This window comes from Littorina saxatilis, linkage group LG8, assembly GCF_037325665.1.
Source record: "Littorina saxatilis isolate snail1 linkage group LG8, US_GU_Lsax_2.0, whole genome shotgun sequence".
In the NCBI taxonomy this organism is placed as follows: domain Eukaryota; kingdom Metazoa; phylum Mollusca; class Gastropoda; order Littorinimorpha; family Littorinidae; genus Littorina; species Littorina saxatilis.
Genome location: NC_090252.1, coordinates 27,129,597 through 27,273,775, shown reverse-complemented (window position 1 = coordinate 27,273,775; position 144,179 = coordinate 27,129,597). Strand labels below are relative to the sequence as shown.

The window sequence follows — 144,179 nt, the reverse complement described above, 5'->3', positions numbered from 1 at the left end:
TGTGAAAACTTCAGCTTGTTCAATGACGTGACATTTTCTGCTGTTTTTCGAACACCGTGGGGATCTGATAAATTTGTTCCAGATTCGAACACCATGTTAAGGTATGAGGCAGCTATATCATAGATATCTGGGATGTTATTAGGATTTTTTGTGTGTGGCAATTTTTAAAAAATGGCCATGATGAAGGTTGGCCGTCGCGATATAACCTTGAACGGTTGAAAACGACGTTAAACACCAAATAAAGAAAGATGAAGGTTGGAGAGATTTTGGGGATTTTAAGCCGGTCCTAAACGTCACCTTTTTCTTACTGTGAAAAATAGTTCGGCAGATACACGGAAATGACAGCAAAGTTTTCGGTGATTTGAAAGAATTCGGCATCTTGCCTACGCCAAAAAATACATCCCTTGACGTCATTGATCAAGTTGAAAATAGGCAAAAATACTTGACAATGCGACCATTCTTTCTTTCTTTCTTTCTTTATTTGGTGTTTAACGTCGTTTTCAACCACGAAAGTTATATCGCGACGGAATGCGACCATGGCCAGGTTCGTTGGATGCAGTTACCAAGTCTGTGATTTGCGGACAATGCGACCATGGCCAGGTTCGTTGGATGCAGTTACCAAGTCTGTGATTTGCGGACAAGTCGACCCACATTGAGGATGTTGTTCTACGTCCGTGTGGCGTTCACTTTTATCTCGGTGACGTCAAGGGACACGGGTAACAGGAGAGTCTCCTAGCCTAATGAGGTAACACAGTGTAGGTTCATTTCGGAACCCCCGTAAGCAAAATTGATGGGAACCGGGGGAGGGGGGGTATATTAATTGCAGGATGTTGAGATGATGGCTCGTTAGGACTAGCGTGACTTTGAGTACTTAAAGTATGTGAAACTAAAAATGCCTTCAGTCAGTGGTAACTCCGAGTCGCATTGGACTGAAGTAGAGGGGATGGCTTGACAAAAAAGGAAACGGAAGAGAAAAAAGTTGATACTTTATGATTTAATTTAAAAAAAAGAATTGTTATTTTTGTTGTTGTAGATCTTATGTTTTAGCAAAATCAAAGTCAGGAACGTTGCAAGGGGCTATAAACGGCTGGCTGGCATCAGTCGATGTTTGATCAGAACTGAAGTTGACCTTTTAGTGTAAGACTACGCAGTAGCACTCTCTGCAGACCGCTGTGTTTAAAAAAAAAGAAAAAAAAAGCACTTACTCCTCTTTTTCTCTGGGCGGAATGGAGGTCAATGTCGGTGTGCAGTGCGTGTTGTCATTGCGGAGGAGTGATTGAATTATCGGAGCGGGGTACGGAGCCAGTCCATAGCGCTAGTTGCCTTACCCGGACCCCCCAGCTCAGCCTTTGACATTCTAGCGCTTTGCAGGCGGCCGCTGAAAATCGATGTCTCCCGGCCCGAAATAACCGGCAGTGTGCGCGCTGTGAGCTGTCTGTGCACAGCCGACCGCAGCCCTCTCCGCTTCTCGAGCATTACAGATGCTTGGAGAGGGGAAAAACATCAACTGGATGAATTCAATCTTTGTCAGTCTTAGGGGATAAGGTGTTGTTTGCAGCAAGATGTGGAGACACAAAAAAAAAGTCGTACGACAGCGGATGAATTGCCTGGCTTTGGGGATAGAATGTAGAAATGGTGGTCAGAAGAATGCATGAGTCAGAAGAGGGGTAGAATGCAGACATGAGGTGTGTTCGTGCATTTGCGTTTTTTCGTAAATGTCTGAGCGCCATGCGGATGAGGGGTTTTGTGTTTTTTGTTGTTGGTCAAAATCAGCACCAACATGTAGGTGTAAGCGACAGCTTTGCTCACCATTAGTAATTTCAATGAAAATGGACATTTGTCAAAGAGAATCTCGTGTCTGTAACAGCTAACACAGCGAGATGCAAAAGGAAGTGCGAGGACAACGGAAGAAATGTCCTGCTTTGGGAACAGGAATCGAGATCAGATGCGTCGCATGCATGAGACAGAATATGAGTCATGGCGAGAATGAGAAGGAATATGAAGTATAAATGTAGTCTAGAAGAAATTGTGTTCAGAACATCCAATTGTGTTCAGAGCATCCAATTGTGTGTTCAGAGCATCCAATTGTGTTCAGAGCATCCAATTGTGTTCAGAGCATCCATTTTGAGGTGCAGAAATTGACGAGGAATGTGTCCAGTTTTTCAAATTTCCTTTTACATCCATGTCCCCTCACTCGCTCTTTCCTTCCTCCTATTAATTTGACTGTAAGGTACACTGAGCCCAAAAAGTTAATGATATTTTTTCAGTGGTATAGCCCAGATGTTAAACAGCAGTTTTTTTGTCAGAAATATGCATGTATTTGAAGATCAGTCTTTCTTCTGCTCAAAAATGCCTTTCAGGAATCTGAGCAATATTTGGGCATGACGTCACATGTTCGTGACCATGCCTACCCTCAAAAATGGCGTTTTATGACAGCATGATTCACCATCAACAGTCAAAACGGCGACTTAAACTGAACGATATTTTGCATTTTTTACACCAAAAGGTTTAGTTGGTGTCTTACCTAACAAGTCATACAAATTTCGTTCAAATCCGTCGCGCAGTCAGGCTAATCTAGCGTGTAAAGGAAAGCGACCACTATCCTGAAAAACAGCAAAAAATCCAGGGTTTTTGTGGTGCTTTTGCTGGGTAGCTGCAGTTGATATGCAATACATATAAAACTACAAATAGCAGCCTCTCCAAATTACACAGAACGATGACAAAGACCCTCATCTGGATTCGCGCGAGTACTTGGAGCAAACAGAACCCGAGAATGGACGTTGTAACGGTTTTCCGTTAAAAATTTGCAAACGTTCATAACGTCCTAGAAACAAATGTGACATGCACGCAATTCTGTGTACTTTGCAAAGAATGGTGCCATTACATGTGTGCCAGTAAGGCGTCCGCCCCGTGATCGGGAGGTCGTGGGTTCGAACCCCGGCCGGGTCATACCTAAGAGACTTTAAAATTGGCAATCTAGTGGCTGCTCCGCCTGGCGCCTGGCATTATGGGGTTAGGGTCTAGGACTGGTTGGTCCGGTGTCAGAATAATGTGACTGGGTGAGACATGAAGCCTGTGCTGCGACTTCTGTCTTGTGTGTGGCGCACGTTATATGTCAAAGCAGCACCGCCCTGATATGGCCCTTCGTGGTCGGCTGGGCGTTAAGCAAACAAACAAACAAACATGTGTGCCAAGTTTCAGAACCATTCTTTCGTGGGCTCAAAAGATATAGCCTCATGACTTTGAAGAAATAAAAAGTAAAATCTCACTCCGCTCTGCTGTTCTAGTTTTAGACGATGACGTCTGCAAAACTCATATCAAGGTGGCTGAGTGATCAGGACACACACTTTCCATAATCGAGACAGACTCTTAAAAACCTGGCGATGTCCATCTCCACAGCTCCATTTCATAGCAGTCAAACCGTCTGATTCGTCACAGCAAATGCCAGATTATGTCTCGCCGCTATCAAGACGACGATGAGAAAAACCCAGTGTTGCCACCATCTGACGTCATATTTTTGGAATTATATGACGTCATGTCTGCATTCTTCTGTTATTTGATTCTTTGTATTCTTTACTTCTTTTTTATACAGCACAGCTGTGTTCAAAACACGCGAAAAGTTCTTTTCTGCAACTTCTACCGAGCAAGTGATTCGCATCATCCGTGAAAGGCTATACGCATCCTATCGGAGAACGAGAATCAAAATTATAGAAAAAGTCCTAAAAAAAAGTTGCGCGAAAGACACCAGGGGCAGTATTTTTCACCTCTTTTCAAACGATCATACCTTTTGAGTCCGTGAAAGAATGTTTTTGAAACTTGGCACACATGTAATGGCACCATTCTTTGCAAAGTATACAAAGTTGCGTGCATGTTACATTTGTTTCTTAGACGTTACAAACGTTTCCAAATTGTTAACGGAAAACCGTTACAACGTCCATTCTTGGGTTCTGTTTGACCTAAAATACCGGAACAAATCCAGATGAGGGTTTTTGTCATCGCTCTGTGAAATTTGGAGAGGCTGCTATTTGTAGTTTTAGATTTATTGCATAAACCCAGCAAAAACACCATAAAAACCCTGGATTTTTTGCTGTTTTTCAGGATTGTTGTCGCTTTCCTTTACACGTTGGATCAGCCTAACTGCGCGGCGGATTTGAACGAAATTTGTATGACTTGTTAGGTAAGACACCAAATAAACCTTTTGGTGTAAAAAAATGTAAAATATTATTCAGTTTAAAGGTCCTTGTCTACATTTTTATACCGAAATCGCCATTTGACCATTAAAATGCAGAGTCTATTATCTACAATTATCAACAATACACTCCCTTTCGATCAGGAAAGACGAAGCCAGTGTAGCCGTTTGAAAATTCATTGTAGTATTCCAGCGTAGTACTCATAGTAGGATATCCTTATTTGGAAAATGCCAAGCGCAAAACTCCTCTCAAATCCCGTGCATTTCGTGTGTTTAAAAAAAAGCGTGGACAGCGCTCCAGTGTCAAACTGTTGCTGCACTTGTTTGGGCGTGGCTATAAGCATAGTGACATGAATTTGATTGGTCAGTATTTTTAGGCAAAGCACATGTTCTCAGCAAACAGAAAACAAAATATTGGAAGCGTGAGTCACGCTACCCCAAAATAAAATCTTTTTTTACATATATTTTTTTTGCTATAACTTTTTTCCCCATGGTTCATTTATCATCTGACATAACTTTTTAGCGAAATCTAACCATAAGATTATTCGACGGTTGAAGGTGAATCATGCCGTCAAAAAACGCCATTTTTGACTCACATGCGAAGCAAAAGTGAGTCTATGTACTCACCCGAGTCGTCCGTCCGTCCGTCCGTCCGGACGTCCGTCCGTCCGGAAAACTTTAACGTTGGATATTTCTTGGACACTATTCAGTCTATCAGTACTAAATTTGGCAAGATGGTGTATGATGACAAGGCCCCAAAAAACATACATAGCATCTTGACCTTGCTTCAAGGTCAAGGTCGCAGGGGCCATAAATGTTGTCTAAAAAACAGCTATTTTTCACATTTTTCCCATTTTCTCTGAAGTTTTTGAGATTCAATACCTCACCTATATATGATATATAGGGCAAAGTAAGCCCCATCTTTTGATACCAGTTTGGTTTACCTTGCTTCAAGGTCAAGGTCACAGGAGCTCTTCAAAGTTGGATTGTATACATATTTTGAAGTGACCTTGACCCTGAACTATGGAAGATAACTGTTTCAAACTTAAAAATTATGTGGGGCACATGTTATGCTTTCATCATGAGACACATTTGGTCACATATGATCAAGGTCAAGGTCACTTTGACCCTTATGAAATGTGACCAAAATAAGGTAGTGAACCACTAAAAGTGACCATATCTCATGGTAGAAAGAGCCAATAAGCACCATTGTACTTCCTATGTCTTGAATTAACAGCTTTGTGTTGCATGACCTTGGATGACCTTGACCTTGGGTCAAGGTCACATGTATTTTGGTAGGAAAAATGTGTAAAGCAGTTCTTAGTGTATGATGTCATTGCTAGGTTTAGTTAAGGTCAAGGTCAAGCATGTGAGTCGTATGGGCTTTGCCCTTCTTGTTTAGGGTAGGCGTGGTCACGGACATGTGACGTCATACCCAAATATTGCTCAGATTCAAGAAACACATTTTTAAGCAGAAGAAAGACTGATCTTTAAATACACGTATATTTCTGACCATCTGGGCTATACCACTGAACAAATATCCTTAACTTTTTGGGCTCAGTGTAGCTTGACCCTGCTTCTCGTGTAACCCACCTGTCCATTTATTTCACATGTGATAAGAGCATCCTTCAACCCGAACTCTACCAACATTTAATCGCAGGGAAGTTTAACAAGTCGCGTAAGGCGAAAATACAATATTTAGTCAAGTAGCTGTCGAACTCACAGAATGAAACTGAACGCAATGCAACGCAGCAAGACCGTATATACTCGTGGTCCACCGCTCACGGCATTGGCAGTGAAATTGACAAGAAGAGCGGGGTAGTGGTTACGCTATGCTGCATAGCACGCTTTTCTGTACCTCTCTTCGTTTTAACTTTCTGAGCGTGTTTTTAATCCAAACATATCATATCTATATATTTTTGGAATCAGGAACCGACAAGGAATAAGATGAAAGTGTTTTTAAATTGATTTCGAAAAAAAAAAATTGATAATAATTTGTATATATTTAATTTTCAGAGCTTGTTTTTAATCCGAATATAACATATTTATATGTTTTTGGAATCAGCAAATGATGGAGAATAAGATAAACGTAAATTTGGATCGTTTTATAATTTATTTTTTTATTTTTACAATTTTCAGATTTTTAATGACCAAAGTCATTAATTAATTTTTAAGCCACCAAGCTGAAATGCAATACCGAACCCCGGGCTTCGTGGAAGATTACTTGACCAAAATTTCAACCAATTTGGTTGAAAAATGAGGGCGTGACAGTGCCGCCTCAACTTTCACGAAAAGCCGGATATGACGTCATCAAAGACATTTATCAAAAAAATGAAAAAAACGTTCGGGGATTTCATACCCAGGAACTCTCATGTCAAATTTCATAAAGATCGGTCCAGTAGTTTAGTCTGAATCGCTCTACACACACACACACGCGCACACGCACACACACACACACACACGCACATACACCACGACCCTCGTTTCGATTCCCCCTCGATGTTAAAATATTTAGTCAAAACTTGACTAAATATAAAAATGATCACGAACATGGACCTGTTTCGACACTTAGGTCTTCGTCAGCAAATAAAAGAAGAGATGACAGTCTTCTTCTGTCTCTTGCTTGTTCCCATTCAGAATGCATGTCGATAAATGATGACAGCAAGAAGTCAAAGCGTCAGTAAAACCGGTATTGGGGTTTCGTGGTGGTGGTGTGCTCACAGGTCATGCCGTGTCATGTTGAGTCATAACGAGAACACTAAGCAACAAGAGCCGACTCTGTCCGGACCGCATGATCATAACGCGCACGTGTCGCACGGAGACGACAACCGTGACCAGGAATAGACACTGTGCGGCCCTCGCCCTGCATGTAGAACGGGACTCGTCTCGGATGGCTTGCTGCCGCCGGGTACTTCACAGACATAGCCGCCGGCGGGGTAGCGGACTGAGGTCATGTTTGAGTTATTCATGATTGGCAGTCCCCGAGTTGCATCACTCGACACGCAGTCTCGGGTCAATACTGCACACGGCAGTGACAGGTCACTCGATATTCGCTCAGTGTACACAAAGAATGTGTTCTTTACGGTCTCGGTGGCAGGTTTCAACATTTATGATTCGATTTCGGTCCTTGGACGATGCGTAATAGTGACTAAGCGCACCGCAATTTCTTGACACGTGTGTGTGTGTGGATGTGTTCTTTGATTTGTGTTTTGATTTTGTGACAGAAATGCGTCGTGTGTGTGTTTGTGTGTTTGATAAGGCGCTCACTCGCGGTCAATACTGCAGACAATGCTGACAGATCGACGAACTTGCTCTTAGACGCTGAAGCAAACTCATGTCTATCGTAGCCGGCTGCACTATACACGGTTGGCTCCATGTGGTGGGACCAGTTTCTGCAGTGTGCAGCCACCGAGAAAAAGAAAAGAAAAGAAAAGCTGCCAGTATTCCGCTCAGCCGTAAGCCGTCCCTATTCGCGCATCGATTGTTGAGTCAGCGAGTGAGTGATAGACATCGTAAATTCCGCTTTACCTTCTATTACGTTGCAGTGCCGCTGCGCGATCGGGTAGACAAAATGCCGTTACCCGCTACATTCCGTTATGTGGCTGCCTGTTAGGGTCCTGCATAGCTAATCCATTTGCTCATCGTTATGGTTATTCGTGTTCTGATTGTTGTGGTAATTCTCTCTCTCTCTCTCTCTCTCTCTCTCTCTCTCTCTCTCTCTCTCTCTCTCTCTCTCTCAATAAATAAATAAATAAATAAATAAATAAGTTCAAAAAGTTCTCTCTCTCTCTCTCTCTCGCTTGTATGTCTGTTTGTTTGTCTCTGTCTCTCTCAGACAACACACACACACACACACACACATACACACACGCACCCATTTACCTTCTATTACGTTCCGTTATGTGGCTGCCTGTAAGGGTCCTGCATAGCTAATCCATTTGCTCATCGTTAAGATTATTCGTGTTCTGATTGTTGTGGTAATTTCTCTCTCTCTCTCTCTCTCTCTCTCTCTCTCTCTCTCTCTCGTGGTAATTTCTCTCTCTCTCTCTCTCTCTCTCTCTCTCACACACACACACACACACACACACACACACACACACACACACACACACACACACACTTTCACTGCCTTTTGCACGCGGCGGACTACGGTCATTGTGAAAAAATGCAGTGCGTTCAGTTTCATTCTGTGAGTTCCACAGCTTGACTAAATGTAGTAATTTCGCCTTACGCGACTTGTTGACATTTAAACAAGTCGCGAAAGGCGAAATAACAACACTCTCTCTCTGAGTTTGTGCTTATCTCTCTGACCGTCTTTCTGTCTCTGACTCAGTCAGACGTTGTTTTTTTTTTTAGCACAAACACACACGCACGCACGCATGCAGGGGGAACATGGGCAGTGCAGCTCACTTTTTTCGGGGAGCAACCCGAACTTACATTAGAGAACCTTACAGGTCTATGTAATATTACCTTAACTTCCCTTGCGTGCAAACACGCACACAACCCCACACACGTCAAAGTGCACGCACAGAGTAGCAATGGAGCTTTCGAAGGAATTCATAGCATTTTACACTTGTTTGCTGATTGCTATATATATGGTGACATGGCGTTTTAATGGAAGGACCTGAACGAGTCATGTAATCAGCTAGTCCTTCAACTACATAACGGTGTTGAGCACAGGAACATGGACTGGCGGCGCTTTTTGCAACGACGAAGAGGAGGGGGGGGGGGAAGGTTAGGGGGAGCTGGAGGGGAACAGCAGAATTAATCAATCAACAAATCCCTTAGCTAGCAGGGCTTCAGTATTGGCCCCACGCTCAGCTCTGCTTCATCGGCCAAATGGAGCACAGTCACACACACCCGCACCACACTCCTGACCCGCACCATAAACTTCACTGTGTGTGTGCACAACAAGGAGAATTAATCAACAAAAATACCTTCCATCGGCCAGCACAGCAAAACAGTAATTGTGAGGACAGCTGCCGCGCTATCGGGTGATTGCACGTGACGTTCGGCGGCTATGGCTGGAACATTCTGCTTGCTAGATAAATGCCATTTTCGCTTTAATCATTTGATAGAAACACGCATATTTACAGCACAGAACTGATTGAAATTGATAATTAGTATACAATAACCCTAAGGAAAAAATTGTCACAGATAGAATCATGATGAAAATATGATAATCTGTAGATGGATCCTTTTTTAACCAAAATCCGCATAGTTATGGTAACAAATAATCAGTAGATGACTTTTTTTTAACGAATATAATTATGCACGATCATAAGAATGAGACTACAATATTCAGTAGATTTTATTTGTTCAAATGGATATCTGCGTGGTTAGAATGTTGAAATGTACAATAATTTATTAATGATTTTTTTCTCTTTACATATATCTTTCTGATTCTGATAAATATTTAGTAACCAGCTGCAGATAACATATTTGTACCAGCCTATCTGCAGGATGAATGATAACAAATAGGCAAGAAATTAATGGGTTTTTAATTTTTTTTTAAATTTGTAAGCTAAAATCAAATTTTTTTTTACAGCTAGCTTCATGGATATTATGACGATCAAAAAATACTCTGTAAATCAAATTATCATGGCTATCTTCATGATGATGAATACAACATTATTCATTACCGAACTCTGTATGATGATTGATCATGATGATTAAAAGTCAAATAAAAGTAATGTGATAATTTGTAGCTTTAACTCTTCTGACACCCCCCGCGGGTTAGGGGAAAGAATTTACCCGATGCTCCCCAGCATGTCGTAAGAGGCGACTAACGGATTCTGTTTCTCCTTTTACCCTTGTTAAGTGTGTGATCGGGTGGAGTGGAAGAGGGAAAATAGGCCAGGAAGCATAAATGAGACGCCAAGACAGAGGTTGCGATTACGTACACTAGAAAGCAGTGTAGTTCCTTCCTCAATATACAGCCGCACACAACTCGTCGGAACTCGAATTACGATCCCGGTCGAAAGTCACCTCGCTGATATAAACCCAGCTCTAAAACGTTTGTTCAACTGAACACACACACAAAGTCTCTCTAAACAGTCCTCGAATCACTCCTTCGCCAAAATACAGTTATAATGGCCCAAACTACACTACTTGCATTGATTATTACAGAAACACAAACACCGTTCAACTACAACTAAAACATCACAATCCAAGATACGCACACTGACACGTCTTCACTCTTCAAAATCACCGGTCAGACTGACCGAACTCGCACTGTCGGGGGTGGATGTGTACGCATCCGTTAAAGGATTAACCAATTAAAACGCAGCATCTATACGCACAAAGACATACACGCATCACGGAACAATGACCTACACGACACAACAAACACATACACGCATGGTCAAGGGGAATAATTGGGGTAGGTAACGAGAGAAAGGAACAACAGTACGTCAAATCGCCACACGGCTACAAGTGTTTCTTGTTTTGAATATAGTCAATGTTTGTAAAAAAATTTAGTCAAGCAGTATGTAAGAAATGTTAAGTCCTTTGTACTGGAAACTTGCATTCTCCCAGTAATGTAATATATTGTACTACGTTGCAATCCGCTGGAGCAATTTTTTGATTAGTGCTTTTGTGAACAAGAAACAATTAACAAGTGGCTCTATCCCATCTCTCCCCCCCTTTCCCTGTCGCGATATAACCTTCGTGGTTGAAAACGACGTTAAATACCAAATAAAGAAAGAAATAACTCTTCTAACACGAGGGACTAGGGTATAATTATCGAAAAAACAGCTTTGGTTTCATTGCAATTTCCGAGTCGTGTGCCAGAATAAATTATATGCATGCATGAAGCACAGGGGTGCGATAAAATACAAGAACGCTCGATGTGAATTACATTGCCGTCATGGTAGACCGGAGTGTTCCCGTTTTAGTACACGCCGGTAGTGGAATGATGTACTGTATTAACATACATGTACCATTTTAGTATACGCTGATTATTCATACATATATATATATATGTAGGTTTCTAGCCATGCGTTTCATGACTGTGTCCTCGGCCTTAGATGTACTGTACTCAATTACTGTGTTGTACATTGTATTGATCTAGCGACACTTTGCTTTGTTTTGATGTCGGTCTGCCTTTTTTGTGTCCTGCCCGCCGGTTGATTTGTCTCCAGCCAGGGCTCCGGGCTGCAGGCAAGTGTATGTGGCACAATGTCGTTTTGGAGTAATGGGGAAGGGAAAAATCGATAAGCACACACAGCCAGGAATGGAATAATGTCCACTTATGCATGGCAGCCTTTTGTGTCTTGGAACTGTTGCCGAGTTTGGACGTTTTTTGTCTCTGGTTCAAGTCAACCAGTACACCCACCCCCTCCTCCTCCTCAAGCGCGAACATGTTTTCTTGCTGGTGACCCGGATGTTCTCTGAGTTCTTTTTCTGTCCGTGAAGAAGGAGGGCTCGGATTGTGGAGAACATCAGCGTCTCCAGCACGACCAAAAATGGTTGCTGGCACCGGTGGCAAAAAGTCGGACGATGCGCATTTGGTTTCAGCAAGACTGAAGAGTAAATAATCCGACATCTTGTTGTTCGTTGTTCGTGTTGTGGCTGGATTTTGTGTTATTGATTCTGAATGAGGCCGAGGATGTCGTGTGTATGGTTGATACGTTGTTTGTTTGTGAACAGAGTGAAATGATAAACTCATGTGAGATGATTTAAGAATGAAGAGAAGTAAGCCCTGTAAAGATAGACAGGAGTAATTGATAGCTCTGCGGAACCAACCAGACTTCTGGTACCTGAGGGAATAAGAAGAAATGATGACATAAACGAGCGAATCTTGTCTTCAAAAGATGTATGCGTTTGACAGCTGGTGAGGACAGAATCGTTTAATCCACGCGTGAGTCTTTGTCCTTTAGTGAGGTCTCTTGAGGTGTAGGAATCAGTGTTTCCTATAAATCATACCTTCCTCAGGTAGTGACGGGCACAAGGACAACTGGACGTTTCAATGTCAATAATTGGTCGCTGAAAGGAGCTTTTTGTCCTACTTCTTGGCCCGGTGTGTGTGTGTGCATGTACATCTTTTTCTTTCGTATATTGGATAACGAGCAACCCAGTGAAGCCGACAGAGTATGTGAAACCACATCAAGGCTCGGCCCCTGGAAATAAGGAAGAAGGGGATTACGTTGGAAGGCTCAGACGCGCTGAAACCGTATTCTCGTAGAGTCGGTAAAACTATCGAGGTGATAGTGGCTAAACTGGCTGATTTGCACGTTGTTCGTCGCGCTTTAACAAGCCTCATTTCTTTTCACCGAATCTTTCTTCGCTGCTGGAATGGTTGACGATGGTTTTGGCGCGGGGGGACGGTCGTGTAACTGTTGACAAACTACAGCGTTGTCCATATTGATCACCTCACGCGGTGTTTGTGCTGACCACTTGTTGCATGTTTGCTGCTCGAGCCGGCCACTGTTGGACCCCACTACACACCGCTCGCTTCTTGTTGCGTCCCTTCCCGTATTTCGTCTTCTAGCCCGTGCCTTCCACTTTTCCCTTCTCTCACTTCTGTTAGTTTTTGCCTCCCCCTGCCTGCTCCCCCCTCCCCCACAGAGTGTGTGTGAAGTTGTCTTTGCGTGCATTTACTGTTTGTTGCTGATGTGAGCACCGAGTGGTTTTTTTCCCCTTGTCTTTACAGCATCCACAGATTTTCTTCCCCGCTATATTCGAGAGCAAAACTAGTTTGGTGAGGAGGGGGGGGGGTGTATCAGAGAACGAGGGAGAGAAGGGTTCAAAGCTTGTGGCAAGTGTAAGGTTACGTCCACATTGATGTCAGCTTTTGTATCACTTTTTGTCCCACAAAGCAGCCCCTCTCCACGCACACACCCCACACGATCAGTGAAATGGCGTGTGTTTGTGTGGGGATGGCCTGTTTTCTTCGTCGCTTCTACCAGTGTTCATCCTCACAGTGGATGTAGTGATTTAGTTTTGACGGGGAGGGCGGCGACTGGGTGCTGTCCTTTCTGTCTCTCCGTCTCCGTCTGACTTCATCCTCTCCCATATCCCCGAAGACGGAGTACGGATGCCTCTCTGGCGGAGTGGTTGAAAACGGAGGTTCTTGAAATCTTCCTGTTCTCTATTAATAATTATACCAAGTACCGCGAGTGTTAAGCGCGGGCACGCTCAACATCATCTTCTTTAATCAGCCAAGAAAAGAAAAAAAGAAAAAATTACGGCCACAGAAAAGGAAACTTTCCCTCTTTGTTGTCTCTTGATATCATTGCAGATAGGGAACGAGCCCCGTCGCGATATAACCTTGAACGGTTGAAAACGACGTTAAACACCAAATAAAGAAAGAAAGGGAACGAGCTAGGCGAAGAAGATAAAGAAGAATAGAGAATAGGCAACTGGTTTTGTAGTTTATTGCGTCGCGATTCTTCCAAACAGGAGTTGACCGTTCTCTCATGTAGGCGGTTTTGTTTTGACATTAACACAGCATTGATAGTAGATTTTCTCTTGTGGCAGACGTATTGACGAAGGCAATTGTACACCGAGCCAACGTGCAGCAGCGCACATCTTGGATTACAAACCTTGGGCGAAATCAGATCAATTCCTGTGTAGGCGCAAGGAAACAGAACCGAGCTGCTTTCTTTTTTTGTCCATCGTTCCCTTGTTTATTTCAGTTGCGACGAACGAAGCAGTTTGAACCCGCGTGTGTGTTGTTGTTTTTGAATTGTGAACTCATCTCGGTTCTGAGGACTTTCGCGGCTCTTGTTAACTTAAAAGGTGTATTAGTTGAGTAGCCATTGTGTGGAGAATTTAACCTTCAGAAGTTGAAGGGACATTCGCTGTGGTGGAATTTAACCACGCTAGCAGTGCTAGACTTTAAACTGCTGCGGAACTACTATGCTAATATAGTAAATTAAAAAAAAAAATTATCAGGACTAACTCTTCTGCGTTGGAGTCCCGATTGTGTTTTTTTGCGTTCAAGTCCCGATTATGTCATGGTTTGTCAGTGCTGACAGTCAGCCATAACACTTAGCAAACTAAACCCGTACCAATTTAGGTACTCAAATCGGTTATAGCATATACGTGTACGATTCCCCGCTTGCAGGGGGGAAAGGTAGGACGGAAGCGAAAACAAAGACAGTGCATGGGGAAATGACAAAGGTCTCCAAAGGTTACCCACACACCGCATGGTGACATCATTACAAAACCCAAACTGACCTGTGTAGGCAATATGAAATCTTCTTTTTGTGGGTTTTTGCCACGAATATACTTTAAACTAAGTATTATTGAGAGGTAGCATCTGTCAACGGAAATGGGTGATTAATCGGGATTTGTAGTACTATTACTATTACTTAAACCGCTCTTTTGAAGACACAGATCTTTCTGCACGATTAAACCATCACCTGAAACCCCACAGGACCATCATGGCTCCCACTAGGAGCAAGCTATTATTCTGTGATTTCTCGGCGTGTCTGTATGCAAACGACGGCCATGTGTGTTTCTTCAACTAAATGCTATTTCCCATAATAATTGGTTATGACCACCGTGAGTACACCGGTGCCTGTCACTCATGGACTGACACTGTCCTATTGCTGAACTGCGGTCGTCTTCCAGTATCACGCCAAACTCGTGATATAATAATGCAATAGATATAGCGCTTGTTTTCACCACAGACACCTTGAACCCTCGTGTCCTCAGACATGGGCGGAGAAAAAATATGTTTTGTCAGAATGGTGTGTATCCTCACATGTGTCCCTGTGGAGACGCAGAGCAGGATGCAGCCCACATCCTGCAGGACTGCAGAAATCTCCAGCCCCTGAGGAGAGAGATCTGGACCAGGCCGGTGCCCCTTCATGAGAAGCTGCATGGACCTGTGGAGGCTCTTCATAAGACCACCAGCTTCATTACCAGAGCTGGACTCCAAGTTTAACATTGGCGAACGACAAGAAGAAGAAGAAGAATGGTGTGTGTGTGTGTGTGTGTGTGTGTGTCTTTATATTGCACGGAAGAGGTCGGTTACTCACAGAAAACCTTGGTAGTCTAACACAATTCAATGACCAGTTTTATGTTTGTCGTGAGGATGCGAGGAGTGTCGTTGTGTCGACCCAGTTCTCACTCAAACGGAAATGCGGAAACCAGGTGGCATTTGACCTTTGGGTTTAACAATAGCGTTTGCCCTCATTCCTTCTCCCGGATAACATTTGATGTCGTCTTCTTTCTGACGTTTTTGTCAAGCGGGAAACAAAATTAGAACCAGATTCTTTTTCAGCTGAAGAGCAGTCTTGTCAGATTCCTGGGATCTTGGGGAGTGTGAAAGGGGAGTGTATCCTGCAATTTATGACAGTCCGATTTCAGCTCAATAACGGACTACACTGTATTACTTTGCTGTGTAAACGTGTAAAACATCAGTGATATTTTAGAATCTTCTTATTGGTCGAACCATGAAATCACAAATATGTCCTTGTGCATCTTGTGATAGATATTGGACAACACTTTTTGGTGGTCGTTTCGGTGGTAGTTATTATACCAGAGAAGTCTCCCGCCGCGGGTTAGGGGGAAGAATTTACCTGATGCTCCCCAGCATGTCGTAAGAGGCGACTAACGGATTCTGTTTCTCTTTTTACCCTTGTTAAGTGTTTCTTGTATAGAATCTGAATAATAGTCAATTTTTTTTTTAAAGATTTCAGTCAAGCAGTATGTAAGAAATGTTAAGTCCTTTGTACTGGAAACTTGCATTCTCCCAGTAAGGTAATTGTACATTGTACTACGTTGCCAGCCCCTGGAGCAAATTTTTGGTTAGTGCTTTTGTGAACAAGAAACAATTGACAAGTGGCTCTATCCCATCTCCCCCCTTTCCCCGTCGCGATATAACCTTCGTGGTTGAAAACGACGTTGAACACCAAATAAAGAAAGAAAGACCGGAGAAGTCGCATGCCATTAGTTGCATGTAACACGACTAGTAATACCACTGTCCATGTTGGATGATGGCTATGGCTATCGTGGCTTCGGATCACTATGCGGGTTTGGGTTTCACGTGCCCGCTTGATTTCACTTCCCGTCATTGACTTGACGCAGTGAACTCTGACCTTTCACCCGCGTCTCGTGACATTAATACTGGATGTGTCACCATGGAGATGACACCTCGTGACTCGTATGCAAATTGGTGGAGGGACTTGGAGACTCAGCGAAATGAGGTCTGAGCGATATTTCCTCCACGCCGCCTGTGCTGATTAGGATTTTAACGTCGTGTGTGGACGTCGGCAGTGTGATTACATTACCTTCAGATTAATCCTCTTTGTCTTCCTGGATGCTTCCCACGTCAAACAAAATTTGCTTGAGGTCTAGAGAATTGTTGACTTGAATTTGAGGCAGTTTTAACTTTTACGATTTGATTCGCTAAGCTAACTTGCGTTTTCTTATTGAACCGTACTTTTACAATCTAAAGTTGAGTTAATGTTGCACCCACGCCGACACTCAGAGGCAGCCCTCCCCTCCTTTCTCTCTCTCTTTCTCTCGCCCCTGAGACTTCCACAGTGAACCTGGTTGTATTTGAAAACAGAAAGGGATTCTGTAAAAGGTTTTAGCTATCGACCAGCTGGAACTTGAATGTCATATTTAGTGTTGCTTCGTTCACGAAAACTGTTCTTGCAATCCGATAATTCAGAGTACTGCTGTTTTCGCAGTGTTACGAGCCATTACCTACATTAAATCAGTTGATTCAGTCTCGTAGATGTTCCAAGACTGTTGTTTTCGCTATGATAACCCGTCGTTGAGATGGCGCTGCACGTGGGGAACACTCACGTGCGAAGAAAGCGTTAACACCGTCTGCAAGATGGAGTGCGACAGTTACGCTGTTACTGGTTCGTAACAGGTAAAAATAATTAGGCCTAAAGCTTCCAGGGGGGGGGGGGGGGTGTAGCGACTGTTGTTATTGGAAAGAGAGAGAGAGGGTTGGGGGGGCAGCGTATCGCATTTTTCATAACTTAGGCCGTTCAGATAGTACAACCTTTGGTACCACTTACAGTGCTTGGGGGGGGGGGGGGGGGGGGGGGTGTAGCGACTGTTGTTATTGGAAAGAGAGAGAGAGGGGTGGGGGGGCAGCGTATCACATTTTTCATAACTTAGGCCGTTCAGATAGTACAACCTTTGGTACCACTTACAGTACTTGGGGGGGGGGGGGGGGTGACTGAGGTAAACAAATTACCTTGTTAGGCAAGAGTTGACGGCTGAACAAGCAGCATTCAAACAAAGAAGACAACAACAGTACTGTTGGGGGTTTGGTTGTTGATGTCAGTCTGCTAGTAAACAGAACGGCAGGGACACAAAGATTCCTGAAAGCACGTGAAGCAGGCTGGATTCCAAGAGCGGCTGGTAATGGGCCTTGCTGTGTCTCTATGCGGCGCAAGTCATCATCCCCGCCTCGCTATGTGGTCTCCGTTGCCGAGCCAGAAAGCGATCTAGACTAGCCCTTGGCGCGAGAAAAAAAAAACCATCACCCCTCTCTGTACGCTCGTGGAAGTATCTTTTTGCGGTTTATGTCTTTCCCGTAATGATTTCCGTCGAGAAGTTACTTATTTTCCTGTTATCTTGGTGGTTTGTGGTTACGATTGTTACATACACTTGCTCTGGTTTTTGTTGTGTTAGCTAGCGTCTGATTGGTACATTTTTCTGGCAGTTCAAGGCCTTTTTCAGTCTTCGAGCTTTGTTTTGTTCAAACTTTGTAACGACGATATATATAAAGCACCACGTTGGCGTTTACACAGGAATCGCGAAACTTTTGAGGGTCGGTGCGTTCGCGCGCGTGAAAACACAGCTATGTTTATATTTCATTGTCAAAATAGATTTGTTTGAGGCTTTTTTGACTCGTGTATTATTTACCCCCTTTAAAGTTAAGCTCTGCTTAGTTTACATTTCAATGAACAGTAAGAAGCTTGATCATAAGCTTGTGTTTGGAGGTTAACGACCGTTGATCAGTATTTTAGCATCCAAGTTTTAATTGATCGTTAGAATACTATAGATGCTGTGTAAAATAACTGACTGGCAGACGTACCTCCAATTTTCCAGAAGATAAATGAGAATTCGGTGTCATAAGTTTTTGGAATCATCCGCTTTTCCCTTCTTTTTTCTGTGATCCTCTACCAACGCCCAGGGACCTGGGTGAGATGTCTTTGGCAGTTCACAGGGTGCTAATACTGCTAACATTCAGGTATCTGTTCGGCTGGCATTTGTTATGCCGTTCGGCGTTGCATTTTACAGCGTGTAGGCTGGATTAAGGACGTTGCTATCAGCGATGTTTAACCCGAGTTCCTGTATGACGGAGGGAGAAGCTGGCTATTACTGCTCTTGCCAGCGTGACATTATGTCAGCGGACTATAAATCTCCAGCCTCCATTATTGGCCGTGAAACGCTGCCCACTGCGACAATTGCAGTCCCCTTTCGGGCTGCTCTTTGTAGGCACCGTTAAAGATGGCGCGAAAGGGGCAGGGGACCATTAACAACAGAACGCAACGCCACTCGCAAGGAAAGGTTTTGGTGACGCCAAATTGCTTGTTATGCGCATGGCGGAAATTACGTTTGTCCGAAATCATCGATTTTTTTTTTTGCTAGCCGTTTCTGACAGGAGATTGGAAGAGGGGACAGCGGCGGAGAGTTGACTGTTGGGTTTTCTTACTTCAAGTTCGACAGTATGCCGAGTCTCCTCGTATACTTCGTAGAATGATTTCCCGTTCAAGCAGAATCCAAATTTAAAGTTTGTCACGTTTGTAATACGGTTTTGGCCCCAGGGGGCTAAGAAACCACACAGCAACAAAATTAATTCAATATTAAACACGCATGCAGATATACTCTTGGCTTTACAATCGTGTATGAATGCCTTATATGTAAAGGCACATTCCTTCCCGTGAAAAGAGTTCGGCTCAACATTTCAATCATATCTTAGAATCTGGTCAGGTTTCTGCATGGTGACAAGAGCAAGACCACTTGGTCACATACCAAAAATCAACTTTAATGATTTAATGTCTTTAACTATCAACCACGAGTGGCTTTTAGTTTTATAGAAATAGTGCATTAAAAAAATCCAAAAATCCCACTTGTGCACAGAGGGAGCCCAAGCTGTTCATTTTTGGTATGTGATCAAGTAGAGGGATGGTCTAATATCTCGTATACAAGTCTGGCCACATCTGAGATGGTGAGTCGAACTGTTTTCACGGGAAGGAGTGTGCTTTTAGCTCTGCTACACACGAGTCACTACTACCCACAGAAACTCGCACAACCCCACGTCGTTTTGTAGCACAGCCACAAGCACCAGAGCTTGCACAGCAGCACCGTGGGGAAGAAGTGAGAAGACGGTGTGTTTTAAAGCACAGGTGCCCCTTGGTGATTTGCTTTCAGGGTAAATGATTGGGGTCTGTTGCGCCGAGTGGGGTACAGAGGCTTTGCTCCTTGCATAAACAGTTTGGGTTTGTTGCGCCCAATGGGGCAAAAAGCTTCCTACAGCAAAGAGACAACGACCTCGCCTGTAAACAAGCAGGCTACAAAAGCCATCTTATACCTGTGAATGGCATTCTTTTGTGGGGAACAGTTGGGCCTGGTTGCACAACATGGCTTTTATTCTTGTCCTGAATTAGACTTTATTAATCAGAAATGCTTCGTCTGAGACATGTTTGAATAATGCTACACGTGTAGTTGTAAATTTGTTAATACTGTGTTGAGTCAAGTTCTGCACAAAATGCTTTTTTGAGTCACTTGAGAAAAAGTGACTCTATGTAATCGGTCAGTGTTAGTCTGTCCGGCCGGCCGTCCGTAGACACCACCTTAACGTTGGACTTTTCTCGGAAACTATCAAAGCGATCGGGCTCATATTTTGTTTAGTCGTGACCTCCAATGACCTCTACACTTTAACGATGGTTTCGTTGACCTTTGACCTTTTTCAAGGTCACAGGTCAGCGTCAAAGGAAAAATTAGACACACCACCTTAACGTTGGACTTTTCTCGGAAACTATCAAAGCGATCGGGCTCATATTTTGTTTAGTCGTGACCTCCAATGACCTCTACACTTTAACGATGGTTTCGTTGACCTTTGACCTTTTTCAAGGTCACAGGTCAGCGTCAAAGGAAAAATTAGACATTTTATATCTTTGACAAAGTTCATCGGATGTGATTGAAACTTTGTAGGATTATTCTTTACATCAAAGTATTTACATCTGTAGCCTTTTACGAACGTTATCAGAAAAACAAGGGAGATAACTAGCCTTTTCTGTTCGGCAACACACAACTTAACGTTGGGCTTTTCTCGGAAACTATAAAAGTGACCGGGCTCAAATTTTATGTGAACGTGACTCATTGTGTTGTGAATAGCAATTTCTTCCTGTCCATCTGATGCCTCATATAATATTCAGAACTGCGAAAGTGACTCGATCGAGCGTTTGCTCTTCTTGTTTCCGTTTATTTTTCGGATCCTTAGACTTCCTCCCTCTTTCCCTGTTGCCGGTTCCATGTCCATCTTTGTTTTGCCCCTCCATCGCCATCCAAGAAAGTAAATGTCCAACACATGATGTATGAAACCAGCCTCGCTTTAAAAAACCAACGGGTTCGTTTAAGTCCCATGCCTTTAACTGTACGGCATAGTAAAGAATTTACTGTTATTTGTTTTGATATTGATCATTTGCAGTTCGCCTGCTTTAGATTAAATGCCAATGATGTCAATCGTGAGAGAGAGAGAGAGAGAGAGAGAGAGAGAGAGAGAGAGAGAGAGAGAGAGAGAGAGAGAGAGAGAGAGAGAGAGAGAGAGAGAGAGAGAGAGAGAGAGAGAGAGAGGGGGGGGGAAAAAGAGAAACCACGAAGTGAGCGAGACACAAAGTGACATGTAGTATATTGACTTTTTACTGCTGTCAGAGTGGGGCTTGGAGTGTCAAAAAGAGCTGTCACCAAGCAATGAGAGCAGTCTAGAGTCCTTTACTTTACAGCCTGCCAGAAAAGTGTAGTATAGCGTGATATCAACATGCTCTTCCAGTGAGTGTGCTGGATAATCCACACATTTTTTGTTTATTGCCCCCAGACCATTATAACTCATTCACCATAAATAAATGACAGACTTCTCGAGTGTCAGTTCTATATCGAACCTTCTGACATGAGATGTATCACGAAAATTTACGATGTTCTGTAAATATCAAAACCGCAGCGGCAGGGTTATTGTGTTGGTTAAAAGTAGCAGTAAAAAGTAGATGTAAACCATGGAGAATTCAGAATCCAATGAGTAAAATACACAGCGTTATTGTGAGCCATCTGCCAGGCGTTTGCCGTCTTGCTGGGTTGGAAACAGTCAATTCACAGTCCTCCATTCGTGCAGTACAGTGAACGCCGTGAACCAGTGGAAAGTGTTTTATGTATTGTCAGTCTCTGAAAGACCTGACGGTGTACCCCTACATTATAATCCCTGGGAATACAAACTACAACTACAAGTTAGATGGCGTGAACGCACTGGGTCTGTCTCTAAGCTCGTTGTGTGGGCGTCATGTTTTCTGAATGGAATGAATGCAGTGCATGTAGCGTCCTTCGTGTCTGGCTTCAGCCCAAGCAACCGCAACCAAACTCCCCCCCCCCCATATCTCCTTTGTTTAGGCGTTTGCTAGTGGTCAAAGATGGTGTTGGTCAATACAGCTAAAGTCCCTTTTTAAGACACCCCCTTCCCCCGATTTCAGACGCCCCTCCCTTTTCAGGCCCTCTTTCCTTTTTCAAATGTTCTGGTAATAACGTGTAAACTTAACCCCTATTTTAAAACTAAGACCCAGTTTTCTCAGATTGTTCATTTAAACTAACCCCCATGTTAATACTCCAATGTTAATCACATGTTAATGGCCTTAAAGGGAGGGGAGTCTACTGTAGTACCGTCCCTCTTGCTTGCTTACCAAACTTTTCTCCCAATTTCTCCCTCTTGCCTTTGTTCGGGCGGTTGGTGGTGGTCAAAGACTGTGGTGGTCAGTAGCCTAAATAAATGACTTTACAAATTAGTGTGCCGGGTGAGTCACCGTCATACACACTGGAATATCTGATGCCTCTTGGCGTGACCGCCCCCCCCCCCCCTTAAGACTCCAACAAACTGGAAAATCAGGATTTAAAAAAGATAAGAGACTTAAAAAGGAGGTAATTTTGCAGACGTTGTGAACAGAACGTCCGAAAAAGTAAGGTTCTAAGGAGGTTGGGGTGGATAGTCTTAAAACTGGATTTTGTAAAGGGGGGTTCCACTGTACTTCTCAAGAGGGCAGTCTCCAAAGCTGGGTATCAGTTATAGATTCCATACCGCACGAGCTGTAGTACAAAGGATAATGAGAGTATTTGTACTGCGCTAATCCTACATAAGTATCTGGGTGCATATTGCTGTCTTTAACACAGATTGAATACCAACAATTTAGTTGGAAAAAAGCAGGAATAATTATGCGACATGCTCAGTTTTTTTATTTTTATTATTATTAAGATGACTATTAACGAAAGAAGCCAATAATACATCATGTGGTCCCTACAACCACTATATATCGCAGTTATGAGATTTTCCGCAAATTGGCGGAGTTCCGCCATTTTGTGTTCCAGGAATCATTAATGACATCCTCACACTGCACGGTTTTGCATAATTTTTTCCAACAACATTAGAATTCTTGGAGCATGCTTTTTATTTAAGTGTTTATTTATTGATTTAACAATTTCATGATAGGCTCTCAGCTCTATGCCCCACAGACAGCCTAGACGGACACAGCATGTGAAGAGCTTTAGTGCAGTCTAGCAATCCGGTCTGACTTTTGCCGGGCCTGATTAATTGATGGGCGGGCAGATGCTGGTTCCAGCTCCCATTGTCTGTCTTGGTCTGTGTGTCTCTATGCGTCCCTGTTCACTGCAGGGGTTGCGGCTGTTGGAAATCTCGCTGTCACTGCCATCTGTCGGCCTGGCCTGTTGGACCCCGTCACAATGTGTTGTAGCATTCTGTTCGCGGGATCGGTCTATTAACCCCTCGCAATACTGTTGTATGATGACCTTGTCTGCGGTTTGTCGTGTGAACGAGCTGGGTTTACGTGTGAACGAGGGCAGTCGTATTCTGACCATGTACAATCAAAATAGCCATCTGTCGCCCATTGCAACTGCTTCACAGCGGAGAATAATGGGCAGAGATATATACTGCAGCGGCACGTTGCTTTATCAATCCATGGTGCGCTCGTAGTCTGTTGTGCATTATGTGCAAGTGTGCCTTTCAGCTGCATTGATCGACACACACTCCCGTCCATCAATAAATAATGCTGTCAAACAAGTGCTTTCATTTTGTTTTTATTCAGCATACATACCAGGGGACACTACCCAGCACGGCAACACGATGGTTGAATAATGAATACATGGAGTCAGTCCTTATACTCTTGGTCCCTGCCATCAGTTTTCTGGTTCCGTAGCACAGTCTCGGCAGTTTTCGTGTTTCCGACCGAAGTCGAAAAGCCCGATCCGTTTTTCTTTTTAATTGATACAGAGGATTTGGTCGTAGGGCCGTGCATTAATGATTGATGTCACTGCTAACAACATCAATTCACTTTCAAAGACGTTGTGGAAATCTTATTTGGACTTATCTGTTACGATGTCTTCAGTTAGCTTTGATTTCTGTTTTCCGACTGTATAGGAATTTTCTGAAAAACAGAGGTATCTTTCGGTGTATGCTATTTTATCCCATGACCTGCCTCTTTGTCTCTGTTAGCTGAGGAGGTGATTATTCTGAATATTCCATCACAACCATATGGATATCCCATCACAATCGAGTTTCGATCTCAACTGTCATTGGTCATTGTCTTTGATTTCAGAGTACAATTGAATAATTTATAGAGGTCATCTGCATATTCAGACTTTACAGATGGACTACTTTTTTCAACATACGACTGAAATATTTTGTGGTGTCTAAGTCAATATCACGTATAGGTATGAACAGGCCTACATGTGTCAATATTGAGAAAATAAAGAATACTTCATACGATACGCACATTCTGCATGGATTTAAAGAGCGGAGTCGAGATATTTCGCTGGCTGAAGCGACTGCATGGTCAAAGGCATGTTCAACGAGTATCGCGAGTGGGATCAAGGGACGATACTCCCTAATTTTTACACAGACAGCCATCTACACAGAACCGAGAGAGAGACAGAGACAGAGACAGAGACAGAGATCAAAACACAACCCAGTCACCTGGTAGTTCGAAAACTCAATCTGAAACTGACATTGATTGTCGAAGGCATGTCTGCGGTGCATAACTCTGGAAAAGTTGTCGTAGCTGGGAACCCGGCCGTTGAGATCCATTCCAACGCCAAAAAAATTATCAGAAAACTCACCATGAAGTCAAATCAAACGTTAGGTTTTTTCATTTGGTTATTTGCTTTGGCTTTAAGTGTATTGCTTCGATTGATAGCTGAATCTGCTTGCAACCGTACTGTTCGAACTGTCGTCTGCTAGACGGGCTTGTGTGAATCCGAGTCGAGTCAACTGCGGGGTTCAGCGACAAATGAGGGAATGGCACCAAAATGAAAAGAAGAAGACGAAAAGAAGTTGGAGATACAGTTAAGATATATGGGGAAGAGAAGAGGATGTGAGGTGTTAGATGTATCCAACCTTAGGTGTTCAAACTCAAGACCGGGACAAAGTAGAAAGCGATGTACCGCGACCCACTCTCAGTGCCGACATACAACTTCCAAGCTTTATTGCTTAACGTCTACAACAGGCGAAGTATTGAAGCTTTGGCTCACCTAAACCCGACGACTGAATAATGTAAGTGATCCACGTGTGAAAACCAAAACAGAACAGCACGATGACAGCCAACATTTCTATCCCCGACTGACAAACAGTAACACTGCATGCGAACTGACTTGGGTCAACGATCAAACCAGCACGGCCCGAACTGAATTTGTTGCTCTGCCATTATCGTGCGCAATTCTGGTAAAAATATAAACCCGGTATGCCGAATTGAGTATAACGAAAGCCGATGTCAAATATACACAGGGATATTTTAAAATTACTTTCAAAATGTAAAAGCAGATAGCAGACCTTTTTATAAGCAATATGAATGACTGAATATCCACATACAAGTCGAATGACGCCGTCCATTATGCTAACAAATGGGAACTAGCTTTACGCATGAATTCATTGACATGAATTTCGACTGCGGAGGCTTTTGGCAAGCTGAAAACAGGAACGGGCAAGGTTTTAGTGGAAAAAGTAAGTGTTTTTAATGAAAACGTCGGAGTAATGGGATGAATAGCTTACACACCTCGTCCTGAATATCTTGCATATTTTCCCTCGGGTCGATTTTCATGTATAACCTCGCCAAAGGCTCGGTAATACATGAAAATAGACCCTCGGGAAAATATGCAAGATAACCTATATTGATTTCTATTTCAAGTGCTGGGATCTGCACCATCCTGGTGTTTGTTCTTCCACGAGCTATGGGTGGGGTTTTCATGTCCGTTTCCTAGTTGTGTAGGAGGAATTTCGTATAACGAAGACCAATACTTGTAGTGATATTCGCTGTTTGGTTGCTATTTCAAGCACTTGGTGTTATATCAGGAGTGTGTTTGTTTTCCATGGTACTTAGTGGGATATCAGGAGAATGTTTGTCTTCCAGTCCTCATGAAGTGCATCGTCACGATGCGTACCACCCATCAGTGTTATGATCCTAGCGTCTTGTGTTTTGGGACCCGGATTGCTTCATCCTTCTCAGTCGGCCTGAGCGGTCTCATGCCAGGAACGGCATCACGTATGCTGGCGCTGTTTATTCACAGGGGCCACTAATCCTGAAGTAGATGTGTGCGGGCAAGGGGCGAGAGGAGAGGAAAGGCGGGACTAGGGGCAGAGAAGACCTCCATGATCGATGGCAGCGTGACTCCCTCGAGTGGTTGTTTTGGTGAAGTCTCCCTCCCTGCCCTAGCTTGAAATATATAATTGCGCAGCCCTGCTTCGAACACATACATCCACACTCTGTCCGCAGACTGGTCTTGCCAAGACTCTTTCTGCCAGGAATATATATATCCCCACTTATTTCCAGCCTCCCCTCCCCCGGTCCTCGTCATACGTTGTCTATGTTTTCATCTGTGTGTGTGTGTGTGTGTGTGTGTGTGTGTGTGTGTTTGGAGGGGGGGGGTTAGTGTGTGCTTGTTCAGTGTACCGTTACTATAATCACTGAATACACGCAAGGACAGGCTGGAAGAATATAAAACAAAACATTTTTAGCATTTAACTCTCTCTCTCTCTGCCAACCATGAAAACTAGGTCCCACGGTTGGACGCAGTCTAAGCAGTTATTATTGTCAATTTCCTCGTACATTTGTTTCTCTCCCAACTGCTTTCTGTTTGAATTCCTGACAGCTTGTGACTATTACCTTGTATCTGTTCTTGGAGCTTGGCCAAGACGCCACTCATCCTCAATCAGATTAACGTGTCTTCCGCGACTCCATCGACGTGGGGCAAGACGAACCCGGCTTTTCCTTCTCTTGTTCTGTAGAAGAGGCCCAGAAACGGCGATGGCTGTCATGCTGTTTCCTGGAGAGTGCAACAACATCACGTGAAAGGCGAATTTGAATGCGGAAGTTTTCTTCTCTCCCTTTTCTTCTCCGGCTTTTCTTGCATTTGCGACAAAATTCGTGTAACCCATGACTTTTTAACGCTCAGCTTCAAAGACGACGGAATTATCAAGGAATGATCTGGTTGTGACCGTCTCCCTTTCCTTTCTCTTTTTCTTTTTACCCTCCCAAACTGGCGGTACGTGCGACGACTTGCTGGTTTTTACCGACACCGGATCGGAGCAGGAAAAAGCCAGTCTTGAACATATGAAGCCGGTAGTATATATCAGCGCCTGTCTATCGCACATGATGTCTGTCTTGCACACATGATTCTGCTGTCTTGGTCAGATAATCGCGCCTCTCTGGTGGAGAGGACGACAGGCTGAGCTAGTGGCTAAGCCTGGGATTGCCTTGGAAACTGGGTCAGCCTAGACACATCGATCGATACCGCGCTACTTGCTGGATGGGGATTGGAGGGGGTGGGGGTGAGAAGGGATGGTGTGGGATGAGGGATGGGTTGAAAGGGGGGGGGGGGGGGGGTATACAGCCCTCGGCCAACTCTCCACGCACATTTCCCTTCTGCCATTTCTTATCTCCCTTTCAATTTACACTTGTGGGGAAAGGGGTCTGTGTTTCTGGCCATTGAGGTATATATTTGTATTGATCTCCTCCAACTATTTAACCGGAGCTGACACACAGTTGATGTTTCCCCTCTCTTGTATTGATCCAACGTGGCGTGGAGAAGAAACGGTTCGCCGGACTCTTTTTATTTTCATTTTCTGCGTTAGTATTTGGCAAGAACCTGGCAGTGACTAAACGACAGCTTCTGGCGGCAGAGAGCAAAAGGTTGCGATCAGTAACTCCATCAGCATGTACGCATGAGCAGGATGGTGGAGGCAAGTGCCGTTGATATTCATGTCGAGTAGCGCATTAGCTGCAAACGCTGCGACACTCAAAGTGCTCAGACTTCTCCGCAATTGGTATGGTCAGGGGTTGGGCGAATTGCTGAGGACAGACCGAAGTAAACACTGTAAAGTTCTACTTCTTTTTCGCAGTTAGCATAATCAGTGGCTGGACGAGTTACTTAGTGGAAACAGTCAAACAAAAACTAGGCAACTGTGCCTATAGCTACATCTCAGCAATTAGAATGTCCTTCGTCTGTTGCTGCCTGTAGCAGGAACACGTGAACAGGAGGTCTCGTTGGCGGAATGGACAGGGCATAGCGTGGTGTGAGAGAGAGAGAGAGAGAGAGAGAGAGAGAGAGAAGGGGGGGGGGGAGGGAAGGCGGGGGGAGAGGGGGGCTGAAATACACAACGTTTCAAACGGACCTCAATAACTGACCGAATCATATAAAATGAAATGGAAATTCTTCCTATGACCTGTCCGATAATGAGAAGAGAGAGAGAGTTTCAAGTTGAGGTCGGAGCCTGGTCTTACCATTAACAACTACACAGCATGTAAACACGTATGGCTCTCTAATACGTTAAAGATACAACATTTACATTAAAGATTGAAATGTGAGAACAGAGAGAGAGGAGACAGGGCGTTGTAGGGGGGGGGGGGGGGGCGACACTTGTTTGTCAAGGACCCTTTGCAGCAGGTAGGCGGTAGAGGTCAAGAGAGTACCATCATACAAGAGATCTAAGTGAAGAAGACCACATATCAAGTAGATGGCGCGTGTTTGGAGAGACCAAGGCCTGTTTGAAGAAGCCGCAGCTGAGTGAAACTTCTTAATGGGTCGCCCGTGTGTTGACGAACAGTGACACACGCACTGAAATCCGCCCAGCGGGCGGCCATGTTGACAAACACTGTGACACGGGCACAGCAGTCAGACAGCCGTGCCAATTGCTAGACAAACACTTTTCTTGCTCTCATTTTCCCTTTCCTCCCTTTTCCTCCCTTTTCCTCCTCCTCCTTCTTCTGTTATGTCAGATAACTGTTTCAGAATTTGTTGGTGTGTTATTGTTTTAAAATTGGGAAGAAGCTTATCAGTGGTAGGATTAATGTTCGTTTGACACAAGAGATGTGGAAATTGTATGCACTAGTGACATACACACTCAAACAGAGAGAGAGACAGAGAGAGAGACAGAGAGAGAGACAGAGAGAGAGACAGAGCTGTATAAATGACATCATAATAATAATAAATGAGCATTTATATAGCGCAACATCATAACTTTACAATTATGCTCTTTGCGCTTGACACATTTAAAATTTAAAACACAGTTATACAAGAATTAAATTACATATCTTACCCAACTCACATATAGCAATTAACTCTAGTTCAGTGCTGGTAACGCTGTACGCATCCCCTTGGTAACCAAGGGAAGCCCCTCTAAAAAAAGAGTGACCAATCCCATAAGTGCACAAGGCTTAATTTAAAGCATACACCATCAAACATACATTACAAAAGATTCTTCCACTAACTAAGTAATAAAAACATGAATAAAATAGGTAGTGAAAACAAGGACATGGCAGTACATCAAGATGTTGTCCCTCAAAGTCAAACCCTTACCATGCACCATGAACAACAAAGAATCAAAACTTGACTAAATGTAAAAAGAGTAATAAAACGTCTTTCACATGCGTCTTCTTGCTCTTTCAGGGCAATTTTCAGCCTGCACATTTTTCCCATACAACATAAATTGCAATCTGTTTTACATGCCAGACAATCTGTTTTAAAGACAGACAGAGGATTTCCTGTTGCTTCTCTTCCTCCACCCTCTTCCTCCTCTCATGTTGGGGCTAAGTCTGCTGTTGCACAGGGGCAGCACTTCTGAGGTGTTCCTGATAGCTCATTGGTGTCAGGGAAATGGCTGTTTTGGAGGTTAAAGATAAAAAGCCGCTGGGGGAAGATACTGTTGTTCACACTAGCTCATTGTTTGTGACAGTTTAGGAAAACAGAACCAGGGAGAAAACAACACTCACTCATTGTTTGTGCACTCCCAACACTCTCATTGTTTGTGCACAGTGGTTTTGCTGTGGAAACAGAATTTGGTGGAAGAAGGGTAACACTGATAAGGGAAGGTAATCATGAGTAATACCAGGAAGATAATGTTGACACTGGCCCTTTGTTCAAGCAGAAAATATATTTCTTTGAAATGTTAAAACAATGGGTCAAGCTGAACAGCTGCATAGAAGCTGTGTGTTTGTGTGTGTGTGTGTGTGAGAGAGAGAGAGAGTGAGTGAGTGAGTGAGTGAGAGTGAGTGAGTGAGTGAGTGAGAGTGAGTGAGTGAGTGAGTGAGTGAGTGAGTGTGAGTGAGTGAGTGTGTGTGTGTCTGTGTGTGTGTGTGTGAGTGAGTGAGTGTGTGTGTGTGTGTGTGTGTGTGTGTGTGTGTGTGAGAGTGAGGGAGAGAGAATGCATGAATGGGTATTTAAAAGCTGTTGTGATAACTATCTTTGAATAGCTTTTTTTGTTGTAAGCGTTTCGGTCTGTTTGATTTTACATATTTCAGTGTGTCTTTGTGTCATGTCAGTTTTGATGTAACCTCTCTCATTCTTCCCTCTCCCTCCCTCCGCAGTCTAACTCAGTAACTGTTAACTCATTCAAGGCGCGTCTAAATTTCCCCTGTGTTCCCTGCCAGTGCGCGATTTAGAGCCATTTTGAAAAAAATATTAAAAATCAACGACACAAGATATTTACATACTTTATGTTTTTGCAAAGTTTGGAACTTACTCTTTTAGAAAATATATGAAACATTTGAAAGTACATACCTTTTGTTGTCTTCATATCCAGGCAAAATATCCAATTTGAAGCCAAAAAACCCAAACTTTTTTGTTCTTGAATGAAACACCAGTAACTCACTGTTGCAGTACTTTTTCTCACAAAATCAAGCTGATATGCACTGTTTCAAATGTCAAGAGTGTTGCTGGTGAATCAGAGTGTTGCTGGTGAATCAGAAACAAAAATTACTGTTAAATAGACTTGAACTGGTGAGTGTCAAGCATAATCGAGGCGCGTCTAAATTGTTAAATTTCCCTGTGTTCCCTCAAATCGGACGATTTTGACCCATTTTAAAAAAAATTATAAAAATCAACAACACAAAATAACCTTACCTACCTTACATTTTTGCAACGTTTGAAACTTGCTCTTTTACAAAATATATGAAACATTTGAAAGAACATACCTTTTGTTGTCTTCACATCCAGTCAAACTACCTCTTTGAAGCAAAAGACAAACAACTTTCTACGTCATGGGTTCATCATACACAATGCCATGATCGACACTTTCATTGCCCGAATCATCACCCAAATGATCGTCCATTGGCACAAACTTGTCACCAGAATCTAAAATATCATCTCCACTATCATCATCACTTAGGTCAAGATCAGAACCGTACTGAATAACAAGTTCTAGCACTCTTTTCAAGTTACTACGTCTTGTCAGCAGAATTTTCCGCCATCTTGGAAAAGTCAAAACACGTGGGTCGCACACCGTCAACAAAATCGAATTAATCCCAACAATTGAAGGGAAGGAACTGTTTACAGTGAATGGTTCCACTGAAGATAGATAGAAGTTCATTGCAGGGGTTGTTTCCCTTGGTCAGCAGGACCGTTTACACCGTTAAAAATTCGTGATATCCGTCGGAACTCAAGTGCCGACACGCGGCCAACGCTAAACACAGGTGTCGGACTTCCAGTTCCGACACGCAGCGAATACGTGATGTGAACTTTGTGTATGTTACAGCAACGCAAGTGACAGCAGAACTGAGAATCTTGCCTGTAGTAAACCCTCATGTGCATGAAATGACGGCTGGATGGAGTGAGCCCGTCACCTTCAGTTGCGCTGCCCCCGACTTGACAACAACGGAGGCTGATCTCAAATGGTTCAACGATCAAGACGAAGAGATCACTGCTACTGTGACTTCAGGAGGGTAAGAAACTGTGCATTTTATTCAGTTTCCATGGCTGTGGTCAGTTTTATGCTGACAGCTAGGAGGACCAGGTCAAATTAAATGTCAATGTTAAAGACATAGATATCACTACTATCTTCATTTGTCTTGGAAGTCTGATTATCATTTGTTTGTCCGTCCATTTTAAAAACCATTTGATAATCGTACTACATGTGTTTGTGAATTATATTTTGCTTGGTTGATTAAGAAATGCTCCATGCCAAACTTTCTTGTTTTTTGAGTCACTTGAGAAAAAGTGACTCTATGTAATCGGTCAGTGTTAGTCTGTCCGGCCGGCCAGCTGGCCGGCCGGCTTTCCGGCCGGCCGGCCAGCCGGCCGGCCGGCCGTAGACACCACCTTAACGTTGGACTTTTCTCGGAAACTATCAAAGCGATCCGGCTCATATTTTGTTTAGTCGTGACCTCCAATGACCTCTACACTTTAACGATGGTTTCGTTGACCTTTGACCTTTTTCAAGGTCACAGGTCAGCGTCAAAGGAAAAATTAGACATTTTATATCTTTGACAAAGTTCATCGGATGTGATTGAAACTTTGTAGGATTATTCTTTACATCAAAGTATTTACATCTGTAGCCTTTTACGAACGTTATCAGAAAAACAAGGGAGATAACTAGCCTTTTCTGTTCGGCAACACACAACTTAACGTTGGGCTTTTCTCGGAAACTATAAAAGTGACCGGGCTCAAATTTTATGTGAACGTGACTCCCAGTGACCTCTACACTTTGACGTCTGCTTTGGTGACCTTTGACCTTTTTCAAGGTCACAGGTATGTCTTGAAGGAAAAAAATTGAAATATCATATCTCTGAAACTATTCATCGGATTTGATTCAAACTTTATAGGATTATTCTTTACATCAAATTATTTACATCTGTATTGTGTTGTGAATAGCAATTTCTTCCTGTCCATCTGATGCCTCATATAATATTCAGAACTGCGAAAGTGACTCGATCGAGCGTTTGCTCTTCTTGTTGATGATGGCATTCAAAATTCAAAGGGTTTATTTGCTGAAAAACCACAGGGCGTTGAAGCAGCGATACTTTGTTTCTGTTGCAGCAAATTCATATCAGATTCTGGGAGAAGGTTAGTCCTGCGTATTCCCAACCCAACTGATGACGATGCTGGAACCTACACCTGCAGAGGTGTAGTTAATAGGGTTGCTAAAGAGGGCAGCATCACGCTGGAACTCTACCGTACGTTGCTGTGTGTGTGTGTGTGTGTGTGTGTGTGTGTGTGTGTGTGTGTGTGTGTGTGTGTGTGTTGTGTTTGTGAGTGTGTTGTGTTTGTTAGTGGTGTGTGTGTGTGTGTGTGTGTGTGTGTGTGTGTGTGTGTGTGTGTGTGTGTGTGCAGAAGATGGGACTCCTGAATAGGGCTGCATCCCACTCAAATACTACTGAAAGTTGCACTCGTTATGTGTGTGACACAACAAGGTACATGTAGCACCATAACCATTTTGGTCGTAGTGGAGTGAGATGTTAGAGATCTCAACAACTCTCCGGCCAGCTTTATGAGGGCGGTGTCTACTCCTCCCCCTTGCTGCCTGTGTGAGACAAGGACAACACACAAGGGATGTTAAGGTCACCTTCTCTATACCCCCCCCCCCCCCCCCCCCTTCATCCCTTCTAATACTTCATTACTTTTCGTGCTACTTTGTTATAACACAGATGAGGATACAATTGAAAGTCACTTTTCCATTGTAATGCTTGTTACTTTCTCATGTACCAGGAGATGTGTGCATAACGCTCACTCTTGTTTCACATGTTGTATGCATTTAGAGCGTGGAAGTTCCTGTGCTTTTTAGTTATTTTATATGTGCTCCTCTTTTGCCAGGTGGAATCAACATGACATCACCCTTGACACAATATGCTACCCAGGGTTCTGTTGCCAAGATTTGGTGCCGCATGACCAAGACCAACTTAGAGAAAGACATCTCTTGGTACCATGAAAATTGGGCGCTTATCCGATCAGGTCAGTTTTTATCAGGGATTTTTTCTGCCAAAATTTCATTCACTTCAACTTGGAGTTGTCTGAACAATGCAGAGTTTAGATCTTGCAGATACAATTGTTCTGTAATGTATGTGTGACCGTCGCCCTTCACAGCAGGCTGCAGAGTTGTTGGCCTTTGAGTGCAAGCTATTTATAGCTCGCCGGCTAGACACCTGTGGATTGTAGAGTTCTGTTCGTGATGGGGTCTGGCAGCTTCTGTCTCTCTGTATGTTCTTGATTTCCTTTGCGTAACCAAAACAGTTTTTATATGGCTAAGAAATTAGCCCTAAGATTCTCAATCCTGTTTGATTGGACTTCGCCTCCAAAGGTGATTGTTGTGTTTCAGCACTGGGTTACATATGGGATAAAGAGTAATTCAAAAAGTCATTTCCCTTTTACGTATACACACACACAGTAGAGCAGTATTCTCGGTTCCCCAATTTCTCGAGGAAAGCTTCTTTTCTTCCTGATGGACAGAGAACTTTTTTTCCTAAAAGAAATGATCCAGGAAGAATTCTTTCCGAGTCTGCTTCGACATCCATTTCTGTATCATTGTTTATTCTAGCTGCCATAAATTGCCTTTAGAGTTGCTTAATTTTGATTTTGATTCCCAGGAAATTGTCACAGAAATCCACAGGCACGTATAGGGCCTCTGGACCCCAGCAACTTTTAAGAGTTTTCCCCCTCAGCTTCGAGGCAACAACATGGACAGATCTGTTGAGATTTCAACTGACGTGAGGGTCTATGGACATACACTGGGGGTGCATATTTCAATGTTGTTCTTTAAAGGCGTCTTGTTCTCATAAAAAAACACTTTATTTGACATTGACCAGGCTTTTAACTTCCCGCCACTTGGACACATACCCAAAATCAACACCCTGACTGCTTGCTGTGACGACTTCTTGTTTGTTTGTTTTTAATTAATTATTAACCAAAATATCCGCTAGTGGCCTTGACGCAATCAATTCCAACAAACACTTCCCACTGAGCACAGAGAGTACCAGGCTGTTGACTGTGTGTATGTGATCAAGTGGAGGAGGGCGAGTCTTACCACACGTGACCGCCTGGCGAGATGTGAGATGGTGAGCCCAACTGTTGTCACCAGAAGGAATGTACCTTTAACGTTAAGCCGAGGAAGATGAGAAGTAGAAAGAGTGTGATTGTGTGCCAGATGACAAGTACCGTGTGGGTTACGAGAATGGAGCCGGCCAGGAGGGAGACTATCTGGAGATCAAGGACATCCAGCTGGACGACGGGGGCAAGTACATCTGCAACATCGACATGATGAGCGTCGGAAAGACCTTGGCCAACTTCATTCAGGTCGTTGTCACAGGTGAGTGCTTCACTCTGCATGTGTAGACATGGAGGATCACTTCTCTCACCCCCACCCCCTCGTCCCTGCTGTGTATACGAGCCAATGGCCACAGGGGTACAGTAATCCATCCAAAAATATAGATAGAGGTGTTGAAATCCGAAAGCGGTAATGAAACAATCAACAACAAAAAAGAAGTTAATGAATGTGGCATTTCAAGGAGACAAAACCAGGTAAATGTTCTGATTCTGTGCTTAGTTGGATTGTGAGTACCGTACTTTCAAGACTATAAGACGCAACTTTTTTCCCTCAACGTTTACCCCTGCGCCCTATTGACCGGTTTCGCCTTGTGTATGGCTACAGAAGAGTACAGATGTACCTACATTGCTACACAAAGAAAGGGAACGGTGATAAGCATGTTTCTGATTCTATGAACGGATAAAGTTTCCTCTTGTCTATCAAAGGTCATAGTTAAAACTCAGTCAGAAGGTCAGTCTCTGCAAACTAGGGCAGGCAGCCGGGCTCAGCTGAAAATATGGTCATTGACATGAGGTCACCAGGCCAAACAGCTCTGAGAATGCAGACTCTTTGATCTCACCGCACATCGGATAGAAAACGTATTTCCACTCTGTACACTTCCTTTGACTTGTGGCCAATACACGGAAAGCGCCTATTGTTTGGACTTTTCTCATTTAAAACTTAAAGTGGGGGTTGCGCCTTTTACAACGAAGCGCCTTATAGTCCCAAAATTACGGCACTGTGATACCTGCTCTGTGATGCCTCTCCAATAAGATGACTTTTCTTGTCCCTTTGTCTAGTATCTTGACCTGAACATACCTGTAGTGAAAGGCCACCTGCAATGTAGAGACACTTTGAGCGGGTCCCCAGGCTGTCCTTTCATCACAGGTACCGCTGTAAGACTGGTTGGTGAGAAGTTCATGTTGGATCTTACAACGGAGGAGAAGGCAGGAGGATGTTTGACAACTGTGTTGTTCCCAGCCGCAGAGGACAAAAGGTCAATTAGACCTGAGTTGAAATTATGTCCAAATGTCCCGGCTTTGTCTGTTGAAAATGTGATGTTCAGAAGACGTCCTACATGTCAACACTATCGGACTGTCAACTGGTCAGGGGTGAGACAAAAACATCAAATACAAAATGTATAATGTGAAATGTATGCATCATTGAATGAAGCATGAGGTCTGGGAACAACAATGTGACACTGGTGTGCTTGTCAGTCCTCTGAGTTGTGTATGTACAGTTTGAATGATGGTGGTTGGCTTGGATTTAGTGCCGCCCAAGAGTATCGAACCTATCATTGACCAAGCTACTCGGTCTTTTGAGTTGAGTATGTACAGTGTTGATGTGTTATGTGTCTTGTTTGTTTTCAGTGCCGCCCAAGATGATCAAACCTATCACCTTCAACCCTGTGGTGCCGAAGGAAGGAGACAGGCTGGTCATGTCCTGCGAGGCTAGCGGCACCCCACGTCCTACCTACATGTTCAGAAAGGTACACTCAAACATTCGTGCCAGTCGGATGTAGCAGTCGGGTGTAGCAGTCGGGTGTAGCAGTCGGGTGTAGCAGTCGGGTGTAGCAGTCGGGTGTAGCAGTCGGGTGTAGCAGTCGGGTGTAGCAGTCGGGTGTAGCAGTCGGGTGCAGCAGTCGGGTGCAGCAGTCGGGTGCAGCAGTCGGGTGCAGCAGTCGGGTGCAGCAGTCGGGTGCAGCAGTCGGGTGTAGCAGTCGGGTGTAGCAGTCGGGTGCAGCAGTCGGGTGCAGCAGTCGGGTGCAGCAGTCGGGTGCAGCAGTCGGGTGCAGCAGTCGGGTGTAGCAGTCGGGTGTAGCAGTCGGGTGTAGCAGTCGGGTGTAGCAGTCGGGTCAAGTACCAGTCGGGTCAAGTACCAGTCGGGTCAAGTACCAGTCGGGTCAAGTACCAGTCGGGTCAAGTAGCAGTCGGGTGTAGCAGTCGGGTGTAGCAGTCGGGTGTAGCAGTCGGGTGTAGCAGTCGGGTGTAGCAGTCGGGTGTAGCTCATTCACCTGCTACTTTTAGGTTCCCTTTTACCTCACAAGTTTTTGATTTATTTTTGTATTTGTTCTCTGGAAATCATTGTGGGGGGATCAGACCATTATGAATATTTTAATATGCTGATTTTTCAGGCATTGTTGTTAATGATAGCTTCATTAACACTACTTAATTACACATTGAGGAATGTTGCTCCTTGACCAGGCTTGTTAGTTTGCTAGGTTGATCATATTGTTTTGCAGCACATATTTCACATGTGCAGATGACAGGATGCTGAATCATGAAAGTAGAATAAGAATCGGCAGGATCCTGTGTATTATAGTGGCAGGATTGTGGTTATTTTGATAAGATAATTTAGAGTGAAGAGAATCATTGTCCCATGTGAAAGTGTGTGGTGGCTTACCAGCTTATTTGCATTGTGATGACAGAATAACCAGGATCTGCTGGAGCAGCCCAACACAGACGGCAACTACATCATCGAGAAGGTGAACCGAACAGACGAGGGCCTCTACCAGTGTGAGGCCACCAACAAGGGCGGCTCGGACACGAGCGACGTCACTCTGGACGTCAAAAGTACGAGCCTTGTCTGCTTTTTTACATTTAGTCAAGTTTTGACTAAATGTTTTAACATAGAGGGGGAATCGAGACGAGGGTCGTGGTGTATGTGTGTGTGTGTGTGTGTAAAACGATTCAGAGTAAACTACTGAACCGATCTTTATGAAATTTTACATGAGAGTTCCTGGGTATGATATCCCCAGATGCTTTTTTCATTTTTTGGATAAATGTCTTTGATATCCGGCTTTTTGTAAAAGTTGAGGCGGCACTGGCCACTGTCTCACCCTCATTTTTTAATCAAATTGATTGAAATTTTTGTAAAGCAATCTTCGACGAAGGCCGGACTTTGGTATTGCATTTCAGCTTGGTGACTTAAAAATTAATTAATGACTTTGGTCATTAAATATCTGAAAATTGTAATTAATTTTTTTTTTATAAAACGATCCAACTTTATGTTCATCTTATTCTTCATCACTTTCTGATTCCAAATACATATAAATATGTTATATTCAGATTAAAAACAAGCTCTGAAAATTAAAAATATAAAAATTATGATAAAAATAAAATTTCTGAAATCGATTTAAAAACAATTTCATCTTATTCCTTGTCGGTTCCTGATTCCAGAAACATATAGATATGATATGTTTGGACTAAAAACACGCTCAGAAAGTTAAAATGAAGAGAGGTACAGAAAAGCATGCTATGCAGCATAGTGAAACCACTACCGCGCTAAACAGGCTCATCAGTTTCCCTGCGTTTTGCACGAGCGGCGGACTACGGTCATTGTGAAAAAATGCAGTGCGTTCAGTTTCATTCTGTGAGTTCCACAGCTTGACTAAATATACTAATTTCGCCTTACGCGACTTGTTTCACTCTCTATTATTCACTCTGTCTTCAGCCGTTAGGTGTGCCCGTGTGCATGTGCATGCATTCATGTACTTAGGATTGCTGTGTTTGTCATTTGGAAGATGTATGTGTGTACATTATGCATGGAAAGTTGTGGAGGTATGGAAATAATCTGAACCTGGAAGACTGCAACATTTACATGTTAACTCAAACAGCTCTTTACTGATACCTTCTGTCCCATGTAAGTGATTTGTAAACCAGCACAGATGTGGCCAGGTGTTGACATAGGGTGAGAACACACTTTCACTTGGACTCGTACCAACACCAACAGCCAGGCTGCTTTCTGTGCACAGTGGGAAGGTTTGGCTGAATGAGGTTCACAGTGGGAAGGTTTGGCTGAATGAGGTTCACAGTGGGAAGGTTTGGCTGAATGAGGTTCACAGTGGGAAGGTTTGGCTGAATGAGGTTCACAGTGGGAAGGGTTGGCTGAATGAGGTGCACAGTGGGAAGGTTTGGCTTAATGAGGTTCACAGTGGGAAGGTTTGGCTGAATGAGGTTCACAGTGGGAAGGTTTGGCTGAATGAGGTTCACAGTGGGAAGGTTTGGCTGAATGAGGTTCACAGTGGGAAGGTTTGGCTGAATGAGGTTCACAGTGGGAAGGTTTGGCTGAATGAGGTTCACAGTGGGAAGGTTTGGCTGAATGAGGTTCACAGTGGGAAGGGTTGGCTGAATGAGGTGCACAGTGGGAAGGTTTGGCTTAATGAGGTTCACAGTGGGAAGGTTTGGCTGAATGAGGTTCACAGTGGGAAGGTTTGGCTAAATGAGGTTCACAGTGGGAAGGTTTGGCTGAATGAGGTTCACAGTGGGAAGGTTTGGCTGAATGAGGTGCACAGTGGGAAGGTTTGGCTGAATGAGGTTCACAGTGGGAAGGTTTGGCTGAATGAGCTTCACAGTTGGAAGGTTTGGCTGAATGAGCTTCACAGTGGGAAGGTTTGGTTGAATGAGGTTGACAGTGGGAAGGTTTGGCTGAATGAGCTTCACAGTGGGAAGGTTTGGTTGAATGAGGTTCACAGTGGGAAGGTTTGGCTGAATGAGATTCACAGTGGGAAGGTTTGGCTGAATGAGGTTCACCGAGGGAAGGTTTGGCTGAATGAGGTTCACAGTGGGAAGGTTTGGCTGAATGAGCTTCACAGTGGGAAGGTTTGGCTGAATGAGGTTCACAGTGGGAAGGTTTGGCTGAATGAGGTTCACAGTGGGAAGGTTTGGCTGAATGAGGTTCACATTTGGAAGGTTTGGCTGAATGAGGTGCACAGTGGGAAGGTTTGGCTGAATGAGGTTCACAGTGGGAAGGTTTGGCTGAATGAGGTTCACAGTGGGAAGGTTTGGCTGAATGAGGTTCACAGTGGGAAGGTTTGGCTGAATGAGGTTCACAGTGGGAAGGTTTGGCTGAATGAGGTTCACAGTGGGAAGGTTTGGCTGAATGAGGTTCACAGTGGGAAGGTTTGGTTGAATGAGGTTCACAGTGGGAAGGTTTGGCTGAATGAGGTTCACAGTGGGAAGGTTTGGCTGAATGAGGTTCACAGTGGGAAGGTTTGGCTGAATGAGGTTCACAGTGGGAAGGTTTGGCTGAATGAGGTACACAGTGGGAAGGTTTGGCTGAATGAGCTTCACAGTGGGAAGGTTTGACTGAATGAGCTTCACAGTGGGAAGGTTTGGCTGAATGAGCTTCACAGTGGGAAGGTTTGGCTGAATGAGCTTCACAGTGGGAAGGTTTGGCTGAATGAGCTTCACAGTGGGAAGGTTTGGCTGAATGAGCTTCACAGTGGGAAGGTTTGGCTGAATGAGCTTCACAGTTGGAAGTTTTGGCTGAATGAGCTTTACAGTTGGAAGTTTTGGCTGAATGAGCTTCACAGTGGGAAGGTTTGGTTGAATGAGGTTCACAGTGGGAAGGTTTGGCTGAATGAGGTTCACAGTGGGAAGGTTTGGCTGAATGAGGTTCACAGTGGGAAGGTTTGGCTGAATGAGGTTCACAGTGGGAAGGTTTGGCTGAATGAGGTTCACAGTGGGAAGGTTTGGCTGAATGAGGTTCACAGTGGGAAGGTTTGGCTGAATGAGCTTCACAGTGGGAAGGTTTGGCTGAATGAGCTTCACAGTGGGAAGGTTTGGCTGAATGAGCTTCACAGTGGGAAGGTTTGGCTGAATAAGCTTCACAGTGGGAAGGTTTGGCTGAATGAGCTTCACAGATTGAAATAGGTGTTACGTGTGAAATAAATTCAGCAAAATAGTCACACACACACATACACGGCCTTTGCTTCCCAGGGCTGCAAAAGGGTCTCCATGAGGACTCTAGGGCACACACTGATGATACATTTGTGTTGCAGTTCCTCCTGTGATTGAGACGCCTGACGATCAAACCAAGAAGACGGAACAGGAGGGCAAGGAGGTGCGCCTCCAGTGCCGCGCCACCGGCGACCCTGCCCCTGCACTCACTTGGCAGAAGAAAGGCTCCGAGATCATCTACTCTGTAGGCACCAATGACGATGTAAGCAGTCACTTCTATCTCACATAAGTACAAGGCTATGGCACTTGACCTAAAATGATATTTCAAAAACTCAGGTCTTAAGAGAAAGCGAGTGTCAAAACAAAGGTATATTTGCATACACGCGACAAGTACAGGGAATGCTGGACATGTTAAGAAATGAAATGTTAAAAGAAAGTAACTGAAGGACAAAGAGAGAGAAAGGGGGGGGGGGGGGGAGGAGGGGAGGGGGGGGGGGGGGGGGAGATGACTGGTGGAGTTAATTGTGCCTGCTTTGTACAGGAACACACTTCCTTGTTTCCCCTATACTATTATCAAGCAGCTGTGCTCCAGGCTACTTGTGAATATCAGAATTCAAAGGGCGTTTTATCATAGATTATGTAATCAGTATGCACTGGCATGGCAACTGTGAAGTTTGTGGGAAAGTTATGTGAGGTATAAGAACATCATATACCAGGATGTTCTGTTGGCAGTCAAAGTCAAATTATGATGTTGATAAATTAGAGGGATATTTTGTATCTTTGGCACTGGCAAAAGTTGAAAAGTGTGTGGGTGAATGCGGCGTGTGCGTGCGTGTGTGTGTGTAGAGATATCTAGATGAATACTAGTTCAAACTAGATTAATTCGGGGCATGGTTTCACAGTGGCTCCAAGTGGGGGATGCTTGACAGCATTCTCTTCTTCCCTGACAAATAGTTTGAAAACACAGCCCAGGGTTCTAACCACTTTGCCATGTTTCAGGTGTACGTAGAGGAGCAGGATGGCAGCCCGAAACAGGACTCGCAGACCCGAGTGTACACCAACACCTGTCCTATGATAGATTGTTACTCATATACCAGGATGTACGCGTCATGTTTCAGGTGTATGTGGAGGAGCAAGAAGGCAACTCTGAACAGGACGCACAGACCCGAGTGTACACCAACACCTGTCATGTGATTGATTGTTACTCGGTCATCAGTTGTACGCGTCATGTTTCAGGTGTACGTAGAGGAGCAAGAAGGCAACTCTGAACAGGACGCACAGACCCGAGTGTACAGCAAGACTCTCTACCTCGTCATCCCCACACTCAAACCTAAACACGCTGGAGAATATGTGTGCACTGCGTCCACCACCGCTGTTACCGTAGACAAGACCTTCAAGATTGACGTTATGTGTAGGTTGCTGTTGACTGTCTTCTGGGTGTGTGTGTGGGGGGGGGGGGGATGTGCGAGCGAGGGAAATAGTGTGATGTGTACATTCCTGGGGGGGGGGGGGGGGGGGGGGTGAGAGTAAAGAGAATATAGCACCAGCACAGGAGAGAATTAAGTTGACTTTGTCATGTCTACCAGTTTCAAAAGTATAATGACGATTTTGGTACATGTACACCCAACCTATGTTTTTGACTTTGAAAGTTTAAAGTGTAACAGCTTGAAGTATTATTTTCGAGGGAAACGAGGACTCTACAGTTCTAATTTCATCATGCTTCTTATCATGCAAGAATTCAGATGGTTTTGTGTTTAAGGCAATGTGCAGCACTATAATTAAACTTCGAGAATACATGGAATAACCTAGTTTTCTTGGTAGTTATTGAAGTGACTTATAAAAATGAATAAAACAATTGTAAATATTAATGGACACAGATTGCCGTTGCTATGGAACAGCCGCCATATTGGATTTCTAGGAAACGGTTTTACAGCAACATCATACATCAGAAATACATATCTGTGTGATTGTGACTGTGTGTGTGTGGGTGTGTGTGCATGTGCGTGCAAGTTGGAAGGATGCTCTTGGTCTTGATACACGCTCATGCGTTATTTATTCATGAACTTTTATATCATGCTGGTGTGTAAAAATACACACTTAATCTGAGGATATTTTATTGGTTATAAGTTAAACTAAGATAGAGAGAGAGAGTGTGTGTATGGGTATGTGTGTGTGTGCCGTGAGAGACTGCTTAGGATTTTAGATGTGTTTTAGTTCAACTCTAAATTCTTAGTAAATGTGATACGGCTTAGTGTTATTAGTTTTAAGTGCAATCTTTAATTTTTAATAAATGTGATGTATTTTATGTCTGTGATCGCCTGACACTGCATGGCAATTTTCCTTGTTTTTATAAGGACAGTCAACTCTTGAGTCTGAGTCCGAGTCAAAGATACACATGACTTTTATCTACAATCATACAGAACGATTTTTTTTTACTAAAGACTACAGTTGAATTTATATTAATTTTGTAATGAGGATTAATGAATTTCTAACGGCATATTCATAATCTTTATTTCAAAAATAAATACAAATTCAACTATAGTCTTTTGTCAAAAAACCGTTCTATATGATTGTAGATGAAAGTCATGTGTATCTTTGTGCCGAATATTAAGCATTTCTGATGTATGATGTTGCTGTAAAACCGTTTCCTAGAAATCCAATATGGCGCTGTTTATGCCAGTTTCCAGAGCAGTCTATGTCCTTTAGTTTTCTCAAATTTTTCATTTCTTTTTAATTGTCACTTCAATAACTACCCAGAAAACTAAGTTACTCCATGTATTTTCCAAGTTAAATTTTGGTATATTTAGTGCCTCACATTGCCTTAAATACTGTATCATAATTTTTAGGTAATAAATAATATTGCAAAGTGAATAGACCACGAAGAAGTTTTGAATACAATATAAGCATATAATCGCTGTAATTCACAAACCTATATATGTGCTTATGAGTGTGTGCTATGTGTGTGTTTGCAAGGGCGTGTGTCCGTCTGTCTATGTGCGTATGAGTGTGTTTTGTGTAGTAGAGATTTGTTTGTGTGTGTGTGTGTGACTTGGGGTGTGAGAGAGAGAGAGAGAGAGAGAGAGAGGGGATTTGTCCTTTGCTGGGGGTATGCAGTGCCTTGGCATTGCACTTCCACTTAATTATTATTGTTATTATGATGATGATTAAATGGTATTGTAACACTTGTGTGTGCAGTCAAGCCTAACTTTGACAACCAGGCAACCACCCAGTTCTGGGGCTGGGTGGGCAGCAAAACCAACCTGACTTGTATCGCCAACGGAAACCCTGAGCCCGTCATTGAATGGCACAAAGAGGGGCAGAACCTGGCTGCTATCAATGACTACATCATCACCAATGGCAACAGCGGTCTTCCCACCAGGGCCATCAGTTACCTCATTGTAAGTGGCTGGCTGATTTCCTGGCACAAATTGCAGGGGTGGGATTTCTTCCGTCCCTGACGGATTTCCGTTCCAGGAAGATTTTTTTTTTATTTTTTAATTTTTTTTTAACCCCCCCCCCCCCCAAAAAAAAAAGGTGTTTTTTTTGTATTTTTTTTTTTAACCTTAGACTCAGAGGAGCACGGGTACAGACCTGTTTACCAGTACGATTTGGGCGTATTTTGTACGCCAAATTATTATCGGTACAGACCTGTTTACCCTTACGATTTTGGCGTAATTTATTACGATTTTCTGCAAAAAATACGCCATTCCGCTATCCGTGTCAAGACTACGATTTTCATAAATAAAAAAAATGTAAAAAAAATAAAAATTTTTTTTTTTTTTTTTAATCAATTCACATGTTTGGCATTGTTTTTTCAATGGCAAAATGGGGTGAAAAAGCACAGGACTGACCAGAGATCATGTCTGTCTGATAAGACGCTGGAGAGCCTTATTCTAGTGGTGAAGTCTCGCCCTCACTCATTCGGCAAGCAGTAGAGAAGCGGTTGACACACTGAAAAAGGCCTACTACGAGCAAAAGAAAAAGAATCAGTGATGCATGTGCTTTTGATGTGATCTTCGTTGAAATTAGGATGACTACAAAAACTGACTGATGTGTTTTGTTTGTGAATGATGGATATATGTGCATGATTGCATTTCGCAGACACAGGTAATTGTCATGTGCGTTGTAATTGGCGACGAATGCTGGATGATTACTATTTTTGTGCCAGGATTACTATTTTTGGGGCTGAGCATTAGTCCAAAACACTTATGGGGGTAAACAGGTCTGTAGGTAAGCAAATACGCGACACGCGCACAAAAATACGCCTAAGAAAAAGTCTAGAATACGTTTTTCGTTGTTGGTGTGCTGATTACGGAATGGTACAACTGATACCGGTTTCTGTCGAAGGGAGATAACCATGACAGCGAGTCTTCAGCTGTGGAAACCTTGTTCAGTTGTTGGCACGTGCGACCGTCTGGACAATCGTGGCAAAATGAAGCGGAAAAATGTGCCAGTTTTGGATGACTGTACCAAGTTTAAACAGCGGAAGCAGTAGATTTTCTTGGAGAAATATAAGAAAGAGCCAGGAGTCTACTATGGGAAAAAGTCATGCACACTGCAAGTATTGTAAATCAGATTTCTCCGTTGCCCATGCTGGGAAATATGACATCGAACGACACTGCAGTTCCAAAACTTCCCTGCACAAGGTTGCTGCCAAGGAATTATGAAGTTCATTCCCGCAAAGCAAATCCTGCCAGAAGAAAAGGCTGTAGTCCGCGCTGAAGCAATGTTTTCTGAGATAATTGTAAAAATGAACTTGCCACTGTCAACCGCAGATGTTATTTCACGAACTTCATCTTTTCATTATCAATCTGTTTGGGAAGACACTGGTTAGTATGATAATGCTATAAACTGACAGGTAAATAAAATTGTTTTATTCCTGTTGTATTGGAAGGAGTTAAATTCTGAAGGTGTTCACAAGACATGCTATTCTTACACAAACACGTTTGCACCCACGCGTACATTTTCCCTAGCCCATATATGGCTTTGCTTGCAAAGTACACCAACTTTATGAAAAATACACTCAACTTTTTGGGAAAGTACTCTTGCCTCGGGTTTAGGGTAAACAGGTCTGCGGGTAGCTCAGGTGGTAGAGCACTGGACTTGTGATCGAAAGGTCGCTGGTTCGAATCCGGGCCGGGATGGACACAGGTCAACCTTATGTGCAGACCCAGAGACGGTATCCATCTCCCACCCCCGTGTTAACACAGTGAAAAGTAGGATATGCGCCAAAATGGCTGCGATCTGCTGGCCGATGTGAATGCGTGATGTATTGTGTAAAAAATTCCATCTCACACGGCATAAATAAATCCCTGCGCCTTGAATTTGTGCGCGATTTTTTTTTAAAATCCCTGCGCTTAGAACTGTACCCACGGAATACGCGCGATATAAGCCTCATATTGATTGATTGATGACTGATAACACCTAAACGCACATACACCTGTGTATCTCATCTAAAGTCGGGTTAAAACCCGGGAAAATGCCCCTAATGGCTTTGCCGTGAGGGCGTAAAACTTGAATTTCTCTTTTTACCTTTTTTTTTGTTAATCCCTGGCAGCTGTTGTTTACACTCCGTTCAGTGTACAGAAGGTCAACTACCTTTCACCATTACCAAATTGACCAAATTGAGTGACATGTAGGGAGCAGCTATGTCATGTCATCCTGGCAAATGTTATGAGGGCTTACTAGCGCCAAAACAAAAAATTAGTAATTAACCTGTGAAAGTTACTAATTTTCACAAGAAGATTACAATTATGACGTGAAAATTACTAATTTTCCAATGTTAATGTCTAATTTTCCAGTGTTAATGTCTAATTTTCAGTTTTGGCTTGCTTCCTGACGGCTTACTTGTGCCAAAACTAAAAATTTGTAATTTACCGGCCCCCGTAGCCCAGTGGTTAGCGCATCGGGCTGCGGGCCGGGAGGTCGTGGGTTCGAATCCCGTCAGGGTCATGTGGGTTTTTCGGGCTACGGTCGGCTCCTACCCAGAGTGGAAGTGTTATGGTTCCTGTGGGAAGGCTGGGATCACACAGCCGAGTGTCATTCACTTAACGAATGCGACTTTGAGGGTGCTCAGGTTGTGTATACCTGACCAACACCGCAGGTGCGGCAGTTCTCGGGCCTGGTTGACACCAGGATATATTATGACAGTAAGCGTAGAGTGCTGCCCTGTCACGTAGTCTCAAAAACCAAATTGGAAATCCAAAGCATCATCATTATAATCATCCTCATCTCATTAATCATCGAAAATATAAATTGTCCTTGCTCTTGTGGCCTTTCATGCCCGGAGCTATCATGGTGACCTTGGTCTCGGTGTTCCTGTTCGATCCTTCCCTGAATAGTAGTTCTGCTGTCAGTCTTCAACGTGGGATGTTCTGGGGGGTCAACGGAGGGACGTTGTGGCGGTCTGCTCTTTGGAGGGGACGCTCACTCAGTCTGGCTCCGCGACTTAAAAGTCAATGTCGTTTGTAGGGGGCATAGTAGGTAGTGGGCTGCGTCCGTTAGCTCGGGACAGACCCACTACTGAACACCGTCGGAGTGACTCAGCAGAAGTGCAGTGTCATCTTCCGAGGGTAGCGTACCGCAGCGACCAGACATCCCCCCCTGGAGCGTCTGTAAAACCAACAAGTCTGGCAGCGGAACGAAATTCAGAGGTGGTTGGAGCAGTGAGTGCAGGGACGGGGCGGTGTGAGAGCACAACGGAACAAGAAACAGGTGTAAAAACAACACACACACACACACACAAAATTAGTCTTCTTCTTCATCGTTCATGGGCTGAAACTCCCACGTTCACTCATGTTTTAGCAGTGGGTTTTTACGTGTATGACCGTTTTTACCCCGCCATTCAGGCAGCCATACGCCGCTTTCCGGGGAGACAAAATTAGTAATTTTCACACATTAATTACTCATTTTCATGTGCCTCTTGACTGTGGGGGCTCAATGCGCATGCGCGACTGTTATGCCGGCCAGAGCGAAACATCCTTCGATTCGAAACTTTTCTGGTCCATAGTTCTTTAATCCGATGCAAATTAACAATGAGAGCTGAGCGCATGTGTAGATAACCGTGACATACAACTGTCTGTCCCACAACTTGTTGAATAACGAATTCTATCGAAAGATATTTGTGAAAGTGTGTGAGTCTCGACCGAAGAGATCCGTCTGCTAGTGGTCGGACCTTCAGCACATGTCCGGCCGGCCGCCATTTTTCCTCTCAGTTCGAACATTTTCGGATCGATTGTCCTTCACTAATACACTACAAAGCAAAGTTATGAGTGTGGTAGTGGTAACAAATATGAGGTACGGCTGTCTGCCCGACAACTTGTCGAATAAGGAATTTTATTGAAAGATATCTGTGAAAGTGTGAGACCACAGCCGATCAAAAGTTGTCTGCTACGAACAGCTTCAATTCGAAAGTTTTCGGTGTCGATTATTCTTTTCTAAGATACCCAAAACAACGTTTAAGGAAAGCGCTATTGCAGAAAACTGTGATATGCATCTTCCCGTCAGATAACTTGCTCGATAAGGCCTTCTATTAAAAGATATTTCAGAAATTGTGTGAGAGTAATGTTTGCTGCACATTGAAGCCTCTCAGTGCAGACTCTTAAAATCCGACTACTGTGATCAAAAACAAGGCAAAAATGAAAATTAGTAATTAACACTGTTAATTACTAATTACTAATTAACACTGTTAATTACTCATTTTCATGTGAAAATGGTAACCCTAGGTTTTGGCACTAGTAAGCCGTCATAGAATGTTGCATCAAGTTTTACGCCATCACGGCAAAGCCATTAGGGGCATGTTCCCGGGTTTTAACCCGACTTTAGATGAGATACACAAGTGTATGCGTGTTTGGGTGGTATCAGCCATCTGCACTTATTGCAGAATGACCGAGGTCTTTTACGTGCCACTGTGGTGATACAGGGGTGGGAGATGGATACCGTCTCTGGGTCTGCACATAAGGTTGACCTGTGTCCGGCCCGGCCCGGATTCGAACCAGCGACCTTTCGATCACAAGTCCAGTGCTCTACCACCTGAGCTACCCGGCCCCCCGGGGGTGTTCTGCTCACCCACAACTTTATATACCCCACTTGCAGGGATTCAGAGACCTTAAGTGATGTGGTAGAAAAAAATTGTATTCCTAATCTGTGAACCAGTGGTATTTACATTCTGATACATTGAGTCCTTTAGAAAGTTTGCAAGTGAAACACACTTAATTTAAACATACAGTCGAACCCACCTAAAACGAACACGCTAGTTACGAATTTTGACTTATAACGTATTAGTTTTAAGTTCCCAACTGAATACCTCTTTCTTCATGCTTAAAAAAAATGCTTGAAACGAATTCTTTGTAACGAATTTATGCTTATAACGAGCACTTTTTGGATTCCCAAGCATGCATAATGTCTGTAATTTACTCACGCTTATGACGAAATCTTTAAACTCGTCCCGAGATCGACATATCATGGGAATTTGAGAAGTTTGAATACATGTGTCGGTCTTCCCTTGCGTCGACTGCTTGAACCATCGCTCAACCGATCACTGAATAAAGTTAAACTGATTACACTGTACTCACAAAACAATTTTAAATTTAGAATCAAAGTGATTGATAGCTCAGACACTGAACATGAATGACTGACTGACGTTTATTTCCTTCGCGAATACCAAAAACGAAACATCAATGTTTTGAACGGAAGCCATTACCAAAAAATATAGATGCCAGAGTGGTTTCCCTTGGACAAGGGAAACCACACTCTCAACGTTTGCGTTGGCCGGTTCGCGATGGTTTATCAGTCAGTCAGTGCTTTCGATTTGGATTTGAACATCATGTCGCAACCAAAAAAGAAAAAAAAACTAAATTGGCCAAGGTTTGCTACCCGTCGCCAAGGTAAGTGATTCCGGACAAATGATAGGAACACCGCCAATGTGGACAGTGTCAGTGTGTGTGTGTGACCAAAAACGTAACAACTGGATGAAACATCTGTGTGCTCACTCTCATTCAAACTCAACAATCATCACTCAACATGAGACACACATGAACATGTAACTGAATATGTCACTTTATTGTCCAAACGTGAAGCAGCATGAAAGTTGCGAAAGAAACAAATTGAAACACCATAAAATGTAGATTACAAGACTTTAAAAAAAAAAAAAATCAAAAAAAAAAATCAATCAATTTTCTTAATACGAATTTTGGTTAAGACGAACTTTTTTTCCGATCCCCAGTGATTCGTCTTAACACTATTGTGACTAGCACTGCCACGGCGTTTACGTCCTGCCTGCCCAAGCTTGCCACCAAGAAACTTCCCAAAAATCAGTAACTGTAAAGAAATCTGTCTAGCAAGCTTGAATTAAGTCCAATCACCACCAAATTTTGTGTACTAATTCAAAAATGGATGCCCAGTTCAGTCGTGCTATTTATAAGTTTGTCACGCGATTTGTTTTAGCAAAGGGGGGTGAAAGGGGGATAATTTGTGTTTTTTAACATATTTTGTGTGTGTTTTATTTTCCACTGCTTTTTGACTCACATGCGAAGCAAAAGTGAGTCTATGTACTCACCCGAGTCGTCCGTCCGTCCGTCCGTCCGTCCGTCCGTCCGTCCGTCCGGAAAACTTTAACGTTGGATATTTCTTGGACACTATTCAGTCTATCAGTACCAAATTTGGCAAGATGGTGTATGATGACAAGGCCCCAAAAAACATACATAGCATCTTGACCTTGCTTCAAGGTCAAGGTCGCAGGGGCCATAAATGTTGCCTAAAAAACAGCTATTTTTCATATTTTTCCCATTTTCTCTGAAGTTTTTGAGATTCAATACCTCACCTATATATGATATATAGGGCAAAGTAAGCCCCATCTTTTGATACCAGTTTGGTTTACCTTGCTTCAAGGTCAAGGTCACAGGAGCTCTTCAAAGTTGGATTGTATACATATTTTGAAGTGACCTTGACCCTGAACTATGGAAGATAACTGTTTCAAACTTAAAAATTATGTGGGGCACATGTTATGCTTTCATCATGAGACACATTCGGTCACATATGATCAAGGTCAAGGTCACTTTGACCCTTATGAAATGTGACCAAAATAAGGTAGTGAACCACTAAAAGTGACCATATCTCATGGTAGAAAGAGCCAATAAGCACCATTGTACTTCCTATGTCTTGAATTAACAGCTTTGTGTTGCATGACCTTGGATGACCTGGTCAAGGTCACATGTATTTTGGTAGGAAAAATGTGTAAAGCATGTGAGTCGTATGGGCTTTGCCCTTCTTGTTTTAAAAGTTATTTTTTAACAGAAAGTATTATAAATAATGTTATAACCAAACAAGGTGTAAAACCTATGAATTAGCTGAAATATTGTTAACATTGTACACAGAAATAAGGAGACAGTACAAAGAAAAAAACAAGCAAATCACGCATTCACTCACAGCATCCTGACTCAAATGAAACAAAACTGTAACACTCACCAAATGATGTCTAGGTAATCCATATTGAATATAAGTCACATTTTCACAACAAAGTACCAACTGTACACCTATGAACAATTCCAAAAGGATTTGAAGGCTCCAGCCATCCATTGTTATCAGTGCTGCCACGCCCCCATAGCTCTTGCACGATTCCGAGATACATGTTCGTCTAGCAGTATCACCGCCTACCACGTGTAGTTTGCCGACTCGTACTAGCAACAACGGGACTGTTTCTTCCTCACTTTCACTGCTTGTATCGCTTTCGTGAGGCGAAAACGATACGTCCGAATCATGCTCTACGGGATCCTCTAGGTCCAACATCCGGAGAATCTCCTCCCGAGACAAGGCTCGCCTTTGATTCATTTTTTTTTCTCAAAAACGCACACAAATCAGGCGAATTTGCAAATGGCAGAAGGGGACGCCAAGTGTATCAAGGGAAACAACTCAATTTATTTGCAAGCTTCAAAAACCGGGAAGCAATCACGAGTCGTGTACCCTCTATGGCTGGTACTGAAAAATGCGCGTCCCGTCCATGGGCGTGTCAGCGCTGGTACTGATTTATCAGTGTCCCGTCGCGAAAGTGTTAAGCGAGTTCGACTGTATTTCTCTTTTAATTCAAGCTATGATTCAACAATAATTTTAGAATAATAACTCCTGAAATGATGAATTCTTCTTCTTGTTCTTGTCGATCACTCAGATGGAAACGCCGGTTCCCCGCGCAAATGTTGCCGTGCGCTGTAGGTCGTCCAGACTGCCATAGAGCTTCCCTTGCACCGTGGTCGCTTCCGCCCAGATCTGGCTCCTGAGGCAATTTTTTGATTAGTGCTTTTGTGAACAAGAAACACTTAACAAGTGGCTCTATCCCATCTCCTCCCCCCCCCCCCCCCCCCCCCCCTTTCCCCTATCCCATCTCTCCCCTTTCCCTCGTCGCGATATAACCTTCGTTGTTGAAAACGACGTTAAACACCAAATAAAGAAAGAAAGAAATGTTGCAGTGAGAGGGGACCCATTGCAGCACGACTGTGTGGGCTCTGCACAGGGAGGTGAAGGCGGATGACAGGTCATTCAGTTCTTTGTCTCTGGCAGTGTCTAAGGCCTGCAGGACTGACTTTGCGTCGCTGAAGAACACAACGTTGTTGGAGGAGAGTGGACTGTGCTCAACGTGGGCTGCACCTGTCTGGAGCGCTACTGCTTCAGCCTTGAAGTTGGTGGAGTAGAGGCCGGTAGCGAGGGAGATGTGTTCTTCTTCTCGACCTCCTGGGTACTTTATGTAGATTCCGGCACCACCACTTCTGACAGCCTGGTCGGCAGATCCGTCAGTGTATACATGAGTCCATTGGCGTTGGGGGTAGGAGTTGTGGATGTGTTCAATGGTGAGAGACTTCAGTTCAGCACAGCTGTGGGAGTCTTTCTTGCCAACGCCAGGAATACTGCAGCGTATCTGGGGTCTTCCTTCATCACTCCAGCTTGGGTTTTCAAGGTATTGGGGGATATCTTTGGGTTGTTGGTCCAGGATATCTTGGTGTCTCCTTTCCAACACCCTCGTCTGGTGGATGAAGCTTCCTCTCTTCAGTCTTCCTTTTGTTGGTTGGCACAGTCTGTCTTTCATGGGGTGAGTTGGCAGTCGTTTGAATTTAGCTGCCTGGGTGAGGAGTTTGGTGTCCCTTCTGTCTTCCATGGGCTCAAGGCCCATGATGTTTTCCAGCTCTTGGATAGGGGTTGACCGCATGGCGCCAGTGATGATTCTGGCCGCCTGGTTCTGCACCTTGCTGACTCTGTCAAAATTTGACTTGGCTGCTGTGCCCCATGCCGTCACTCCGTACTCAAGTACTGGTCTGACGCTGCCCACGTACATCTTCTTGAGGATTGCTGCATCTGCGCCCCACGTTGTGCCAGTTAGCTTTTTCATTAGTGCTAACCTTAGCTTGGCTCTGGCTTCGACTTTCTCTGTCTGCTGTTTCCAGGTGAGTCGCCTGTCAAAGGTCACGCCAAGGTACGTGGGGGTGTTGTCAGCCTGCAGCGTCTGTCCGCAGAGCTTGAGGTTGGCCTTCAGTTCTTTCGGGGACAGACTAAAGATCGTGGAAGTGGTCTTCCTGGTGTTGATGTTGACGAGCCACTTCTTTGTCCAGTCCTCAAGCACTTTCAGCGCCTCTTGCATCCTGTAGTTTGCTGTTGTGATGTGCTCTTCCGAGCACCAGAGTGCAAGATCGTCCGCGTAGATGGCTCCATGGACATTTCGAGGGAGGTCCTTGACGATGTCGTTGATGAAGACTAGGAACAAGGTGGGGCTGAGGACTCCACCCTGTGGGACTCCGTCTTTCAGCGTCTTCATCCGACTGTACTGCCCGCTTACATGGACTTTTGCTTTCCTGTTGTTCAAGTACTGGCAAATCCACTGGAACATACATCCGGCCACGCCACTCTTCTGGAGCTTCAGCTTCAGCCCTTCCTTCCAGACCTTGTCAAAGGCCTTCTCCATGTCAATCCAGATCGTCAGGGTGTGTTTCTTGTCCTGGTAGCCATCTTCGATCTTCTGGGCGATGTATGCCACCTGGTCCTCGGTCGAGCGATGTTGCCTGAAGCCGGCCTGTTCTGGAGAAAAGGTGTTGTTCTTCTCCAGATGCCAAGTGAGCCTGGTGTTGATCAGCCGTTCCATGAGTTTGCCCACTCAGCTAGTGAGGCTGATGGGTCTGTATGAGTCCACCTTCGCTCGGTCTTTGCCTTTCGTGTGGATCGGGACCATATCAGCTTCTCGCCAGACTTGCGGGACATGGCCAGTCTTCCAGCTGTTGTTGTAGAGCTTCAGTAGCTGTGTTTTTGCCCTTGTGCCTAAATGTAGAAGCATCTCGTTGGTGATCTTGTCTGGCCCTGGCGACTTTCTTTCATGCAAGGCTTTCATGGCATCTGCCAGCTCCTGATGGTTGAACGGCTTGTTCATGTGTTCCCCTGGCTGATGCTCATTGGAGGTTCTTCTCTCCTCCTGTATCTCTGCTCTTCTTTCTTCTGGTACAGTGATGTTGCTGACTTTCTCGTAGTTGTCAATGAAAAGGTTGGCAGCCTTTCTTCCTGTCAGCAACTCTTGGCCCTGCGAGATGGTGATTGTCGCTGCTCTTGTGTCTTCGTCGTTCATGGCTTTCGTCAGCTTCCACAGCTTGTTGCCGTCCCTTTCTAGGTTCAGCTTCTCCGTCTTCTCCCTCCAGCTTGATCTTGCTGCTTGGAGGTAGGCTCTCCTGTACTTGGCAGTGGCTGCTTTCAGGGTGATGTTGTTGTCAACAGAGGGGTTCTCCTCCACTTCTTCTCTGATACTGCTGACTTCATCCTCAAGCTCCTGAAGCTCTTCCGTCCAGTAGGGCCTGTAGTTCTTGCGTGCGCCCCGTGGGATTGTTTCTGAAGCTGCTTTCACGATGGCCTGGTTGAAGTTCCTGGTGACCCGGTTGATGTTCAGGTCGTCTGTCTTCAGGCCCCTGGTGTAGAGGTCTGTGAGGCTCGCAAATATGTTCCAGTCTGCCTTCTTGTAGTTCCATCTTGGAAACGTTGTACTGTTCTGTGGCCTGTACTGCAAGTTGATGGCCAGCTTCACTGGCCGGTGGTCGCTGCCTCCTAACTGGCTCAGTATCCCTCTTGTGGTTTTCTTGGAGAGGTCATCAGTTGCAAAGGCAAGGTCTGGGGTGGAAGTCGACAGCCGCCTGCGTGAGAAGAAGGTGGGTGGGTCTTCTGGATCGTTCAGCAGTATCGTTTGAGCATCGATCTGCCAGTCCTCCACTTCCTCTCCTCTTCTGTCCGTCTCCTCGTAGCCCCAACAAGTTGAGTGGCTGTTGAAATCGCCAACAACCAAACAGCTCTCGGCTTGTAGAATTTCCAGATACTGCAAGGAAAGTTCTTTGTCTGGGGGGCAGTACAGGTTGTAGATGGTAATGACAGAGCTGTCCACTGTGATTTTGACTCCTTGGACTTCAGCTTGCTGATTTGTGTCCACTTTGATTTCTTGTGCTGGTATACTGTTCTTGATGAGCATCAGCACTCCTCCTTTGTGTCTTCCTTCTCTGTCCTGTCTGCAGGTTTGGTATCCTCTGATGGTGAACCGGTGGTTCGGATTCAGGTGCGTTTCTTGGATACAGGCTACATCAATATTGTCGGCATACAGTCTTTCAGTGAGAGGAAGCTTTTTGTTGTACACTCCTTCCGCATTCCATTGAAGAATGTTCAGCGGTCGAGGAGTCTCCTGCGCGCTTGTTGTTCTTTGGCCAGTAGCATTTACTCTCCGCCTCCGTAGCCTGGCTCCTCGCGGCGGGACGGGGTGACCTCCGGTAGCTTTTGTTGGGCCCCTTTGAGGCATAGGGCCCGGCACTCTACCAGCCCGGGGGGACTCCACAGGCAGAGCACCATCACGTGTTGAATCGTCGTTGTCCATCATGGGAGTGAAATGCGTTGCACTGTCGTTACGCGCACTTTGGCCCAGCGCATCCGTCTTCAGCAGTGGTTTCTTCTCCGACTTTTCCTTGTCGTAGGAGACTTGCCGTCCATGGCTGCAGAACGTCCCCCGTCCTTGGTTTTTTGTCTGAGTGATCCTTCTCATACCCCATTAGCCTCGGGGAGAGGTGGCTGAATTAGTCTGACCTCTACCCTTTGACCTGTCCAGCTTGGGTGGCCCTACCAGGAGTTTACACTCCCGCTGGCATAGCTCTCCGGGTCATCGAGGCACTCAAACCACCACACCGCGCTAAGGAATCAGCCTTGTGGTGGAAATGATGAATTGAAAAGCAGCATCAGAAGACTGTGTATAGCATTAGCAAGGGATATAACTGGTGATTTCTGTTTTTGTCTAAACCTTCTTCTTTTATAACCTGAGCAGTTAGCCCTTTTGAAGGTGTTTAACCCCTTGACTGCCTTATGACGGGTATACCCGTCATGCGCTTGTGCAGCCGCAGCGCCTTAGGACGGGTTTACCCGTCTTCTCCGTTCAGGAATTTTCCAGAAATGCTACGTCACTGCTGACGCACAAATAGCAGCCAATGGCTTGGAAGGATACCTCATTCTCATGAATAAACATAAATGGTGACGCGGTTTTGCGTCTGAAGGCTATTTTCCGACAGGGTAGGGGAGAGAAATCTCGACTTGTCAAAATGGCTAACGGTGACAGTCGACCGGGCCCTAGTAGGGAAAACAGACCTGGGAACCCATACGATTTCACCGTATTCTGTACGCATGATTGTCGAGAATACAATCAGTACAGTCAGTGGGGAAAAAATACGACGAGAAAAATTCCTACACTACTTTTATTCACAAGCCCATCTTGAAGCCGATCCAGTATTTTGACACATGATTACAGTTTTTGTCAGTAAAAATTGAAAAAAGGATTTGTTTTAAATGTACACAAGAATTGAACGGTTCGTCGGAAAGTGCAGTGAGCCTGTCAAACAGTTGAAGTTGACGGATTTCTTTCGTCCTGTATGAATTCATAAACACTGCAATGGATTTTAAACACTGCAATGAATTTTATTCTTTTTTGTGAGGAATTAAAGTGTACAACAAAATAATGAACTGTAGCAGACGACAAAACTGCTGACTCTGACTGAACCGTGTACTTCGTGCGCCGCGCACTACGGAGGCTTTTTTTTAAGGTATGGCACTGTTTTATCTTCTTTAACTTGCTTTTTAAAAAAAAGTGATCAGTTTGATCATTTTCGTTATCGCGAAAAAACGTTAACTCGAAAAAAAATATTGGTCCCTTTCATTTTGTGTAAAGCGATCTCGACTGTATAGCCTAAACTTAATTAACGATGTGGCGGACGCGTGTGAAGCATGTTTGAATCATGGATGTTGAAATGCTGTGTGGAGTACGTTCATTTTTGACTCACATGCGAAGCAAAAGTGAGTCTATGTACTCACCCGAGTCGTCCGTCCGTCCGTCCGTCCGTCCGGACGTCCGTCCGTCCGTCCGTCCGGACGTCCGTCCGGAAAACTTTAACGTTGGATATTTCTTGGACGCTATTCAGTCTATCAGTACCAAATTTGGCAAGATGGTGTATGATGACAAGGCCCCCAAAAACATACATAGCATCTTGACCTTGCTTCAAGGTCAAGGTCGCAGGGGCCATAAATGTTGCCTAAAAAACAGCTATTTTTCACATTTTTCCCATTTTCTCTGAAGTTTTTGAGATTCAATACCTCACCTATATATGATATATAGGGCAAAGTAAGCCCCATCTTTTGATACCAGTTTGGTTTACCTTGCTTCAAGGTCAAGGTCACAGGAGCTCTTCAAAGTTGGATTGTATACATATTTTGAAGTGACCTTGACCCTGAACTATGGAAGATAACTGTTTCAAACTTAAAAATTATGTGGGGCACATGTTATGCTTTCATCATGAGACACATTTGGTCACATATGATCAAGGTCAAGGTCACTTTGACCCTTATGAAATGTGACCAAAATAAGGTAGTGAACCACTAAAAGTGACCATATCTCATGGTAGAAAGAGCCAATAAGCACCATTGTACTTCCTATGTCTTGAATTAACAGCTTTGTGTTGCATGACCTTGGATGACCTTGACCTTGGGTCAAGGTCACATGTATTTTGGTAGGAAAAATGTGTAAAGCAGTTCTTAGTGTATGATGTCATTGCTATGTAAGCATGTGAGTCGTATGGGCTTTGCCCTTCTTGTTCTGAAAATACACCAAGTTTGTTTGAGAATACTCTAAGTGCAAAACAGGGGTTCCGAGGTCTGGGAAAAACAAAGCCGGACTGACGCTACAGGCGGTGCAAATGATTATGGATACTGACAGGGGAAGGGGGAGATCTTCTTTCGGACGATTCGTTGGAAACAGGTAGATGACAGTGATTATAATCCTTTCTCGGAGTAAGCAAAACAGCCACCTGTGTTTGATCCACAGGCACCAGAAGATGCGCCGGACAGATTTTTCAAAAGTTCATATTTAAACATCATTATAAGCCAAACTAATTATTATTTCCATGATTAGACACTAAAAACAGATTCTTGGTTCAATTTCCTTTAAAAATAACATAGGTTTTACTTACCTACCTACTGCCAGTTTGGAGCTAGAATTTTTTGTGAATTATTACACCCCGAACTCCAATATTCCCTGGCAGTCAGGAATGCACATACGCAAGTTTTGATTGGCAGCGAAAGGGTTAATTGAAACAAACTGACTTGAAACTTGTTTCTCCTTTGGTTCAAGCTATGGTTCAACAATTATTTGAGAATATACCACCTGCAATGATAAAATCATAAGCTACAAGTAAAGATGTGTAGTACAAGAGAGGTGACTGTTATTTTCTGTGTTTGCTTTGTTTGCATGGCGATTTTCCTTTAATGCAGTAAACATTTGTTTTAAACAAAGACAAAAGTAGGTGATGAAATCAAATACCTTCAAGTTTACAAGATTTTTTAATTATGTGCATCTCCAATTTTAAGTTTTTGTTTAAGCCGCTTCTAAAGCCCTTCTTGAAATGTGTTTACCACTTGTTTGTGTAGACCCCCTAGCAAGAGTGATGCAACCAAACACCTTTATGTATAGAGGTTTTTGATTTTGTGCATTCATCCCCCCCCCCCCCCCAAAAAAAAAAGTGTGTGCTGTTATCAGTTTTAAAGCCAGGAGAGGCTTAAGTAGCAACTCTTGAATTGCTAAAAATTCACTTTCAGCTGGTTAGTTACAAAAACCTTCAAGTTTACAAGATTTTTTACTTTTGTGTATCTCCAATTTTAAGATTTTGTTTAAGCTTATAGGAGCTTCTAAAAGACCTTCTTGAAATGTGTTGACCACTTGTTTTTGTAGACCTCCTAGCAAGAGTGATACAACCAAACATCTTCAAGTATATTTGTTGTTTGTTTGCTGTTATCAGTTTTAAAGCCAGCAGAGGCTCAAATAGCCCCCTCATGAAATGCTAAAATTAATTTTCAGCTGGTCAGTTACAAAAACCTTCAAGTTTACAAGATGTATATATTATGCATCTCCAAAAAGCTTGTTTGTTCTAAAATTGACAAGTTGGGAGAGGCCACCTAAACCCTCCCTAAAATGCTAAAATGCCCCTGCACCCCGCCGGAGCCTTTGTGGCCCCTGGACCCCGGCCTTCCAAAATGTTCAGTCCTGGCAACATTTTGGGCTCCCACTCATGAAATTGTTCAGAGTTATTTATTTTCTGTCTATTTCAAAGTGTCATATCATTTTGAGATCCCCAGATTGCACAATTTTGCCTTTTTTCCTCCTAAAAAATGTTGGGGGGGGGGGGGGGGTGTCATTTATGTGTTTCTGTTTCCATCCCACTGTTGATGTTGCTTCATGGTGTCGCTGTGTGTGCAGCCCACGGTGGCCAACGGCAATGTAGGAAGCGTGTTCGGAAGCTACAGCTGCAAGGCCTCCAATAGATTTGGCGAGAATACAGAGCAGCTTACCTTTGAACAAGCAAGTGAGTGTCAAAAAAGCAAAGCGCAGATTGTGCTATCCATTTTGCATACTTGACTCCCTTGAAGATGGTGTTTGGTTGCCTTTGCAAATGGTTGTGCTTATAATCTTTCCATTTGGATGACAAAGAAATGTTCTTTTTATCAAGTGCTGTACCATGAAGTAATAAAGAGGAACACTTATTAACGCCCCTTCTCAGAAGGTGTGTGGCAGAGGTGCCTGGGGAGGTGGTAAATGATGTTTGCATGATGAGATGTCATGCTGTGTGATGTGGTGCAGGGGTGCCCGGGGAGGTGGTAAATGATGTTTGCGTGAAGAGATGTCATGGTGTGTGGTGCCCGGGGAGATGGTAAATGATGTTTGCATGATGAGATGTCATGCTGTGTGATGTGGTGCAGGGGTGCCGGGGGAGGTGGTAAATGATGTTTGCGTGAAGAGATGTCATGGTGTGTGGTGCCCGGGGAGATGGTAAATGATGTTTGCGTGGTGAGATGTCATGATGTGGTGCAGGGGTGCCCGGGGAGGTGGTAAATGATGTTAGCGTGGTGAGATGTCATGCTGTGTGGTGCAGGGGTGCCCGGGGAGGTGGTAAATGATGTTAGCGTGATGAGATGTCATGGTGTGTGATGCCCGGGGAGGTGGTAAATGATGTTTGCGTGGTGAGATGTCATGATGTGGTGCAGGGGTGCCCGGGGAGGTTGTAAATGATGTTTGCGCGGTGAGATGTCATGGTGTGTGGTGCAGCAGTGCCCGAGGAGGTGGTAAATGATGTTAGCGTGGTGAGATGTCATGGTGTGTGGTGCAGGGGTGCCCGAGGAGGTGGTAAAAGATGTTTGTGCTGTGAGATGTCACGGTGTTTTGTGTGTGGTGCAGGGGTGCCCGGGGAGGTGGTAAATGATGTTAGCGTTGTGAGATGTCGTGGTGCAGGGGTGCCCGGGAAGGTGGTAAATGATGTTAGCATTGTGAGATGTCATGGTGTGTGGTGCCCTGGGAGGTGGTAAATGATGTTTGCGTGGTGAGATGTCATGCTGTGTTATGTGGTGCAGCGGTGCCCGGGGAGGTGGTAAGTGATTTTTGCGCGGTGAGATGTCATGGTGTGTGGTGCAGGGGTGCCCGAGGAGGTGGTAAATGATGTTAGCGTGGTGAGATGTCATGGTGTGTGGTGCAGGGGTGCCCGAGGAGGTGGTAAAAGATGTTTGTGCTGTGAGATGTCACGGTGTTTTGTGTGTGGTGCAGGGGTGCCCGGGGAGGTGGTACATGATGTTAGCGTGGTGAGATGTCATGGTGTGTGGTGCAGGGGTGCCCGGGGAGGTGGTAAATGATGTTTGCGCGGTGATATGTCATGGTGTGTGGTGTGTGGTGCAGGAGTGCCCGGGGAGGTGGTAAATGATGTTAGCGTGGTGAGATGTCATGGTGTGTGGTGTGTGGTGCAGGGGTGCCTGGGGAGGTGGTAAATGATGTTAGCGTGGTGAGATGTCATGGTGTGTGGCAGGGGTGCCCGAGGAGGTGGTAAATGATGTTTGCGCGTTGATATGTCATGGTGTGTGGTGTGTGGTGCAGGAGTGCCCGGGGAGGTGGGCATCACGGTGCAGGACACAAGGGCCACCAAGCTGGGACTGGCCATCACCCCCCCTGCGGAGGATGGCGGTCAGGCGGTCACACAGTACCTCCTCAAGTACAACAAGTTGAACAACGGAGGGGAGGAGAAATCCAGGACTATCGACCGTGGTGAGCTGCTGTAGATTTGGATCAGTCTGAATGATTGTTGATGTAGAATCATCTTGGTTTACTCGTTGGTGTGTGTGTGCGCGTTTGTGAGTATGCATGACTGCACGCTATGCGTTGTGATGTGTTGTACTAGTGTGTGTGTGTGGGGCACTAGACAGAGAGTTATTAAATTCAAAGGTTAGATTCTTGTAGTCAGTTGTTCGAAACATTTCATGCTTTGTGTGTATGTGTGCTGAAACTTGTTTGAAGTGGCCATTTGTGCATTTATTTACAGGACAAAAGTTGATAAAGGTTCTGTGTTGCAGTGGCCAGAAGAAAGGGAAGAAGATGATGAATGTTCTGTGTTGCAGTGGCGGGCGAGGTGATGACGAAGGTGGAACTTGAGGAGCTAGACCCCAACACGCAGTACTCCATCAAGGTCTACGCCATCAACAACGTCGGATCCGGGGCGGAGAAAAACTTTATGGAGAGAACCGCTGACTACAGTGAGTTTCAACACTCTCCAGTCTAACAACCCCTCTGCTTTCTTCCCCCCCCTCCCCCCCACCCCGTAAAGTCCTGAACTCTTTCCTGACAGGTTGCTACACACACCCTTAAACCTTTTACTGCCTGTCAGCTGATGTCCTGGGTAACTTGCTTTAATGGGCAACAAACTGTTAAATAAAGAACAAAGCAGAAGAACAACACCAAACAAAAAATGTGGGCATCTGTGATTTATTCATTAACACACCAAGGGCACATTGTAAATTGTAATTTCAGGCAAATACAGGTAATGCTTTGTATAGACAAATGTACTGGCAGCAAACAGGTTAGGAATGCAGCAGCAGAGGTTTGTCGTCCTCTCCTGCCCGTGGCAGTGGACTGGGTTCTTCTTTTCTGCTGGACACTGGGGGGGGGGGGGGGGGGGGGGGGACATGCATTTATTTTGTTCTTACACAAATCCACTCAGTCAGATAGGGGAAAGGACTACTGCTATAAGTAGCACATCACTTTAGATATTGTTTGGACCTCCATGAAATTTGGCTTGATTACCCCCAGTGATCATTATTCGATGTTTGTCTGGGAAATAATCAGTTGTTAGTGCTAAAGTACAGTCGAACCTGTCCAAAGAGACCACCCGAGGGACTGAGCCAAAGTGGTCTCTTTAGACAGGTGGTCTCTTTAGACAGGGGGTCTCTAGACAGGGGGTCTCTTTAGACAGGGGGTCTCTTGAGACAGGGGGTCTCTTGAGACAGGGGGTCTCTTTAGACAGGGGGTCTCTTGAGACAGGGGGTCTCTTGAGACAGGGGGTCTCTTTAGACAGGGGTCTTTAGACAGGTTCGCCATTTGGCAAAAAAACGACTTCCCAGAAACACTTGAACGTATGTCACACATCACACACACACGCAAACTTCCCACTGCATAGAAACACTCTTTTCACATGTGTCAGTCACTTACACAGCCACACACACACACACACACACAGAGCTGCCAACTGCTACGATTTCAGCGTAGCATGCTACGATTTTGCAGCAATTGCTACGCTGCTACGCTAAGCCCAAAACTGCTACGCTCAAACTTAGAAGCATGCAAAATGTCCGCTTATCACTTGACAATCAGCAGCAGTCATTATAAACTGCGCTTGTGATGTAAAGGTCTGATCCAATCTGGGGACGGTTTTTTCGTACATCCAATCAAGAACGTCGTTTCATGCCGTGTACACCAGAATCCATAATGACTGTGTGTTGTGTGCAGGTGAGCCAGACCGCGTGATGGTCAAGTCCCCCCGCAGTGGAGCCAATGCCTACGAATACACGCTGAGCTGGGACGTGCCAATGACAGGCGGTGCAGATATTGCAAACTACGTTGTGGAGTACGCAGAGGTAACATACACTTATATTTCTCAAGTTACAACTTCCTTTTGGAATCTCTTTCTCCTTATTCAGTATACCATGGTGCCCATGGAAAGTGAACTTGGCAGCTTTTATTGCAGGGTTCGCACGGTCTTTACAAGTCTTTACAGGTTTGTAAGAAATGAACTACCATTCTCATGTCTTTATAAGTCTTTAAAAATCCACTTGGGTTTGTACAGGTTTGTGAATTTCAAAAATCTTGTGCAAGGAAAATAAGACATCTGTATCAATGTTGGTCTTTAGTTTGTTCTGTCCAATTATCACCAAAAAAAATCAAACAAAAAATAAACGATGCGTGAAAATTGGAAAACAACAACGAAGTGATCGCGTTCGCCTGCAGCAGACGACAGAGAACAAAGTGGCAAATCAGCTCGAGTGATGTCCCTTTGGCTTTTCAAATTGCTTACATCCGGGACATGCGCAATTGGAAGTCTCAAGAGCAAAAATGCCGGGTTTGTGCTCATTCGTAGATGCGTGGCTTGAAAATCCAGAGTTTTCGAAATGGATACGAAAGGACCCTGGAGGAAATAAGCGAAATGCTTTTTGCTGCGTCTGCAAGAAGACTATCAGCGTCGCTTCGATGGGTGTTGGAGCGCTTACGTCTCATGAGAAAGCTGCATCCTTGGTGAAACCACAGGCGGAAGGTATCGTTCACTGGACCACTACTTACATAGAAAGACTAGTCTTTCTATGTAAGTAGTGGTCCAGTGAACGATACCTTCCGCCTGTGGTGAAACTGGACAGAGACATTGATGCCCTCAAGTCATCGCATGCCACTAATGTTCCTTCAACCTCCCATCCCTCCATCTAAATTACATGTGTGTCTGTTTGTGTGTGTGTGTGTGTATTTTTATTTTCCGGAAACTGAAAAGTCGGACAGATCCAGATGAAAACGCGTAAGTATTACTATGATAATATTGTTGTTCAACACTAGTCCACGCACATTTTGGTCTTTCATTTTTATTTTGAGGGCTTTTAAAAGTCTTTAAAAAGTCTTTAATTTCTGAGACACAAATTCTGTACGAACCCTGTATTGGATGGCTACTTGAAAGTTTTAAAATGTACCGTATTTACGGGACTATAAGGCGCTTATTTGTAAAAGGCCCAACCCCCACTTTTAGGTTTCAATTGAGAAGAATTCACACAGTAGACGCTTCTGGTGTATTGACTGCAAGTCAAAAGAAGTATACAGAATGAAAATACGTCTGCAGACCTGGGCACCCATACGATTTCGCCGTATTTTGTACGCATGATTGTCGAGAATACGCTCAGTACGGTCAGTGGGAAAAAAATACGACGAGAAAAATTCTTAGACTACTTTTCTTCACAAGCCCATCCTGAAGCCGATCCAGTATTTTGGCACATGATTACGTCACTATATTAGCCGCTGTCGAAAAAAATATAATCGGATCGTGTCAATCAATCAAAAGAACCAGGCAAACGAAAGTACGGTATTTGACAAAATCGGCTCCGAGAATAAACAAGTGAAACAAAGAAGAAAAGTGAAAAAGTTTCAAGAAAAATATCACTCACACATACAATTTGTAACCAACACACACATGTAGTCCCGCCCGGAATAAGCTTTTTTGGGATGATTTACGACTTTTGCGCACATTTTGAGCAGACGAAAACACAACATGGCGGCTCTCGCTCCTCCAACTATTGCGACACAACAAAAATAAATCTCACGCGCGTGAGATCCCGATACATCCGGTGTTTCTCTGTACGCTTGTCACGACGACTTGTTGACAAACGAAGATTCGCGAATGAAAGAGAAAAGCGCCGAGTCTTGAGTAGAGAGCTAATAAAGTACCGGTAATCGCTAATCGAGCGAAATGAAAATCCGCGGCGACTTCCATTAGGTGAATGCTATTCAAGTTTAGGTAACGTTTTAGCCGCATCTTTTTATAAGCCGCAATGCGATTTTTTTTTTAAAGTCGCGGCTTGTAGTCCGTCAAATACGGTACAGTTTTTGTCAGTAAAAATTGAAAAAAGCATGAGGCATGTTTTAATCATGGATGTGCAAACGCTGTGTGGAGTACGCTCATTTTTTGTTAAAATACACCAAGTTTGTTTGAGAATACTCAAAGTGCAAAACAGGGGTTCCCAGGTCTGAGTCTGCATTCACAGAGCTGTTTGGCCATATTTTCAGCTAAGACCAGCTCCCTGCCCTAGTTTACAGACACTGATCTTCTGACCCCGGGTCAATGACCTCGTAACTATGGCACCAACACCTTTGATGTTTGAGAGGAAACTTTGTCCTGGTCATAGAAACAGAAACATGCATATCATTAGAGAGGGACTGTTCACTTTCTTTGTATAGGGATGTGGGTACATGTGTACTCTTCTTTAGCCATACACAAGGCGATATAGGTCAATATGACGCAGGGGGAAAAGTTGAGGAAAACAGTTGGCGCTTCATGGTCCCAAAAGTACGGTATTCAAAAGCCTTGACAGCTTGTAAAGTACATATGCAATATGGAAAACGCCATAGTTGCGTTTTGTTCCAGGTCACAAATTATTCAGATACAAATATTTTGCTGGTAAAACTATGCAAATACTGGAAAAGGAATGGTCAGCAGGTGAAAGCAGCTGCTAAAGGTTTTGCATTACAGATGTTTGGCCCCGAACATTGAATGAATGCTGCGTTGATAATTATGCACAGCTTGACTGGTTGTCACCACAGAATGTGGACTTATTGATTCTAGCTTTTCAGTTGCAAAATGATGTGTGCAATTACCGTTTGAAGTCACACTAGAGGTGAACACAGAATCAGATGGCTTAGTGAAATCACCGATTAAATCTTTGGTTTCTATGCAGATGCTAGAGGTAAAGACAGGCTCAGAGCTAAATGGCTTTGTGCGAACACTGATTAACTCTTTGATGTCTATGCAGGCGCTAGAGGTGAACACAAACACAGAGCCATGGGCTGCCGTGCGAGTGCTGCCACAAGCCCAGACGGAGAACATCCCGGGCCAGGCGAGCACCAGTGTGGTCCTGGACAACCTGAAGAAGAACACCTTCTACCAGGCCAAGATCAAGGCCGTCAACAGGATCGGCACGTCCGACGAGACCACCTTCATCTTCAGGACAGGCTCAGGAGGTGGGTGTGGCCCTTCATTGCTTTCTCTCCTTTGTGTGCACTCTGTGTCCACCTGGATGTTTGTGGGGGGTCAACTTGGCTACACAAGAGATTGGGAGAAGGGGTAAATGCTCTGAAGGTTGTATCTTTGGTAACAGATTGGCTGCTATGGGATCAGATTGGCTGCTATAGGAACAGATGGGGTGCTATGGTAACAGAGTAGGTGCTAGGTTAAAGTTACTGTTTTTACGGGTCAAGGCTAGAGTAGAGGTCAAATGTATCAAGTTTGGGTGATGGAGAGCCCTTCATAAAAAAAGTTAACAATGCATGGGTAAGAGGGTCGAACAGCGAGTCATTTGATAAATATTCAGGTCAGCATTTAGTGCAAAGTAAGGTGCAGTGTATTGTAGAACACATACTGTCTATGATTCACATATTATGTATAATTGTAGGGAAGTGTGTTAGACTGTGGTTAAATTTCATATTCTTACTCCGAATCACATTAGCATTGAGTCACATGAGATGCTTAGCACTGAAAAACGCTTACCTATCTAAGGGAAGCAACCCCATCACCAAAACGAAAGCGAAAGTAGCTTAGGTAATGAGCAGTCACACTGAGAGTTACCTCCCATATTGGTGTGCACACGTCACTTCCCACACCTCCACGTGTCTACCTACCCTCATACGATCTTTTCACCTCTGAGGGAAAGGTCACTGAAATTTTTTCGCTCCTATGGTCTGCTCTTGTGTTGTTGTGACACCTGCCGGCCATGTTACCTGTCTGTCTGCTCGTCACTACTGCTGTTTGGTGAGCTCGTTCCTGTTTTTGTGTTCTCTTTCTCGCTTTTGTTGCTGAACTTTCGTCCGTGTTCGGACTTGTTTGTCAGTGACTTGTTGCCTTGTCGCCATTGTTAGTGTGTTCAGTTAGCTTGCTAACTTCCATTATAATGGTAATTAGCCGTGCGGGCCTCCTTTGGGTTCGGCAAGCATGGTTATTTTGGGTGTTTCTCTAGAGAATTATTTTGTTTACTGACTTGGCAGGCCGTTGCGGCTTGCGTGTTTCAGTAATTTTAGCCGTATGTTTTTTCGCCATTTGCATCTTGTTAGCTTTGCTGACTTTAATGTTTTTGGTAGGTCGCCTTTGCTTGTTTACTCGGGTAGTTTACAAGCTTGGTTAGTCGTTGTTCGTTGAACTTTTTTAATTACTGAAGTTTTCTGTCCTTTGGACTTACGTGCTTACAGTAATTTGTGCAAAGTTTTTCGTATTTTCTTAGCTTCTGATAGTTCGTCCGTCGTTTCGGTTATCAGTAGCTATGTTTGGTTTTAGCTTTTTGGCTAGGCTGACGTTTAAGGCTAGTTTAGCTTTCGTCCGCCGTCGCCTTTTTTAGCTTGGGGTTGTGGTTTAGGCTGCAATCCCCTCTCTGTCCGTGCATGTTTCTGCTTCTAGCACTTGTGCTTTGCGCAGTCGTTCACGTCCGTTGTTTCTGTGCTCCCTTCTTGTTGGAGGGGGGTTGTTGGTGTCCTCTCTCGTGTTATCTTTGTCCCAGAGTTCGGCATTGGGGAGAGAGGAGATGCAGCGTTCCACGGCGGTCGGCAGTGTCTTGCTCCCTTCCGTGGTGGTTGTCCGGTTCCTGGCTTCCTTGTTGGTTGCTTCCGTTTCCGGGAAGCAGGTTCCTGCCTTGTCGGTGGCCGCTTCTGTGGTGGCATTGCCGGTAAGTTGAACTGGTCCTACAGTCCTCGTGAGACGTCTGGACACTCCCTTAGGGGAGACAGTTCTTTGGGGCAGGGTCACTCCTTGCATTCTCCTGTTGTTGCCAATACCGACATTTCCCCAGAGGGCACGGACTGCGGCATAACAGTAGCGGCAGCCGTTTACGGCTACTGCGTTTCCGGTTTTCAACCGGAAGCATAACTCCCGTTCTGATACTTCCGCCACCCACGATGGTCACGGACTATACAGAACGGTAGCGGCAGTCGTTTACGGCTACTGCGTTTCCGGTTTTCAACCGGAAACATAACCCCCGCTCTGATACTTACGTCACCCACGATGGTCACGTACTATACAGAACGGTAGCGGCAGCCGTTTACGGCTACTGCGTTTCCGGTTTTCAACCGGAAGCATAACCCCCGTTCTGATACGTCTGTCACCCACTGTGGTCACGGACTAAACAGAACGGTAGCGGCAGCCGTTTACGGCGACTGCGTTTCCGGTTTCAACCGGAAGCATAACCGCTGTTCTGATACTTCCGTCACCCTCCGTGGTAACGGACTATACAGAACGGTAGCGGCAGCCGTTTACGGCTACTGCGTTTCCGGTTTTCAACCGGAAGCATAACCGCTGTTCTGATACTTCTGTCTTACCCACCGTGGTTACGGACTATACAGAACAGTAGCGGCAGCCGTTTATGGCTCCTGCGTTTCCGGTTCTCAACCGGAAGCATAACCCCTGTTCTGATACTTTCGTCTTACCCACCGCGGTCACGGTCTATACAGAACAGTAGCGGCAGCCGTTTACGGCCACTGCGTTTCCGGTTTTATCGGAAGCATAGGTCCTCTCTCATGCGTTCGCTCGGACAACGGTGACGGGATGGACTGGATATGGCTGCCGTTTACGGCCGCTGCATTTCCGGTTTTGGTCGGAAGTATAGGTCCTCCCTCATGCGTTCTCTCTGCACCGGTGATGGGATGGACTGCAGACTGGCCTCCGGGCTTGATGGCTTCTGGCCTCAGTCTATGCAGCCTTCATTTCCGCTTTTGCGGTTGCGATGGCTGCGTTTTTTCCGGTCCTCACCGGATTAGGGGGTCCTATGGCACGCGTACGCTAAGGCGACGGGGAAGTGCTGTACGGACCGCCGACTGGCCTCCGGTCTTTTATGGCTTCGGCCTCAGCCTATTCAGCCCTCGTTTCCGCATTCTGTGCTTTCAGGGGCTGCTTTTCTGGCTTTGGCTGGATACGCTGTCTCTTTTTCTGGCTTCTTACAGCCAGAGAGAGAGCAACAGCGGTCGGCATTGTTGCACTCTGTGCTTCAGCCGGGGCAGTTTTTGCTTCACCCCGAGGGTGTTGTGACTTCCGCTTTTCCAGACATGGTGGTTGGATGGCCTCTCCTCTTACCCTTTTCCTCTGAGTCAAGGGATGAGCAGGTGTTTTCCAGAGACACGGGCTCCGGTCTCCGGTTATTGCGTGTTTCCTTCCGCCTCTGGGCCCTCCGTGGTATAGGCCTTCGGGCTTTCTTCACTTGGCTTTCTTTACTCTCACTCCAGTCAGAGTATAAGTCAAAGTGATACTCCGGTACGCGAGTTTCCGGTTTCCGGGTTACTCATGCATCGTTTTTTATGCCACTGGTCTGTGACCTTGGTCTTTGTCGCCTGCTTGTCCACCCCGACTGTGGGTCTGAGGCTAGCGAACAGACTTGTTTTCCGGAAGGACGTCAGCTGTTTTGGCACACTCTTTGGGTGCCTGTACGGCGAGGACAACTTCCGTTTGGTTGGGAAGAGGGAGTTTTTCCTACTTTGGTTTGGAGATTCCTCTTCTGTGGCATACCATTTTTTACAGGTTCTTGGGCTATTTCATCCCATACCTGAAGTGGTACTCCTTTCGGGTATTTTCCTGTCCCTCAAGACAAGTTACGGAACAGTTTTAGCCTTAGCTTGTTTTGGCTACTTGGGCTTCGTCTGACACTCGTCCTCTGCTTCTCCGCGGTCACCTTTTCTGGGGACTCGGATTTTGCTTCCTCTACTGGTTTTCAGTTACGAGAGACTCGGTTGTGTCTGTTTCAAGACGCATCCTTCTCTCTTAGGAGGAGATGGGACGTCCGGTTAGATCTGGCATCTTTAGGAGACTTTCATCATATTTTCGGTCTAGGACGGATTATATTGATTTGTTTACACTTGGTGTAGATCAATACGATGATGTCGTCTTCATTCTTTGTTCAACCTTTCCTAGGGTGAACGAAGATCAGGTGTTTTTTATCCTCTCTTCACCTCGCTCACGCGTTTGGGTGTCGACGGGATTTGATTTTGCTCTTTAGCGATGTTCACACAGCGTTTCGGGCTGACCTTCGGGTATGCTGGCTTCTGGCGGTCAGGGTGACAGTCGTTTCAGCCACATTTTGCTGTTCCGGTCACATTTCCGGTTAGCCGGAGAGTTGTTCTCTTACTGACGTCATGGGTACGTCGGCGCTTTAGGAACAATGACTGACTTATGCGGCCGGTGTTGGTCTTTCGCTGGGTCAGGCTCTGCCTTTCTCGAGCAAGGACTGGTTCTGATGTTTCGTCCAAACTTAAGTTTCACTTAAGTCGTCCTCGGAGGTGACATACAGATTTTCTGAGGGGGCATTGTCTTCGGCAATATCAGTTCGAAGGATCATCCTTTGTGGCTGACCTTCTCTCTCAGTTTTTTTATTAGTCCTCTCCTCTCGGCAGAGGGCTAACTAATGTTCCGAAACCTTTGAGTCATTCCTTTGCCGGTGTTCAGCGGGTATTTTGGAATGGCGTCTGGGTTACGGGCTCTGTGGCTCTTAGCCTTAGTCTGTGCGTTGTTCGGCAGCGTTTAGCTGCTTGACTTCGCTTTTTCGGGTGCCTATGTCTGTGGACCCGACGCTTTCTTCATCCTCATTCTAAAATGAGGAGAGTTAGAGCGACTGCCGTTGGGTTGGGTTTCCTTTTACGGTCACCTTTCTACCACAGGCAACAATGGCTAAAGGGTTTTGCATTTTGTCTGGCCTTCCGTCTCCCAAAGACGGACAGACATTTTCTGGTTGGTTCGTCCAAGTTTCAGCTTTTACTCTCGATTTGGCTACGAACGTATCTTCCAGCTTTTCCGGAGAATTTTTTCTCGGGAATTTCCTCGACTGCTTGGCGCCACGGTTTTTTGATGCTTATCAGTCTCGCTTTCAGTCTGGGGTTTGGATTCTCTTTCAATTTTCCTACAAGCAGACTGAATTGCGTACTCTGTTGTTCTTGGAACTTAGGTACGCTGACGCTCTTTGTGAGTTTTCGTCATCGAGTTAGACTCGGGTACCTGGTACTCGGACGTCTCGCTCTTTCCTTTACGTGGTGATTGGTCGCCCTTCTTTTGAGCTGCCTCTCTTTGTCCACGTTTCTTGTTGGGTTGAACTTTCCTTCCTAGAAGAAGAAAGGGGGGGGGGGTGGCGGCAGATTGTCTTTCCCCCTCTACTTGGCTCGGGTTCATTTAATCCAGAGCTTTGGTCTCTCTGTGTGCCTTTTCCCTTTTTTGTCCGTGGGATTGATCGAAGGTTTGGGCACAGCTTACTAGCCCGCTGAGGTTTTCCTTTGGCTAGTTTTGATTAGAGACTACTTGGCTGTCAATCAGGTTTGTTTCTCCGATCCCTTCCTGATTTGTTGGCAGCGTGCCAGTTCCTGGCTAAGGATTAGTGTGAGTTAGAATTTTCTTTCCACCGAGCCCTCCCTGCCTTGTTGGCATGGGGCTACTTCCTGACAAGGTTTTTAGAGTGAGTTAGATTTTTCTTTCCCACCGCCTTCTTGATGATTATCTGCTAATGTGATTCGGAGTAAGAATATGAAATTTAATGAAAAATTTCTAAAGTAAATTTTGATTTAATTAATATACTTACCCGAATCACATATTGGATTCCCTCCCGCCTGCCCCGCGTATGGTTTTGATGTTTGTGTAAAAGCCGTATGAGGGTAGGTAGACACGTGGAGGTGTGGGAAGTGACGTGTGCACACCAATATGGGAGGTAACTCTCAGTGTGACTGCTCATTACCTAAGCTACTTTCGCTTTCGTTTTGGTGATGGGGTTGCTTCCCTTAGATAGGTAAGCGTTTTTCAGTGCTAAGCATCTCATGTGACTCAATGCTAATGTGATTCGGGTAAGTATATTAATTAAATCAAAATTTACTTTAGAAATTTTTCATTTTATTAGGGAAGAGAGTTTAGGGTAGGAGTCATGTAGCTCTTGTTCACATTATGGTAAAGTACATTTGTTATGATTGGCTGGGACTAGTGGAGTGAGGGGTAGAATTAGAGAAGCTAAAGAAGGTATTTGTACTTTTTATTTAATCAAATTGCAATATAAAGTGAATGACACAGTTGTAAGTTTAGAAAACGGGGGGGGGGGGGGGGGGGGCAAGTTTCGAAAATAGGGGGGGGGGGGGGGATAGACTTGGTATGACTTGAAGAGGGGTTGCGAGTTGAAAAACAGGGGAAAGGTTGAAGAATGACAACAGCAGAGATGGAAAAAATGGGGATAAAGGATTGAAGAATGAAAGCAAACTTGGTGGCCCTCATTTCAGACGGGGAAACCAAAGGACAGGGTGAGGTTTAACTCCATTGGCTAAAGGCAGCTGCTATTGGCTTTGTCGTCTTTATTAACCCTCTGACCAAATGTACAGTGCACTTGTGTCTGTCTGGACTGTAACACCGTCATCACAGTGCTGTCACTTCCCCCAGTTAGTCCACCCCCTGCCTGTTCTAGCTCCACCCTCTTGTTTGGATTAGTACGCAGGTCAACATCACTGTCAAGCACCAGTAGGATGATGGGGGAGAGGGTGATTGGGGTGGATATATTGCAGTGCTACCTGCCATGGAAGGACACCTTTGAGACCAGCACACAAATATTGCTACATTACTGCTGCTGGTTGAAATGGTAGATAAAGGGACAACAGATATCTTCTGTTGGCAGGTGTCCCTCTCACATTGCAGGTACCACTGTAAGGATTTTCCCCAGAATCACAATTATTCCTGGTTTTTATATTTAGTCAAGTTTTGACTAAATATTTTAACGTAGAGGGGGGAATCGAGACGAGGGTCGTGGTGTGTGTGTGTGTGTGTGTCTGTCTGTCTGTCTGTGTGTGTGTGTAGAGCGATTCAGACTAAACTACTGGACCGATCTTTATGAAATTTGACATGAGAGTTCCTGGGTATGAAATCCCCATACGTTTTTTTCATTTTTTTGATAAATGTCTTTGATGACGTCATATCCGGCTTTTCGTGAAAGTTGAGGCGGCACTGTCACGCTCTCATTTTTCAACCAAATTGGTTGAAATTTTGGTCAAGTAATATTCGACGAAGGCCGGGGTTTGGTATTGCATTTCAACTTGGTGGCTTAAAAACTAATGAGTGAGTTTGGTCATTAAAAATCTGAAAATTGTAAAAAAAATATTTTTTTTATAAAACGATCCAAATTTACGTACATCTTATTCTTTATCATTTTCTGATTCCAAAAACATATAAATATGTTATATTTTGATTAAAAACAAGCTCTGAAAATTAAAAATATAAAAATTATTATCAAAATTAAATTGTCCAAATCAATTTAAAAACACCTTCATCTTATTCCTTGTTGGTTCCTGATTCCAAAAACATATAGATATGATATGTTTGGATTAAAAACACGCTCAGAAAGTTAAAACGAAGAGAGGTACAGAAAAGCGTGCTATCCTTCTCAGCGCAAGTACTACCCCGCTCTTCTTGTCAATTTCACTGCCTTTGCCGTGCGCGGTGGACTGACGATGCTACGAGTATACGGTCTTGCTGCGTTGCATTGCGTTCAGTTTCATTCTGTGAGTTCGACACCTACTTGACTAAATGTTGTATTTTCGCCTTACGTGACTTGTTTTCTTTTGTTTGCGTCCTTGCGTTTAAAAAAAAAAGGAAGACAAAAATCTACTCTAAGGGAGATCAGTTTATCAGCACTTTCTTGGCTGAATCGAAACCTGTTTTCAATTTGTCATAAAATTAATATGGGGTATTTGCTCCATTTTTTTGTTAATGCTAGTTTAACGCCGTTCTCTCATGAGGGCAACATTTTTGAATGTATATATGAACAACCTGTTTATTTTCTCAAAGTCTGTGTGCTATAGTTACAGTGGTGTTGACCTGTTATCTCACCGTCCTGTCTGACAAGTACTAACCACTGATCAGCCATTGTCATTGTCATCATCACTCACAGCTATGCGATCATGGTATCAGTATGATCGTGCGATCATGACTATGTCACAGATTTGTGTAAAGTCACGCAGAGATGAAGAATGACACACGCACGTCATCAAGGCTGTCTCCCGAATTAGCCCCGAGGAAGTGACGTCACCCACTGAAAAAAGAGTGAACATGTTGAGTGAGATCCATTCAGTGTGATGTCAAGCCTCGCAGGGGGCTATTTCTGGAGATTGCCGTCATCAAAATAGTCTGCAGTGTACATTCTGGCATGACCATCTGAAAAGGATTTGAACATTACGCAAAATGTTTCCTACACTCAGGAAGGTGGTAGCTTTCAAGCAGGTATGATGAAGATCATGCTACCGATATTTTGTGAGTAGGAAAAGAGTACATTTTGCTTAGTTCTCCCGTGCCTTTGACCTTTTTTTATTTTCTCCCTGTATTAAGTTGGTCATTTGATTCCTGCCCCAAGACCTTAACCCTTGTTTCCCTCCTGGCCATGCTAGTTGATTCAGGCAGCGTCGCCGAGCCCGAGGTGACTCGCACGGACCAAGGTTCAGGTTTGCAGTCAAAGCCCATTCTTGGCCCAGGCCCATCCGACGATGACGCCAAAATGAAGTTCAAAGGTGATTCAGGTGACGGATGAGATTGCTTGAAGGGTTGTCTGCTGCATCTACCTCCTCTGTCCTGTTTTTATGTTGCGCGCGCTCCTGGTTTTTGTTAGGATCTGCATCCTGTCATTGTCGCTCGCTGGCTGGCTCACGCACTCAAAGGGCATCGAGGGTCCATCATCAGCCTCAGTCGTGTATTGGAATGGACGTAATGCATGTCTTTGTTGCTGCGGAAAACATCTAGACCTGTAGGCCCGCCTGAGCTGAGCTGCCTGAAGCATGCGCTTGTTGCCGGCAGTGGTGCTTGTACCATGCACTGCATAGAGACTACTGCAAGGGGCTGTCAGTGTGGAGCTAATGTCATTGGGAAGCATGTGGTAGTGCGCTAGGTAGTCACGGTTCTTTGTCTGCCTCAATCATGTCTCCGACACTGTGTTGCAACTTCCTGTGGTGACTGACACTGAAGTAGTGGACAAACCAACGCCTTGTAGTTGATGAAGGCAAGCCGTAGTTGTTACGGTGAAACAGGAATGAACATCCATTTGGGAACTGAGTGATGCATGCCCATAGCGTTTGGTAGGTTGTTTGGGTGATGAGCAAGTCTTAGGTTGCGTATGAAAGCATGCTTTGTTGATTTATGTGACTGGGGTTCGCCTTTGTCCCCACGCTGACTGAATGAGGCATGTGCTAACTGCTCGGTGGAACATGTTTATATCTGCAAACTTGAGCATGCCCTTGTCGCTGTAGTAACTCAGGTATGAGCTGATTTTTGTGCTGATGGCATGCATAGTCGGACATTTAACACCTGAACATGCAGGAAGGCAAACCGGGAGCTTTGATTGTTGCATGTTGCAGTAGTATAGAGTTTAGGACAAGGAGATTGCAAGACTCCTCGTGTGTTAAGGTTTGGGTAGGTAAGGCTGTGCTGTAGTCAGGCTAGAGAGCTTTTGATGTTTTTTTGTTTTTTTTAAGCATGCACCAACAACGAAAAAACAACAACAAAAGCCGTTAAAGTATGTGCTGTATTGGTTTGATGAAAAGATATTGGAAGCTTGACTGTCATTGAGCATGAGGCTGACGGCATTGAAAAGTCAGTGTGTTGACGGAAGCGAGGTGAGTTATGGGTAGTCTGTTAGTGTGGAAACTCCAGTGGCTGACCCTTGTTTCCTCCCCCAAGATTGGCGCATTATGTATCATTTGATAAATCCCTAGGAATGGCCAGGGAATTTACTTTGATGCTACAGATTTAGAGTGAAAACGGGGGTTTCTTAGCCGCTTAGTTGACTTTACCACAAAAGTTAGTCGGACAGCTGCAATCAAACATAAATTGTGAACAAAATAACACATTCTCACAGTGTGTGACAAGCAGATTATATGAAATGTGTGGAAAAAGGAAGCAATTCTTTCCCCAAACAAGCATGAGTTTTCACTATGCTGGGAATGTGCCCCTCTCCTCAACCCCTTCTTTCTCTCTGTCTCTTGCTTGCTCTTGCAAACACACAACACAACACAACACTACACGTCTGCACATTTGCACAAAAACATATGCATTCATATCAGCTCCTTTTTACTGTCCCTGTTTCCATGCGACTATTGAACCAAATCATCGACTAGAGGTATTTGCACCATTGACTCGGTGTCAAACGTTCGTGTATGATGGCAATTAAGCACACAGGAGAACAACAGGAAAACTGTTGTTTTGTTCTTGTTTTTTTAAATGACCGTGTTGCCTTGAAGAAGGGTTTTACTTTGTACAAGTATATACCACAAGTGTTGCCTTGAAAAGAAATGTCAGGAACAAAGACGTTTGACATGTCAGAAACAAAGACATCTGACATGCTTAGAAAGAAGAGGGTGTATGGAAGGGGTCTTCCTGTGTACATGTTTGTAGCACAGGTGTTGCCTTTGAAAGAAGTGCCAGAAATGGTCAGAAACAGAGCAGTCTGATTCTGACATCAAAGCCAAATTGTGTTTCTGTTTGGTTCCGAGTTTGTTGAACGCTGATTTTTATGCATGGTTTAAAGTTGGATAATCATTTATTTGGGTGTTGTTTGCAGTATTTTATGGTATTTCTGTTTGTAGAACTTCACAGGAGAGATCGACAACCGTTGTAATTTAAAATGTGTTTTGAGAAAATATTTCAAACTACGTTCAAGTTTCAAGTGGCTGCCTTGAAAATGATCATATTCTGAGATACAAGCAAAGATGCATGCACAGTATGTTCTTTGTTTCATTGAACTGAAGTGTTGTGTTGCCTAAAGCGATTTGTGTTGTTTGTTCACGTGATTATATGATGGTTAATTGTCTTTAAAGCTTTGGTTTTTTGACGGTTTGCTGTTTTGTTTCTCTTCTCTTCCTCTTCTCTGATTCGTGTGTGTGTGTGTGTGTGTGTGTGTGTGTGTGTGTGTGTGTGTGTGTGTGTGTGTGTGTGTGTGTGTGTGTGTGTGTGTGTGTGTGTGTGATACCTTTCCCCCTATTTGTTCTCTTTGGTTTAGTTGCCCACTTCCTTTCTCTGTTTGGGTGGCTATGGCTCAAAGTTCTGTCATGTTCTTCACATGATTGTGTTTGCATGTAGGGGAAGGCATATGGGTGTATGCCTTCTGTTCACTTGATCGTTTTCAAAACGTTAAGGCAACAAAATGCGAACCATTGTCAAGGAACTAGATCCTTTCTTCAGATTTCAGTTTTCAAGCTGATGTGCCTGTTCAACAGAGGATTCAGTTCAAGATCTCCACACTCTGCTTCAGAAACTTTGATCTATCGCCCCCTAGCTATCTTTCTGACCTTCTTGATGTCTACTCCCCCTCTCGCTCCCTAAGATCCTCCGCAGACACCCGCCTTTTTAGGATACCATCAGCACGCACCAAAACATATGGCCAGCGCACCTTCTCCTACCAGGCCCCATCCATCTGGAACCAACTCCCGCATTCACTCAGGCACTCCACATCTATGCAATCATTCAAAACCTCACTCAAAACACACCTCTTCCCTCACTAGTCCGTTAATGACCACACATCACCCTCTCCTGCTGGTCCTTGATCTGTCTCTTTCTTTCTCCTTCTTCTTCCCTTTCCAGCTCTATTCTTCTTCTCTCAACAAACTTTATGTATCCAATACTTTATTTATTTATTTACGACTGTTTTTCCGTCTAGAATGCATGTGCCTGTAGTTGGTATGAGTGAGTGCGTCGCGCTCTCGCTGTGCGCCTGTCTGTGAGTGTATGAGTCCTTGTCGATTTGTGTTTCGTATAATGTTCACTATGTATTTTATATTTTGTAAGCGCCTAGGGCTATATTTAGATTAGGCGCACAAATGTTCATAATAATAATAATAATAATAATGTGGTGGCATACTGGGCTGCGATATTAGTCAAAATTTGCGTTGCCTATATAATTAGACTTTGCATTGCCATACCGTCGGTTATATCGCAGATTTTTGTGCAACCTCTGCTTGAAAAAAACAGAACTCACTGCAGGTTTTGTATGCTAATAGAAGGGGTAAACGGAAGGTATTATGCATTGCCGGTAAATAATTGCTTGTCATTTTCTGAAACGGGATACATTGTACAGACCTGGGAACCCATACGATTTTGCCGCATTTTTTACGCATGATTGTCTAGAATACGATCAGTACGGTCAGTGGAAAAAAATACGACGAGAAAAAATTCCTACACTACTTTTCTTCACAAGCGCATCCCGAAGCTGATCCAGTATTTTGACACATAATTACAGTTTTTGTCAGTAAACATTAAAAGAAGCATGTGCTTTAAATGTATTGGTAAACTTAATTAATGGTGTGACGTACGCGTGTGAAGCATGGTTGAATCATGGATGTTCAAATGCTGTGTGGAGTACGCTCATTTTTCTGAAAATACACCAAGTAAGTTTGTTTGAGAATACTTTAAGTGCAAAACAGGGGTTCCCAGGTCTGATTGTTCTCTGGCTTTTCTAGTTATCGCACACCTTCAGGGTATCGAAAAGAACATTTCTCAACTGTTTGCGAGCCCTGTAAGTAGGATGGCCTAAGTACATTTTATTGGCTGGTACACACCTTCCTAAACCCCTCTCATTTCTGTCAATCCTTGTTTTGATTTATCAATGTCAGAAAGTTCCCCTCTCATGCCTCCATCATCGGTGACTTGACCCAGCATGTTTCTGTCTGTGGGGTAGCTAAGAGAAGTCGGGATAGTATTGTCTGGTGAATGTTATTCACGTTTTTGGTTTGTCAAAAGTAGCAGCTCTAAGTGTTATGGTCTTTAGGCAACATTGCTGAGATCTGTCAGAATTCTGTTTGATTGTTTGGAAGACTTGGCACAGTTGTTGTTTGTTGATGTTGGAATGCAGCTAGTGGCAGTCTAGTTCACTCAGTTCGTGTTTGGAGAATTTTGGTTTGGTTTCCTTTTGTTCATTTGCAAGTTGTGGTGTGACTGGAATGGAGTTTGTGTTTTCCGTTGCTGTGGTTGGATGTTGTTCATTGTGGAGATCACTGTTTCTGTAGTAAGATTTTCAGTGGCATGGCGGTTAGGCCTTGGTATAGAGCGTAGAGGGTTTGATTTTCTGCTGAATCAGTGTTCATTTTCCTGCAGGGAAAAAGGTGAGTATGTCGGTCAAGAGGTGATACCTTGTTTTGTCTTACTTGTTGGCTCTGGTTCTGATTTTGTCAGAGGTGAATGCAACAACAAATCTTAGTATGGAGAGAAAAAATATTATTTTGAAATGAGACTGCATTTACTAAATCATATTAACATCATCACCTATTCTCTCTTATGGCTTGTACAGCTGTGATAGCTTTTTTTTCTCTGTCCAGTAATTGATATAAGTGAATAAGAGTTAAAGGGGGGGGGGGTGTTGCCAAATTTAAGAACATAGATATATATTGTTACCAAGAGAAATGTATACTAGTGTAGCTTTGTAGCTTAATTTCTCTTCATCTGTCTTCTGCTTTTCTTTTTACGTCAGAAAAAATAATAGGTGGATGGGAGGGGTGTAGTCTTTCCCAAAGGGGGGGGGGGGGTGAGTGTAACCCTTCTTTTTTTTCTTTTTTTTTTAGAAATCAATGGGAACAGTCAGTAGTACCTCTCATGAAAGGATATCCTTGGATCCTCATAACTGGTACCACTGTAAATCATTGTTTAAAGAAAAGATTGATGGGTGGGGAAGAGGAATTTACAGTGATGGAGGAAAGGGTGAGGGGTTAGTGTTCAGTCAAAACAGGCTGGTACGTCAGTGGAGTATGTCTGGAAATGAGCTGTTAAAGACATGATTTATGAAGAATATAATTGATCAATAGATTAGGCATTCCCTTTGGACTAATTAGATTAGGCATTCACCTTTGATGAGAGAGGATCTTGCCAATGTTTGTTTGTTTGCGTGCGTGTCTGCTTTGTGGATAACGTGTGTGTCCCGCACTGCTGGCTTTGTTGATCCACTGACTGACGGCTTTCTTTCTGTGTTTGTTTTGCTTGTTGCAGTGGGGCCCTCAGGGGAAGCAGGTAGTGTGCGAGCGGGTGTAGCAGGGATGGTTCTGGTTGTCATGGTGACGGCATGTTTGCAACTTCTCTGCTGAGTCTCCTCCTCCTCTCACAGTCACACACAGGCCTGCCCTGGCCTTCGGCTCTCAAGTGACCTGACCTTCACCCTCAGTGCTGGGTTCACCTTTAACATGACCTTGGCCTGACCTTGAACTTGTGATCTGAAGCTGGCCTCGCAATTTGTTCATGTGGGAGCTTGGATGGGCTGTGTTTAGGATTCTGTTAGATCAGCATATAGTGGCTGCTCTGTTATTTGGTTTAACATCAGGAAGTAGCCATGGTTTCTCACAAACTGCAAGGCCTGTGCTTGAACTTGTTTGAAGAAAATTGTCAACAGCTTTACCTATGGTCTTTTCCTCTGGACATTTTATTCACCCTGTCAATGGGATAAAAAGAGACTTGAGTTTTCCTACCAAAGTGCACGGATGCTGTCATACACATTCATACTTGTATGCACACAAACAACGCACCCATGCACAGCTGTTATGTGAAAAGTCGTTTGTTGTTAGAAAACTAAGGGACCAAATAATACGATTTGAAACAGCTAGTATTGTAGAGATGTTGAAATATGTTTCAACTGCACCAGCAAACGTTCACAGGGAACTGAATGAATGCGTCACCTTGCAGTTTTAGTTTGTTTTAAATTTGCCATAATCTTGCTTTAAATTGTTCTTAGCATACATGATTTTACATGAAGACATTGGACAATTTTACTGTTCTGACTTTCATGTATTTATTCTTTCTTGTTTAAGGTCACAATTTCAGTCATTTTAACAAAAATTGTGTGTGAATAGGTGCTTTGGAATGATTTTAGTACATGTGGAAAACAGTTAGGTATGGCACCGTGGTGATGTGCTCTGCCATCCAATCCTTCAATTATGGTTGAAGTTATGGTGGGCTTAGCTCATGTAGCCATGAGGTGTGTTGCAAGTAACACATCCAAGCAAACTATAGAAACTGGTACCAGTATTCCAAGCATGCATTGCATTGTGAAAAACTGACAGAGAGGTCAACTCCATTGATAGAAATGCCAAACAGAACCAAAACAACACAAAACGGAAACAAAGGAACAAAACCTAAAGAGAGATCATTGTATCAGTATACAGATTATGAACTATCAGTGTAACATGGCTGATGCTTGTTTCAGTAGGTCAAGGTCAAAATATAGTGTGACGCTGATGGGGAAAGTAGCAAAAGCATTGCGTCAGTGTGATGCTGTGTGCCAGGGCAGGCCTTACGGTCCCAGCAGTCACAGCCACTCATCCAACACGTGGCTCTCAAACCAAAGTACACTTCTGCGGGAGAAAAGTGCATTTAACGTTCAATGGCACTTTTAAATTACAACTTGCTGTGGGATGTGGTTTAGTTGTTCATTTGACAGCGATGCAACCCCTTATCTTTCTTCTTTGTTTATTCAGTAGAGATACCTTATGGTAATTAATAAGAGTAGCCGTAGTAACCATGTTTGAGTAGTATTTATGGGACCACTGCTTCTCGCATAGCCAACATGGATCTGTTTTGAAGGAGTTGCAAGCTGTCAGTTTTATTTGTATTGTGATCAGTAAAACATCTTAGTACAGAATACAGAATCAAACTTTTAATTACGCATACAGAGTTACATTATTGTTAGATCACAGATTTGGTTGGTTACAACCTGATGTCTTTTAAATGCGTTTTGCTCACATCTTGTTGATGGCTGTTCTATTTTGACACATCTTGTGTAAATTAGTTGTGTAATTTTGTTTTTATTTTGTAATCAGATGACCTGGTATTTTTGTGTGTGTTGATGTATTTCGTTTTTAAACAGATACCTTTTTTTTTAATGTTAAAAGGGAAAACGAAAGCACATGTGTGCATAGAATTTCCATTTGAATTTGTTCATCGTCATGTTGGATATCCTGCACAGATTGCAGTTTCCCTCTTTGTATCATTCATTTTTAAAACAGTTTCTTTTATAAATGTGGTATCTTTGTACCGTTATGAACATTTAATTTGTGATTGAGTGAAGTGTCATATTTTCATCAAAATAATTCATCTTGATTACATCCAGTTAAAAATGGATACTCAGTTTTATGTTGTCATCCACACCATAGCTGTTTCTGCTAGACAGAAGTCAAACAAGATTCCTCTTAAAAAAAATAAGTAAGAAGGATGTATCTGAAAATCAAAATTTGTCTGAATTCCACATTTTTATTGTTGGCCATACATTTGATGTAATTTGACTTGATGTGTTGTGTGTTGTGGTGTATGAAACGTAATGTCTGTCTGTGTGCATTCCGAATGATTGCCTGGGCTTGTGGAATATAGTTGATGTACGTTTAGCACTCTTGTGGGTTGAATTTATGGTATTTGCTCTAGAAGCAGTTTGAAACAGGAGTGTGGTTATTTATAAAGTTGTGAACTGAATCACACATACATCAGGATCTGTGGGAACCCTTAGTTATGTCAGTATGTTATCTCTTGAGGCTTCGACTCATGGTGATGGAGGATAACATCTTTGTCAAGGGAGGAAGACGGCCAGTAATGGACGCTAAGCTTTGCGAATCTGCCAGGTGTAAGACAATGAGCTTGATATAAAAGCAGTGTATGGATCTTCTTCACATTTTGATGCAGGGTGCATTTGGCATAATTCAAAAATTTGGCTCTGAATGTGATATTTGATATTTGTGTGACAGCTTTGTTCCCACTCAGTGGATGTGTTCTGCCTCAGCATATAAACTTTGTCATTTTATTTGTTAAATATCACCTGTATGGCCTATTAACTGTTTCTGAAGTCATAATCAGGTTGTAATCACATTTATTTGAAGCGAAAGTTGTAGCGTCAAGTATTGGTGTTGTCAAAGTGTAATCAGTGCTTGATGGTTGTAAGCAGAGCTTGTTCCCATTGTGTGTGCTTCTTGACAGTACATGAAAACTAGTCTGCATTTTGAGCCTTCCTGAACAAAGGGAAATGTTTAATATAGTGCTTGCTTGGGCTTATCACAAAGAGTTGGAGTGATATTGTCAGCTTTACTTTCTATCAGCTCTCTTACAAGGATGGTCATTTTAATGTCCATACTAATACATTTCCATCCAGCTGTTGGGCAAAAATGAAAACAAAACATTACATACATGAACAGGGATAAGGTTCAATCAGAATGCTATTAGAATAGCATTGGATCAAGAACTTTGGAACCAGTAGTTTCATGGTTAGGCCCCTTTCAAAGGACATCGAAATTTGATCAAAAGTGTGCAGGCTGTAGGGTTTCAGTACAGGCTTGTGACTCAAGTCCTACACAGACTTTCACAGAAACAATTTTTGTAAACAGAGTCATCTGCGTTGGTATTTTTACCGTAAATGTAGTCATCTGGTACAGTCTGAATATTTCAGCTTGCATATTAACATATGGCATCTGTTGCTAAATACCGGTGCCGTTTTCTCTAAATGAAGCTTCGACCAAGTGGAAGTTATTGTTGGTGGCTGATTTGAGCTTGGCATTTTGGTGTTTGTGTGCATTGATGTTGTTGGCAAATCAATAACTTTGCTTTCAGAGACAAGATTCTGCTCTGGTTATCGCATACATTTCTCACGATGCAGCTTTGTCGACATGCTGTTTCTGTTATGGTTGGAGGTGGTGGCATAGCTGTTACAAAAACTAAACAAACAAACAAACAATTTTATTTGTGTGTCCTTGAATGACAAGACTATGAATTTTACCTACTGCTTGTGGAAGAAATATTGTGAATGAATGATTTTGGGCTATCTCTTTTTTTCCGTAATGATTTTGATCTTTTGAGGAGAAACTGATGCTGCATACAGCTTCAGTTCCGGAAGACTTCATTGCGTAGCTGTAGATTTGTTTGTGTGGTAGTGGTAGTGCTGGTCATGATGTAGTAGCTTGAGAACGTAAAGGTCCAGGTTGTGTTGTTTGTTTTGAGAAATACTTGACTGTTGTCATGATTGACCAGGGTGCCCTCGTGGCCTATTTTGCTGAGCCATCGTTTCATAATACTCACTGTCTCACGGTCGGTTCTGATTAGTTCTGCGCCATACATGTGTACAGACGATTAGCGTTTTCTTTTTCATTCAAATATTGGGTTCATGCGTTGACCAGGCAGCTTCCTTGTGAAAGATTAGGAACTCGTTCATTGGCAGGTGTGTGTTTGATGTTTTGGAGGTGCAGAAAAATATCAGCAGGTGTATTTGATGGTTTGGTAACAAGAGAGACAGACAGTAACAGGTGTGTTTGACGATTTATTGGAGAACTATGATACTGGCAGGTTTGATGGGTTCTTGGTGAAGTACAAAACTGACAGGGTTATGGTTTTGAAGTACAATACTGACAGGGTTATGGTTTTCGGTCAAAGAATAACATCAACAGGTGTGCCGTAGAGTTACATTTGTGTGGCATCAGTGGGTTTGACTGAAGGAAGATACATTCAGGTGTTGGAGAAAGGATCAGCACATGTTAGGAATTCCTGGCTCGAGAACCACACCAGGAGTTGTTGGTCTTTGTTGTAAAGTGTGGGTGTATGGGATCATCTTCCCCTGATGCAGAAAGAAGAAAACAGGTTTTTGTTCTGAGGAAAATATGGTTGTTTGTGCTAGCTGCCCTGAGGAACTATTTGCATTTAAAATGTGTGATGGGAGCAGTGCAGCTGCGAAGTATTTTGTTAGTAGCCTGGCTCTAAAATCCAGCTGCTAAGTAGTTTGCAATGTGCTGGTGATAGCACACATTTACATGGTAGTCCTGGGGTTGCTTATTTTTTATTTATTTTATTTTATTTTGTAAGACCTGAGTACATGTTCCAGTTTTGTACACGCATTTATTTTTGATTTCCAAGACAGGGAGATCATGGTGTGTTTTTTTGGTCACATTGCCTGTCATATGAGTCTTTGTTCAGAAAATGTGTTGTTAACAGTTCGCTCGCTCATCAATAACAATTTGAATTCCAGTGACATTGTCATTTTCAACTTGATCGGTTCTCATTTCTTTGTACATATTGGCGTGCTTGTGTTGACACAGACAGTCTTATCATCACCTTAGACCAGGATCAGTGTAGATACCGGCTTTGTATCATATAGCACTATGATAGAATTTGGGTCGTGTTGCTATGCAATATCATATCAGACTATATAGTGTGTAAAAGGCAGATCTGATGGTGACCTCATGCTTAGCCTCGGCCTCTGTCATTACGTTTAGCTGAAAGGGTAGAGGACGGTTATGTCAGCTTTTTTTGTTTGGATTACAGTCATTGTCGAGCCTGAAAGCAGAAGTTGGATAACATTTTTCACCGTGAAAAAGATTAGGAATGTGGTTGATGATGCAAAGTCGGACGGTATGGATGTTTCAGATAGGATACAGTGGAATTTCATAGGTTAGAATGAACTTAAATGGTTGGACTAAGTTTTGATGGAGGCAGAAGAATCTGATGTAATTTTGTAGTTTGGAAAATAAACGCTCATATTAGCAGAATGTTAAAATTTGAAAAATATCAGTATTAGTTGTTATCAAAACAGTGAAGTTTAAAGAAAAAAGCTGTAATTTTGTTATGTCTTTTTCAATAGAAAACTAGGGTTTTCAATAAGAGGCAATTAACTGCCTGTTATTAAACAAAAATATAATGTGAGAATTAAAGTAAGAAAATGTGAACCTGAAGTGTTTTGAAGCTAGAAGATCTTTTAAAACTGTAAATGGATTTTTAATCAAAGAGTTGTAATTTTTTTTAACTTCATGGCGCCTTTTCATAACATTATTTATGCATTTCTCTCTTCTTCTATTTTAAGATTCCTTTAAAAAAAATGTGTTTCAAATCCTTCACAGAGAGTTCAAGTGGGATAAATTGACAAGTCAAATTGAACTACTGTTGCCTTGGTTGGTGGTAGGATCTGCAGCATTTTAAGCCGTTTATAGTTTTTGGTATTGTGAAAGTTACAAGACTGCATACATTTTCTTCTTCAGAATTTGCCTTTAGCGGGCAGTCAGTGATAGTTCTTAGATGGGACAATGAACATAGTTGGACCAAATCTCCCTTTTGTGCAATATGAAATCAGGGATTGTAGATCATAGGACAAGGATCATCTATGTTCACTTTTCTCTGTAATAAAAAGTTCATTGCCGTAGTTGTTAATTAGAGGGGACATTTTCCTGCCACTTTTCTTCTTCCATTGGGGTATAGTTGTATGATACCTGCTTTACCTGCGTGGAGGTAGACTTTTCTTGTTACCTGTCATCTTTTTGCCAGAAATAATATTTTGGTGTTATTCTCTCCACAGTTAGTAAGATGACATATTTCTGTTCTTTTTCTCCCGTCTTTCTGTCTCGATTCTTTTTCTCCTGTCTTTCTGTCTCGATTCTTTTTCTGATTCATGAAAAAATCTGGGTGCACCTTTTAATGATCAGTTACTGAGGAGGACAGCTGTGTTTAAGGTTACCGTCAAGTGCTTTTAGTAACTTGTGACTATAGTATAAAGCCCTTGTACATAGCCACGCTGTGTGTTGTAGTTGTGTCCTGTGCTTGGTGTACATTTCTTTCATTGTAGCCATGGTAACCAGTCAAGATGGGCTGCTGGAGAGATTTATCTTTGTCTGACAGAATCTGAGAAAATGGGTCAGAAGGGTAGTATTTGAGTAATGGTTCTGAAGTTTTGAGTTGGAGCATGTTAGGTCTCTTTAAGTTCAGAGATCAAGCGTGTGTGAAAATATGAAGGAGTGTGTGTGTGTGTGTGTGTGTGAGTGATTTTATCACCTATTTCAGTTGAGATTGTGAGCCATTTTAATCTTTCATGCCAACTTCAGCATTAGGACAGAACTCGAAAATGAATCTATCGGCTCTCCTACCCAATAATACATTTTTAACCATTTTTCTTTCCTTCCATCCTTCCCTTTATTTTGTGGTGGTTTTTTAGATTGTTTTATTTTTAAGTACAAAGCAATATTACAAGCAAAGAGTTCTGTGTAGTTCACACACAAGAAGCATATTGTTTCCCTTTTTATTGAGAAGGGAGTGCAATCTTCTGTCAAAATTACTGCCAGGCTCATTTTCTCTCCCGCAGTGGGGCACTGCGGTTATGAAATTAAAAGCCCCTCCTGTTTTTGGAACCGCAGGAGCTTTCTAGTTTGCTGTTAGGTAGATTTTTGGTTCCTCTTTCCTGTCATGCTCTCTTTTTCTTCATGAATTCTTTTCTTTTTTCTGCCTTCTTGCTCATTCACCTGTATTTTTTCCAAAAATCTCTTCTCTTGCCGCTTGTCTCGCGATTCATGTATAGTTTAATCTGTTAGTGTTCTGATGTAAGTCCAGCAGTAGATAGGTTAAGCCTATTTTAACATACTGGAAACTGGTAATCTTCCAGTAGGTATTAATTTAGTTTTACTAAAGCCTACTGGGACACAAATAATGGGTTAGTGCATTTGTAAACAGGAATCGCTTGACAAGTGGCCCCCTTCATCCCCCCCTTCCTCGTCCTGATATGGCTCTGCGTAGTCGGCTGGACGTTAAGCAACAAATAAACAAACAAACAAACAAACAAACTCATTTTCTCAGACTCTGTATTGTCCAACTTTTCTCGGTTGCTGTTCTTGCTTACAATACTTTTATAAGTTGATTTGCACACAGGACGGCAAATCAGCCGTTCAAAAGCGGTGGATAGTAGTCTTGCCTGCTTGGCAGGTAATGCTACTTTGTGTCTGAATTAACTTGTGAACATAAATTAAGCTTGCTGTAGGTAATACTCGGATGATGTTTTTCGTATACGCCCATGCGCTGTGGCTTGGAGACTCACATTTTTATTTTGAGAAAAGTTTTTTGCTCCTGCGTTGTGAATGTTGTCTGGTGTTCTCACAGGTGTCATTTTAAGTTGCGTTCATAATAAAACTTGTCATTTCACAGAGGGCTGCCCTGTTTGTACTGGTGATTGAAAGGGTTCTGCTCCGAGTGTGTGTGTGTGTGTGTGTGAGCGCGCTTCAGAGAAAGAGTGTACATGAAAAATCACAGGCATATGAGAGTGTGTGTGTGTGTGCTTCAGAGAAAGAGTACATGAAAAACCACAGGCATATAAATACAAGCATGTGCTTCAGTGCGTGTGCGTACGTGAATGGGTGTGTCTCTGTATTAATAATTTGAACACGCAGAGCTTGAGGACTGGTTGATATGCAACAATAGGGGAGCAGGAGAAGGGCTTTTATCTAAATGAAGTGGGATGCATTTTGCCATGAAGACATGGAAAATAAACCTGCACCACTGAATGCGCTCCAAACCTCAAAATATGTCAGCTGCAAGGGCTTTCAAAAGGCAGCACTTAGCGAACTAAGAAACTACTCAGAAAGCATTTTTTTACACCTTTTTTTCAAAAATGGACATGAGACTGGGTAGCAGTAGAGTAAGACAATATTACTGCAGTGGTACCTGTGATGTGAGGACCCCTCCAATCAGAGGACACCCCCAAAAGATGGAGTCAGGAGTAATAATTGTTCGCCTCATTATAAGATCACTTGTAATTGTTAGGACACCTCATCAGGAGACACTTTAAAACCTGTCTCAGGGGCAGGGCAGTAGCTCAGTTGGTGGAGCACTGCACTTATGATCCGCGGGTCAGAGGCTTGGATCCAGCCCAGGAAGGACACGGGTCAACTTCATGTGCAGACTCAGAGATGGTATCCATTTCCAGTCCTGTGTCAGCACAATGACACATTATACTAAAGACCTTGGTTATTGTGCCAGAAGTGCAGGTAGCTCAGATAACAGTTCACCACAATGACACATTATACTAAAGACCTTGGTTATTGTGCCAGAAGTGCAGGTAGCTCAGATAACAGTTCACCACAATGACACATTATACTAAAGACCTTGGTTATTGTGCCAGAAGTGCAGGTAGCTCAGATAACAGTTCACCACAATGACACATTATACTAAAGACCTTGGTTATTGTGCCAGAAGTGCAGGTAGCTCAGATAACAGTTCACCACAATGACACATTATACTAAAGACCTTGGTTATTGTGCCAGAAGTGCAGGTAGCTCAGATAACAGTTCACCACAATGACACATTATACTAAAGACCTTGGTTATTGTGCCAGAAGTGCAGGTAGCTCAGATAACAGTTCACCACAATGACACATTATACTAAAGACCTTGGTTATTGTGCCAGAAGTGCAGGTAGCTCAGATAACAGTTCACCACAATGACACATTATACTAAAGACCTTGGTTATTGTGCCAGAAGTGCAGGTAGCTCAGATAACAGTTCACCACAATGACACATTATACTAAAGACCTTGGTTATTGTGCCAGAAGTGCAGGTAGCTCAGATAACAGTTCACCACAATGACACATTATACTAAAGACCTTGGTTATTGTGCCAGAAGTGCAGGTAGCTCAGATAACAGTTCACCACAATGACACATTATACTAAAGACCTTGGTTATTGTGACAGAAGTGCAGGTAGCTCAGATAACAGTTCACCATGCACACACCTGGATAACTCTGCTAGCTTTCCATTGGGAGAGAGCAATTCGAATTTCCCAGCAATGGGACAATAAAGTTATAAAAATGGAGAGAAAATGGAATGGAAAAAATGGTGTAGTCTCAAACTGTAGTAGGTACCACTGTAGATTATACATGTACATGTACCACCAAGCAAAATTGAAAGACAAGAAAGAATGTGCTGGCGGAAAAGGGAAGCTTCCCATGCATGATGAATGCTTTGTACACATAACAAAAATCTATTAGCTTTTTTTGTGCAACACTGTTGAGAATGGGGTCCTGATGTGGCCTAAATGGTCCGCTGGACCCATTAAGCAACAGTTAACTAACTAACTGTTGAAAATATAGGCCAAAAAATCAACGTTTTTCTTTTCCTTTTTTGCAACGTTGTTAAAAACATAAACAGAAAAAATCAATATGCTTAACAATGTTCTGCAACACTGTTGAAAACATAAACAGAGAAATAGATATGCTTTCTTCTGCAACACTGTTGACAACATAAACAGAAGAAGAAATCAAATTTGTGTGTGTACAACACTGTTTTAAACATGGAAGACCGATGTCATTTGTGGCAACATGCTGATTTTTCTGGGCAAAACTAGTGTCCAGACACTTTTACAGCACACATTTGCTGCTGTAGATGTTATGTAAGTGAAAGTAAATTAAATGATTAAAAAGGCAACACTTTGGTATTCTGTTACAGCAAATAGGATTTTCCTTTTACTTGAATGCACTTGTAGACTTCATGCACTGTCATTCAAGTTGATTAGTGAATATAGTGGAAACCCCCTTTAAAGATTTCAGACTTTCCCCATTTTAAGACTTTGAATGGGCGGGGATGTAGCTCAGTCGGTAGCACGCTGGATTTGTATCCAGTTGGCCGCTGTCAGCGTGAGTTCGTCCCCACGTTCGGCGAGAGATTTATTTCTCAGAGTCAACTTTGTGTGCAGACTCTCCTCGGTGTCCAAACACCCCCGTGTGTACACGCAAGCACAAGACCAAGTGCGCACGAAAAAGATCCTGTAATCCATGTCAGAGTTCGGTGGGTTATAGAAACACGAAAATACCCAGCATGCTTCCTCCGAAAGCGGCGTATGGCTGCCTAAATGGCGGGGTAAAAACGATCATACACGTAAAATTCCACTCGTGCAAACCACGAGTGCACGTGGGAGTTTCAGCCCACGAACGCAGAAGAAGAAGAAGAAGAAGACTTTGAATTTTCAAATTTACTCTTCATAATTTCTAAATTTACCTCAGCTTTATGATTCCTTCTTTTAAGACCCGATTTTCTCCAATTTGGGCAGGTCTTATGAGGGGGATTTCACGGTAACAGCTAGTACATAGTATAACAGTCCCTGTACTTAAATGCCATTATAGACTTGAGTCATTCAGGTTAATTCATGAATACATTGAACATGCGCTTCATCCTCATTTATGGTGTGCACATCCTTCCCCTTGTACATTACCATGATTTCATGTCAACATTGTGTCAGTCTTTCACCCTTTCAGTCTTTCACCCTTTCACATTGGCTTCCCTTCAGCTTCAGTCATGTCACAGTGCACTTTGGAGATGGTGTGATTTTTATAATCCTCTGTAAAACGTCTTTGTCTTGCACCTCAACCATATTGTGACGTTTGCTGTGGTTTCAGTGTACAGACAAAAAAGAATTGTGGAAACCCCCTTAAAACTGATGGTAACGTCATCTCAAGAGATCGGTTTTGTTTAAAAAAAGAAACAAGAAGAAAAGTATAAGCACAACAACAACAACAACAAATGGAACACTGGCAATGAAATGAAAATAGAAAAGAGGGGAATGTCACTAATAAGTAGTCCTGAAGCAGGACTTTATTTCAATTTCATGGAGTTTATCGGAAGTGAGTTAAAGGCACAGTAAGCCTCCCGTAAACCATCACAGATACTGTCAGGCTTTTACACACAGTACAAACACCCTTCCATTTGAACGCTCACCAAACGGGAACATCCTAGGTGCGCTCCATAAAGAGCGAGCAATTTTCAAAGAATTTATTTTTGCGTGGTTTATCTTACCCCTGAGCCATCGTGAACCCGTGTGATCAAGTTTCCCTTTTTCACAATGTAGTCGTCAGTAATTTGAATGCGACTCGCTGTGAGCTTATCTGCAATAGCACGTTATTAAGTACCTCTGACTATATGCACGAAACAAACGGCTGTGGTTCACAAGAACTCTAGCGATGGCTTTTGACTGTTCAGAGGAACTGGCGATAGGCATAAACCGTCGTCTTGCGTGACCCTGCTTCCGGGCTTTTCTTTTTTCAAACTTTCAAAACTTCGAATTGTACTGATCTTGTCTTGATGAAAAAAGAATTCTTTTATGATTTAAGAATGTTTGTGTAACAAGCTGTCAATTTATTATTTAGATTTTAAAAGTTAGGTCGAGTGCCAAAATGCACCACGGTCCGATTGTCTCTGACACAATCCGCAAAATTAATTCTTTGAAAATTGCTCGCTCTTTACGTACTGGCACCTAGGATGTTCCCGTTTGGTGAGCGTTCAAATGGAAGGGTGTTTGTACTGTGTGTAAAAGCCTGACAGTATCTGTGATGGTTTACGGGAGGCTTACTGTGCCTTTAAGTGGGAAGAAGAGAAGCAAAATTTGTGTTGGTGAAGTTTGTCTTGAGTGGGTTTCACTGTATTTTGATGCACGTGCCCTTCCTATTTCACTCAGTTTTACCTCTATTGTGCTAACAGTGACAATTTTCTGTGACACATCTGTCAACTCTCTTAAATGTAGTGTCCTTCCTGTGTACAGGTTGATGTTCACGGCCACAGATCTGTCGAGGCTTTACATGCAATGAAGGCTCCCTTTTACTTGAACATTTAGCAACATTCAATAGCATGGCTGCATTCTCTACACAGTTTGAATTCGACGTAGGTGTTACTCATGAAACGAATTCAACAAAAGATTATCACTCAGCCATGCTGTTGATTTTGGCATTTGTGGTTAAGTTGAAGGATTTGCACTTATTGCCGTAAGAGATCTGTGGTGACGAACATGATCGCTTACACAAGAAAGAAATGTCCCACTTGTGTCTTCAAGCTGTGGCTGTGGTCTTTGTACAATGTACTATAAAACGTCAGTCCTGTTTTTACATAGTCACTTAACACTCTGTTGTTTAGACTGTGACCTATTTTAACATATAGATTACATGTATGTAATGTATCCTTTTCACAATATAGTTATTGTCCACGGTGACTTCAGTGAACTTGTTGCATGATTTTGTATACCTTGCTGCACGTTGGTCATGTGTTGCACGTGCATGTTTGTAATCTGTGTGTGTGCGTGTGCATGCATGTGTGCGAGAATTGGAGCAAAAGCAAGAGAGATAAGATGCAATGAGATATATATATATATAAATTATACGACAAATCTTTAAGAGAGAGAGACTTGTAGCTGTTTGGATGGAGTTTGATTTGCTCAGGCATTAGCACGTTTGAACTGCTTGTAATTGAAGCAGATTTCAGAAAAAAAAGTATGACGTTCAAGGAAAAAAAGATGCCTTGTTTTTGTTTTGTTCAAGTGTAAATGAAAAGCAGCTTTTGCTATTTTTGTCTTCATTTGTTACTTTTAAGTCTAATTAATGTGTTGAATGTGTGCTGGTAAAATAAAGATGTTCTCAAACAAATTAATGAGCTTGATACATTTGTAAACATAGGAGAACAATTTTGTTAGGTTTTTAGATTTATGGTAATGGAGCAGTTGTTGTTTTAAACAGTCCAACAATCTTTTATATTCATATGTTGAAAGTGGAAATGCAGTAAAAATAAAAAGTTATTCATGTGCTGTAACCATTTAGCATGTATTTGTTTTGATCAGTCAAACATGTTATTTTATCACCCAAGTAGAAATAACAGCATATGGTATCTTTTATTATTTTAATTTTATTTTTTAAGTGTTCTTAAAAAAAAAGCAGTTCTTCATCTTAATGTTGTTTTTCAATTTGTTTGCAACTTGATTACAGGATAGGGTTTTCATAAAATACTGGTATTAGCAAGGTAGATAATATGAATATGATACTGGTTATAAAATCTCAGGAATCTAGATTGAATAACTTCCCTAATACCATAACCACTAAAAACAAGGAGATTTCCACTGTGAAACAGGGCTTCCACTTTTTCCAAATGTGTGGATTTCCACAAAATGTAAAGGCGAGAAACCTGTAAATCTGTTCAGATTTGCGCCAAAATGCACCATTTTGAATGCAGATTACAAATATTGCCAGACCACTATGGAATTTCATTGATTTTTTTGTTTTCTTCTGTGTGGGAGCCCTGGTGACAGTTGGATAGTATATTTGCAAGAAGATTGTTTGTTGAGTGTACTGTGATGGTTGGCCGAGCGCTTACAGTCAGCATGTTGTTTGTAGAAGGTGGGCCAGCGCTGGGTGCAGGGGGCATCGTGGGGCTGATGCTGGTGTTGCTGTTGGTGCTGGCGCTGGCGGTGGATGCTGCCTTCTGCAAGACCAAGCAGTGCGGCCTGCTCTGGACGCTCAACGGGCTGATCGGACGCCAAGAGGAGGGCTCCACTGCTGCCAAGTCCCCCGAGGATGGGTCAGTCAGTCACAGACAGAGAGAGTGTGTGTGTATGCGTGCATTTGTGTCCTTGAGTGTGTGGGTGCATGCATGTGTGTGATATGATATGCACAATTGAAAACCAGGAATTGGGAAAGGCAAATCGGGACCCTGCTCGTAGATGAAGGGTGGGGAAGAGATTAAAGGGTATGAACTTAGACAAGGGCAGGTGGTGGTAATAACATGCATGTGTGTAGCTCATAAAAAACACTTCCTCTGGGGGATACAAGAAGTCATTTAACAAGAAAATGTATTGTTGACAACTGAATGTGTAGAAAAGTGTGTCAATAGCAAGTGAAATGGTAATCACACCTCTACCAATATGACAAGCACTCTAAACCTGGACTATGCCGCATATTCCAGATTGAAGTGACTGTAAAAATTGAATGAAAAGTACAAATGTGGAGATTGATATAGTGTGACAAGGAAGCTCACACTGGGCAAAATCTGGATATTGCTGACTTAAAGCACATGTGTGTATTCTGAATGCATCAGGAACTGTTTGCTGTCTTTTAGTCTGTGTTTGTTTGTTAGCATGCTTGCATTTTATATTGTTTAATCTGTTTTGTTTGTTTTTTGCAGTGATGAAGCTGCTGCAAAACTACTTGGGAAAGAAAAAGACGAGTAAGTTGTTTCTCACGCTGCTTTTGTTGGTCTTTTAACCAGAGTTTCTCTATTGTATATGTTTTTAATTTATTGCTTTTATTGTTACTGTTGTGGGGTTTTTAATCTGTTGATCCAGCATAAAGTTATGTATTCAGAAAATCACCATATAGGTTGTGTTTTCTGACACCACCAGTCAGTCAGCTTGGAACACATCATTTCTGTTTCCTTTGTTACTTTGCATTATTTGTACTTTCTTCTTATGATGTCCTACTGCAAATAATCATGAGATCTAGGAGAAAAGAAATGGCATTGCTGTTCTGATGAATTTGATGTGTTGTAGCCAATTTTGCTGTGTGATTACACAATCATACTTTCCTGAGCATATCTAGCAATCATTTTGTACCTTGACATTTGCAGTAGCCTTCGCACAGAGAACGAGGTTGCCAAGGAAACGGAGGCCACAGAGCTGGAGTCGCAGGAGAAGAAGGAGCTGGAGCCAGAGGACAAAGATGAGAAGCCTCTGCCAGAGCCTGTGAGATCTTCATCCATGTTCATCTCATTTTACACACACACACACACACACACGCACACACACACACACACACACACTCCCCTTATAATGATGGTCTGTGCCTGGCCCCAACTCATTCCAGATGATGGTTCTGCATATTTCTCACTTTCTCTTGTTGCACATGTCGTTTATATTTAGAGCACTTGCATCCCTTTCTTTCTCAGATCTTATTTTCGTGCTCTGTCTTATTTGAATATGATTTTTATTCTAGTTGACTTCCGAGGTAACTTGTAACATTTTTCAGTCACTTAGGATCTAGCGTTAAGTTTAGTCAACTCATTGTTAGCATCTATCCTATCATCCTGGTAGTTTTAAAAAGGATTCAGTGCTAGTGTCCCTTTTTTGTGGCACTGTCACTTTGTACTTTTCTGTAGGCAGCTTCAGGCTCTTTTTTTTTTTTTTTTTTTTTTTACAGGGGGCTTCCATTTGAAATGGGTTATACTCTTCAATTGCTAGGCCAAACTATCTTGCTTGATCCTTTACTACAGTCAAGAATATCCTGTGAAAATGTGTTAACTTTCCTCTGACCTGCACATGATAATTCAAGTGTCAAGAAGACTTCTGTTTGTTTGATTGACATTGTTCAAACTGCTGATTGACTCAAACTTTCATTTGTGTTCAGGTGGTTGAGGAGCCGGTGAAAGCTAAAACACCGACTGAAGCGGAAGCGACGGAGACCGCTGCAGAGGCCACACCCACTGTGGAAATCACTCAGCCTGCGTCGGATGAGAAGACGGATACGACAGCCAAGGCTTAGTTACCACTGGCAAAGCGTTGTTGGGGAGGAAAAAGGCGTGCAAGGTTACACGTGTGAACAAAGACTGCTGACCGTAGCCTGTGGCATCCAGGCTGCTGACAGAAAAGAAATCCAGATTGGTTTGGTTTATTCATGGCATTCCATGTTATGACAGGTATGAAAAGAAAGGTCAAGGTTGCTCTGGAAAAAAACCTTATCAATGTCTATACTTGTGATCTAAAATCACGTTAGCATTCACAGATGCTCCCTGAAGAAAGTAAATAATGTCCAGAAGTTCTGTAATCAGCGTTTCTGCTGTTGATCTGCCATGGTTTCAGTATGGTTGCTTTCAAATGATAAAACAGTTGAGTTTGGAAAACATAGTTTCTCAGCATTTTGAATTTACTCTGGGGGGAAAAAAACCACAGATTTTTTTTCAACAGTTGGAGCACATTTTTGGCAGATCATTGCTAGAAAGTAAGCAACGTTGTCCCATCATTAAGAAAATAACCATTGACAACAAATTTTTGTGTGTAGTTGTCTAAGTGCATGCTACTTATTGTTTGATGGAATCTGGTCTGATAAAAACCCAGATTTGCAACAGTTTGCCTTCTATTTACAGAATGTGAGAGTTTTTGCAAATTTGTGCACAGTGCATTTATTGTTGTGTGTTAATGCTTTATCATGATGTGTTCAGTTGCTGAAGAAGTGACAAGGCAGGCTCTGACTGTCACTTTGTAGAGTTGTTGTAACGATGCTCAGTCGTTTGGCTTTTGATGAAAGGATTTTAACAAACGATTATTTATTGTGTGCATGAACAGTCTCATTTTCTGTTACTATAATAACAGACGGGGGTAATCATTGTTTGAGGTACACATCAACACAGTTCTGGGATAAGAAGCAATAAGATTTAAAAGGAAGACATGAGTCGTACTGGTTATTGTCATCTTGTGATTGCCGCATGTAAAGGTTTTAAGTCAAAGTTTGATGGTACAAAGTACGTTCATGCATTATAAGAGCAATGTTACCACACAGAATGTTCATCATGCGTCAAGACTTGGAAGCATTTGCTGATGACAGTATTAACACTGGGCTGTGTAGGGTGGCTAGGATTACCTTACAACAGGAATACCTCCATGTGAAAATAGTAGTTCAATCTACTTGCCGATGAGTTCCAAGCCCGCTAGATGTGTTTTGGGCTTTTGTTTGCCATTTGGAACTGACTATATTCACTGAATTTTATTTTAAGACATATTAGAGACTTTATTGTCCATACAATAGATGGAAAAGTGCTGAAATGAAGTAAAAAAAAAAAAAAACATTCTTAAAAAAAGAGATCCCTACTCAGCATGTCAAAGACAACAAAACGGTAAATTTTTTCATTGATCAGTCTGTAGAATAATGTTAAGAATAATTTAATTTTATGAAAGTTTTGATAAATACTATCAATATTAAAGGGCGTTTTTGTTTCTTTAACAAAAATTGTATTCAGCCAAGTAAATGTGGTATGCACACTTGTGTTTTGTTTGGGACATGCGTATGGTTATTGACGATATTTAATGTGTTTCACATTTAATTTATGGCTGACTGTTTAGGACTTTTTAATTGTTTCCAGTTTGTACAGTGAATTACATGCACATGTTTGTGTGGCAAGGATGCACAAGAATTCCAGTTTGGTTGTGCTAAGAGACGAGAATGACATCTAACGTTGGTGAATTCCATTGTGCTGTTTTTTGGCAGACAAATGTAGCTTTAATGCAAGTGTGTTGCTATTTTGTTGCGGTTTGGAGGTCAGTATTCCAGGAGTTTGTGTGAGCCACCGAACATTTTTACTTAAAACTGTAAGTGCTCAAGGCTTTACAGCTGTTTTGTTTTAAACTTTTTCAGATTACTTTTAGGTCAAAGAAAATGCTCACTTCGGATGTGTTGGTATTGTATGCTTCTCCCTCGGTCAGCTTACATTATTAATAGCAGTATCTAGGGGAGTATGGGCCACTTCATTTGCACTCATTACTTCATGAAATGCATTTATCCATGTTTCAATGAGTATATCCCATTTAAATACATAATACAAAGACATTGTAAAGCTGAGCTCATTGCTTAAATTTCCATTTAGTTTTCAAAAGTCTTATGATCATGTGGCAACTTCATTTGTACTCATTGCTTCATGAAATGCCTATGTTCATGTTACAATGAATATAGCACACAAGACTTATAAAACACAACCATAGTTTACATTGAGCACAATACTGAACTATTTATTTAGTTTTCAAGAGACTGATATTCACATGTGCTACTATCCGCTTCATCTTTTATACTTATGGGGGCATGCATTCTCATTCATGCAGTATTATAGAAATCAAAATGTCTGCACCATTTATAATAAAGGAGAAAGGAATTACTACAGCTAATGTTTGATTATTTGAGATTATTATGGGTGACCAAGGTTACCATAGGTAATTGAGATAATTGTGGGTAATGTCAGATTATGGGTAATCAAGATTAATTGTGGGCAGTGAGATTAGCATGGGTAGCTGAGGTTATTATGGGTAACTTAGCTTAATATGGGTAACAGATCATTATGGGTAAAAGATTATTATGGGTAAAAGAGATTAATTGTGGGCATTGAAATTATAATGGATAATTGAGATTATTATGGGCAAAAGAGCCCTTCGTGCCATGTGCTGGATGCTAAAGTCTTTCTCTTTTGACCAAAGTACGTTCAGCTCTTGCCGTTGTATTTCCCACAAGATACAATTTTCTCTTTTGCTTCAGCTTTATCTTAAAATAAAAACTATTATTTTTGGTTGCATTTAATTGTTTACAACCATTGTAATGAATAAAATGGTGATGAGTCAACCGGTTTTCTTTTCATACCATGCTCATCTTGATTTTGCATATGTGGAGGCTTGTTAATGCTAGAAGCTGTTGAGTACTGTGTGCACTGACAAAAAAGAGTTTTTTTATGTTTCACAGGTTTACTCTCATTTTGTTATGTGTTCTATTTTTATGGTTATGAACACATTTTCTGTGAACAAGAGGTTGCGTGTTCACATGTTCCGTTTTGATTGATTTTTAAAGGGTCATGTATTGCAATTTCATGAGGAGGACTGTGCTAATGGTTGTGTTTGTGTGTGTATATGTATTACATTTTAATTAACACTGTTATAGATGTTAGCTTTCATAAATGTTTTCTCATTTTTGACGGAAAAGACACTTTCATTTGTAAATAAGCACAAATATAGCCATTAGTTTGTTGTTGGAATGTCTTTTTTATATTTAGTCAAGTTTTGACTAAATATTTTAACATCGAGGGGGAATCGAAACGAGGGTCGTGGTGTATGTGCGTGTGTGCGTGTGTGTGTGTGTCTGTGTGTGTGTCTGTGTGTGTGTGTGTGTGTGTAGAGCGATTCAGACTAAACTACTGGACCGATCTTTATGAAATTTGACATGAGAGTTCCTGGGTATGAAATCCCCGAACGTTTTTTTCATTTTTTTGATAAATGTCTTTGATGACGTCATATCCGGCTTTTCGTGAAAGTTGAGGCGGCACTGTCACGCCCTCATTTTTCAACCAAATTGGTTGAAATTTTGGTCAAGTACTCTTCGACGAAGCCCGGGGTTCGGTATTGCATTTCAGCTTGGTGGCTTAAAAATTAATTAATGACTTTGGTCATTAAAAATCGGAAAATTGTAAAAAAAAATAAAAATTTATAAAACGATCCAAATTTACGTTTATCTTATTCTCCATCATTTGCTGATTCCAAAAACATATAAATATGTTATATTCGGATTAAAGACAAGCTCTGAAAATTAAATATATAAAAATTATTATCAAAATTTTTTTTTCGAAATCAATTTAAAAACACTTTCATCTTATTCCTTGTCGGTTCCTGATTCCAAAAATATATAGATATGATATGTTTGGATTAAAAACACGCTCAGAAAGTTAAAACGAAGAGAGGTACAGAAAAGCGTGCTATGCAGCATAGCGTAACCACTACCCCGCTCTTCTTGTCAAGTTCACTGCCTATGCCGTGAGCGGTGGACCACGAGTATACGGTCTTGCTGCGTTGCATTGCGTTCAGTTTCATTCTGTGAGTTCGACAGCTACTTGACTAAATATTGTATTTTCGCCTTACGCGACTTGTTTACTCTTCACATCAGTGATGAAAGAGGGTTTTGTCTCTTTAACTTTATTTGTGTGTCTGTTTTTTTAGGCTGTCATTTTGTTTTATGTGAAGGAAAGTTTAACATTCATTCCGAATAAAATAGTAGCAGATGAGCATTTCAAATAACTTCTGATGCTTAGTATATCTAGCTTTGCTTGACAATTGGCGTTTTATTTTGACCTTATTTAATCTTCTTTAATAAACCTCCTTTTCTGATTTAGTACTGAATTGCATTGATCAAGTTTGGGTTGAACTGATTTGAATAAATTATGTGGGCAAAATCTGTGTATGCTTGCATTTTAACTTGATGCATACACATCAAAGTGATGAATCTATATCAGCAGGGTGATGAATATTCATCAACAGAAAGTTGCTTATTTGTCTGTGAAGATGATGCGTATTGATTCACTTAGAGTTGTATTCACATTGGTCTTACTTAGTCTTGCCAGCGTACAATTACAGAGTATTTTGTCTTGAAATGGCAGTCTCTTTGCTTTCTATGTCCTGCAGCTGCTGGTCAAGCAAGTCTCTTCTGATTTTTCAGCAATGTTGTGGTATTATTAACATTAAGATACCTTTACTCTTGTGCATTTCTGTGTGTTGCAAACACATCATCACATTCACTATATTCAATGGTGTCTCCACTTTTTTTTACAATGGCGAATCTCCACAACTATCAACGGAATCTCACTATGAACTTTTTCACACAAATATTCTTGACAGACTTTAAACTGCACAGAAATGTTTCTGCTTTTACTTGGCCATCAGAACAATTTGCCATATTTTTCTATGTGTATTTTACTGGGGAATCATTTTTAGCTTCAACACGTATGACGCGCGCTCATGTCTCTGGTAGAAATCCTGCTCAAGTCATTTTGCTAATGTGTTCCTCTCGGGCATACAGTATTTTTATCCTATTTTTTTATCCTTATAAAGTTTGTGTGTAATCCACACCCCATTCTTTGCGTGTCTCGGGGCGATTTTTCTTGAGCTCCCATTTTTCCTGCTTTTATTGCTGCCATATTTTTCATTAATATCCTTCGCGTATGTGTCAAAGAAATTTTTGAAATTATGCTGTACAGTTTGCTAGAGTTTTTGCACCGATGTATATCTTATCCATTCAATCAAAATGCTTACAGTTATAAACACAGTCAGACCTGCTTTTTAAGACTTGAACTGAAATTTTACTATTAATCATACATTTACAGCTGTCTCTGCATTTACCTGGTCTGAGCGTATGTTTTTCTTTTTATTCCCTTAATTTTTGCAGTTCATGTATGTAACTCTTTTTAGCCTGTTCTTTCACAACTTTTACTAAAAGGAATGTCTACTTTCATGTTTGTACAAATTATCATTTTTGGCAATACACTGCTTTTGTAAATGTTAATAAAACACGTATGGTTAGGATCAAAATAAAAGTATTTTGTATTTTTGTGGCAGTTAGATGTAATTGAGATAGATGCTCTGTGCGTTTGTAATTCGAACAGTGAAACAATTTAATGATTACAACGAGTAGCCTTAATTTTTAAGCTTTTCAAGACTCAAAGCACACTATGTGCAGCACTGTATGAAATCACATCATTATTTTTTGCAGCATTGGAAGGCAAACTGTGCCAGTAACTTTCATTGCTGAAATCAGCTACCTGCGTCTTTGAACTCTATTTTGAAGTAGCGAGAAATACACACAAGTGCACAGGCCACTGTGGATAACTTACAAATGAACTTTTAAGTTGACCTCCGTGATTCACACCCATTAAATTCACAGTGTCAGTGTTACATGATTCCCCGTCCATCAGTGCATTGTCACAATTGATGTGTTGTTGCTATGCGTAGGTGCCTGTCGGTTCTCAATAAGCTTTAGTCACCGTGTTTGCTGAGCCAGGTACTAGACAGCTTGCTGTGTACACTATGTCATCGCGTAGGCAGCTTTTTGGGAGGCAGTGTGGCATCATAGCTTATACATTTGTCAACACCTCTGGTTCAAATACTCCAGTGTCCTTGGACGTTCTAGTCTGAAGTGAGTGACGGGCTCACTGCGTTAAAGTGTTGGGGCAGATGGTGTTTTGATCTCACTCTTAGTTGGCTGTACAGGTGTAAAAAAAAGTCATGCTTTACTTTGCTTGGCCTCAATGCTGTAGTAGCATTAGGTCAGCCTTTTAACAATTGTGCTGGCATGTTTGACGAGCGTCTCTGCTTTTATGCAGATTTGTCTTGTACCCTGGAATATTTGCGATTATTTAGTCAATCTGGTCATATGTCACCAAGAACCTCATAACTTTTCTTTTGTGTGTGTAATTGTCAAGTCAGGTTACCCAGTGTCCCCAAGTACCACAGCTAGTGCATATTTGTCGCTTTAAAATTAAGTTTTGGGTTTGCCGTATGGAAATCAGGTTGGTTATAAGCCATTGACACCCGAGAGTGGACTATATAGTATGCAAAGGAAATGTACTGTTTTTGATTTCCTAAAAAAAAGACAATAGTTTGGTTGTTAATGGTAGTTGGTACTGATCAAAGTAAACTGTATTTGTTTGGTTCTGGTAAAAAGGAATAACATAGTGATCTATCAAGAACATGAATGCTATGCTTGCTGTGTAAGATTCACGCCAGATCTGCAAGATTTTTTATTCGAGTAGACCTACTTTCCACTACTTTTCACAAACCAACAGGTATATAATCTAGATTGGCTGTAATGAACATATGAAGTATATTGATTTCAGTCACTTTTTTCTCTTTGACATACACATGTAGCAGCATTAACTGGTAAAACATTTGTATCATTAACTACTAAAGTGTTCATTTGAACCAAATGGCATTGCAAAGTTCATATGTATATGACATTGTGCTCAAGATGGCGAGCACCAAGTCATGTAACATCAACTAACCAGGGGAGTGCAATTCTACTAACTATAAACTAGTCGAGGAACTCATGTTTGTTCTGATTTGCTTCCTTTTAAGGATGCTTCAGGCAGCAAAATGGTATGCAACACACATTTTTGTTTTGAATACAGTTATAACTCTTTTTTTTTCTTTTTCTTTTTCTTTTTTTTCTCTTTGAATTTTACTTCACATTACCGAAGTTTCAAATGTTCCGAGGGAAGTCTACAAATAGCTTTACATCAAGAGGTTTCATTCCATATTTAAGGTCTAGTTCAGTTTTGGCAGGTCAACATTCCAAGAGTAAGCAGCTACAGGATGTGTCTTTTTATGTTAACTTTATTTCAGCTTCATATCTGCATTTATACTTGAAGAAACATGAACAGCTTGAAAACACACACAAACCCAGACAAAAACAATGCAATCTGGAAAGCAGTAGGCATGTGTGCATCAGTTTTTATGACTGAAGAAACCAGTCAATTTTAAAAGAGATCATTTGATGAGTCTTCTAATATTTCAGTAAAGTTGTAAATTGTAGCACGTAATACATACTCGATTGTAAAAATGGGCAAAGTTTTGAACAATAACATTTGATGTTTAAATCTTTCCCAGTTAAATGTACGGAAAGACTGACAAAATGTATTACTCTTGTTGATAAGGTGTCTTAGACATGGCACTGAACAGTTACACTGAAAGTACCAAAAAGCTACACGAAGAAAGAATTCCAAAAAGAAAACAGGATCCATTGTTTTTAATTTTTTTTTATTCGTTTGTGTTTTATAGATTTGTGCAATGTGCCTTTGCCTCCGACACCTGAGTTACAGTGAGGGCAAACAGTTTTCAGCTGTGTGTTGTTACTGTCCTCTTTTTCCTTTGGTTTTAATTGAACTTTTCCTGTGTGAGCAAAATGTTCTCATGGAATAGATTTACACTGTCTGTAGATTTAGTTGAACATTTAGGTTGTAGTTTTATGTCTAGTCGTCTCTCTGTTGATTTTGTTTCTAACCCAAGCCTCTATTGGTGTTGTAGATCGTAACATTAATGTTGTAGTGTGTGAGAATTTGATGTTGTATTGTGTTACTGCAGTGTTGCTGCCGCTTTTTGTCTTGTTAACTTTCAAATATTAACAAACTTTTTGGGTGTAATGTTTGTGAAAAATAAAGGTGACAATACACCAGTTCTTCACTTTGATTGTTCTTCGTCAAAAGTGTGTGTGTGTGTGTGTGTGTGTGTGTGTGTGTGTGTGTGTGTGTGTGTGATAACTTCTATGAGAACTAGACATCTGCAGCAATCACTTGAGTTAAAATGAGATTTGTTTTCAAATTCTCATTCTCTCTCTCTCTCTCTTGCATACAGACTAGATAGGGCGGGGAGATAGCTCAGTGGGTAACATCACTTGCTTGGTTGAAACCCGTTGTCTATATCGGTGTGGCAAGGAATTTATTTCTTGAGTCAACTTTGTGTCCGAAAACTCCAGTGTACATGTATGCACATATTAAAGACCCCAAGTTCACAGCGAAAGTCTCAGGGCGCAGAAACACGAATGTACAAAAAAATTGGTAGCGCCGAACTGTATGGTAGCTGGCTTCCCCAGTGAGACAGCAGCCCGAATTTCCATGAGGGTAACCTCATGTGATAGGGTGGAGTGGAAGGGGGGGATAGGCCAGGAAGCATACATGAGACGCCAAGACAGAGGTTGCGATAACGTGACTTTTAATTAACGTACACCAGAAAGTAGACACCAGAAAGTAAACACCAGAAAGTAGTGTAGATTCTCCTCAGTGAGCACACGTAAAAGGAAACACAAAGAAACAAGCCTCGGAATTCAGTTACAACCACAAGTCGACCGATTACAACTTCGCGACAAATTTGGTCAGCACTTCGACCGTTCACGTCAACCGACACATATGAGCAGCACACAGCTCAGTATCACAAATCGCGTTCTCTCCTCTAGTCTAACTGGTCAGTCTTTTAAAGGCTGGCCACTTCCGATACCCTGTGGCGATAAGCCAATAGGGAGGCTACCTAGGTGTCAGACAACGGGGGGCGTTCTACTTAAGATTGCCTGCCAAATGAAAGGGATCGTTAAAGAGGCAGAAATCGTTACAGGGGTGTCACACACCGGAAATATTACGCACACCGGATAAGGCTCATTAGATTACAACCAGTTACAAAGAAGGGGGAGAGGGGTAAGAGACTAAAACCTCCAAGCCACCTGGCATCTTCTATGATGTACCCTGTCAAAAGAAATGACACCCACTTGACAAAACGCCGTCCAACGATACCCAGACAGTCTGGCGGCACATTACATAACGACCACCTAAATCTGAGATAAGAGGTTAGAAAGGAATCCGGTCAAGAGTCTACCCTACGATAGTAAACACACAATAATCCTAGCGGGAGACACAACTTGGGTCAGGGGAAGATAATAGACAGGGGAGGCAACTGAGTCGGGCAGGAGATAATTACACAAAAAGACTGGATACGCCACTTGGCTACATCCCCCCCAGCTCTATACCAACTGCGTCCTCGCAGGTACAGCGCCTCGGGAATAGCTGAAAATGACATCTATAAATCAAACACAAGTTCACCCAAGTGAAACAACAAATAAAATCAGAAACGGTAACGGATGACACTCACAGTCACCCAACCCATTCATACAAGACACAATACAACAGGCAATCAATAATCATAGTGTACACAGTCTCTTAGCAGAACACGAAAAGTCTCACAAATGACACATTGCCCACATGACAGCAGCACATTGTTTTCCTGACTGTTCACAATAGACGGATGGCGGGGTTATGACAGCGGCACACTTATTATATTACACACAAGTCCGTCTGTTCAAAATAAATAAAATCAAGTTAATCCCATGACTGCTCAGAACGACGACAATCTCTGCCGTATACGCTCTGAGCGGCGCACAGGCACAGCAGCTGGAGGAGGGACCAGAGGTTCTGGGTCTCTAGCCAGAGGCTGGTCTTGAACACGTGCTGGAGGTGCCTGGGGATCAGGAACTGGTGCAGGGGCTGCTGGCTGCACCGGAAGAGGCTGGATGGGTGGAGGGAAGACAGGGCGTGCCATGTAGACAGTGCCTCGGTCAGGGAATGTTGGGGTAGCAGGGACTTGGGGTAAAGGGGCAAGATTGAGCATGGAATCCCAAAATGTGACCTGTTGAGTGTCGTGTAGCTGCACGGGGACTGGGGGTGTCACATTCTGATGCTCTTCCTCTGTCTGGCAGCTTTGCTCACGGAGAGGTTGCGTGATGGATGTTGACTGACTCACACGTTTCTCACTTGGCTGTCTCCATGACAGCGGTTGTTGATCTCTTTGACGCTTGGTGGGGCACCTGCTCTGCAGATGCCCGTGGCGGTTGCAAAGCCAACAACGTGGCTTCGCGGATGGTTGCTGTTGACGAGAGGCAGCCGGCGGGCGTTGGTGCAAGGCAGCTCGAAGCTCTGCTGACTTGATGGCGAGTTCGCTGACTTGTAGTTGCAGGCTGCGTACCTCAGTGCTGCTCTCTGTTGCTTGTTGTTGTTGCTTCGTCACCACCTCGAAATCTTCCCTCATCCACCTGAGAGCTTCTGCACGGACTGCCGCAAAAGGGACAGCCTCACGCCCTCTCGCAAAGCGCATGAGGTCCCGTCTCATTGCAGGCAAGAACAGTCCGTGCATGAATCGATCACGAAGTGCAGCATCGGAAACCGTACCGGCAACAACAGCATTCATCTTGTCCCGCAGAGCCTGCAACCTGTGGGCATATGAGAGAATGCCCTCCTCTTGACTCTGGCAGATGCTGTAGAACGACGCTAGTAGAGTGGAAATGCTGGCGTGGTCCCCAAACGTGTCCTGCAGGATGTTCAGGACTAAGTCAGCCGTAGCGGTCGCCTGAGGGGGGTGCAGGTTAACCTCCTTCCTGGCAGCCCCAGCGAGTGACTGGATCAGCCACTCTGCTCCCTCCCCTCCAAGTGCCGCCATGTTGAAGTGGGAAATGACGCGACGTGCCTCGGTGGTGAAATGGTCCAGGTGACAGCCATCATCACCGCTTGTGAAGACAGGAAGCCTGGGAGGGGGGAACATCTGCCACTGGGGTCTAGGAACCCCGTCGACCGCCATCTTGGATACGCCGAGTACTTCCTGCTCTGCTACCCCTGCTTTCTGGTGTTAAACTACGGCGTCTCTACTTCCTGAACCCTGCTCGCATGCGCCAGATGTGATGGGGTGGAGTGGAAGGGGGGAAAAATAGGCCAGGAAGCATAAATGAGACGCCAAGACAGAGGTTGCGATAACGTGACTTTTAATTAACGTACACCAGAAGCAAACACCAGAAAGCAAACACCAGAAAGTAGACACCAGAAAGTAGACACCAGAAAGTAGACACCAGAAAGCAGTGTAGATTCTCCTCAGTGAACACACTTGCAACAGTAAACACAAGAGCACAGGTTTCGGAATTCAGTTACAACCACACGTCGACCGTTCACGTCAACCGACACATATGAGCAGCACACAGCTCAGTATTCCCAAATCGCGTTCTCTCCTCTAGTCTAACTGGTCAGTCTTTTAAAGGCTGGCCACTTCCGATACCCTGTGGCGATAAGCCAATAGGGAGGCTACCTAGGTGTCAGACAACGGGGGGCGTTCTACTTAAGATTGCCTGCCAAATGAAAGGGATCGTTAAAGAGGCAGAAATCGTTACAGAGGTGTCACACACCGGAAATATTACGCACACCGGATAAGGCTCATTAGATTACAACCAGTTACAAAGAAGGGAGAGAGGGGTAAGAGACTAAAACCTCCAAGCCACCTGGCATCTTCTATGATGTACCCTGTCAAAAGAAATGACACCCACTTGACACAACGCCGTCCAACGATACCCAGACAGTCTGGCGGCACATTACATAACGACCACCTAAATCTGAGATAAGAGGTTAGAAAGGAATCCGGTCAAGAGTCTACCCTACGATAGTAAACACACAATAATCCTAGCGGGAGACACAACTTGGGTCAGGGGAAGATAATAGACAGGGGAGGCAACTGAGTCGGGCAGGAGATAATCACACAATAAGACTGGATACGCCACTTGGCTACACTCATAAGACGATATGATACTAATAACCAATTACATGGGTGTTACCGGGAAAAATCAAAAAACCTGAAAGGCAGGGGTCCAAAATGCTCAAGTTTGAAAGAAAGTTTCTGGACACCAACGAAACCAAATCATAATAAGCAAGATGGCGGCAAATGCAAGAGAGCGAACCGAGAAAGCACGCGAACTGGTGTCAAAAGTCGGATCGGAACCGCTGCTCGTTATTTCAACTTAGCGAAACGAAGCTTTTTTTTTCTTTTTTTAATTTGAAAACCCGGAAAACCGGAATTTCCGGCTTTAGATTTTTTCAAAAACCGGAAATCCGGCAAAAGCCGGAAGAGTAACACCCATGCAATTAAGTAGAAGTACAATGCCAAGGCACTGCATACCCCAAGCGAAGGACAAATCACCTATCTCTCTTTCTCTCGCTCTCTCTCTCTCACACACACACACGCAAAAACACACACACACACACATCATCCATGCACACAAAGCACACACTCTCGCACACATAGACAGACACCCACACACCCTTATATACACACACGCGCACACATACACACACACACACACACATATATACGCACTCTTTTTTCCTATCTTTTATATATACACACACCATTCATGCACACAAAACACACACGCACATAGACACACACACACATACGAGAACACCCTCACACACACACACACACACACACACAAACACACTCAGATATATAGGATAATACTCTCTCTCTCTCTCTCTCTCTCTCTCTTTATCTCTTTTACACACATACAAATGCATGCACCCATGACATGCGTACACAAACTCGCACACACACACACTTGAGCACATAAACATGCAAACACACACACGCCACGCGTGCAAGAGAAAGGCCCAATGGAGGGGATGACCTCACGATGCATTGACGTAAAAACCTTGTGACGTCGTCTACTTGAACTAGTACAATTGCTGTAGTCTCGGAAATTCTACCCCAACAAAGCGGCCCTGGGATCAAAAATCGAAGAATTGGTCGGCACCCACCATATTTTAGTTAGTATGTTCCCAATTTTTGGTGAACTTCCATCCCCAACTGTAGCCTGAGTTTAGTGCACAAAGAATCCTTCTTTATCATGTATTATCAGTGATGTTCCTAGGACTGGAGGGCAACAGGACAAAATGTCCTGAATCAAAAAACTAATAGGACATCATGTCCTGACTACAAAAAAACAATAGGACATTCAGATCAAGCGAACCAATCATGGCACCTAACTTTTTAGATGACTGAGAATATATGAATAAAGGCAAATAAAAACTGAACAGTTCCAAATTTATTTTAATATTTTAAATGCAACAGTGTTCAGTAGGGTTACTTTCACACACACAGACACATGCTTCAGAATGTCATAAGTGATCTTTCACACACACACACACACACACACACACACACACACACACACACACACACACACACACACACACACACACACACACACACACACACACACACACACACACACACACACACACACACACACACACACACACACTATGCTTCAGAATTAATGTCACAAGTGACAAGTGATCTTTCACACACTTCAGAATGTCACACGTGATCATTTTCAGTGAGCTTGAACAGCTTTCTTTGCAGAAATGTGGCGGCGGAAGTAAAGTGTCGCTGTCAAAAGTAGCGAGAGTTGTGGCTCTTGTAATATTGTTCGGTCGAGAGTTGCGTCCCTTGTGTTATTGTTCGACCGAGAGTGAAAATTGAAGTTCAAGTAGGCCCCGATTCGAACTCGTTTTAACGGGGTTTGATACTTAAGTTTGTATAGATTCTTCTTGCAGTGACCGCTCTAGACGTAATACTATCGGACAATGACCGCTGACTTCGCGATCGGATCGGACATTTGACAGGACAGAGGTGTTTGCAATCGGTCATTTTACAACCTAAATCGGTCCATGACCGATGACCGACGCCTCGGAACATCACTGTATTATCGACATAAACATTTCTCAACTCGATTACAGTATAGTGTTCGTGGGATACCTCCAGCTTTGGTGGGATAAACACACACACACACACTACAGCAGGTCACCTTTCACACTTTAAGAAGCATTCAACTACTGTATTCACAAAAAGTATCAAACTTACACTTGAAATGAAAGTCAGCAGTTTTGTACTTTTTATGCACTACATACAATGCCATACCACAGGTGGAAGGTAACATGTTAGTAACATGTATATATATGTCATAGACATTATCGACAGCAATTATCTTGAACCTGAACTTGGCAGGTAGCCTAAGTGACAAAGCCTTTGGACAGGGATTTAACAGACTTAAATTAGGAATTCCGATTTAGGTTAATATTCCCTGATTGTCAAAACATTCATGCAGTAAAAGTCACGTGGAAACACCGGGGAAAAGCCAAGTCCACTTTGCGTTAATTTAAAACAGGTTTTCCTAATTTGGTACATAATGTACATCTTAACATTCACCCCTGTTAGGAAATGAACACACACACACACACACACACACACACACACACACACACACACACACACACAAACAGTGTTTAACACTTACTGTTTCCTTCAAAGCATTATTGTTGAGGTATTTTAGGGGGAACAAAATCAAAATTTAAGGTGCAGTTGAGACTAGCAAGTGTCAACATGTATTTTGATCCTGGTTTTTGTCAATTCAAAACTGCCTGATTTAACTTGGTTTATAAAAATACGAACAACAGAACAATGAAATTCAAGTTGTAGGTCTGAGTAAGAGAACAGTCAGACCGAGCTGATTTTTGACTGGATGGATATTTTGACAAATTGTTTTGTTCAAATGAAACTGTCTTGAAAATGACTTATTACTGTGTTCAGACATGCACTTTCATGCATAACTCCAAGCTAGACATGTGACACATCATCATCAGAATCAGAATCTTGTACCCTTTCCAGTTCCTTGCTGTAAAGCTCACAAAATGCCCTGTATTCTCCTATCCCAATTCCGCCAAACTTGCGGCAAAACACGTCATCCGGCGTGTCAATAATTTGGTCCAGCCTGGCGTTGGGACTTTTCTCCCCCTCTCGTCTCTTGGACATGTCGAACAGGCCTGCTCGCACCAGGAAGGCGTGTCGGGTCTTGACGTGTGCCAGGGAATGGCTGAAGAGGCAGGCGTAGACCATCTGCTTCTGAGTGATCTTCATGTCATGGAAGACGTAGTCAAACTTCACCTGGATCTCCTCCCAGGGGTCCGTCAAAATCTGCGGGCAGTCCACGGCTAACCTCAACACGTCCGCTGTGGTGAACAGTTTTCTCAGCGCCATCACTCGCCCACCAAGGGCAGCCTTGCTCACCAACAACACGCCAGGGTTTTCTGCCAGCACCTGAGCCACAGACTTCTCCTCAAAGTTCCCGTCTCGCAACGCCTCCACAGCCTGGCTGATCTGGGAGGCACTCATCTTCGCGATGGGTGGGAAGCTGTGCAGCACCAGCATGACCTGGCTGAGGTCAAGGCCGTGGGTCAGCAAGAGGTGGACATTAGGCAGTAGGTTCCTCTGGCTGAGGAGGTAGGCTGGCTGGCTGGACAGGAGGGACAGTATGTGTGAAGGAGGGAAGCCACAGTTGTGTAAATCCAGCACCAGCTGCTCCACCTTGGACTGTGGGACTGACCGCACCATCACGTCCACCTGACTAGCCTTGCTGACCAACTGCTGTGTCAGCCCATGCAGGTCTTCCTCTGAGTCCAAATTGAATCTGCCATCTCTGCTATTTGTTCCTGTCAATTTGTCAACATCTTCCTTCAGAGCTGATTGTCTGGTCTGGCTTTTGTTCCGAGGCTTCTGTTGCGATCTTTTAAAATCTTTCTTCACTTTTAATTTCAGAGGTGCTTCCAAATCACTGCTCGCCTTGCTGCCCCCGTGAAAAATGTGCACGTTCCTAGCAGAGCAAACCATGGGAGGACAGTATACTTTTTGACTGAGGCTCACACTCTGTCTTTGGTGTACAAAAAGCGACCAAGTCATTGGTGTAGAGTCTATCACACAGCACTTCAGAGACGCTGCAAGTACACATTTTGAAAGCTGTTTCACAAAGCTGAAGTGAGCCATGCTGGATCAAGATCAGTATGAAGACTGGTGGTCAACAAAGTTTGTCACTTCTCAATGTCCACAGTATTAAATGAAGAGGTTACAGTCTGGTTGTTTCAGTACTAAAAGTCATCAGCCTCAGCTTGCTCCCTGTAAATAAACGACAACAACAAAAACTACAACAATCGCAGTTTTTATCATGACAAAAACAACAACAGTACACTCTGTATAAACCATTTAAAATAAATACAATTTGGATATGAAATCATGTTGAATTTGGACGTATGGAAACTGACAGTTACTGTTAGATTCATGCAAAAGGAGGAAACTTGTCCATAATAACAAATTATTTACTGATTTAGATTCACTATCACAATGTCAAAGTCAAAGCATACGTGTGTGTGTGTGTGTGAGTTTGTGTCATGTGTGTGTGTGTGTGTGTGTGTGTGTGTGTGTGTGTGTGTGTGTGTGTGTGTGTGTGTGTGTGTGTGTGTGTGTGTGTGTGAGATGACAATAAGCTCCAAAACAGCTGAATCGATTTAGACAGGAGTTGCAGAGTATGTTCGTTGCTTTTCCAGTCGTGTCATAGGGTACTTTTGGATAACCAAACTTGAAAAAAAACGTCGAAAAACGTTACATATCCTTTGGCTCACGTATCCTTACTGTGTCGTCTATTTATTTACGTCAATGTCTTTTACTGCATCATATGAATTATGATGTTTGTGGTGTCATTGTCGAGTGCTAAGTAAGGGTCTGTCTATCTGTCTGTCCCTTTCTCTGGTGTGCCAAAGCGCGAGCGATTGTGTATATGTGTGTGCATTCATGTGTGTGCAGGCCTGCGCCCCTGTGTGTGATGTGTGTGTGTGAGCGCATGTTTGTGTGTGTGTGTGTGCGTGCGAGCGTGCAGGTGTTTGCATGTGTGTCACTGTGTGTGTGTGTGTGTGTGTGTGTGTGTGTGTGTGTGTGCATGTGTGTGTGTGTGTGTGTGTGTGCGTGCATGTGTGTTTGTGCGAGTGTTTGACATTTTTATGATTAAAAAAAGGAAATAATCATCCATCAGGGACGGTTACAGGAAATTACCGTCAAGTTTTTTGTCATGGGTACAGCTATAGTCGTTCATATTCATACTGCTGTTCCTGAACTTACTTTATCAAAATTAGCTGGGCTCTACTCTGTTTGTTATAAATCCTTACCCTTTGTTTGTATTTGAGACCTTCATTGGCACCCCCTTTTTTCTTGCTTGTGAATAAGCAGGGGTGATCACTCTTCTGCGGTCTGACTAATTACTGCGCGACCATGCGCGACTACGCTCGACCTCAAACTAAAGCATAAATAAATTACATAATAATATTTTTGTTGTTCTAGTATCTTCACAGTATTTTCTCACGTTGTACCAAGTTTAAGCCATAGAAAATGAACATAAAAGAGATGATGCATTTTTGAAGGGCTAGCGAGCGAAAGCACCGGATTTCTGTCACAACCGATCATGTCCGACTTGTTTTTAGAACATGAGCGACCTCAAACTACATGTAAACGCTTTAGTTTGAGGTCGCGCGGCGGGATCGTGCGTAGTCGCGCAGTTATTAGTCAGCTATGGATGTCTCTGTATTTGAATCTTATGATAAAGTTTTCTTGCAAAAGACATTGAGCATACTTCTTCTTCTTCAATGCTGACAAGATCTATGATAGTAGTCAAAGATTTATTTATTTTCCGGCTCGTTGCAGCATGGGTTCCTCTTTGTATCTGTAGGTGCACATTGAGATAAATACTGCTCCCTTCAAAATGGCGACGTACTTGGAAGCGGCGTGACATTGAACGCGAGCTGGAAGAAGTGTTGAACCTTTTGTGCGCACTGTAAACGGGTTTGCATTACATTCTGGCCTTACATTTTGTAAATCCAAAAACAAAGAGACTGCCAACGTTCCAAAATTCAGAATCAAAAAACAAGAAAGTCGAAATAGCTGTGAATGTATTGTTTTGTCAATAACAAACGTTCCAACAACCTACCTTTCTTATTTTTTATTCTTACATTTTGTAGTTATTTATTAGGCAGGAACTCTGGTATAACAATTAGTAGGTAATCTTGTACTTTAGCGTGTTAAATTCATAGCTCAGAATTCAGAGGCATTTAAGTCTCCAAATTTGTAGAACCTGTTCTTGTAATCATAACAAGTCATTTTAGATCCCTTTGAAGTTACGGAATGAACTCCGATGAACTGTACGAATGCATTTCGTTTACATGGGTCAAAGAAGGAATTATCCGTGTGAGTGGACAAGGGAGACAACTCTTTCGTGTAAATGATGTCCCATGGTTGACAACGTACGCCATTTTCGGTGCATTTTCGTCGATTGAACAACCAAATTAATTAATCATGCTTAAGTTTGGAGCTCAATCTGTCAATTAATTTCACGACAAATGTTATTTGGCTTGTTTACATGGACTTGTATCAAAAATAAGTAAAGAATGTCACTGGATTCTGAGCTATGAATTTAACACGCTAAAGTTCAAGATTACCAGTTAGTATTACTGTCATGGTCAGCCTATATTGAATACGTTGTGATGCAGCTGGCGCGAGCAGAAATTGGAAAACTTGGAAAAACAGGGAGATCTGTGTAATTACGCGTGTATGTAAGAGGCCAATAGCATGTTGAACTTTAGCGTGATAAATTCAGCTCAGAATCCAGTGGCATTCTTTTCTTATTTTTGATACAAGTCCCTGTAAACAAGCCAAAGGACATTTGTCGTGAAATTAATTATTAATTGACGGATAGTGCATACATTGTCAACCAAGGGACATCACGTACACGGATAATTCCTTCTTTGACGCATGTAAACGAAATGCATTATTTTGTACAGTTCATTCCGTGACATGAAAGGGATCTAAAATGACTTGTTCATGTTTTGCTTACAAGTGCAGGTTCTGCAAATTTTGAGGCTTATATGCCTCTAAATTATGAGCTATTAATTTATCACGCTAACGTTCAACATGCATTACCGCAAATCATCTGAGACAGTAGGCTGGCTTAGAAGTGAAAGCCTTTACTTTTATTCTGAAAGAGTCAAACCTGAGAAAGAACGCTTGAAACTAAAAGTAAAAGAGACATGCTGTAAAAACTGCCCTCCTACCCTCCCTAAAAAAGACGACCAACAACTACAACCCTAAACAAACACAAAATACATCTCAAGTGGGGAGTCAATTTTTAATCAGCTGCTTTAGAACTGAAAGAATGCCTGATTGATCATGATATAAACTGAAACACTGACAATCTTGTTTCAGACCTTTGCCAGTGAATGCGCAGCGTAAAGCATGAAGTGGACGGCAGTACTGTGTAAACGGAGCCTTGCTTTTGGATGGCGCAGTGCCTGGGGGAGCAAGAAACTGCAGTATCCTGACTACCCTCCACGCATACCCAAAGCACTTATCGACAAAGGTGACACACACACACACACACACACATACACATACACACACAGAATGGAGTCGGTAAATGTTAACATACCATTTAATGATTTATGGTACTTACCTAGAAAAAATCATGTAAATGATTGATAGCTACAATTTTTTTCTAATTCTCTACAGTTTATTTCTGCTCATTCCTCTTTTTGTGCTGCTGTTATCAAAGCGCAACATGTCATTTAAAAACAAAAATGAATGTGCTACTGTACATAAGACTGGGTGATGTTGTTATACTAGATCTTACAATAGGCCTTTCATGGCTTTGCTTAGCAGTCTAACAAGAGGTTGTTAACACGGCTTACCGTCTTGATGAGAACATCTCCCCCAAATGAACAGGCTTTTAGTTTTATAGATACAGTCGATCTTGTCTGTAACGCCTACCCAAAAGACAGACCATAGGTGGTCATTCGAGACAGCTGGTTGCGATGGAAAGGTGAATTGTATTGGAAAGAACCTCTTTGGGGATGTTTCGGGTGATGTGAATGGGCAGGTGGTGGTAATGAAGAGGTGGTCACCAGGGCAGGTTGTTCTGTATCAATGTGTGACCCATCAGGTGTGGAGTTTGTTGACCCACAAGAAGTGGTCACCAGGGCAGGTTGTACTGTATCAATGTGTGACCCATCAGGTGTGGAGTTTGTTGACCCACAAAAGGAGGAGGAGAGGGAAGTGTGGCGCCCGCCTGTAAATGACTCTCGTTTCTACGTGCCCCCCAAGAAACAGGAACTGTGGAATTATAATGAAGAACCAGCGTTTGTCTGCACACCCAGAATTTGTATTCATCAAGGTAAAGTAACTTTTCCTACAGTTGTCTCCCCTCCCACTTTGACCAAAGTAGATTGAATAGTATGAAGAACAAAATGCTTTTAAACTGCTGATATGCAGTTCAGCGTCATCTGTCAAAGCATGCACATTTGACAACTAGAAATACAAACTATTAAATGTGTGCACGGATTGCACCCCATATGATCATAGCAACACTTAGCATTTGCACTTTTTGTCAAGTATTGCGCACTGACAAAACAAGAGAAACATTCATGGGCTGTTTTTTTGACAAGTTGAAATTTACATTGATCACAAGCTTTTGTTAAAAATGAGCACTGTCTGTGGTTCAGTTCAGACAGCGTGTTTTCACATCCTGTTTTGTGTGAATATTTTGTGCATGATCAAATTTCAGTAAACATGACCTTTTGTCACAGTCTCCAATGCTTTTTTGCACTTGTTTTGCTTGTGACTCAGGTGTGAAGCAGGCTGCCAGTCTGGCCAAGGCGCAGGTGTTTGAAGGCTTGCCTCCCTCGGTCAACAGACTGGTGGACACGGTCGACATAGATGAAACCATTGTAAGTCAGTCTAATCCCCTTATCATTATTGGTGAGAGCATATCTTAGAGAGAACAAGAAAAGCAAAGAGAGAAGTTTGTTTGAGTACATTTTGTCTCACATTATGTACTCCAGTGAGTGTGATTGTCAGAGGGGAGTGTGGTTACAGCAAAGCACATTTGTGTCAAAAATGACACACTGCACAATATTTTGTTGAGAGATGATAGTTACATGCTTTTGTATGTTTGTACCATTGAGGAGAACGATATTGTTGGCTTTGGTACATCAACTTCTTTTGTATTGTAATGTTGAGTCAGTCCGTAATCGCGCTAGGTGTTCTGTTAACCAGTATTACCTCAAAATCAAGAACAAGATATGTTCCACAAAATATGGTCACTGAAATTGTCAGATGTAATCATGTGGGGAAAAACAGTGAAATGATGGAAATTTCAGGTAGACACAAACAGAGGGCAGCGCAAGAAATAATTTAAAATGCCTTATGTATACGTACTCTTCAAAAAAAGTTAAGGACTTGTGAAGAAAATGTATACACTTTTAAAACTGGGTAAAAATCAAGGATTTAGTATTTAATAGAAACTTGCCTTTGTTAGAATTGACTAAAGGACTGTGAGTGTTGTTATAGAAACATTTTTGGCAGAAAGTTTGACTGTTATTATGCCATGTGAAATGTGGACAGATTTGGCTGTTTTGGGGGGAACAGGGGTGGTTTTTAAAGTCTAATGGAATTGAGGAAGAACATGCCAGGGTCCTAGACATGAAACAGTGTTTGTGTTTAAAAGCAGACACGCTGACAAAATAATGCACTGTAGTAACATGCCTCCACAACAAAAACTGATACATTTTCTTGACTGGAACTTAACATTCTTTTTAAGAGCATGCATCTTCTTCTTTTTCTTCTTTTCGATCGCCGATCACACTTGGAGTCCAGATCTTGAGATATAATTAGTGGTCTTCTGCAGCGCAGCCACAGGCCCGTACAGTTTGTTGTGCAGGGACTCCAGCAATGGCCAGATTTCCTCTCTCAGCACCTGGTGGTTCCTGCAGTCTCGTAGGATGTGGGCCGTGTCCTGCTCTGCTTCTCCACAAGAATACATGGGGGAGGGCACAACATGCAGCTTCCCGTGGAGATGCTGGTTAAGTCTGTTGTGTCCCGTTTCTCGTCCCCTGGCTCCACAAGACGATATGAAGGGACCTCCAGTAGCTGAGGGTGGACTCCTTTGAGGCGCGGAGCCCGGCGCTGCACCTGCCTGGTGGATCCTCACAGGGCGAGCACCATTTCTGTCAATTCTGTCTCAGTCCAAGTGTCATAATGGCAGTTGATGCGTAGTGTTGTGGTTTGTTGGAGTGCGCCGTGCGGCCCAACACATACGTCTTCAGCACTCGAGGTTTCTGTCAGGGTTACCTCACCCTTAGCTCATGGCCCAAGGACCTGCCCTGTGAGCACAAGGTTGGTCCATATTAGTCTGGCCTCTACCTTTCGACCTGTCCAGCTTGGGAAGCCCTGCCAGGAGTTTACACTCCCGCTGGCATAGCTCTTAGGGTCACCGAGACACGCAAACCACCACACCACGTTAAGGAATGGACCATGTGGTGGTGAGCATGCATGATAATAAGTAACCTTTCTTGGTGTGTGATGTACTGGACGGTGTGTTATGTGTTCCTGTGGACAGGAGCTGGTGCTGCAGCGGTCCATCATGCAGGCGCAGTACTGGAACCCCACCAAAGAGAAGCTGCCAAAGAGAATCGACCCGCGCAAACCTGGCTGGAAGTTCCAAGCCAAATATGGCATTCCTGCAAAGTTGCAAGCGTGAGTCAAATCTCAATTTGTGTACAGTGAAACCCTCTTTTAATGACATCCGATACCTATACATGCACAGTCTGGCGCTGACCTTACCATTAATTTTCTTCTGCTGATAGGAAAAAGTCACTTTTTTCAAAATTCAGTTCCTGGGAGAAATGACAATGTTAGACTTTTTCCGCTTATGACATCAGATGTGAAACTTTTGAATGCAGAGTCAAGAAGAGAAGCCTCGGTTTGTCATTAAGACTCTGACAGTTTAACTCATTCGAGGCGCGTCGGAACTGGAATTCCGACATCTGTGTTTAGCGTTGGCTGCGTGCCGGCACTTGAGTTCCGACGGATATCACGAATTTTTAACGGTGTAAACGGTCCTGCTGACCAAGGGAAACAACCCCTGCAATGAACTTCTATCTGTCTACAGTGGTACCATTCACTGTAAACAGTTCCTTCCCTTAAATTGTTGGGATTAATAAAAATTTTGTTGACGGTGTGCGACCCACGTGTTTTGACTTTTCCAAGATGGCGGATCGTTCTGCTGAGACGTAGTAACTTGAAAAGAGTGCTAGAACGTGTTATTCAGTACGGTTCTGATCTTGACCTCAGTGATGATGATAGTGGAGATGATATTTTAGATTCTGGTGACGATTTTGTGCCAATGGACGATCATTTGGGTGATGATTCGGGCAATGCAAGTGTCGATCATGACATTGTGTATGATGAACCCATGACGTAGAAAGTTTTTTTGTTTTGCTTCAAATTGGATATTTTGCGTGGATATGAAGACAACAAAAGGTATGTACTTTCAAATGTTTCATATATTTTCTAAAAGAGTAAGTTTCAAACTTTGCAAAAACATAAGGTATGTAAGGTTATCTTGTGTTGTTGATTTTTAATATTTTTTTCAAAATGGCTCTAAATCGCGCGTTGGCAGGGAACACAGGGGAAATTTAGCTGCGCCTCGAATGAGTTAAGATTCCCTTTTATTTTGAAAACTCTTTTTTCATAACATCTGTAAATATACCTCCTTGTTAGTTTTAAGACCTGATTTTCTCAGATACTTTTGGGTCCTATATGGGGGGGGGTTACTGTAAATAGATTTTACTGTCATATGCATGTATGTAACTTTCTGTGGCACGAGCTTCTTGAAATTGAATGAGCAAGGCTCTCAGAGCAGATAAAGCAGTAAGGCCATCAGTAAAGATCTGTGAATAAATGGTCAGTAAAAATGTCAAAGTTGTACATTGGGCGGCCATGTTTGGGGATTATAATTAGTGTTCAAGTGGAAGTGTGATTATGGATTATAAACGCCAGTTTATGTTGAACCTGTGCTGATTTACAAAGGAGGGAAGCTATTGGTAAGTCATTCTGTGTGTGTGTGTGTGTGTGCGTACGTGTGTGGAGGGGATGGGTTGGGGGTGATATGGGGCTCTATTTTTTAGTGAATTAGTGGTACTGGTATATGCGTTGCTGATATTTTCATGGTTCAATATTATTATCAATACTTGACATTGTTGACTGATGACGTTGAGTGTTCTGCTTGGTTCAGGGGAATCTTGGCACGCAACCTGCTACGTCTGTGTCAGTCACAAGTGACCGCCTACCCCAGTCTGGCGGAACGACGACACATACACAGCCCTTACATCAATTCTCATTTTTTGTACAGAGGTGAGTTTCTTCCCTCTTTGCTTTATTGCCTGCGTACAAAGTCCTTTAGAACTGTCATACCTAATGCAGATAATTGATGTGTACCTCCTTTAAAGCGATACATTGTCCCTTGATTCTCACTGGTGAGTTTTAATGTTTCAGTGGAACCCCCATTTTAAGCCCCCCCCCCCCCCCCCAATTTATGACTCCCTCCCTTTTAAGACCCTGTTTTCTTAGACTTTCTGTTCATAACCTCTGTAAAATTACCTCCAATTTATGACTCCCTCCCTTTTAAGACCTGAGTTTCTCAGATTTGTGGAGGTCTTAAAAGGGGGGTTTCACTGTATTTCTGAAGAGAAATGGTTTGATTTGCTGTGTTTATGTCCACTGTAACAGATCATTTGTCCTCCAGTTGCCCATAGACAGCCAGTAGTAGTAATGAAACACACCAGTCCTTGGGCAGTGAGCAAAATGGATGAAGGTAGCAGCACTTGAGGTAATGTATGCATTCAAGAAGGAAAGGATGTGTGCTACCTTCCATATTTATTTTCTGGAGTAGCACCTAGGAGGTTATTATTTAATTTAACACTGGCGTTTATTTGAACAGGAGGTTACTATTTAATTTAACACTGTGGCGTTTATTTGAACAGGAGGTTATTATTTGATTTAACACTGGCGTTTATTTGAACAGGAGGTTATTATTTGATTTAACACTGTGGCGTTTATTTGAACAGATGAGCCGGTAGTGGTGCGTGGATTGGGTGAGTGGCTGATCACGTCTAACCAACCCCTGCCTCGCTTTGGTGACGAGGACACAGTGGATGCCAGCGTGAACCACGCTCTGCCTGACCTCTACCCCTTGCTGCCCACCATCGACCTCATCCAGGATCACAACTACACACTGGAACACAACTTGGGTCAGTCTCTCTCTCTCTCTCTTTCTCTCTCGTTCTCTCTCTCTTTCTTTCTCTCTCTTTCTTTCTCTCTCTCTCTTTCTCTCTTCTCTCTCTCTCTCTCTCTCTCTCTCTCTTTCTCTCTCTCTCTCTCTCTCTCTCTCTCTCTCTCTCTCTCTCTCTCTCTCTCTCTCTCTCTCTCTCTCTCTGTGTCAAGATTTAGCATGATGTATCATTAAAGCCTCAAATTAATTGGGCGAAGTTAACTTAGCGAAGCTGGATGCACAAAGCTTTGGTATTACATTTTCACTAAAAATACACTGCAAAGTCTTTAGGATGACCAAACACATTTATTGATTGACCTTTGATCTGAGTGAGTATTGCAAAATAATCTACTGACGGGGTTCATTAATTGGTGATTGGCAGGCATGAAAACAGACTGGAGTCACGGTCAACTGCACACGCTTCTGCTGACAGATGCCAACCACTACAAGACAGACCATCGCCTGGGGCGCGACATTCTCTTCTGTTTAGGTCACGCTGTCGCCCAGGCTAGACACAAATATGGGGTAAGTGGTGTGCCTGTGTATCTCAGTCAGTGACAAACGGTCGTGTTTTGATCACGCAAAAAATAATGCAGATGAAAAAGGATGTGAAAACTGACTGTTCACATGACTCAAAGAGGGAAGATTCAAAGTTCAGTCGATACATCAAACATTAAACTAAAGTATCATTGTAATGTATTATATGGTTTTGGGTCCCTTTCTTTCTTCCTTGATGGTGCAATGAGGGGAGGAGGGGGGAGGGGGGGGTGGCAGAAGGAGTAGTCAAAAGGAGTAGTCAAGGTCTGTTTTGTGCAACATTCACACTACTACCACTAAATGTTAACGATCATACGCTGTAGCTTTCAAACATTCAGTATTTTGTGGAAATTGAGCCAGCTGCTAAAGTGAGTCGAGTTTTCATTGTTTTAGTGTTGTAAGTTACCAGCAAGAAGTGGTTTGTTAGTAATGAAGTAATGCAATGCAGGAGCCGGGGGGGGGGGGGGGGGGGGGGAGGGAGATGGTAGCCTCTGTTGGTAGAGCACTGGATTTGTGATCCTAGAGTCTTGGGTTCGAATCCGGACCAAGACGGACACGGGTCAACTTTCAGACTCGGAAACGGTATTCATGTTCCACCCCTGTGTCACCTCGGTCATTCTGCCATAAGTGCAGATGGCTGATTTACACCTTAACACGCACACACCTAGGTAGCGTGACTTTGTTGCTGCTAGCTTTCCACTGGGAGGAAGCGACCCGAATTTCCCAGTGATGGGACAATAATGGTATTTACTTCTTCTTCGTTCATGGGCTGAAATTCCCACGTTCACTAATGTTTTTGCACGAGTGGATTTTTAAGTGTATGACCGTTTTTATCCCGCAATTCAGGCAACAAAATGGAGAGAAAAAATGTAATGCATGGTGTTTATCATCACAGGATGTGACAACACTACCAGAGCCAGTCTGCGTACAGAGCGTGTCCATGGACCACCAGACGCTCAACTTTGTGTGCTTCCAGCTCAACACGCTGGCCACAGACACCGACAACGGCGTCAAAAATCTCGTTTGGGTGGACGGGGGGAACAACTTGTACCACAAAATTCTGGGTCAGCCCTGGATGCCCAAAGCTATTCGCTTTGAGCGTCTGGAGGACTTTAATCCGACCGTCTTTCAAAAACTGATGGCTCTCTACCTGAATGGTGCCTCTGAACTGAAGAGTGTGAGATGACTTTGACTGTGAATTGTAGACGTTGTGGACACTGCCCACAAAGAGGTGTTTGCTGAGGGTGTGTGAGAAATGAGAACTAAGTAAGAATGAAATTGTACATGTGAATTGAGCTGAGTGACTGTTGTGACTGACTGTACTGTCGGATGAAGCAGACATGGGACTGGTCCGAATTTTATCGGAATTCCGATATTTTCCTTAGCTCACAGACCATTCTTGAGATCGATGCAAATTCGTTGAGAAAAAAAGGGGGGGGGGGGGGGGTGGTGGTGGTATGAACTGTTCAGCTGAAGCTGTCTGCGTCTGAAGTCAGTGCATTCGCACCCCAGCACTCACGTGAACCCATAGCAGTATCGCCTAGGCCTAATTATTCACCGATGGCGGTTTGCGGGTTGTTTTGATTGGCTGCCGATCTCCAAACGCCGAAGGTAAAAAAGGTAGCATCATGGCGTCTGGATTCCGTATTGTTTTGTCGGCTGTGGAAGCTCTTACGATCGACGACCAAAGTGTGAAAAACAAATGGAAAGCCAACTGGCTGTCAGAAGAAGTGACTGTCGTTATCAACAAGAAAGAAAGGCGCCAGCTCATTGGCGACAGTATCGCCAAGATATCCATTCCCGGTCAGACCGTGTGCACGTGGTGCGACAACGGCCATTGCGTGGTGAAATACGGACTTGGTGAAAAAAATGTGTTGGTTCTGAAAGTTTTCAAGTCAGTTTTGTGTGTGTGTGATTGTTATAAATTACACTTTTGTTTAAAATGCTAAAACATATTATTCTTGTGGTTTGTATAGCTTTTTAAAAAGGCATGATCTAATTTTTTGCTATCAGGAGAGGCCCCAAAATGGCCTTTATAATTCAAACATTCATTTTCCGTTGCCCCTGGACCCCGGCTTACTTTCCTACTTTTTGAACATTTGGTGGTCTCATGTCTGATGAAGGTGAGTAACGATAGTGACGATAGTGACACAGTAATGCCGAGTTCCTTGGAGGGGTAAATAGAAACAGCATTTGACCACCTGACCAAGGATACCCTGTCTGTGTCATCTTCTGTTTCAAATAAGTAAACACATGCACAAACACTCACACACCAGCACACAGACAGACACGCACGCCTGTATGTACGCATACACAAACACATGTAAGCACGCACACACACACACACACACACACACACCCACCCACACATTCATAGCCCTAGGTCTGTGAAAAGAAATGCTTGATGCTAAAGCAGTGCACCTGTTGGTTTGAGTGATTTAGTATCCACTTTATAACTGATGAGGATCACCCGTCGCGATATAACCTTCGTGGTTGAAAACGACGTTAAACACCAAATAAAGAAAGAAAGAATGAGGATCATGTACATGTATTATAAAAAGCTTTTAATAGACGCTTAGCAGGGAAAAATCTGAACAGAGTGCTGTTGTAAAAGTGAAGATGTGTGCTAGAGTTGTGATCATTTTAAAAAGGTGATGTTGAATGGCATGTGTGATAAGTGATGAATGTGGAGTGAATTGTGTGCATTAAAACATTTTGGAAATACCTGTCAAAGCTGAGTGTTATATTCATCTGTGCTGTGAAGACTTAAAAACAAGTCGCGTAAGGCGAAAATACAACATTTAGTCAAGCTGTCGAACTCACAGAATGAAACTGAACGCAATGCAATTTTTCAGCAAGACCGTATACTCGTAGCATCGTCAGTCCACCGCTCGTGGCAAAGGCAGTGAAATTGACAAGAATCAGGAACCAACAAGGAATAAGATGAAAGTGTTTTTAAATTGATTTAGAAAATTTAATTTTGATCATAATTTTTATATTTTTAATTTTCAGAGCTTGTTTTTAATCCAAATATAACATATTTATATGTTTTTGGAATCAGAAAATGATGAAAAATAAGATGAATGTAAATTTGGATCGTTTTATAAATTTTTTATTTTGTTTACAATTTTCAGATTTTTAATGACCAAAGTCATTAATTAATTTTTAAGCCACAAAGCTGAAATGCAATACCGAAGTCCGGCCTTCGTCGAAGATTGCTTGGCCAAAATTTCAATCAATTTGATTGAAAAATGAGGGTGTGACAGTGCCGCCTCAACTTTTACAAAAAGCCGGATATGACGTCATCAAAGGTATTTATCGAAAAAAAGAAAAAAACATCCGGGGATATTATTCCCAGAAACTCTCATGTAAAATTTCATAAAGATCGGTCCAGTAGTTTGGTCTGAATCGCTCTACACATACACACGCACAGACACACACACACACACACACACACACACACACACACACACCACGACCCTCCTCTCGATTCCCCCTCTGTGTTAAAACATTTAGTCAAAACTTGACTAAATGTAAAAAGGACTGTTTGTGTGTGTGTGTGACTCGGTGAGTGTGAATGTGTGTGTGTGTATGTGATTCTATTTTTTTGAAAATGATGTGCAATGATGTAGCAATAAATACTTGAAGCACTACACACTCCCAACTCTAGGGTGCATGCACACAACACACACATAGGAAAACACACACAGACATACACACGCATAAGAACACACATTGTGACATGGGTATACATGCGCATTTGAACACACACATCGTGACACGGACATACACACGAATATGAACACACATCGTGAAACTGGCAAATACACACATACAAACACACACACAGCATACCCACGCATACGAACACACACCGTGACACGGGGATACACACGCATACGAACACACACAAGAACACAACACACACAAGCATGGAGGAAAGTGATTTTTGGCTCACGTAAGTGTAGCCTATGCGATCGTAACTTTGTCTGTCTGTGCGTGCGTGCGTATGTGCGTATGTGCGTATGTGCGTGCGTGCGTGCGTGTGTATGTCTGTGATAGAAACTTTAACATTTCCGAGTCTATGGATTACGTCAGTCTCGGTCAAAAGTGTTCGACGTGTGTGATAGAAACTATTTGAAGACGTCACATTATGACGTAAGAGGGTTAGACGTCACGCAAAGGAATTACTGAAAGTCTCGGTCATTGTTATTGTGAGCGGGCCGAGACTACTTGGCAGATCCAGGGTCTCGCTTTCTTGCACAGTTTCACCTATGCTTACTGTGTGTGTGTGTGTGTGTGTGTGTGTGTGTGTGTGTGTGTGTGTGTGTGTGTATGTGTGACGGAGTGATTGAGTTTGTGTTACTGTTTGTCGATTTCTTACGTGAGCCTTGAAGGCTTCGCCTCTTGTTTGTTTATAACATCAGTTGTGATTCTTTACACCACATGTTGCTGGAACAAGCCACAGCTCCAAAACTGCCATGTACGTTCTCGTATGTTTCCATAGCAGTAATATTATCAACGACTATATTTTTAACTAAAACGAAACATTGTATTTGATACATCTACACCTGCTGGTAACATAGAAGTGAACATCAGGGTTGCACTAGAGTTGCACCATTACAACGAGGCGGATACATCAGCCTAGTCATACTGAAAAGAACTCAAAGAAGTTAGAACCATGACCGAAGGACTCATGAATGGTATCAACCTTGCAGTATATCTGGTAGCACTACAATTGGGATTTCAATATGGAATCGGCCTTTCTGTGAATGGGTGAATTCCTGCCCGCTTCACTGCTGCAGGAGGTTTGCCAAGTTTGGTTCTAACATTGCACGTTAGTTCTGCTTTGATATTGAATACCTCAATGAGAGTTCGGGTTGCTTTTGTGGACATACAACATTTTCTGTAAGCTGAAGAAATGTGCAACCTTTGCATACTACCTTCTTTCGTCGTGCCTGTGACTAGACAGTGAAAGAAAAGAAAAACGTGCGTTGTAGCCACTACTTGTAAATTACTGAATGCACTTTGTTACGTTAAATGTGAATCATTTGGTACATTCTCATTGTATAAACTGTGTCTACACATCTTAAAAAGAAGAAAAAGACAAGACCGAAGCCCAAGGGAACGGGAAAAGTTTACATTATAATATTTGCATTCTTAAATTATTTCCTACGGTTAACTGCGTTTGCCCCCCCCCCCCCCCCCAGATGTTTCTGTGTCTATGCTACCGCTTTAAAGTTTTGGCTCAAGCAGTATTGAAATCAACGTGGACAAACATGTTCAGCTTTATTGTCAGTGTGACGCCCACACATGAGAGATGTTCACATAGACGATAAAAGCGTTCCATGAATTTCACCCATATGGAAAGCACCTTTCAAAATAGGGCGTTCTCCATATAAGTTCTGAGAACATAATTATTAGCTGACGAAAGGGGGTTGAAACTGTCTTTATGAATCATCATGTGGTTTGGAAAATTTGGAATCGATTTGTAGCCTGGAAATAAAGTTGTATAACCTTCTGTCCCGACTGTCAGTTGTTTGTTTGTTGCTTTTAAGGCCATAGATGGCACGGAATTTTGGTCCAAAAACGTGTTTTCGGTTCTCAGCATTTTTAGTAGTTACTTTGAACACCCGGCATAGAATCATTGTGCAATGTAATTTTGCAATTGTCAACCTCTTTCTTGCAATAAAATGATCATGTTCAAAGTATTTTTTATTGACGTTGGACAGCTTTTTGAAAACTTTTGACGCTGTTTTCTCAGAATCGTATTTTGCGCATCAGTGGGATATATTCCTCTTCTAGACTAACCGTCCAATCTTCTTGTTCTTTTTTGTACTTTGACCAGAAACGGTGTCTGAGCAGTAACAGAGAGACCTTTTAAGAATTACTCAGAAATGATTTTAGAAATTATACCAAAGTACAAAAACTTGCTTTTTTCTGAAATTTATTTTGTGCTTATGATGTCTACCAAGAAAATAACATTAGTTTATAAATTTGAAGACGTTGCTCTGTTGTTGCATCTAGGGACCTTTTAGAGTAAAATAAAACATACTGCAAAGTTCTATCTTCTTTTTTCTGGAAGATGATAATCTGTCCACAAAACTTCATGTTTTAACAAAAGCGTTGCCAAAAACGTCCATTTTGACGCATTATACATTCAAATGTCGCTTGAAGGACAAACAACACCTTTTTTCTGAGGATTTGCATTAAGAAAACCTTGAAACAAAACTTGGTAAGCTTGCCAAAGAAAGAAAACTTAATTCCCGTGCCATCTGTGCACTTACACGTACCCGCGCGGACCACTTGGTACAGAGAAGGCGACTGTCATCCAAATAGGAAGATTACGTGCATAGGCAGCCGTACTCAGGAGGAGTTTGTTTTTTGAAGGAGAGGAGCTGTGCTGGAGCACGTTGCGATGACTATTCTACTGCAGACGTAGTTTAAGTTCTGTTGTTGCCATGACGACATAGGTGAGAGGCAGTGCATTTACAGTGTCAGGTCACATATAAATAGCATTGCCTATCACAAACGTCGCTGATAACATTCGACGAAGACGGTGATGACAACGAAAACGACGGATCATCAGATGTGGAGAAAGAGAACAACAGTGAACGAGAGAACACGAATCAAATATAATACACTATGCCATTGATGAATAATTATGAATAAAATGTTTAAACCAAAAGCCATTGGTAACTGTCGTGGGTGCATGTGGAGAGTGCCGTGGTAATTGCCGGGCCGCTGAAGTTGTGACCAAGGTGACTTTGCGAATGGCTTACAAAAGGCGGACCAACACAACGCCTTATGTAAGACATCCGCGAAGACACAGATGGTGTGACGAATCTCTTCTCAGGCAACCAAGCAAGTGTTGTCATCAGTCTCCTTATTGCACTTCTTATCACTTTCGTCACACAAAGATCTTTTTCAGGTTTTTCCTTGCTCTCAGTTGACACGGCGTTTCACATCTAGGAGCCATTTATCTGTGTAGCACATCGACTGCGTCCGGTCATGTGTGTGTGTGTGTGTGTGTGTGTGTTTCTCTGTCAGTCTGTGTAAGTATCTCTGTCAGTCTGTGTCAGTATCTCTGTCAGTCTGTGTCAGTATCTCTGTCAGTCTGTGTCAGTATCTCTGTCAGTCTGTGTCAGTATCCCTGTCAGTCTGTGTCAGTATCTCTGTCAGTCTGTGTCAGTATCTCTGTCAGTCTGTGTCAGTATCTCTGTCAGTCTGTGTCAGTATCTCTGTCAGTCTGTGTCAGTATCCCTGTCTGTCTGTGTCAGTATCTCTGTCAGTCTGTGTCAGTATCTCTGTCTGTCTGTAGTAAGTATCTCTGTCAGTCTGTGTCAGTATCTCTGTCTGTCTGTGTCAGTATCTCTGTCAGTCTGTGTCAGTATCTCTGTCAGTCTGTGTCAGTATCTCTGTCAGTCTGTGTCAGTATCCCTGTCAGTCTGTGTCAGTATCTCTGTCAGTCTGTGTCAGTATCCCTGTCTGTCTGTGTCAGTATCTCTGTCAGTCTGTGTAAGTATCTCTGTCAGTCTGTGTCAGTATCTCTGTCAGTCTGTGTCAGTATCTCTGTCAGTCTGTGTCAGTATCTCTGTCAGTCTGTGTCAGTATCCCTGTCAGTCTGTGTCAGTATCCCTGTCTGTCTGTGTGCCCCTATCAGTCTGTGTGTCTCTGTCTGTGCCTGTCCGAGGCTGTCTGAGTCCGAGAGCGTGTTTGACTGTCTGGAGTGAAGCGGACACATTTTAAACTTTTGAATTTCAAAAGAACTACAAACCCTCACGTAAGCATTCAATCCTTCTTCGGAAAACGGGCCCTTTTAATCAGAAATCACCAGAAATCACATTTATTTTATTTATATGAAGTCTTATATTGAAAAGTCTAGTAACTTTCAGGTTCAAGCAACGGTGAAAGTATTCATCAAAGCAAAGAATGAAACATAATGGGCTACATTCAGCTAGCTACTTTCTATACATTAAAAAAGGCGTTGGCTACACACGTAAGTGAATGACGCAAAGCCCCATTGACCGACAACAAATATTGCTGATGAAACGGTTCCAAGAAAAATATCCAGGAGGTGCAAAAAGTCTGTCCAAAATTGGTCGTCTTTGGTCTCAGTTCTGCAACCATACCAAGCACGAAATACTCGGAAGAACCTCTTGAACTTGAGCCACACCTAAAATGATCGAACGTTGAAAATGATGTCGACTTTGAGTCATCCAGACTAGGAAGATGAAACGTGACTCTTGGGTGTCTGATCTACGAATCCTTGGAGCAGTAAGCACGCAATATAGGTGTCTGGCAGTACTAACTTACCTGCAGTAAGCTTGCACCACGGCCAGTCACTGCATGCATATCTGATATGCAATCAAGCATGAAGAAAGTGCGCTTCGTATTTTAGTCACCACCCTCTTCTACCAGAAGATCTTCCTTTCTGAAGCTGTTCTGTTACAAAGCGTCAGTCATCGGGTTTGTTCCTAGTGTCTAACTTCATCGTGATCTCCAACCCTCATACCCCCTCCTCTCCTACCTCTTCCCCGCTGTAGAGATATTGCCTGGTCTTCACCCGCCTTGTACAGTACAGTGACGGCCGAGTGGTAACGCACTTGCGCTCCCGAAGCGAGAGGTTGCGAGTTCGACCCTGGGTCAGGGCGTTAGCAATTTTCTCCCCCCTTTCCTAACCTAGGTGGTGGGTTCAAGTGCTAGTCTTTCGGATGAGACAAAAAACCGAGGTCCCTTCGTGTACACTACATTGGGGTGTGCACGTTAAAGATCCCACGATTGACAAAAGGGTCTTTCCTGGCAAAAATGTATCCAAAATACCCGTGTGACTTGGAATAATAGGCCGTGAAAAGTAGGATATGCGCCGAAATGGCTGCGATCTGCTGGTCGATGTGAATGCGTGATGTATTGTGTAAAAAATTCCATCTCACTCGGCATAAATAGATCCCTGCGCCTTGAGTCCGAGTCTGGAGATACGCGCGCGATATAAGACTTCATATATAACATTTCTGCTGTGTATACCTTGGCCCTGATTGACGAAATAACTTGTACGGATAAAAGCAACAACAAAAATGGAACAAAAGACACTCATGAAATAAAAAGTAATAACAAAAACTCCACGTCCATGGTCTCTGTTGGCGGCTTCAGTTCTGTCGATGGAAAAAGGATAGCATGCACACACATGTACATAGACATAGAACACTTTATTATATCAACGAGGAGAAACTCAGGTGTGGTGTATCAGTACAGCATTACAATAAACAACATAAAACGTAAGAATATAAATAAAATATCGAGACGCAAATAACGGTCCACTCATAATAGTCAAGATTAGGACGACAAAATCAAAACAAATCTCTCTCTCTCTCTCTCTCTCTCTCTCTCTCTCTCTCTCTCTCTCTCTCTCTCTCACACACACAGACACGCACACGCACACACACACACACACACACACACACACACACACACACATGGACGAAGTTGAGGGCCAACTCGCACGCACAGCCATTTGTGGGTACCCATCATATCAACATGACACTTGGTGCTGGTGAATGTGGTCGCCACTAATGGCAAGAAATAATTTCAAACGTTTCAGCGCAAACAAGACAAGCAGTGCATCTTCGAGGAAGATAGATAAATGGATCCAGCTTTCAAACATCAGTAACACAACCCTAGACATACAGACAGGGCAATAAAGGTAACAAAGAACCCAGCCAGCCATCGACCCAGCTGAACATAATTAATTAATAGACACACAAATTAGTAAATGAATAAAAAATTAAAAAAAACAAGAAAGGCAGGTTGTTGGAACGTTTGTTATTGACAAAACAATACGTTACATTCACAAATATGTTTTTGTCAATAACAAACGTTCCAACAATCTACCTTTCTTGTTTTTTGATTCTGAATTTTGGAACGTTGGCAATGTCTTTATTTTTGGATTTAGTAAACGAACAGTTAGATTAATGGAAAATGATACACTTTGCATTATTTCAACATTCATGCGAGAAACCAAAAAAAAACCACCACAAAAAACAAAACAACAACAACAAAACAAACAAACAAACAAATAGAAGCAACAAGCAAGAACAACAAGGCTTCAGAGCAAGGTCAATTACCTCGGAAGATGGTACATGTATGTGTAAAATAAGAAACATGAAATACCATACTGTATAAAATATAAGATAAACTAAGTAAATTGGATAAAGTACTTTACATGAAATGAAATAGTTTTTGAAATCCGTGTTTACCAAAAGTGGACATATTCTCTATATTATTGTCTTCTTGCACTGGTGGAACAAAAGTCAGATCGGAAAAATGGGTGTTCAGGGGGAAATCCACACTTGAAAAGACCTGCCCCAAGTCTTCCCCCATTCAACGTTTGTATCCAAGTTAACATGTCCGACTGATAAATTAAAATAAAGTAATTTGGAACATCAAAATCATCTATAGTAAAAAATATAAAAAAATCAACACGAACAGACAACCTTCGTCAAATGACTATTTCACTTCTCACAATGGTAGGTGGTAAGTGACCTTTATGTGATCGATACATTGCATGAAAGAAAACGAAGACATGCTATCACAAAATAATAGAGTGAACATGATCTCCTTTTGTTCAGCAATTGATATTTCATACACATTGCAGACCCACACAATCGGCTTGAGCAACTTACTTTCTCGGGAAGGAGCAGGTATAAAGTCACTGTAGGGCCGCGTGGGGCGTTTCATCGCACACACTTAAGTCAGCCACTCCTCTCGTTTTTTGTCCCTATTTCTTTTTCTGCTGTGGCGTTGTTATGATTGGTCTTGCATATATTTATTTATTTATTCATTCATGTATGTCTTCTTTTTTTCTTCTTCTTACTTTTTTTTCTTTATTCTGTGTTTTATCTATGTATTAATTAATTTATTTATAAAATTTATGTATTTATCTATATCTGTATTGATTTATTTATGTATATGTTAATTTATTTGTCTATTTCTTTCTTTCTTTATTTACATTTTAGTATATTTCTTCTTTTTCTTCATCTTCTTTTTTTGTATTGTTTTATATTTTCGACAGTTTTCAGTATCTTTTCAGTACTAATATATATCATTGATGCATTTCCCTTGGCAATTATTTATTTTTAGGTAACTTGTTGAAGTCGAACTTTCTGTCCGTTTGACCAATAATGCGAGAGTGAACGAGATATCACACTCTTGCATCAGTAGAAATAGAAATCTCGTGACTGCTACCTATGATCTGATCGCTTAAAGTCCATTTTCTTTGATTTTTTTCTGTTCAAAACAATCAAACAAGCTAACAAACAAACACAAACTTATAAAATATCTTTTTTATATAAGAATTATAAAAAATGAAAATGTAATTACAGATGTGCTAACTTTCGCAGTGTCTGACACGTTAAAAATTCATTCTTAATGAGCGTACGCTCGAACATGTGATGATACTTACTTCAGGTGACACAGGAATCAACGCTCCGTAACATCGTGGGTTTCTGCTCTTTTCTTCTTTTTCTCGTTGTTGATGTTGTCGTCCGGTCTCATCTTCTTTCCTCTGTTCTTATTCTATTCTTCTATATCATACTTTTGCTCCATTCTTGCATTTCTATTCGTCATGAAGTTTTGTGGCTGTACGCACTGTCTCAGTATTACATCCTAACTTTGTCGCTATTCTTCCGTGAGAGAGAACAGATAAAGCGGAGTTCATCTCGTTGTCTCGCCTGCTGTTGTTTCGCTTCCCTTCAGCCTTTTTCTCATCATTTAGAAAATACCTTCAACGTCAGTTAAACTTGTCCTTCTGTCCTGAATTTAAAACTTCTCTTCTCAGTTCTTCTGTGCCTTTTCCCGCTGTGTCCTTGCCACTGTCACACCTCCCAGGCTTCTCGCCCTACCTGTCGCCACCCTTCACTGGTCGGAACTGATCGCGGATCACCAAAGAGATCGATATTTATCGACGCTGATCAATCAGGTACGCGGCTTGGATCAATATAATAAGAAATGAGTGTTTCGCGGAAAGCGCCCATACAACTCAATTGCTAAAAATACATCTTATGCATTGTATGTAAGCTTACGTCGTACAAAGAGATTACAGCTAGAGATCTATTTGTTTACGGGTGTCTACTCATCTGAAAAAGCTAAGGAGGTATGTCAATAGCGTAACGCATCGCGCTATATATGAAAGCGATATGAGTGACTTATACCGCGGATAAGTAGCGATGGCACTTAACATTGCTAGCAGACGGCTGTACCTTGTCTTTGTCCGCTAACCATTTACCCCCTTCCTGCAGGAAGCTGTCATAAAGCTGTCACAATTACATTTTCACAAGTACAACTGACTAAATACCATAGTTGCTCGTTGTTGCTACACCATACTTTCTTTTCTTTATACACATTCCATCGTGTGTGTGTGTGTGTGTGTGTGTGTGTGTGTGTGTGTGTGTGTGTGTGTGTGTGTGTGTGTGTGTGTGTGTGTGTGTTCGTCTGTCCGCGCTGTGCGTGTCTCTGTCTGTCTATCGGTCTATTTATCTATGTGCGTGTCTGTCTCTTTGTCTGTGTGCATTTTCTGTGTGTGCCTTCTTGCTGGTGATGATACATTTCGTGCAGTGTATATTGCTGCTGCTGTAGGTCATGTTTAACTTATCTGTTGTCAGTGAATTGGTCGAGTTATGCTGAAATGTGTAGCGACTCCGCGAAGTCGTGTTTTGACTTATTAGTCAGCGACGTTTTGCAAGACCTTTGTGTGCTATAACGCACTAGCTGAATTCTTAGCTAAACATGTCTTGCAAAGGGCGGGACAACTGATTTAACCGTTTCCATGAAAGTATCTCTGCTCTTTCCTGTAAAGGCTCTTTTTTGTTTTTTAAATGTAATCACACGCTTAATTGTTATATGTTATGTTAGCATGCACTGTGTTTTGGGACTAACACAAGTTGTCTTCATCGAACCCCGTTTACAGGGACAAAAAGCCTCCCGTAAACCATCACATATACTGTCAGGATTTTACACACAGTACAAACACCCTTTCATTTACACACTCACCGCTTTTGAACATCCTAAAGAAATTATTTTTGCGTGGTTTATCTTACCCCTGAGCCATCGCGAACCCGTGTGATCCAGTTTCCTTTTTATATTTAGTCAAGTTTTGACTAAATATTTTAACGTAGAGGGGGGAATCGAGACGAGGGTCGTGGTGTATGTGTGTGTGTGTGTGTGTGTGTGTGTGTGTGTGTGTGTGTGTCTGTCTGTCTGTGTGTGTGTGTAGAGCGATTCAGACCAAACTACTGGACCGATCTTTATGAAATTTTACATGAGAGTTCCTGGGATTGATATCCCCGAACGTTTTTTTCATTTTTTTGATAAATGTCTTTGATGACGTCATATCCGGCTTTTCGTGAAAGTTGAGGCGGCACTGTCACGCTCTCATTTTTCAACCAAATTGGTTGAAATTTTGGTCAAGTAATCTTCGACGAAGCCCGGACTTCGGTATTGCATGTCAGCTTGGTGGCTTAAAAATTAATTAATGACTTTGGTCATTAAAAATCGGAAAATTGTAAAAAAAAATAAAAATTTATAAAACGATCCAAATTTACGTTCATCTTATTCTCCATCATTTTCTGATTCCAAAAACATATAAATATGTTATATTTGGATTAACAACAAGCTCTGAAAATTAAATATATAAAAATTATTATCAAAATTAAATTGTCGAAATCAATTTAAAAACACTTTCATCTTATTCCTTGTCGGTTCCTGATTCCAAAAACATAATTATAGATATGATATGTTTGGATTAAAAACACGCTCAGAAAGTTAAAACAAAGAGAGGTACAGAAAAGCGTGCTATCCTTCTTAGCGCAACTACTACCCCGCTCTTCTTGTCAATTTCACTGCCTTTGCCATGAGCGGTGGACTGACGATGCTACGAGTATACGGTCTTGCTGAAAAATGGCATTGCGTTCAGTTTCATTCTGTGAGTTCGACAGCTACTTGACTAAATGTTGTATTTTCGCCTTACGCGACTTGTTTCACAATATAGTCGTCAGTCTGTGATTCCAATGCGACTCGCTGTAAGCTTATCTGCAATAGCACGTTATTGTATACCTCTGAATCTAAACGCAACAAACGGCTGCGATTCCCACGAACTAGAGCGATGGAAGTTGATTGTTCAGAGGAACGGGCGGCGTTAGGCACAACCGTCGTCTGCTACGAAAAAGACGGTTTTGCGTGACACGGGCTTTTCTTTTTTGAAACTTTCAAAACTTCGAATTGTACTGATCTCGTCTTGATGAAAAAAGAATTCTTTTATGATTTAAGAATGTTTGTGTAACAAGCTGTCAACTGGGTGGCCGAGTGGTAACGCACTTGCTCTCGGAAGCGAGAGGTTGCGAGTTCGACCCTGGGTCAGGGCGTTAGCAATTTTCTCCCCCCCCCCTTTCCTAACCTAGGTGGTGGGTTCAAGTGCTAGTCTTTCGGATGAGACGAAAAACCGAGGTCCCTTCGTGTACACTACATTGGGGTGTGCACGTTAAAGATGCCACGATTGACAAAAGGGTCTTTCCTGGCAAAATTGTATAGGCATAGATAAAAATGTCCACCAAAATACCCGTGTGACTTGGAATAATAGGCCGTGAAAAGTAGGATATGCGCCGAAATGGCTGCGATCTGCTGGCCGATGTGAAAGCGTGATGTATTGTGTAAAAAAATTCCATCTCACACGGCATAAATAAATCCCTGCGCCTTGAATATGTGCGCGATATAAATAGCATAAAAATAAAAAATAAAAATAAAAATAAATCCCTGCGCTTAGAACTGTACCCACGGAATACGCGCGATATAAGCCTCATATTGATTGATTGATTGAATTTATTATCTAGATTTTAAAAGTTAGTTCTAGCTCCAAAACGAGGCGCCTGATTTGCCGATCAAGACGGTCCACAAAAATAAATTCTTTGAAAACTGCTCGCTCTTTACTTAGGGCACCTAGGATGTTCTCAAGCAGTGAGTGTTTAAACGAAAGGGTGTTTGTACTGTGTGTAAAAGCCTGACAGTATCTGTGATGGTTTACGGGAGGCTTACTGTGCCTTTAAGTCTCAAGGAAAGGACATTGCAGCATTGCGACATTGAGAAGAACGCATGGAAGAGAAATGATGTAAGCTTCTTAAAATCCAGAATTGTTTTAGTAAGCGCCATATTCTCTATTGCTGCTGTTGCAGATGTTGTTCAGTGTTTTTGTTGTTGTTTTCGTATTTGTTGCTGCTGCTGCTTCTGCTGCTGCTGTTCTTGTTGTTTGTCGTGCACAATATCTGTAAATAATAAGTCCGCCTCTTTCAGCCTGAGGTCCAGCAGACGTTTGCAAGCGTGATGTCAAGTGACACGAGTGCACGAGACGCCAACCACAGCTTGCCGAGGTGCACGAGGTCCGCGATGAAGTCAGCACGCCTTCCACGTCATTCCCACGTGAGGAAGAAACTGCAGCTGACATAAGCAGATTGATGAAATTGATCCAGACTCACTCAGTGTCAAAAGCTTTCAGATTGCATAATGCTGTGGTAATGCCGTGTTGAGTTTCCAACTTTTTTTCAGAAATGCTCGCTTGTGAAAGTCAGCAATGTCTGTATAAGCTTCAAACAATGGATCTTCTTCTGCTCTCTACTAGATTTCGACAAAGCAGCTTCGTGAACATCAGATTTCGCGCGAGACTTAAACATTCTTCAAGTCTACTTTGCAGATATTAATGAGTATTCAGCCTTCCCTCAATGTCTATCTTCCTTGACTCTCTCTCTCTCTCTCTCTCTCTCTCTCTCTCTCTCTCTCTCTCTCTGTCTGTCTGTCTGTCTGTCTGTCTGTCTCTCTCTCTCTCTCTCTCTCTCTCTCTCTCTCTCTCTCTCTCTCCTTCTCTCTCAATCTCTTTCTCCTTCTCTCTCAATCTCTCTCCCTCTCTCCCTCTGTTACAAGTTTGTGTGACATTTAAAAAAGCATTTGTCAACGCAATATAGACTGAACATAGTGTCAGTGACTTACATTTGGAATAACAGAAGTCGAGGACAGGCGCACGGAGACGCGGCACACAGGGCTTACATCATTGACAATTTCTTTTCATATCACAAAAGCAAACCTCCAAATTTCCTTCACACACGCTTCAAAAATCAGTCAATACATAGTACACATAACCTTTAACATTGCAGGCCAGACAACTCCCACACACGGTTTTTCCTGGCCAAGGAGTTGTCCTTAATCTTATTGTACTGCCGATACGGTGCGACACGCATTGATATGTTGTCTTGAGAAAATGTATAGACTTCTTTACACCGTCTAGTCATGGAGACTAAGTACTTCCCTGTGACCTATACAGATCGATCGATATATATTAAGTCAGTGTATTGCAGTGTCAGCACATTCTTCGCAAGCTCAGGGCCTTTCAATGACTTGCAATAGAAAAAAGGGATAGGCTTCTGTGAGGCGTTTTCAGTCATGGTATTTTGACTGTCGCTTTCATTAAAACAGGTCTAAATCGTTTATATATTCATTTAAATCAACAATACAGAAACGGCAACAAGCTTACTATACTAAGTGCATAATAAAAGAAAGTGCTGTGTGTGTGTGTGTGTGTGTGTGTGTGTGTGTGTGTGTGTGTGTGTGTGTGTGTGTGTGCACGGTGAAATTAGGTATTATTAAAAACAAAAACAACCCGCCTTATCCAATACACCCCCGTACGAATAGCTTCCCTTATGCTGCTCACTACCACAGCACCAACATGCACACTTCGACACTGACATGACCACTGACTCTCACTCTGGCACCACAAATCCCACCCTAGCATATCGTCTCGCTTCTCTTCTCTTGATGTCTCCACGTTTACTCTGGCATCCGGCCTCGCACCATCTCACCCCGGCTCCTACCCTAGCATTCTCCAACCGTTGTCACTCTGACACAATCATTCTCACACTGACACCTGTCTGAGTGTATCATCCTCATTATCACACTTGCACGACTCTCCCTCTGGCAGCACCATTCAGTCTCACTTTGACCCCACACATTTCTGGCACATTCACTCTGGCAACTGAACTCGGCCCATCATTCTCTGGCATTCGTCTACTACCATTTTTTGGCATTGGTCTGGTACGGTCCTGGATCCACCATTCTCACTCTGACACACACACTCACACACACACACAGGCTCACATACACAAACACACCACACACACACACCACTCACACATGTATACCACTCACACGCACCACTCACACGCACCACTCACACACCACTCACACACACCACTGACTCACACACACCACACACACACACCACACACACACACACACACCACACTGTGACACACACCACACACGCACCACTCACACACTGTGACACACACCACACTACACGGGCACCCATTGCACTTCGCTCATAGCGGTTACAAAGTATGTTTGAATACAGACTGGACAGCCGTGTGAGAAGGTATGGTGCGCCAAATTGATATTACTATCGTTAACAGTTATAAAGGGTTTTGAAACTATCGTTAACTGATATATAGAGTTTCGAAACTATCGTTATCTGTTAAATAGAGTTTCGAAACTATCGTTAACTGTTATTTAGAGTTATATCAATAGCGCGTTTGTGCGCGCTATTGCTAAAACTATGAATAACAGATAACGAGGGTTTCGCAAAACGGCGGCATGGTGCGCGCAAGTGATATTACTATCGTTAACTGTTATATAGAGTTTCTAAAAATAGCGAAGGCGTGGTCGGATGTTTCGATGCCGGCAAAATGGCTGCTGAACGTTTCGTTCGAGCGAATTTGCACTAAATGAATACAACATTTAGTAGATCATATTCAACTAACTGTCGTCTGATAAGTCCATTTCGCTGCTTCGTTTAATCAAGTAATCAAATCTTCGTTACAGCTAGCACGCTTCCTGTTTTCACAGAAATATTGGTCAGTGTCAGCTTGACCCGTTCTCGCTGCCGCGCTGTGTCAGTGCGGGTCAGTTTGTACACATACGGCTGGCATGCATGCAGTGGGCAACGGTCAGTGTCAGGTTGACCCGTCCAGTACCCAAAACACGATGCGATAGCATGCAGTGTTTTCCAAAACGCGTCGTGGGGGATGTCACTCGGGAAACACGTTGTTTTGTGTTTGTTTTGAAAAATACCCACTGTTTTGTGTAGTGCGTCTGTCATGGTCTTGTCCGCGAATATTCAGTAGGCCTACCGTCTTCAAACCGCACACGTGGAAAACGGTACGGTGAAAGTACAAAAGGGCCTAAAGCTAATATTAAACAAACTCAACAATGATTTGATTTTTTTTTTTTTTGCCCAATCACTGAGAGGTACTTCAACTTAATCTGCCTCACATTTGGAGAGCAACAGCCCAACCAAGGGCAATATATACAAGGAACTTAGTCGATAAATATCGACAGGGGGCGGACAAATGGTTTACATGTGAAATGTGTGTATATGGGTGTGGTTCTGAAATAAACAAACCATGTGAACCCCCCCCCCCCATCCCACCGCTCGCGGGCTGAACGACTGACGTCACATGTCGCTTCGGTCTTTTCCTGAGAAGAACACCGCGTGTACATAATACACAATTCGATCGCGTAGCACTGCCAATGCACATTTTCGCAACGAAAACCGTGCTACTGTTTCTTGTGTGTTAAATCTGAAAGCAATATAAGTGAACGAACAATTGAAAACTGATATCACGTTACTAAACTCCCAAAAGTAATAAATTACTTCTGACTGCGGTACACAATACGGCAGTCACCTCTGCGAATGCTGTCGAAGAATCTAACCGAAAGTAAACATTCTGGGAATCTACGCGCATCGGCCTTGACGCAAGTTCAATACTTAGCCAATGAGCGCGCCGCGGCGAAGTTGGCCGCTGTAAGTCTCGCAGCGCTGGCTGGCTGAGCGAGTTGCGTGTCCATCCTTTTTTGGTCCAAGCCGCACCGTAGACCAGATTAGTAGGTGCTTGATTTTGGTATTTTGATTTTACATAACATTAAACCTTTCTTGGGGTTCATGGTCATGGCAACAGCCATAATAATATTATATCATGTATAATATTACATTTCAGCATATTTGAATTACATGTCATCATACCAAACTGTCATACATTTTTATTCCTACATCATTCTGATTGATCACAACCAAACCTACTATCAGTGGACACATCCAAATGTAAGCGCCTGTTCTTGACAACTTTTAATCGATCTAAAAATAGCAACTTGCTGGGCCCTCTGCCGCCAACAGACACTGTTTGGCCTGTAGGTAAAATGTACAATGTATTTTCTGATTTGTGCACAAAAGCTTTATTTCTTTTTTCTTTTTTTTAACATAACAATGTTTAATGTCACTGTATGTTTAAAAGACCATGGTCATATTTGTAAAAAAAATGTTAAATTAGAAAATAAATAACATTTTGGTTCATGATTTTTCCTACACCTGTGCTAAAAATAAGAAATAAAAATGTCGGGTATATAAGTCTCTCAAATACAGCTAGGTATGAATGGCTCGGTTTGAGTTTGTTGCAGTTGACCCTGCACAATGCGACATATCATGTTTTTGTTGAACAATTTTGACGTCACCCCTCCCATAGGGTGACGTATTTCACAACTTCCTGTGTTACACAAACTCTGTGATGACCAATTTTGACGTCACCCCTCCCATAGGGTGACGGATTTCACAACTTTCTACAGATGAACAATGTTGCCTTCACCCCTCCCTTCCTGTGTACACAAACTGATGACGTATTTCACAACAAAATGGCGCTGCCCATGGTCAACCTCGAAACTATCCGTATAGAATGGGGGCGTCCTCGCCCCCATAATGACCTTCTCATCACCGACAGGCAAAACAGCTTTGACTACCGATCTCTACAATACGTTTACCTTCATTGGAAACGCTCAGCCTCTACTATCAAAGCTACTGTGATTATAACACTCAGATCTTATGAGGTACACTACAAATCATACATACATGATTATCTGTTTGTGGAGAAACAAAATAATGAGATGGGTTGAACAAACAACTTCACCACTCCCCATATCTACCTGTACCATTAGTACACATAAAAGAACGGAATAAACCCGTTAAAGAAACAGTGACATTTATAATCACTGAGCCTCATATAACTTGGTCTAAATCACTGAGAGGACATTTGGGTAATCAACCACCAGTACATGCAAGTACACCCCAACAAGGGAAATGAATAATAGTCATCTATAAATGATTATTCTCAATCGAGAAACAAGATGATGAGGATATGGGTTTGAATAGTTGTCTCCTGACGAGGCTACATTTCAGTTTCCCCCAAAAAACTCTATAAAATCACATGTTCAAAGAAGTTGTCCTAACAGCTTGAAACTGTAAATCTTGCCGAAAAGTACCATCTTTGGGAGAGGTACTTAGGGATCTCTGGGCTGCCTACTGCATTTGCCGGGTTTGGCAGACCCTTGATTTTTACCGCCCAGCTGACGAAGTAAAATTCTGAGATTTGGCCATCCCCAGTAAAGCATGTGATAACTGATATTTTCTGAGAACTGCTAAGACTCTGAACTAAGGCAAAAAAAAAAATAGGTGTGGTTCAGGTAACATAGCCAAACAAAATAGGGTAGGAAGGTAGGCAATCATTTTTATTTTTTAAACTTTTTTTTCTAATGTGTACAAATTAAACCTACTTGACAGGGAAATAAGTGTGCGACTCGAGCGCTTTCGCTTTCATTGCGTTTTCTGCACTCGTTTTTTTGTGGTTTTTTTTTTTACAAATGTAATAAAAAGTTATAGGGTCGGCCCCTAAAAATAGGGTAGGTCGGGTTACCGTAACCACACCTATTTTTTTTTTAGGCCTAATAGTTCAAATCATGCCTCTGAAGTCTCAATCAACAAATGGTGCTTCATGTGACATGTCCCACAGGTACTTTGCCTATTAGGGGCAAGAGAATATTGTTCGATACCGTGCGTGTTTAAAAAAAACAACAACAAACATACACATATACAACACAGTTCGTTTTGCGAGATATGGTGCATGTATGACATATACCTTAAAAAGTTCTATTAAATATGAAGAATAAGACATTCATCTATGACTGGTGTTTTTGTGTGCGTTGGCACGCAACCACACATAATTTAATTAAAAGGAAAAAATGTTTTTGCATTCAATCGCGGTTACGGTAGTTAACTCCCTTGCGTCGTCTTTTCACTGGGAAACCATTACAAAACATTGCATATTAAAATGTTTTGCCCCAGCAGAAGAAATGTAACGGTATATCCCTTTTAAAAAGTATACGTATATGTTCATGCTAAACATGTCTCACTCTTGTTTTTGTTTTTCTTGATTTGCCTGTAAACAAAACAAACAGGGCGGCACAATTATTTCGGCAACTTGCCGCCCTAGCGCACGCGCGGAGTTGGCGATCCTGTCTAATATACTGATCTGACAAAGAGTAACTTTGTTTTGCTTTTATTTTGTAGGACGGACGGTGGAAAGGGGAGGGGGGAGGGGATTGTCGGCAAGGGGGCGTGTCAGTTGCTCTGCAGACGCTCTGCAGTTTTTGATTGGCTGCGAGTGTCGGAGGCTGTCAGCTGGACCAGAGTCCACTTTCAAAGTGCATTGTAGAGACGAGATGTGCAAGCCGGTAGGCGGATGCTCCGCAGACAGCCCGGCCAAGGTACACTTTCGAAGTATGGAAGTATACTTACCCACGGCTACTCAGCCGTGTATTTGACATACTTTCAATCCGCTATGAGCGAGGTGCAATACCTCACACGGGCCACACCACACACACACACACACCACATTTACCACACACACACACACACACACACACACACACCACGCACACACACTACACACACACATGCACATCATTCTTGCAAGAGTCTGGAACCACCGGCAACGGTTGGGACAAATGCACATACACAGAAATATTGACCTGAGTGGGATTCGAACCCAAGACTTGGGACCTAACAGTGTTTGAATGACCGGCA

The 144,179-nt window shown here is 42.8% G+C and overlaps 4 protein-coding genes across 14 annotated transcripts in view; 3 read left to right on the top strand and 1 right to left on the bottom strand.

Moving 5' to 3' along the window:
- Positions 1-31,392: 31,392 nt before the first annotated feature.
- LOC138973187 (neural cell adhesion molecule 2-like) lies at positions 31,393-96,635 on the top strand. Of its 8 annotated transcripts, XM_070345883.1 has the most exons (20): positions 31,393-31,593; positions 32,687-32,823; positions 33,461-33,598; positions 34,788-34,949; positions 36,317-36,435; positions 37,375-37,519; positions 40,729-40,889; positions 41,864-42,038; positions 43,823-44,025; positions 59,415-59,520; positions 61,077-61,244; positions 61,595-61,729; positions 62,979-63,106; positions 66,032-66,239; positions 72,495-72,515; positions 74,646-74,765; positions 94,145-94,328; positions 94,932-94,973; positions 95,373-95,487; positions 96,149-96,635. In XM_070345883.1, the coding sequence occupies exons 1-20, from the start codon at positions 31,466-31,468 to the stop codon at positions 96,281-96,283; spliced, it is 2,730 nt and encodes a 909-aa protein (XP_070201984.1). In that variant the 5' UTR covers positions 31,393-31,465; the 3' UTR covers positions 96,284-96,635. The 8 variants fall into 8 exon arrangements, with proteins under 8 accessions (XP_070201984.1, XP_070201985.1, XP_070201986.1 ...); XM_070345884.1 differs by lacking the exon at positions 72,495-72,515; XM_070345885.1 differs by lacking the exon at positions 74,646-74,765.
- A 12,120-nt stretch (positions 96,636-108,755) lies between these two features.
- LOC138973188 (transcription termination factor 4, mitochondrial-like) lies at positions 108,756-113,732 on the bottom strand. The gene is made up of 2 exons (XM_070345891.1): positions 113,661-113,732; positions 108,756-112,617 (listed from the first exon to the last, which is right to left on the bottom strand). The coding sequence occupies exon 2, from the start codon at positions 112,486-112,488 to the stop codon at positions 111,286-111,288; it is 1,203 nt and encodes a 400-aa protein (XP_070201992.1). The 5' UTR covers positions 112,489-112,617; positions 113,661-113,732; the 3' UTR covers positions 108,756-111,285.
- Positions 113,733-114,227: 495 nt separating this feature from the next.
- On the top strand, positions 114,228-124,908 carry LOC138973186 (large ribosomal subunit protein mL37-like). Of its 4 annotated transcripts, none has more exons than XM_070345881.1 (9): positions 114,228-114,330; positions 115,747-115,900; positions 116,552-116,710; positions 117,163-117,263; positions 118,934-119,070; positions 120,611-120,729; positions 121,443-121,625; positions 122,028-122,170; positions 123,078-124,908. In XM_070345881.1, exons 2-9 carry the CDS (start codon positions 115,777-115,779, stop codon positions 123,366-123,368), a joined length of 1,257 nt encoding a protein of 418 aa, XP_070201982.1. In that variant the 5' UTR covers positions 114,228-114,330; positions 115,747-115,776; the 3' UTR covers positions 123,369-124,908. The 4 variants fall into 4 exon arrangements, with proteins under 4 accessions (XP_070201982.1, XP_070201979.1, XP_070201981.1 ...); XM_070345878.1 differs by having other exon boundaries at positions 116,480-116,710; XM_070345880.1 differs by having other exon boundaries at positions 114,247-114,313; positions 116,480-116,710.
- A 14,719-nt stretch (positions 124,909-139,627) lies between these two features.
- The window catches only part of LOC138973184 (sorbitol dehydrogenase-like), a 23,767-nt gene continuing 19,215 nt past the window's right edge, over positions 139,628-144,179 (top strand). Inside the window, exon 1 of the mRNA XM_070345876.1 lies at positions 139,628-139,646. The gene's annotated coding sequence lies outside the window, so the exon portion shown is untranslated. The remainder of the gene's footprint in view (positions 139,647-144,179) is intronic.

Bases quoted from the DNA above. Each gene is read 5' to 3' on its own strand.
- LOC138973187 (XM_070345883.1), top strand. From the start codon at position 31,466: ATGACGGCTGGATGGAGTGAGCCCGTCACCTTCAGTTGCGCTGCCCCC. The intron at 36,436-37,374 runs GTACACTCAAAC...TTGTGATGACAG, and splicing joins CTACCTACATGTTCAGAAAG to AATAACCAGGATCTGCTGGA. The intron at 61,245-61,594 runs GTGAGCTGCTGT...TCTGTGTTGCAG, and splicing joins ATCCAGGACTATCGACCGTG to TGGCGGGCGAGGTGATGACG.
- LOC138973188 (XM_070345891.1), bottom strand. From the start codon at position 112,488: ATGGCTCACTTCAGCTTTGTGAAACAGCTTTCAAAATGTGTACTTGCA.
- LOC138973186 (XM_070345878.1), top strand. From the start codon at position 115,777: ATGAAGTGGACGGCAGTACTGTGTAAACGGAGCCTTGCTTTTGGATGG. The intron at 116,711-117,162 runs GTAAAGTAACTT...CTTGTGACTCAG, and splicing joins CAGAATTTGTATTCATCAAG to GTGTGAAGCAGGCTGCCAGT. The intron at 120,730-121,442 runs GTGAGTTTCTTC...TTATTTGAACAG, and splicing joins TTCTCATTTTTTGTACAGAG to ATGAGCCGGTAGTGGTGCGT.